This window comes from Gouania willdenowi, chromosome 5 (assembly GCF_900634775.1).
Source record: "Gouania willdenowi chromosome 5, fGouWil2.1, whole genome shotgun sequence".
Taxonomy (NCBI): Eukaryota; Metazoa; Chordata; class Actinopteri; order Blenniiformes; family Gobiesocidae; genus Gouania; species Gouania willdenowi.
In genome coordinates, this window is record NC_041048.1 from 33,956,826 (window position 1) to 34,101,004 (window position 144,179).

At 37.2% G+C, this 144,179-nt stretch overlaps 3 protein-coding genes across 10 annotated transcripts; 2 read left to right on the forward strand and 1 right to left on the reverse strand.

Moving 5' to 3' along the window:
- The first annotated feature begins 19,596 nt into the window (after window positions 1–19,596).
- frmd4ba (FERM domain containing 4Ba) lies at window positions 19,597–106,779 on the forward strand. 8 transcript variants are annotated; one of them, XM_028446601.1, is made up of 24 exons: window positions 19,597–19,807; window positions 57,989–58,054; window positions 59,365–59,459; window positions 59,578–59,670; window positions 60,657–60,741; window positions 62,707–62,763; window positions 63,036–63,058; window positions 73,257–73,340; window positions 76,885–76,950; window positions 78,363–78,420; window positions 80,174–80,260; window positions 90,284–90,360; window positions 91,291–91,429; window positions 95,047–95,188; window positions 95,293–95,426; window positions 95,499–95,615; window positions 96,908–97,136; window positions 97,222–97,278; window positions 97,360–97,492; window positions 99,407–99,571; window positions 100,515–101,263; window positions 101,353–101,491; window positions 102,204–102,368; window positions 104,349–104,479. In XM_028446601.1, coding segments are annotated over exons 2-24 (2,961 nt in total). In that variant the 5' UTR covers window positions 19,597–19,807; the 3' UTR covers window positions 104,350–104,479. The 8 variants fall into 8 exon arrangements, with proteins under 8 accessions (XP_028302402.1, XP_028302403.1, XP_028302399.1 ...); XM_028446598.1 differs by lacking the exon at window positions 19,597–19,807 and adding an exon at window positions 51,136–51,556 and having other exon boundaries at window positions 91,294–91,429; XM_028446597.1 differs by lacking the exon at window positions 19,597–19,807 and adding an exon at window positions 51,138–51,556.
- Window positions 106,780–120,858: 14,079 nt separating this feature from the next.
- arl6ip5a (ADP-ribosylation factor-like 6 interacting protein 5a) lies at window positions 120,859–130,796 on the reverse strand. The gene is made up of 3 exons (XM_028447026.1): window positions 130,534–130,796; window positions 122,781–122,998; window positions 120,859–121,442 (listed from the first exon to the last, which is right to left on the reverse strand). The coding sequence occupies exons 1-3, from the start codon at window positions 130,713–130,715 to the stop codon at window positions 121,267–121,269; spliced, it is 576 nt and encodes a 191-aa protein (XP_028302827.1). The 5' UTR covers window positions 130,716–130,796; the 3' UTR covers window positions 120,859–121,266.
- Window positions 130,670–140,816, forward strand: trnt1 (tRNA nucleotidyl transferase, CCA-adding, 1). Its single transcript, XM_028447025.1, has 8 exons — window positions 130,670–130,989; window positions 131,145–131,274; window positions 134,033–134,226; window positions 136,357–136,495; window positions 136,613–136,739; window positions 136,850–137,043; window positions 138,051–138,304; window positions 140,263–140,816. The coding sequence occupies exons 2-8, from the start codon at window positions 131,145–131,147 to the stop codon at window positions 140,506–140,508; spliced, it is 1,284 nt and encodes a 427-aa protein (XP_028302826.1). The 5' UTR covers window positions 130,670–130,989; the 3' UTR covers window positions 140,509–140,816.
- Window positions 140,817–144,179: the final 3,363 nt, after the last annotated feature.

Below are 144,179 nucleotides of genomic sequence, written 5' to 3' on the forward strand. Positions count from 1 at the left end.
GTTATGAATATTCTTGATGTAGTCCTGCCACCTTTCCTCTGTAATTTCAATACCTAATTCCTCTTGCCATTGGTCCCTGAAAAGGTAAGATGAAGGACTACTCACACCTAGCAGAACCTTGTAGTATGTAGATATAGCCCCTTTGGTATAAGATTTTACAGCTAATACACTATCTGAAGCTGAATGTTGAGGAGCAACCTCACACAGGGGGTTGCTAGTTCTAAGGAAGTGACGCAGCTGTAGAAAGCGAAAAAGGTGAGAATTTGGTATGTCGTGTTTTGTTCTGAGTTGTTCAAAGGATGCTAAATAACCATCAATATAGAGGTCTTTAATAGCCAAAATGCCCCTCTCTCGCCACCTAACAAAGGAAGCATCATCCAAACCAGGGCAAAAAGCATGATTATCACATATTGGAGTGTCTAGGTACATTTTGGGTGCCCTTGTCAACAGCAGGAATTGATTCCAAACTTTCAAAGAGTTTTGAATGATTGGGTTCTTCTTATACACGGTATTCTTAATTTTTGTTGGGCTATTCAGCAAAGCAGGAAGGCAAGACCGCTGACAAGACAAATGTTCTCTCAGTAACCATGAAGGCTGCTCCGTCAAGTCTATTCCTGGGGTACAGCCACACCAGAATGAAAAAATATTTAGATGGGCAGCTAAATAATATAATTTAAAATTTGGTAGACTGAGACCACCATTCATTTTGTCTTTGAAGAGATGCTTTTTAGAAATCCTAGGAACTTTACCTGCCCAAATAAAAGACGATAAAATGGAATCTAACTTCTTAAAGTATAATTGAGGTATACATATTGGGATTGACTGAAATATATATAAGAATCTTGGTAGCACAACCATTTTGATGGCATTTATCCGACCTACCATCGAAATAGGCAATGTCGTCCAAAATTCTATATTTTTCTCAAGCTAATTAACTTTTTTGTCCCGATTTATTTTAAGTAATTGTGAAATTTTACGTGTAATTATAATCCCAAGGCATTCAAATTTTTCGGAGGCTAACCTAAACGGGGTTTTATTCAGAAAGTCCAGGTCCACATCTTGTGATAATGGCATAAGCTCGCTTTTTGTCCAGTTTATCTTATATCCTGAAAACAATCCAAACTCGTCAATTAGTTTTAGCAAGGGACCGATAGATTTTTTTGGCTTTGAAATAAATAGGACGACATCGGCGGCATATGCAGAAAATTTGTGGTGAATACCCTCGTGTATTATTGGCAGTATTTCGTGACTCAATCTTATACGGGCTGCCAGAGGTTCTAAAGCTAAAGCAAAAATAAAGGGTGAAATGGGATCACCCTGGCGTGTGCCCCTGTGGAGTCGAAAAGTTTCGGATATATTATTATTAGTTATGACAGATGAGGTTGGTTCCCTATATAAAATTCTAATCCACTTATTAAAGGTGTCACCAAATCCAAATCTAGAGAGGACAGAAAACATATATGGCCACTCCACTTGATCGAATGCCTTCTCAGCGTCCAAAGCCATTATCACAGAATCATCAGAGTTCCTATTTGAACTATAAATCAAATTACACAGTCGACGCGTGTTGAAGTAGATGTGTCTTTTAGGAATAAACCCTGTTTGGTCAGGGTGTACAAGTTTTGTGATATGTTCTTTGAGGCGGTTTGACAATATTTTAGTTAAAATTTTTGTTTCTACAGCAAGAAGCGAGATGGGTCGATAAGATGAGACAGACAGCGGATCTCTGTCCTTTTTAAGAATTAAGGAGATAACTCCATGATATAATGAAAGTGGTAGCAAGGCCGCAGATTTGCAATGATTAAACATACGGAGGAGGAGAGGAGCCAGAAGAAAAGTGTAGACTTTATAAAACTCCGCTCCAAAGCCATCCGGCCCAGGCGCTTTGTTATTTGGAAGTTGGCTAATAACTGACTTTATCTCCTCTAATGTGAAGTCAGCTTCCAAATCAGCTACTGCCTCATCATCAAGACGTGGAAGATTGCATCCTTCAAGAAAGTTGTCAATTACAGATTGATCAGATGAACTCTTTGAACTGTATAGATCCTGGTAAAAGTCTTTAAAGCATGTATTTATCTCCTGTGGGTTTACCACAGTCTGCCCATTTTTATTATTTATTGATAAGATAGATTGAGATGCCTGTATCTTCCTAAGTGTACGGGCGAGCAACCTATGGGGCTTATCGCCAACTCGAAGATCTTTTGTTTACACTGAGCAATTTGACGACAGACTTCTTTATTAAGTAATAAATTGTAATCCAATTTTAATTTAGTAATTTTACCCAATATTTCTGTTGTAGGAGAAGACTGATATTCTTACTCTAGACGGTTTACTTTCAATGCTATATTGCACAGCTGCTTTTCTTGGGTTTTACGTTTAGAAGCGGTAAGAGATTACTTGACCTCGAATTACAGCCTTCATACCTTCCCATAAGGTTGAGTCATTCACTTCCCCATTATCGTTCTCTTTAATGTACTTTAGTATGTAGTCTTCAAATTTCTTAACAAATGATTCACCCTTCAGTAATGCTGGATCAAGACGCCAGTTCCTTTTCCTGGCTCTAAAGAGAGAAGTAAGGTCTAATTCTATCGAGACTGGACCATGATCAGAAACTAAGATTGGATGATAAGTGACGTCCCTCATTATTGGAATCAATTTAGAATCTAAAAAAATATAATCAATTCGAGAGTAGGAACCCTGAACTGGAGAAAAGAAGGAATAGGCTCTGCCTGTAGGAGATAACAGTCTCCATGAATCCACAATATTCATATTTTTCAGTGCATTTTTAACTACATAACTAGATTTCGAATTCTGAGATTGGCTTGTTGAGCTGCGGTCCAACTTACTGTCAAGAGCCACGTTCATGTCCCCTGCAATGATAACATTAGAGCTGTCCAGATTTGGTATCAATTTAAAAACCTTCTGAAAGAACTCTGGGCAATCAAAGTTTGGGCCATACATGTTTACAAAAATAACGGGTAAAGAGTGCAATGTGCCAGTGAGTATCAGGAACTGACCCTCAGGGTCCTCAATAGAGGAGCTCTGATAAAAAGGAATATTTTTCCTAAACAGAATGGCAACCCCTCTTGCCTTAGCGCCAAAGTTACCATTATATGCCTGCCCCAACCAGTTGGCGCGGAGTATTGATTGTGTTGATCTTTTGGCATGTGTCTCCTGCAAGAATATGATATCAGGCTGTAAGTGTTTTAAATGAGTAAGCACTTTGGCTCTTTTAACAGGGTTTCCAAGACCCTCCACGTTCCAGCTAACTAGCTTCAAATTAGATTTACCTGCTGTCTGAGGCATAGTGCACAGTATTCAATATATCCGTTAATCTGCTTGAATAGTGCATGTCAGTATTACTCATACATTTATTACCACCAGGAACATGAAAAAACAAAAATAACATAAACCTAAAATTAAACAAAACCCACCAACCAGAGGAGCTTCCCCAATTGGAGCTTAACTTTAACCCACCTATAACTAAGAGCATCGTATTAGCTTCCTTCTATACAGCACCTCCTACCGCTCCGCATCAGCATAATCAGAGTTAGGCTAACTATTTGTGCAATATTCATACAGTATATACACAGACAAATGCATATATACATACATACACACAAATGGATAAATAACTGATTAACTAACAGAGTAATTTAGCTATTCCTATAATTAAAAATAATATACATTTCAAAACAACTATAAGCTATATGTAGAATTCAATACCATAGTGAGCAGGACGAAGACTTCAGCTCAGTTGCCAGCACGCAGCTTTTGATCCAGGAACCTCATCACCATGTTGGCTTGTCAAAAGTGTGCATGTCCCCATTCAATGTCACTCGGAACCTCGTCGGGTGCACAAAGCCGTAACGCAGGTTGGCCTCCCTGCAGCGTTTATGCACCGCGTCGTACTCCCTGTGGCGAGCGAGCTCACCTGCAGACAAATCTGGGAAGATCAGGACTTTTGAGCCGTTGTATTGCAGGGGCCCCTTCTGAGCCGCAAGTCTCACAATGAGGTCGCGGGTTTGAATGTAGTGCAGCCGCACAACAAATGGGCGTGGCCTGTTCTCGTCTACTGGTTTGGGACCCCAGGCTCGATGCGCCCTGTCCAGAAGTATATTTCCCTCGAAGTTGTCGTTTCCCAGAAGGTTGGGGATAAGTTTTGAGATGAAGTCCAGTGGTTTCCCCATCTCAGTCCCTTCTGCGATTCCAAGCACTCTGATGTTCTGCCGACGTCAGCGAGACTCGATATCATCAATTTTTTTGTGTTGAAAATCTTGCCTCTCTCGAAGCGACCGGCAGAGCGTCTCCAGTGCCTCGATCCTATCACCGTGATCATTCAGTGACGCCTCCATCTCACCTAACTTCCCGGTGACCGTTGCCATAGTCGTTTTCATCGTTGTGATTTGGGAAGAAAGGTCAGTGAACTTTGTATCCGCAGATAAACGAACGTTAGGCTTCGCCGACATCAGGTCAGCCAGTGTGAGATTAGCTTCTGGCTGCGGGTTAGATTCAGAGTCGCTTCCTGTTAGCTCCTCGGCTAGCATGTTATCAGTAGCCTTCGTAGGCAACAGGCTAAAGCATTCTAAACCATTCTATGCACAGGCAAAGACATTAACACTCTAATAGAGTCAACAAATGAGGAACTATTAAAAATTCAAACTTGGTTAGATGTAAACAAATTAGCCCTAAACGTCAGTAAAACAAAATTCATTAATTTCGAAAAGAGAAATAAAATGGTAGATATAAGACTGAAACTAAACATGGAAATAATAGAACAAGTAAAAGAATATAGGGTACTAGGAGTGTGGATGGACGACAAGCTGACCTGGAAAAAACATATACAAATAGTTAAAAACAAAGTTGACAAAAGCAGTTACATCCTATGGAAGCTTCAACAAATCCTACATACCAAATCACTTAAAACAATCTATTCTTCACTCATAGCATCGCACTTAAACTACTGCTCCGAAATATGGGGTAATAACTACAAAACGTATCTTGAACCACTATTTAAACAACAAAAAAAAGCTATAAGAATTTTACATAAAGTACCATACAACACACACACAAACGATTTATTTGAGAAGTCAAAATACCTAAAACTGCAAGAAATAATACACTACAACACACAAATACACGCATTTAGGGCTGCATCTAAAAAACTACCACATCGATTACAAAAACGTTTCACATACAATCAAAATCCCTATGAATTCAGACATAATAATGTGTTTAGACCAAATAGGGTCATATCAAACATTGGCAAACATAGTACTGTGCATAGAGCCATGAACCTCTGGAACAGCCTTGACGAAGAGACACAACAGTCAGATAATCTGAAACAATTTAAGGACAAAACGAGGAGTACATTTTTACACACATACAGATCTCAAGTCAACTCTTCATTGAACGCTACAGCAGAAGAACTTCACGTTTGGAGAGTTGGAGGAACGTAAACAACGACTGGAAAAGAAAGCCCGAGGAAATACGGAAGAAAAAGACTGTGAGGAAGAGTAACAACAGGAACAATGACTGCAGACGAGAACACATCACAAAAAAAAAAAAAAAGGGACAAAAAAAAAAAAAAAAGGGAAGAAACGAGGTTGGATGTAAAATTATCTGTGTTCAAATTAGGGGACGGATCTGGATAAGCATAATGCTTTTTTCCGTCGCCCTTTCCGGCATGAAAAAGGACAAAAAAGGACAAAAAAAAAAAAAAAAACAATGATGTGATTTTGCTCTGAATGTCAAATGAATTTCTGTGAATGCAACCATGTCGGAAATGAACTGAATAAATAAATAAATAAATAAATAAAGCGCTCTTCGCCCGGCTTCTCCGTTCTGTCTTGTAGTTTTTGTGCCTTGAGTCTCCTGCCGGCCATACTTAAGTCGGAAGGCAGCTATTGCCAGCAAAAGGGAAGTTTACAGGTCGATCCTGCAGGAGTTATAAGGCAAAAAGGCAAAGGCTGATGCGGAGCCCCTTCAGAACGAGCTTACTCCATGCGCATGTGCGCCGAGCGGATCCAGGACACACTTGGCGTGGTGCATGTAAACCACTCACACCAAATCGAAGTGTTCTGAGTGGATAGTGAATCTCTGCTCCTTCTCCTGGCTCTGTAAATGAGCTTTAGAAATACAAGAGCGTGACGCTGGACTTCAGCCAATCAGAGATCTTTCTACCAACAGAGCGATTCATGAGCTGTTTTGGCCACTTGAGCTGCTCGTCACGATTTGAGAGTAGGGAAGTCCAATGACAGATGTTCCAACAGAAGTCTCTAACGTGGCTTTTGGCACAGCAGTTACACAGCAAATCAAGAGGAAATAGGTGGAGAAGCAACAGAAAAAAAGGCACAATCGTGGCGGAGGTCCCTCTCTCAGTATGTGCGGTGGACTGTGCTCGATCCGCTTTCAGTCCGTGCGCAGTCCGCCTTACATACCGAGTCAGAGAAAGAGTGAGAACAGCCGAGATAAATCACTTGTAAACCAAAGAGAAACATTATTTAAGGTGAAGAGAACAGACGCAATTAATTTGCAGCCTGGTTGTGGAGTGTGTCTGCTCTGATCAGCTAGGATCCTTGTCTGGAGAGGTTATGAGCCTCTAGTTACTGTCCACACAGCAGCAAGTTATATGTGCTTTCATGTCTCTAAAACATCAGAAAACTCTCCAATAACACAAAATAAAGTCCTTGCATTTGTCACTATTTTCTATGAAAAACAATTTCAAACAATTCTACAGTGTGGACGTTCGCACAGGCTTTCCTCAAGAAGACCGGTAAGTTTCGTACAGGAGGGGAGTGAGGGAGCACGAAGTCTCACGATTCTACATACTGCAGCTTTAATGTCTTCAACTATTTGGACTGGTAATGATGATGTGTTTGCTGTTGTAACTTCCTCTTAGAGAGTGGATAATGCTCTCACTGGGAATTAAGTGTCCTGATCCATGTAATCACACAGTGCACTGTAATGGGTTACTACTTGTTCTTGTTGTTACGGTAGTTCTGCCCTGTTAACTGCTAAACACGCTAGTTAAACTCTGTAACCAGTCACAAATCTCATTAATCATTTTTTCCCCTTTAAACTGAAGGCGATTGTTTTTGTCTGTATGTTAACGACACCATTGAAATCTCTTTGCTTTTGTTCCCTGTTTCCATTTACGTTAATGTAGAGTGAGATGTGATGGTGATGTGATGGTGGTGATGATGATGGTGATGGTGATTGGTATGGTGATGGTGATGATGATGGTGATGATGATGGTGATGGTGATGGTGATGATGATGGTGATGATGGTGATGGTGATGGTGGTGATGGTAATGGTGATGATGATGGTGATGATGATGGTGATGGTGGTGATGATGGTGATGGTGATTGGTATGGTGATGGTGATGATGATGGTGATGATGATGGTGATGGTGATGGTGATGATGATGGTGATGATGGTGGTGATGATGATGGTGATGGTGATGGTGATGGTGATGGTGATGGTGATTGGTATGGTGATGGTGATGATGATGGTGATGATGATGGTGATGGTGATGGTGATGATGATGATGATGATGGTGATGATGGTGATGGTGATGGTGGTGATGATGATGGTGATGGTGATGGTGATGATGGTGATGGTGATGATGATGGTGATGGTGATGGTGATTGGTATGGTGATGGTGATGATGATGGTGATGGTGATGGTGATGGTGATGGTGATGATGATGGTGATGATGGTGATGGTGATGGTGGTGATGATGATGGTGATGGTGATGGTGATGGTGATGGTGATGGTGATGGTGATGATGGTGATGGTGGTGATGGTGATGGTGATGGTGGTGATGATGATGGTGATGATGGAGATGGTGGTGATGGTGATGGTGGTGATGATGATGGTGATGATGGAGATGGTGGTGATGATGATGGTGATGATGGAGATGGTGGTGATGGTGATGGTGATGGTGATGGTGATGGTGATGGTGGTGATGATGATGGTGATGATGGAGATGGTGGTGATGGTGATGATGATGGTGATGGTGATGGTGATGATGGTGATGGTGATGGTGGTGATGGTGATGGTGATGATGATGGTGATGGTGATGGTGATGGTGATGGTGATGGTGATGATGATGGTGATGGTGATGGTGATGGTGGGGTCTTACCAGAGAACCTTCTATTACCAAATCTGATTGACAGCAAAGTAGATGTGCACACTGTCAGCAGGGACACAAATCTCGGGAGGGAAGCAGGGGTTGTCCCCTCCGAAAAAAAAAAAAAAAAAAAATCTCATTGTAAACAAATAATTTTATGTAATAATATAATGTTTTGTTTTTGTTTGTTTTGGTTTTTTTTTTACTTTAAAATACATTCTGCAGGCTATTATTACTTTGAGTTTGATGTTCTATTCTAGTATTTTACCTATAGAGGTTTACCTGAACTTCTACTCCCTTTTGTCCTCCAATTAAAATCAACTGTTGTTGAATTAATTTTTTTATTTACTAAATTGTTCTATATTTCAACGTTTTGTGGCATATACATTTGAACTTTATAATTTGTGTAAAGGTTTGTGTATTCTTTAGCACAAAGTGCACTGTTTAATGTCCCTCCCAAAAATGAAAAGGGATTTTCACCCCTGACTGTCAGTGATTCAACAAATAAACTATGTGAGGTTCAAATCTTGCCTCAGTCCTCAATGGTAAATGTCCACAAGAGGGAGCTAACAACAAAACAATATACATATTAATTCATTTTAAGGTATAAAAAAAAAGAAAATGAAAAGAAGTAGTAAGGCAGTAACAAAGCTTTACTTCACTAATTTTGGCCCTCAAAGAGCGCTCGCACACCACGCCCCCATGCTGTAAAACATTCCTGGTGAGAACCCTGATACTTATGGACCATTTCCAATAGTGCTAGGGTGAAATGCTTTTGTCCCAATTCGATTTGATCACAATAGGGTTGCTGATTTCATATGAATATTATGATTCTGGTTGAGTTTTGATAGAATGTTCATATCAAAAGCATCAGCAATGGATATATCAGCATGATATGCAAATTTCTGGATTTAAAGTGACTTGTTTAAATGCCCTGATTCAACCTGTGGATTTCTTGCTGGGATGCTGAAGTTCAAACCACTAACTCAGAGCTTGCGGCCTTGGCATTGACATTGGCCTTGGTTTTTCTTTGTTTGTTTGTTTCATCTTGTCAGCACATGCTGTCGATGGTCAACGACACAAGTACAATCTTTTTAAGACAGCAATGCATGTTTTGTTATTGCAATTAAATAATTGAATTTATTTTATTGCATAATTGTGACCATCACCAGCCCTCCCTAAGGAAGGGTAAGAATTACTTTATTATAGGGAGGATATAAAGGGCAGTAGTACACCTTGGTGGGGGGAAGGAAACAGGGAAGAGGGAGTCAGGGTTGGAAATGGAAAGGGTGGGGAAGAGTTGACTGTTTTAAGGTGAGAGTGAAATGTGATGTTATAGTTGTGCTTATTGTGCATGTGTAATCAGTTCAGCCAGTTACAAGTGTGACAAGTGTGGAGAAAGAAACTCAGCTTAAGTATAATGGTGGTGGCCGTGAACAGAGGGAAGGAGTGAGTGGTTATACCTAAAACTGGTATTTGGGATCAACGTAACGTTTCTCCCACAGCCCAAGGCATGCCAGTGCATCTATAACCAATGTTTGTGCAACCCAGGCGCCGCCCGGGCCGAAAGATCATAAATGACGTAAATCCCATTTTTCAACCACAAATAACTTATTTAAAACAAACTTCACAAAAATAATTTGCACTTGAACAAAATGTAGAGTGATAATAACTAATGATCACAGCAGAGTTTAGGTTAGAACAAAAATTATGTGATGAGTATTTTAACTTTACAGTTTGACCCACATCCCATCTCTTAACATTGAGGAGGCGGGGTTTGTGACCTATACTGCAGCCAGTCAGCAGGGGGAGCTATAAAAATAAAGGCTTCATTTCACCGGGGAGCTTGTCCTGTCCATTCTTTTACAGGCTATGGGTGCAACTAAAAGAAAGGGGATGGCACCTTCGTCTATATATGTGTATGTGGTGCATTAGCTCTGGAGGGTGGGGGCGGCGGTCGTACCCTCCGGGGTTGTGTTTTGAAGTGTGTTTAAAAGTGGAGGGATTGGTAGGGCAAATTGAGGTGGGAGTGCCACCCCCGTGCCACTACAATACCTCACTTTTTCCACTGAAAATTATTCAGTTTGTGTCATTGCACTCTGAAATGAAATCATTGAACAAATAAGCAATTTGAGTTGAAAAAGAAATCATGGAATCAATGTATAGATCAAAATGTATTTCAAACTTTTGACTCATCAAAGTACAGTGTTCCAACATTGCTTTTATGCAGACAGAGGGGGTGGGATAGTAATCAAGAAAAGTTGGAACACCTGTAGGAATGAGTAGCACCAGCTTTCAAGGTTAATTCAACCTTCATTGCTGTAAAACAGCTTTAAATTGTTAACCCACTTCGTGTTCCCTGAATGAGGCCTATTTGTATAATTCTGAAATGTACATTATTTTTCAGTCTTTAGTAATCAAACCTTTTTTTTAACCTCTGGCTGTTCAATACATACCTTTGTATCATTTCAATCTATTTATTGGACTTCCACGACTTGAAGTCCAATAAATACCCCCAAAAATTAGGGTGTTCTAAAACTTTTGATTGGTTGTGTACATGATAGCACAAGCGGCGCAACACCCCTCAGCCCCACCATCCAGCTACCCAAGGGTTGGATAGGAGTGTGGGGCACAAAGTGAGTGAGCCAGACCAGCTGGGAGTGAAGTGAAGTGTCCATGTGGGAAGCCTGTCTCGTGTGAGCCCGGCCCGTCCACACCCCTTGCAGCACAGCCGGATACTGTCAGGGCAAAATTGTTAGTTATGTTTATTAACATATTTACTCATAGACCTTATTCTTTTTAAGGCTTTAAGTTGAGACTTTTCATTTCTGCTGTCTCATGTTTTCTGCTCTCTTCTCGAGGTCTGCTTCCCAAAACACATCTTATCCCTCAGACACAGAGGCATGACACACTCACATGCCTACACACACTCACATAGTCACACATACACACCCAATACACATCCATTCATACACACAAACACCATACACACACACACCTCCAACACTCACGACAATCAGGAGATACCAGAGAACTGGTTGTTTTGACCTAAAGAAGAAACTGTCTCTTTTCACCCTCTTCTTTCACCTCCACCCTGTCCTCTTTATCTCCTGGGGGGAGGAGGGAGGGGGACTGAGGGGGAATATACGTGATGAGTTAGAACTGTGCCACTCTGTCATCGGACGTCCGCCCGGGGCGGTGACTAATTTTGTCCATCTTTGTACTCCTTTTTATTTAGTTTTATAATAAACCTTTTTTATAAAATCATCAATGCCTCGCCTGGACTCCATCATTCAACCAGAGCAATGAATCATGTCTCCAAATGAGGTCAACCGCAAATTTGCCGTGACAATACCCACCCCACGGCACCCCAAAAACTATATCCCATCCACATGGAGCATGGCGACACCTCTCACCTCCCAGGCACACCGGGGCACCCGCCACCCCCCCCAAAGGCCCAGGGGCGACCCCCGCACGGCCCCACAATACAACACCGTCCACAGGGAGACAGCCCCAACCCCCCCGATGAGACAGGACGCCATCAACCGCCCAAGTAGGGCTACCCCGTCAGCCACAGACTGACCATCAGGCGTACCCAAGCACCCCCAACCGGGCGCTGCCACCCCACATCAATGCCCCCCACCCCCACAACAACAGCAAAAAATACTCCCAAAACACACAAAAATAACAGAATAATATACCAAATGATAACTGAAATACAGAAATGTTACTCCAAAAGCAATATACAGATGTAATAAAAAAAAATAAAAAAAAATACACAAGGGGATTAAAGAAAATTACAAGAATCGAATGCTAATTATATCAGAGAAATATTCAAAACGACAACAAATATACACAAAATTTCTTCAAAAAACATACAAATGTGCAGAAAAGTACACAACACTACCAAAGTCAAATTTAAAAAAGAAAAGAAAAATTTACAAAATGATAACATAAAAAGAAAAGAAAAAACAAGATAAAAACAAACAAAAACGGTTTGTTCATTCCTGTATTAATTCTCAGATTGGTCATTATTCTAAATGCTGACATGGATGTTTATAATGTGGCCCTCTGATCAGATACAATCACATTTTTGTGGCCCTCGCTGTGATAAACGTTGCCCATCTCTATTACTAGTGCTGAAAAACTATCACGTGTATGAGAGTGCACAACACATTTGCTCCACATGGTGGTACTGTAACAACACAATCACATCCAGCTGCTGTCCGCATGTTTGACCCCAGCAACATGTACAGATAAAGCAGAAATAGAGAATGAATGGATGATCAGGCATTTTCATTCTGTTTAGATCACTTGTGTCAAACTCAAGGTCCGGGGGCCAAATCCGGCCCTTTTAAACATCCAATCCAACCCGCAGGATAAAGTAAAAATGACTGAGAAAACATGAATCATTGTATAAATTACTAAATAATTTAGTTGTGTGTATTTCTGTAGATTTAGTAGATAGAAGAAGTTTACTCTTGACTGGGAGAAAAAATCAGTTTTTCCCAAATCCTGCCTAATCCTCAAATTATTTGACAAAATATTAAAATAATGTTGTCACTACCTTTCACCTATTGTTTGGATATTGTCTGTGCCTTATATATTCTACATATATGCTTTTATAACATTTAAACATGGAAATGCAGAGTATCACTTGTGTTGAAATTGTTCAATTCCCCACCTCTGTGGCCCATTTGGCCCCTGAAATCGAACTAGTTTGACACCCTTGGTTTAGATCTTTAATATCTGTTTTGTGGAAGGTCGGAGTGTCCCTGTGTGACGCTCTATTGATGGATCACTCAGGATTACTTCAGTACAATAACTTTGAATTTAGCCTGTTATCTGCTCTCACTGTGCATGACATCATTTCACAATCATTTTTTTAGGAAACAGAACAAGTGGAGACAGATTAAATGTTCTGCTAATATGCACTGAGGGCAAACAACACATTGGGTGAAACAAGTGCTTTGCTTTACGGCACAAATCACTGCAAGCTCTTTTCAATTCAATTTAATGCATTTCTATTCAAAAGAGCTATAATGGCATGACTAACGAGTTGACATTTCTAAAGCAAGAGTGACAAAGAACAATTTACACACAAAAATAATAAATGTAAAAAAAATAGCAACATTTGTGTTGTGCCAATGAATAAAAATAAAAATAGGGTTTCACTGTATATATGTAGAACACAATTTTCAATTAACAATTAACTTACGTGTTATAAAAGGAGAAAAGGTTATGTATAGAGTTTTACATATGTCCATATACACATACAGTATATGCATCTGATTAGGCAACTACGTACATATATACATACATGTACACAAACACTTGTGTATGGGTCAATAACGTGACACCTAAATGACAAGTTAAGATGTATCAATTTCTTCTTTGATTAATTAACACATAGTTAAATGAAACATTTATATATATTAACCTTTAAAAATGAATAGAAAATCACAGCTTTCAACTTACTCTCGTATCCGAAGCAGCACATATTGATGACGTCACGTAAAGACTGCACTTCTAATAGTGTTGACATCATATGCAGACATGGTGAACATGAAGAAAAGGAAGGAAAAATAAATACATTTATTATGATATGACATTAAATCTGTGATGATAAAACATTTGTTTTTCAATGTAATGCATTACAAATGATTCAGTATTTCTAATTTATGACTGTCCTACAGTTTTGACATTTTTTGCACTATTGTCTATGTTGGTATTTAATGTTTTTTCTTACTGTCTGCTCTTTTTATTGTGTTGCTGTAACAATTGAATTTACCCTCTGGGTATCAATAAAAGTATATTCTATTCTATTCTATTTTACAAGCTCTGAACTAGTTCAATGATTTTTCCAAAAATTTAAGGAATATTACAGTAGCTGTGAAGTGTGACAAATTAAATTTGTGTCATAGTTTCTTTTTAAGCTTGAGTCCATTCTAAAGACTATTTTTAAATCGTAACATTGTCAACATTATTGATCATTGTTGATCATTTCTGGAAGTAAAAAGATATCAAAATGCCTTTTTTTACAAGAAGTAAATACATGTGGTTTCTCAGAACCTGGCAATGTGTACAGTATCTCCCATCACAGAGCTGATCACACACACTAAAGAAATCTTGAATGTATTCACTCTGACCTGGAAAACACTCAAGACTCACTGAAATGACCAAGAACAAGGACTGGTGGCAGAACAGCTGACCTGTTTGATGGTCTGCTGAGCACAGAGGGGCGGGGGGGGGGGCGAGGTCTCTTTTGTTGTTGACGTCTTTTATTGATGTTCATCTCTGGGTAGTCACGAGAGAATGAACTTTGCTTTAAGGGCCTATTAAAACTTGGCCATAGATAATGTCTTTCAAAGTACAGAACACAAGATAACATTAGAAGTGTATCAAGGTCAAGGGTGGAGGCGGTTGGGTGGTGGTGGTGGTGGTGGGGGGGGGGGGGGGGGGGGGGGGGGGGGGGGTACTGAGTTAATCTGTGATAGAGGGGGTGGGATCACACTGACAACAGGCCAATGACTAGAGACAGTGTGTCAGTCAGAGGCGACTCCCAGGAGACGTCAGCGTGTTAACATCTGTTCCTCGAGCGCCACATAATCCACTTGTACTTAAAATTCATCGTTTCCTTCCTCAGCAAACAACAACGGCTTATTTTCAACACTTTTGTTGCCTTATCTTAATGTAGGATGGTAATTTTAACTGAATTTAAAAAATAAAATAATCATATATTTTTATCTAGTGGTCAAAAACCTTCATTACAGTTTTCCCAAATTAATTTAAAAAATGCAATTCTTAATATAATGAACATGTATTGCTTTGATTCTAGCAGATAACAGTTAGTTTCATGTCACAAGTGTTAGTTCTACCTCAGGTGTGTAGTTGAAGTTTTCAGTGAAATGGTCCCAAACTTTTAAGACTTTAGGTTGGTTCTTCTGTTGCACAATTCTTCGTCACAATGTAAATGGTGAAGCAACACTGCGCCCAGCAGTTCATGTATGGTACTGCAGCAAAAATGAAACAAAGTGGCTGCTGACCTGATTTTATCATGAATTTAGAACATTGAACAATAACTGGGTTTCCATTACAGATTGTTGCAAAATAAAAGCAATATTTCTAAATGTTGACAAAGTATAATTGTGCTTTGAACATGTTTCCATTGAAGGCTGTTTTGGGCAGAAGCCTCGCAACTCCTGTGAAATCTCATCCCGCGAGACTTCGTTACAGGAAGACGAACGCTCAGAACCTCCTTAGAACACTCTTTTTTCCTTTGTTGTTTCACGCCTATTGTTGCAGTAATAATTTTTACATATAATGCTAAGACATGTCCCGGTCTCCTCTTCTCTTTACTCAGTAAAAGTGGTCATGTGACCAGGTACGTCACGTCCTGTGACATGTATTTGCGGAATAAGTGTTTCCATGGCGCTTTTGCGACACATTTCATTATTGAAACGTCAGAAATTCCTCCTCATGAAAGCGTAGAAACTTTTTAGCGATATTTGAGTGTTTCCATTACCAGTTTTTATTGCCCTATTTAGATCTTACGTAATGGAAATTCAGCTAATGAGTTGATGCAAATTTTTGTCTCATCAACATTATCAATTATGATACATTTTTGCAATATCCTATATGTTACACACATTGTGGTTGGCACAATTCTCGAGACAGTCTATATATATACAGTATATATATAATTTGTTTTTTTTCTTCTTAAGAATCTCAAACTACACCTATGCCTAAAACAGCTTCATAGCATTTGAAAATAAATAAATAAAGAAAAACACATTTACAATTTTTAACAAAAATCTGTTCTTTCTTTGTCAACTGCAGCATTATGTGGACCTTGCCTCTAAAACAAAATAAAAATTGTGGAGAAAAAAAAAAAAAAATCGAAAAAATAATTAAAATTTTAAAACAAAAAGTGCATTATAAAACTGTAGGCCTATATTTTGTGCATAAAATGAAAAATGTCTGTAACTAGCATTTAGTTATTTATTTTTTTATACTTGATCAGTTACTTTGTTGGTTTATGTGTTCCCCACTGTAATCAGGTGACTTTAATTTCCTATTTGTGACAACTACCTTTAATGTTACAATGTACTAACACAACACATGGTTTCACATTAACGTTACAAAACACACACATACACACAATGAGCTAGATAGACAGACCCACACTCTTTATATGTCGTAAATAACCCTTTCCCTAATTGAAGATGAACAACTAGCGTGTTGCCACAGATTCTACTTTTGTAAATCATCAAAAAATGCAAAGTGGTCTTATTATTATAATACGAGTCTATTTAATGTGAAGTGTCATCAGAACAATGGCTGGTGGGCTAATCTCCCACTGGGGCCGAGCACAGATTGTGTGTGTGTGTGTGTGTGTGTGTGTGTGTGTGTGTGTGTGTGTGTGTGTGTGTGTGTGTGTGTGTGTGTGTGTGCGTGCGTGCGTGCGTGCGTGCGTGTGTGTGTGTGTGCGTGTGTTGGGGGGGTTGTGGCTGGGGTACTTGATGCGAACATGGCACTGTGGGGTGAGCCTAATCATGGGCTTGCAGAAATCCTCCCCAAGTGTGGAGGGGGGATGGGGGTCGTCCCTGGGGTGACTCATTTAGATTTAGAACCAAGCGTTTAGCTCCAGAAACGTGCTCATGTTCAGCCTTCTGTGACCAAGACTCATCCTTTGTTGTGTTCTCTGTGTCCGAGGCCTCGTGTTTGTGCACATCTGAGATAACCCAGTGTACAACACGCTCAGCTGTAACGATGACCCCCTCCATTCAACTAGTTCATCATAAACCGGACAGTTTCATTCCTCCCATTTCCTTTCTGTGGATTACTGCCTCTTTCCATTGTTCAGCCATACAACAGTGTGACACTCCTTTCCTTCCCTTTGGTGTCATTTCTGAAAAGTCTACAATGTTTAAAATGTTGCACGACATCCTAACTCACCCTGATTTAAAAGCAGAAGTGAAAGTATTAGATTACAAGTACTCACATTACTGTTAATGAGTTACTTTTATGGGTACTTTTTTGAGTATATCTATAAATCGATAATTTGATACTTAAGTACGTTTTAAAAGAATTAAAGTAATTTGTTTTGCTGAGGTAATTATTTCTGGTCAGGTTGGGGTTTCTACCTATTATGTTGTTACCCACATGGCACATTTGGTTTGACACTGTTTTCCTAGTTCATAAGTTTAGTTATACAGATATATATATATATATATATATATATATATATATATATATATATATATATATATATATATATATATATATATTTGTTCTTTTATTTAAAAAAACAATTGTACATTTTGATAAACCTTTTATTTTATACAGATGCCTTTATTGTAGAAAATAAATAGATTAAGTTACAATTGTGCAAGATTCCATCTCTTCCTTTTTAAGTTTATACACGAGATGTTTACTGTATGCAAGGGAACATGGCAAGATTTATTACCAAAAATAAATGTGGGGAGTGAAAGCAACTAATAACTTTTACTTTGAGTACAAATTCATTGAGCTACTTTTTACTTGTACTTGAGTACAATTTTAATTAAGTAAAAGTACTTCAACTAGAGTATATATTAGTACTCTTTACTCCTCTGTTTAAAGATCGTTTTGCACAAAAATTGGGATAAAATACAGATGCACCGATACCAGTATCAGACACTGGACGCCCTATACCGGTGCTGATACTTGTAAACACATTCTCTGTGATACCACTGATGTAACTATAGCCATAACCAGTTAGACTTGATCCATTACAGTTCATGAAAGAACAATGTCGACTGTCTGGAAATCCTTTAAGGTGAGACAATGTGACAATGAAAGTGAAACAGAAGAACAATATGAGCAAAACAGTGTTTTATTTACTCAACCATATAGCATCTGCATCGATAGGTACTTATATTAGTACTTGGTATCAGTGAGTACATAAATCTAAGTACTCATACTCATTCAGGAAAAAAGTGGTATCAGACATCTCCAAAAGCAGATCCTGATCATGTACTGTTGATCTTTTCCCACATGTTTAACACAAAATTGCACCAATTAAATTAAATACTAATTTCAAAGACTAAAAAAAATCATTGATATTGCTTATGAGCAGTGAGGCTAACCATCAATGTAAAATAATGGTACTGAGCCCAAATTGATGCCTGATATTGTAGTTTTAATAAATCCCTAATTTCAATTAGCTTTTTGGGCCACAAATATGTAATTGTCTGATCTGCGGGCCACATTTTTTATCTAAATGTCAGCATTTAGAATCATGACCAAGCTGAGTATTAATGCAGGGAATAACAAAGGGTTTGTGTATTCGTGTTGCTGTTTTATGTGTTTTGTCATCAATATGTATTTATGGGTTCATTTTGTGCACTGTGTGTAATTTCAGTAATCATGTATATTGTATGGAGTCATTTTGTCTGTTCGCTGTTTTGTGTATTTTCATTGTCCTTTTTGTGATTTCGCGTCATTTTCTATGTTTTTTGAGTCATTTTGTTCATTTACTTTGGGGCTTCCACAATATTAAACCTAAGGCCGCATGTGACCCCCGGACCGCCAGTTGCTAATAACTGATGTACAGTAAATAAAGGCACAGATAGCGTCTGTAATTGAACAGGTCTCTATGTTTATTTCACATGGCTTAAACTTACACCAAACACGCAGCGCTTTTTGTTTTCAAGCATTACTGCAGGAGATAACAGAATTTTTGTTTGTTTTTGGATTCGTCTTGTGTGTTTGGGCAGTATTTTTTGCTCCTTTTGGTATTTTTCGTGTGTGTTTTGGGTGCCATTTTGTGTGTGTGTTTGTGTGTGTGTGTGTGTGTTTTTTGTTTTGTTTTTTTTCTTGTTTTGTGTGTTCTTGGGTTCATTTTGTCTGTTTTTGTTGCCTCTTTGAACAATTTCAGTTATTGTGCATATTTTATGGAGTCATTTTGTCGTTTTACTATTAATTTGTACACTGTTTGTTTTTTGAGGCGTCTGTATTTAACTGGGTCTCTCTTTGTTTATTTCAATTGGCTTTCGTTTTCAACAGAGATTACAAAATAAAAGTCACGGAAATATATAACATGATGTACATGAGAATGACACGCCTGTTTCAGGCTTCACAAAACAAGGCCACTTCCCCTTGCTTTTAGAAACCAATATTAGGGTACTCGTAATTTACTAAAAGAATCGATGTAGGCTATGTTTAAACCAGCCATATATAGACAAAACACATTTAAGTACCTCTCTAATAAGCCAAACCCCACGGGAAACGGAGTTTCGTGGCAATTAATTTAGATGCGGGTAACTGTGACCACATATCTCACTGTTTTGGGTTTAATTGGCACTTTTACGCAGCGCGCTTTTACGCAGCAGAGTGAGCCGCACGCTCAGAACACCGGTCGATCTGTGCACGAGCAGGGGGCGGGTGTGCGTGCGTAAATCAGACAGACAGACTGTGTGTGTGTGTGTGAGAAGGGTGACAGGCGGTTGTTGTATTTTGCCTGCACATACAGCAGCGTGGCTTCTCTCATGGATCATTGTGAGCCAGATCCCTGATGGAGACCTTCTTCAGACCGCGGTCGCTTTAAACTGGAACCGGTGCTTTTCTGCACCTCCTGGGGACAGACAATAAAAGTGAGAACCATCAAACCTCCGGGAAAAGACAAAAAGGTGAGAATCTTTTCCTGATCACTTCCTGAGCCTATATCTGATCTCATTCTGCGCAGTGTGGCAACAGATCCTGATCTGTGGGATTATTCAAGTCTTTCTGGCAACCACGCGGATTGTTTTATTGTCTTTTTTCCCCCCTTCTTCCTGCTCATTATTGCCACCTTTAAACTACATCCATTCCCTAAACGCTTGACTTCTTAAAAAGCCTCCAGCTGTATTTATAGCCGACACGTGTATCTAATTAAATAACAGGAGATTCTGCTGATGTAAGCAGTCTGTTCAACTGTTGACATGTCAACATGGGGATCTTCTTGTAGCTTAGTAAGGTGGGATCAAGTTGTTTCCCTGCGCTCTTTAGTTTTTCATGCTCTATAGACAGAAAAGACAGAAAGAAGCTGAGTGTTGTTTTCTAAACTTATATTGTTAGTCATTTATCAGCTGAACGCGCTCTTCTGTGTGTGTGAATATCCTGTTTCCTGATCAAAACAAACAATAGGGAGAAAAAACATGGCTGATGTGTAATATCCTGTCACTTTATATCAGGAAAAGGGTCAAACTGGGGTCCATTACACACAATTAGTTGTAAAAACCTATAAAGAAGAAGAAGAAAGGATACATAAATGTCAGATGTGATATTTATGTTTATTTGTTCATTGGATCCCCATTAGCTTCCACCATGGTGGTTGCTAATCATCCTGGGGTCCAAAAAATAAAATAAAAATCTAATACATGTAAGAACAGAAAACAATAAAAGATGGTTCAAAATATACAGAAACAATACATAAAAAGGTACATCAAGACGCATATTCATTACACCAACACATACATTTAAAAAAACAAACAAAAAAAAAACATGATATATGCATTAAGAATGGTAAAGCAAAATATGATTTGAAAGCATTTTTAAAAAGACTTGCTATAGTTCCCAACCCGGACCCCAGACAAACTGGACTATAGTTCTGACACTTCCTGTGCGCATGCACAGTAAGCTGAATGCTGGTAGTTCAGTCACTGCCGGACCGTCCTCTTCTAGCTATAGTTCTGTCAGTTTTATTTTAACCCAAGAAATACCCTAAAATGTTTCTTTTTTTGTATATGTATTTTTAAAAGTGGAATTTGTTGTGTTAAATATGTTAAACTGAAAAAAAGATATATATCAAAAGTGGGATTTGACCCCACACCAGTGGAAGGAAGAATCGTTGAGTCTGGCGCCTTAGACCACTCGGCCATCCTAGCATGGTGGAAATATACGCACATAGTGCAGGAACTATAGTCCAGGTTGTTTGGGGTCCGAATCCGGAACTCTAGACACTATGTTTTCAATATGCTTAAAGTTGGCATGTCTTTCAGGTCCCGAGGTCAGTGGTCCTCAAACTTTTTTGACTCAAGTACCCCCTTTCTCTTATTTCTGAATCCAAGTACCCCATTTGTCCATACAACATTTTCCTCAGAATACTGTTATAAACAACAGCAATACTTATAGAGCACAATTATGGAATGAATGATGGTGAACACACATTTTAAATAGTCTAATTTTGTAAATAACTGCAAAGAAATAGTATTTAGTGCCTCATGAATAGATTTTTTATAATTTCCTGTCATTTCTCACCTGGTGTGGGACCGAGACCGACAATTGTATTTTCAGTTCATGTTCTAATCAATATAATTTTCAACATTGTTATTATGATTACCAAAAATAGACATTTTAAAATCCCCATGTTTTCCATGCTTTTATTTGTTAATTTTCCTCTGTCCTTCTCCCAAGTACCTCCTGTAGGGCCATTGGCTACCACTAGGGGTACACATACCACAATTTGAGAAGCACCGCCCTAGGCAATTTGTTCCATAAGGGCAAAGCTCTCATAAAGACAGACATTTATAAATAGTTGGTATTAGGTGACGAGTGGATATAATGCGAGTGTTTGACTCTTCCAGCACTTCCAATTCAATAAAGCTGTAAAAACCCTAACAGAATATTCCTACCTGGCCAATCTGCCTCACACATAAGAGCCATTTGCTAAATTAAGATCCATTAACGGCTTTAAGTGTACACAAGGTAGTCTGAGGCTGTGTTGGAAATGGCCTTCCCCCGTACTACACACTACAAATTCAGTGAGTATATACTGTCTACTACTATATACTATAACAGAGGATGGCAACTTTTGTCACAACGGGGGCCACAAAATTGTGATTCTCTAATCTGAGGGCCACATTATCAACATTCATGTCAGCATTTAGAGTAATGACCAATGAGCAATAATACAGTAATACTTTGTCTATTTTTGTTGTTTTATGAGTTTTTAGCATTTTCGTGTGTTTTTGGAATACTGTTGTGTATTTTCCTGTCATTTTGCGGTCTTTTGTCGTTATTTTGTGCGTTTTTTTTTTTTTTTGAGTCATTACGTGCATTTTTGTTATTTTGTTGCGGATTTAGGCATTTTTTGTGTCATTTTCTCTATTTTTGTGTATTTTTCTATTTTCTTTATCTTTGGAGTCATTTTGTATATACTGTATGTTGTTGTGTTGGTGTCTTTGTTGTAATTTTGTCTGTTTACATTATTGTTTTGTAATTTTGTGTGTTCGTCTTTCAATTTTGTTGTAGATTTGGGCATTTCTGTAGTGGTTTTTTGTATTTTTCTGTTGCTTCTATTTCATAATATTTCTTGAGATGTCTCACTATGGGATGCAACCTTTGTCTGCATTCCTCAGAAGCATTTATTTCTGCCAATCCTGATTGGCCGGTGAAGCGCGTCCATTCGCTAGGGGGTGACCCACCTCCTTTAAAAGGAGGACACAGACGCGCACCAATCAAAATAAGCACCTTTTCTCTTCATTCCAGCAAGAAGGGTAGTCTGGTGAGACATCTCACTCATATTACTCATAGAGCTGGGGTTATATACATAACCTAAAGTTTTGTGTATTGTTCTGTAATTATCTGTCTTTGAAGTCCTTTTGTATAAGTGCTGTTTTTGGTGTCTTTGTTGTCATTTTGTGTGTTTTATGAGTCATTTGTGTATTTTTGGAATCTTTGTATATTTTTGTTGTTACTTTGTTTAGTTTTGCTGACTAACCTTTGGAGAATTTGTTTTGGGGGCCGTACAAATTCTGCCCAAGGGCCGCCAGTTGCCCATGTCTATACTACAAGTATGATTAGGATAATGACCATTCCCACTAAAGTATACTTCCAAGTTTCCCAAGATGCATTTCAAACCCACGACAAAACCCTGAAGCGCACTGAAGCTAAATATTGCTGTTGATTCTCCACCATTAAAAGTTCTGAAAACATTTTTAGTGAGAAATTGACTAAGTAGAAGATCAACATGTGGTCATTTGATCCATAAAACTTGCGTAAACCCATTTAATTCCGACATATTGGAAATTCTCGGAGACTCGCCATTGTGTTACTGACAGAGTTTCTGGTTGACTTCAAAACAAGAGCCCTATTATTTAATTTTTAAAAACTAATGGAAGACATGAAGAGATGCTTTTGTTTTGAATAGGGGATGTTTGATTTTTAGCTTGAAGCTGGTCCCAGGACAATTTTACATTTCGCTTGCAATGCATCACGGGACGGTGAAGTATGACTAGTGTGCCCACTGTGCATACTTAAATAATGTCCCGATATAGTATACATCTGGGTATTTCTCACGTAATTAATCTTTCCATACTATCTAATGTGAACACACTACATACTCATTTTGACGTGAGACTTGGTATGAGTAGAACGTTAGTAGGACATTTTGAACACAGCCTTAGAGAAGATAATATTGCAGGTAATATTGTCCATAAAAGACAATATTACCAACAGTACTTGTATTTATCCATTAATAGTATTATTATTAATTGTTGTTGTTTTTTGTTCTTTGCACCATCCATCAAGTTAAAATCGTTGTATTGTTTTTAAACTGTACATGGTGTATATTGGCATACTTTTCTGATTCTGAGAAGGTAAACTGAATTTAAAACCAAGGAAATGCGACCTGAGCAGGTGAAGCAGAATTCCCACCCACTGCCCAAAGTGACTGTTTAGTGATAATTGTTGTCCATCAGCATTTTCCCCCTGTTTCCCACACTCACTGATTGAATAGATCTGACTGAGAGCGTTTGTCTGCTGAGACATGTGATACACTCGTTGTACAGCTTTGTAAAGTTTACTACAGCTGATGGAAAAGATCTAGTCAGACTGGCTGTGACGACAAAAATGTTGTCACACAAACACAGTATTCTGATCAAAGTGTGGTTTGATACAGGTGAGGTTAGTGGGTTTCTATTTTATTCAACACTTTAACTTATTTACTCAGAGTTCAAATATTCACCTTTTTTTTTTTTCAAGAATTCAAGAATAGCAACTTATTCAAATAATGCATGACTTTAACCCAGGTTTTTTTAACTTCAGGGTCGGGACCCCATATGGGGTCACCTGAAATGTCTAGTAATTGAAAAATAAATACTGATTCAATTATATATTTTATAATTATTATTTGTGTTTAGGTATTTTTCTTTACCACACACAATCTCAAACCAAAGTTTTCTATATTTTTACTTTCTGAAATATAATTCTAGTTCAAATAAAATGCATTAAAAATATCTGAGGTGGTGCATCTTGTCCCTTTGTGCACTAATAACAAAGATGTATAATAAAAAAAAACTAATACTAGAGAAAAAATGTCTCTGGAGTCGAGAGAGATTTGTGATATAAAAATGGGGTCACGACCTGAAAAAAGGTTGGGAACCACAGCCTTAACCTATTAAGTATGACTGCGTACAATTACATTGATAAATATCATACTGTTGTATAGGAATGTGACGATATCTCAATATATATATATATATATCACAATATTTTTTCGCACGATCGATTATCAATATGCTCGCGCTAAGTATTGATTTTTTTTAATTTTAATTTAATTTTATTAAATATTTTGGATTTAGGATTTATTTCATTATTTTCCAAAACCTTTTCTGCTTTTTCACTAACATGTGCAGGTAGGTCTTCACAGAAATGTTGTCACTGTTTGTTGAAGGAACCAATATATTGTTTACTGGAATATTGCACTATAATGGTGTCAATGGTAAGAAATACCCTATTTTTGTTTACAGAAAGCACTATTGGAGACACTTATTCATTTACACTGGTATGTTGACACTTATTTACAGAAATGTTGCACTAAAATAGTGTCACTGTTCATAGGACACCTTTTCAATTTATTGTTTTTCAGAGATATAAAATAAAAATGGTATTTTTCACTTAATCTTTTTTTTCTTTTCCTATTATGTGATAGATTATCGTAGATTGATTTTTGACCAATATATTGATAATTGCAGTATCGTCAGATAATCGTTATCGTGAGCTTTGTATCGTGTATCGTATTGAATCTTGAGGTACCCAGAGGTTCCCACCCCTACTGTTGTATGACCTGTTGGTGGGTAAACGTGTAACTACACAAAATGGGGCAAATGGAGTAAAGCAGTGGTGTCCAACCACCAGGCTGTGGACCAGTACCGGTCTGTGGACCGCTTGTTGCTGGGCTGAAAAAAGTGTTTTAAATTATGTGTATTTTATTTCTGGGTGTTATGTTTTGTAAAATTCCCACTTCCGCTTTTAACACTTATCAGTCCTGTGCATAATACAGTGCATCTTAAACATACGTTCAGTATGTACTATCTATTTATGTCTCAAACGGGCTTGATGTAAGCCTACACACACAAAGAACTCCATCGCACTGACATAACACCATGCATCTACCGACACACGTGTACATCTACTAAACAGACAGACACAGAACTACGTGCATTCAGAGCGAATGGGACGCTCACACAGTAACACAACCTGAGTGCATCATGGTAGTGTGAGTGCTGAGATGGATCCCTACACAAGCAGATATTTGTGGGGAGTGTCTAATCAAATATGGTCAACTGAAGGAGATGTGAATGCAAAAGCAGAATGGCAATTTTTCAAAATAAAATTAACAGAACATACATAATGAAAAATGAAAAAATAATAATCAAATCCATATTTTAAAAAAATGTTTATTTTTCTTTGAGGACTGATACGGGTACACTGCTCAGTAGGTGGGGACCCATCCATCCATCAATTTTTGGACCCGCTTGCTTCTTCATTCAGGATGGTTGGGTCTGCTGGTGCCTACCTCCAGCTCTCATTGGGCGTTAGGTGGGGGTACACTCTGGACAGGGCGCCAGTCCATCGCAGAGCAGGTTGGGGACCCCGCTGTGAAATATTTGGATCCATTGGTGTATTTTTTTAAAAGTCTCAATTATTTTTAAGTACTGGAGGAAGTTGATTTTACTGTACCTAAATTAAATGTTTGGATTAAATTGTCTACGCTTGTAGGAAAAGATGCTGGTGATGAGTTATTGTCTTCCCGTGTGCTTTTTTTTCGCTCTTTTTTTTTTTTTTTTTTTTTTTCATATTCTGTTTATGATTGTTTGAAAATCTGCTAGAATACAGACCCCCAGACTGAGTTTAGACAACCCCAGATTACACTTTCAAACTAGCACACTATGCTATAGCCTGTACTAGGGCAGGGCGATATATCGAGATTTCTATTTTGGAAATGTAGAAAATTACAATATTGCCGATATCAATATATATATATATATATATAATTTTTTTTTTATAGCCTATTTTGTCTCAAAATATTTGTTTTAGGAGTCACTGCTTTTGCTACTTCTCAGAAATGGATTGTTGAGTGCTTCCAAACCCAAGACGTATCCATTCCTGATAGCCTACCAGTAATTCCTAGTTCTAATGTTAAGGTTTGTAAGGTGTGTGGGTTATTGCAGCTTACTCTGGGAGCAAAGTAGGTTACACCCCAAAATGGTTCACCAGTCCATCGCAGTGAGCTTACTGAATAGAGGTCATGGTTTTAATTTTGTTTTTCCCAGGAATAACGGAAATCACGAGTGTTGTGGATTGGCACTTTCAGGATTTCTGCTTAAGGCCTCTTTCGGGGTCAGGCATCCCAGTGTTCTCTGGTTAATGTGTTTGTGGGTCACCAGTAATCTATAGGCTTAACTGGGGGAATCAATTCAGACCTTCGAGCAGTGGGGTCATTTATTTAAATCTGGATCCTTTTGAGGAATAATAATATGCTTTCAGTCTTACTGTGTTTATAGTAAATACCATCATTTAATTCTTGGTTTTGTCACTGAAGTCACAGCTTCCACTCAGTGGATTCACCTACAGCTTGAGAAAAATGAATAAATAGTCTGATAGTAACTAGACTTTTCAGCCCGGGACCCCCAAAATAAAGGTGCCAGAGACCAGGAACCCCTACTGTACCTCGAGGTGGTTGAACACAGACATGAACATTGAAGAACAGTCATGTTGAGGCAAGTCAGCAAAATGATGGTCCATTGTTCTATGAATCTGTGATAACCACATTTATTTATTTATCTGAATAATATTGTCCAGGAAGTTTATTAGTTGCTCCATAGTATGTAGTAACCAGGAATAAATTGGGTTAAAAGTGACCTAAAATGGTGGAAAAGGTGGTAAAATGTGATTTTAAAAACCACAGAAATTGGTTAAAAGTGGCAAATTCATCACTCCAAACAAAAGTGGCAGGAAAAAAGTAGGAACAATTAGTTTAAACTGGCAAATAATGGGCATGACAAATCAGAAATGAAAATTAAGCATGAAATATAGTGAAAAGAGGTTAAGTGATGATAATTGGTCAACATATGTGACATTAGGTGGGAAAAGGTCGCGAAAATATCTTCAAAGTGGAAAAAATGTGCTGAAAAGGCTTTGACATTTGATGGAGAAGTGGCAGAAATTGGAGTAATGTAGCAAAAATGCATTAAAAAGAAGCAAAAATATGGCAAGAAAAAGTGATGACAATAGGTTAAATAATGACAAGTTTGGTGAAGTTGCGAACAAGGGTAAAAATAAGCAACAATGGTTCCTAACCCCAAGGATGAGAACCCCTGGCTGGGATGGAGTTTACCCATTTCCTCATAGTTTACCCTTTTCCGCTTTGTTTCCGGTCCATCTGCGTTCCCTAATCAGATGTCTACTGGCTTTTAAACTTCCCCAAAACATTCCAAACATACTTAATGCGGTTAACTGAGGTAATGTAACTCTTATTATTAATTTCATATTTCTTCCCTGTCTTTGCACTAAATATAAAATTTATATATATATAATTCTTAATAAGCAAAACAAACAAAATCCACATGAACAAGCATTAGCGACAGTGGGAAGAAACAACTCCCTTTTAACAGGAAGTGAATTCCGATTTTCATGATCACGGAAAATTCAGAATTCCTACCATGGCTTGATTAACACACACAGATAGTGTGCTATTAGTGGATGTACATCAGGGGCGTCAAACTCATTTTACAGTAGTTCAGGGGCCAGAATGGAGCAGTTTGATCTCAAGTGGGCCACATATTTTATGTGGGAATATGAGTAATTTAAACATTATTGTGCCCTACTTTGCACTTACACATATACATAAAATACAAAATATGTAAGAAACTGACAATATCCAAACAATAAGTGACAGATTTCAGTCCCAACAGGAGTCTTTTCTTTCAATTTCCTTGATTTTGTGACAAATTTTTATTTAATTAAGGAAAATGTTATGTAATAACTTGAGAAAAATGTAAAGACTTTTTAAGAATTCAATTTTTTTTTGTTTTTTTTTAAACAGTTTAACATTGAAAATGACCATCATCATGCAATATAAGCACCGGGAAAACTGAAACTGTGAGCCCCTGCAAATATTGTTGAGTTTCATTCACACAATGGTTCATGTTTTACTTTCTCCTGCGGGTCTGGATGTTCCAAAGGGCCGGATTTGGCCCCCGGGCCTTGAGTTTGAGACATGTGATGTAGATGCATTAGCTCGATTAGGATCAGACATAGCATTCAACACATGCAACATGTTTTCTCCCATATTTGTTCCCCGGAAGAAGGAGATAGTGGGTGAGAAGATGATTTTTTTTGAACAAACGCGAAAACCGATTTAATGCTGCTCCAGCTAAAATAGCAGAACATCTTAAAAAATGCATGAACAGGAGACAAAACCAAAAATATTTTCATTCTAATCATCCTCTTCAGGTCATGTGTGTCCAATAGAGACACAGTTAGATGGAGTTTGGTTTTGTCGCCTGCATGTTTACTCAGACAAGACCAGGGATGGTTAATAGACTTCTGAGGATAGCTCGTAGCTCTTCTTATAAACTGAAAGTTGTATCAACAGGATTCAGTTCCTCAATGTGTGAACACCACATTTCTTCCTTGTTTCATGTCTTTGTCCACTCAGACAGGACATCCTGAGTAAAACAAAGAGTCTGGTCCTCAGTTTCACATAAAAAAAAAAAAAAAAAAACATGGCATTGTGAAATCACCACACTCATTGTTTGCTGCAAAATGTACAACTTTTCTCCCTTAATAGCTTGTGGTAAATGATTAAGCGTTTAGTCCTATATTGCATCTATTGTAAATGGCTCATTTAAGTATCTGTTTTTTATGTATTCATTTTAAAGGAAGCATTAAAATATGCCCACATCTCTTTCGGGGCAGTCATGTGCTTTTTTTGTGAATACATTCAGCAAAAAATGCACGATTCAAGTACAAGCTCCAAATTTATTTATTTCTTTTTTTTAGAGAATGTCGACAGAAATAGATTAATTGGTTACCCATGTGTATCACTGACTATTGACCCACACATTTGGGAACAGAAGCCTCTTTCCCCGGAGGAATTTTAACAGCGCATGGTTTATTACCAAAAGAACTGTTACAAATTAATTACCCTTTATAATCATGATGCAAAATTCACTCAGCAATAATGAAAGAACATCTTTTTAATGAGTAGGCAAATGGCAAGTAGAATTAAAAAAAAAGCAACATAAACAGAGCATTACATACTGGTTAGAAAGCTTTGTTTTACACTGAACTAATTGTCACATGTAGACAAACAATTATTCACACATACAAACTCCAATTAACATATCATACATGTATTTAGAGAGGAAACCCGATTCAAAACCCCCCTGGTAGGGCTGGGCAAAAAATCAAATTAATTGAATTTGTAGATAAAAACAATTTTTATTTTACAAATTCAAGTTTTTTATTTTTTTTTTAATTTTTTCTCAAAACACGGTTTTTTCTGACTTTTTCGTGTTCCGTCCTTGTGGGTTACCGTAGCGCGATGTGAGCCAGCCACATGTGTGCCACATGCATGTTTAATTTTTTTATTCGCACTATGCTGAGATGCTATGGGAAGAGTTTATTATTTATTTTAACTGTAATGTATTATGTTTTAAAATATGTAGTTTTTCTGATTTGTTAATCCGAAAATTTAAGCTACTGTGAAGTTGCCGTTGAACATTTGCTTAAACCTGGGTTAAAGCTTGAAATTGTTGAATGACAGATCCTCTTTTATTTTGGGATTGTTCCTCTGCATTTTAACTCTTGAGAACAATGGCCACGGTTACATGATGTTTTTTAATTCGGAATTATTTATTCTGGATTAAATCATTCAGAATGAAAGTGTTCTGCTTCGTGTTTACATGGAAATGGTAATTCCCGAACGAGGTTTACATGGAAAACATGTTTATTCGGCTTTAGATAATTCCGCTTTAGGTTTGGGCGTTGGGAAAGCTCTGATTGGACAGGGGTTGAACATGCGTCCTAGTACTGCATTCACCGGTTGTAATATGACCAAGTTTATCATTTTACCAGTTGTTAGAGCTACTATCTTTACCAGGGAGCAACTATTTATTCCTGGTGGTTGTTTTCTGGAGTTTTACTGGGCTTTTTTACTAGTGATTAGTTCCTATCTCCCTTACGCTCCGCGGTCCAAACTGAAACCGTATGTTATCGTTGAGCTGCTGATTCAAAACTACAATCAAAATAACAGTGAAAACAGTTCTCATCATGTGTGGTCTTCTGTGCTATAGCCGACAACATAGAAGTTTGTGTGTTTATCCCGATAGACGTGATACGTCATGTTCTCCCACTGTCCAATCAGAGCCCTTCCCAACCCCCAGACCTAAAGTGGAATTAAATGAAGCTGAATAAACTGCTTTTCCATGTAAACCCCAATTTGGGAATTACTATTTCCATGTAAACACGAAGCAGAACAGTTTAATTCTGAATGATTTAATTCAGAATAACTACCACACCAGGTAAAACAGATAAATTCTCCTGAATAATATGCTTTCAGTTACTCCATTACTTAAAAATACCCAACGAGATTATATCACTGCATTAAAAAGGTTTGTTTATACAATGTGAACCTTGTTTGAACCTGTTAATAGCTTTGTTTCATTAAACTATGAACTCGAAATAAGGCTTATGTTTGTATGCACAAAACAGTAAGTGTGTGTTATTCACACCTCTCAAAGCATTGTGTTTATATTGTTACATGATAGATGCAGTTATAGAAATAAACAGTTTTTGAAAAAGATTCCACGTCAATTTTTGTCAAATTGTACAAAACACAACATAAGAAACAAGGCGACTAAACTCCTAGTTTCTCTTCTTCCTATAACAGGAAAACCAAATCATGAATTTGGTTTAAAAACTAAACAATGCAGTGCATGTGTCTGAAGGCACAAAAGGTGACCTCAGGTTTGTTGCTCAGTTTTCTTTTAAGATCCAAACAAAAACCATAAAAATGCTTCTGAGGGGTATGGAGGTAAAATGTGGATTGTTTCATATTCTAGCAGCAGAGCAGCTTCCTCCTGGAGAGTTCTATCACTTCCTCAGGCTGTGGAGGGATGTAACGGTTCTTAACAATACCATAAACAACATACCCCATTCTGGTGTGTGTGTGTGTGTGTCTGGATCCAGAGAAAATAAAAATAACAACAAAGCACAACCTTTCCTTTCTGTGTGAATGGCTGGTGGGTAGACTAGACTGGCAGGTTGAAGAGAAACAGAAACAGTCTGTGCCAATGGTGGACTGGCGTGGGCCGCCAGTGGGCCACTGGGTCGGGCCATGAGAAAGAGAAAAAGAAAGGGGGAATAAACATACAAACTGAACGCTGTCACGAGCCTCGCGACTTCTCACGAGAGTAGTGTCGACATCAGGAACAAACCCGTAAACCACTCAGAAGAGAGATGGATGAATGTAAGAAGATGTTGTGGCAAAAAAAACAAAGAACTCGTGTAAATCAGAAACAGAATTCCTTTATTAATCCCAGGGGGAAATTGCTTATGTTACAGCCACAGAAAAAAAATCACAAATTAAAGAATAAAAACGTTAACAAATATGAAAGACAGAATAAACATTAAATAAGTGTATAATTAAGGAAAAGACTGTTAAAAATAGGTCATGTTCCGTTTACCGAGGTCCGTGTGTGTTTAATAAGTTTGTGTGTGTCCGTGTGTGTCAGCATGTTTATACCTCTGTCCATCCACTCTCTTCATAATATCCATGTCTTTTAAGGCTTTTATTACATAGTATCTTCTATAGTCCGGGCCGTCGCCGCCGCCGCCATCTTGTCTAGGTCGTCACCAGCGCGTCATCACCACAAGTTGCACAAGCCAGAATGACTCAAATTACTGTAAAGAGGTTTTATATTAGTCTATTATCTTTTTAAAGTGGTGTTTTTTTGTGGCTTTAGGCTCCAGATACATTTATGTATATAATATGTTCCCCATAATATAAACAGGTTCACAATATAATTATTTTTATAGTTTCTGTTTCCACTGTATCCAGAATAATAATAATAATTCTCAACAATTATTTAGTTTCACATCTACCTGTAGCTCTATGTTTTTTTAGACTGATGACAACTTGTCCATCCATCCATCCATTTTCTTACCCGCTTATTTCCCGTTTAACAGGGTCGCGGGGGTCTGCCGGTGCCAATCTCCGGCTCTCATAGGGCGCTTGGCGGGGGTACACCCTGGACAGGGCGCCAGTCCATCACAGGGCAACAGAGACACAGACAACCATTCACTCTCTCATTCACTCCTATGGGCATTTTAGAGACTCCAATCAACCTTACAGTCATGTTTTTGGATTGTGGGAGGAAGCCGGAGTACCCGGAGGAAACCCACGCAGCACGGGGAGAACATGCAAACTCCACACAGAAAGGACCCAAGTGTCCACCCCAGGGCTTGAACCCAGGACCTTCTTGCTGTGAGGCGGACGTGCTAACCACTAAGCCACCGTGCGCCCTATGACAACTTGTTTGTAGTTTTATTTCAGAAAGTTTCACTTTTACAGTTACAGTTGGAAACCTTTGTTAATTGAATATCATAGTTACATTACAGCAACCAAATGAAACTATAACAACTAAGTGAATTAATAAAAATGGCCTGTGTAAAGGCTTTTTCAAACTAAAAAATTATCTTGTGAAATCTGTGACCTGTTGACCTGCACAACTGAAAGAATCAGAATCGAGAATCATTATTTCTTGGTAGAAATACTTTTAAACACTTGCTGTACATTCAGCTGACATAAAAATCTTGTTTTCAAATATGTAGAATAATTGTGAATTTATCAGTAGCAGTAGAAGTTTTAATATTTTAGTTTTAGGCACCTTTTTTGTTCATGAAATGTATTTAAAAGAAACTAAAATTAAAGAGAGAATGTTATTTAACTGTCAAACCTTGTCATAATTTTATTTATATATATATATATATATATATTTTTAAATTGAAAAAAGAAATGTTTACGCTCTCGGTCTTGGTCTTGACTCGGTCTAGGCTCCCGGAGGTCTTGGTCTTGACTCGATCTCGGTGCATTCTGGTCTCGGGCAAGTCTTGGTCTCGGGTAGTGTGGTCTTGAACACAACACTAACAAATATACACCCATTTCAAAAAGTGTTAAAAGTCTGCTACAAATGTGACTAAGCCATTAGTGAATATCAGAGAACCACATGAGTGAGCATGAGAAATTAAAAGACTTCTCACCACAGCATGTAAAGCTCAGTTAGATGGATTAATGCATTGTAACCCAGACCTTCCCCACTTAACAGTTTAATAATATCATAATAATAATTACAATGCATTAGCTAACGTTAACTGACATACCACTTAACGTATTAATGAGCAGTTAATTATACTTAGTAATTCCAACATTACTAAGCATTTATACATGTTATATTAATGTTTAATAATGCCTTAACGAATGTTAATTAAGGGACTTTTATTGTAAAGTGTTACCTTTAAGGCTTTATGATGAGGATCACAATGAAGCTTCAAATATGAGGTAGTTGATTACAATTATGACATCCTTATAATTGTAATTTAAGAATCTGTCTCTGTTTTAATCATAATTGAATTGTAATTGAGTTCATATAATTTACTTTGTAATTTTAATTGGCATGAAGATTTAATAACGCAAAACTGGGTAACCGTGTTACAGTTCTATGGCTTACGCATACGTAATTATTAAAATATGTTTCATATCAAGTTTTCTTACTACCCTTGAGAATCATTTTACCTTCTTTTTTTTTAATATACCGAGGGATATACTGACACAAAAAAGGCTCAGATGCCCATATCAAAAATGTTAATTCCGAAACTTTCATGGATAATTAAGCCTGACACGGTAACCAAGAGATGTAAAATAAATTGGATGATAGATAATATTTTTTTAGTGTATTTTACAGCAGATTTAGTCAAAACGGATCTGTTATCATAAGAGATGCTAACACAATACGAGGATTACGTTTTATGGGATTATTTATTAAAGGCATAGTAATTGATCAATTGAATTTGAACTTGAATAATTAAGAACGTAATTGTAATTGACTTACCAGGGGGAAAAAAAACAATTGTAATTGGAAAAATTGCCTGTCATCATAAACATAATGACTCCAATCCTGGTGGAAGGTTATAGAGCAGTGAATAAAAAAAGGTTTTGGCAGTGATGTTGTTTCCTCTCAGGCACAAACATGGAGAAAATACAACGTGTTGAGAGTTTGGAAACAACAACAACATCATCACCACCCGTGCTTGAGTAGAAAACATACCCCACAGCGTCGTATCCTTGGTGATCAATACTGCTGGGCTTTAAAAAGCCCATGAGAGTGTTTTACACATTTGACGCCAGAAGGGATGGACACATAGTAAAGAGATGCTCTGGAGACTTCTCTTTCCCAACCCCCCCACAATGTAATTTCCTGTTCAGTTAGTGCACTATATTCATTTAAACGCTACTTCAATACATTCGTTTTATTTGGGTTGTATTGCCAGTGGGTTTATTAAGTGCTTGGAGCCTGCAGGGCCGTAGACAATAGAGACAGAGGAAGCTTAGCTTTACTCATTAATGGTGTGTCACCTGAGCTTTGCTAACCAACACCCACACACAGGCAGAGGCTGTAAGGTCGAAGAATCGCAATTTTTATTTCAGAAACCAATGGCCTTGTCAGAATTCAAACACAAACAGAGTCTGTTATCAACAGCAGGATTGATTTTTGGATTTGACCTTGAAAGCTGGGTTGTGTCCACAGCCCAAATACAGAGCTTTTATTGTGTCGGTTTGCAACGGCACCAAAAGTAAAAAAGTAACGGATTCCAAGTACTCACGTTACTGATATTGAGTTGCTTTTATGGGTATTTGTACTTTATTTAGTACATTGCTAAATCAGTAATTTCACTTGTACTTAAGTACTTTTTAAAAGAAGTAAAGCAGTTTTTACATTTCTACACCTAACTGTTGCTGAGTAAATTATTATTTTTTGTTTTAAAATGATCAACGGACTTTGTGAAACTACAAAAAAATGAACAATCAAACGCATCACATCATAGCCGACCAACCAGATTAAATTTAATGCACTGCACCAAAACTGCATTGAATGCCTGTCATTTTCTCAGTTTTAGAGTTCATAAATATAGCTATACTTGGATTACAACAATATATTTTTGAATTTAATTGATTGGTGTTGTTTTATGTAAAAATGAAATGTACAATTTGCCAAACCTATTATTTTATACCGATGCCTTTGTGGAAAATAAATTATGTTCCAATTGTGCAAGATTTGGTCTCTTTCTTTTTAAGTTTATACATGAGATGTTTACTGTATGCAAGGGAAACGTGGCAAGATTTATTACCAAAAATAAGCGTAGGGGGTGGAAGTAACCAGTAACTTTTATGATGAGTACTATTTAATTGAGGTACTTTTTACTTGTACTTGAGTATTTTATGTATGACTTACTTGTACTTAAGTACAATTCCAATCAACTAACAGTACTTCTACTTAACTAGGACATACAGTCACGGCACTTTTGCATTTTATTCCACAGGGTACTGGAAGTTTTTTTCAGCATATGGTGCATATCGGTACTTATTCCAGCATAGCCACCTTCCCCAAACTTCTTCATTATTAAGGGCTGTGGCTCAGTAAGATAAACCTGCTAGACTAAAGCTCTTCCGCACAGGCTGCTGCAGCCTAAAGCTGATAGATGATAGACCTATACCTGCACATTTCTATATTGTAAAATACAAATCTTTTTTCTGTAAGTGTTAAACTTAACAAAATCCTTTAAGAAATGTCATTTTGAATCCGTAAACATCAGCTGATGGGGCAGTTTTGCTTGGACACTTGATGCAGCTGAAACACAGGCGCATATTGCATCTCTCACTGTTTAAAAACCTGTTTATGGAGGTGAAAACTAGCATTGTGTCTGCAATCCGCACCGGACCCTGCCTGCGATGTAAAACACCTTCTTCCGTGGAGAAAAGTCAGTTTTCTAATCCCTTATTGTGATGCATGGTGCGCTGCGCTGTCCTGCAACTGGACTGTGCTGCAAAATCTCTACGCCACGCCTTATTTTTAGGGACACGCCTACAACAGTGCAGGAAGCAAAGGGCTATTCTGTGGAATCAGGCGCAGTGATCAAAACGCAGAGCAAATCTGTCCTTTCGGTCACCAAAAGTTGGGGCCTCTGTGTATGCCTGATCAATATATTGAATACTAGAGACATAGACATATTGTCAGATATTAGATAAGATAATATTGCTAAGGTGGCATGGGTTTGTGAGTTTGGGAAAAACAAAGGTCAGGCATAAAACTGAGAAAAAAATATACTTTACAGGAAGAATTGAGAGCAAGATTATTATCGTTTTAAATCTTGAGTCCAAATGTGACTCATTGTAAATGTATATAACATAACAACAAAGGACTCTAACTTGTTTATGCAAAGCGTTCCATTCACTTGACATTTTCTCAATTCTCAGTTGAATGACAGTGCCTCAGTTAATTTCATATCCTAGAGCAAATTACATTATTGGTCAGTTCAGGTCAACGTTTGCATTTATGTGCATTTAACTCACAGCTCTTACTGGGTCAGACCCTCAGAAAGCCACCATTTAGATCGATAGGATGTTTTTTTTTATTTCCACACAGCTGCTAACAGCGTCTATCCCCTGCAGTTTGGAAAGAGAGAAATCATCCAGCTGCAGTCACCTTTCCAAATGCAGTCTGGATGGAGGGAAGCAGGGGGGTGGAGGTGGGTCAGGGATGGAAGGGAAGTCATTATCAGCTGCCTTATGGACCAAAAACCCCCACTGCTCCTCAGAGCCAAGATAGGTCAGCATAGCTCACAAAGGTTTATAAATATAACAGGTGAAATCTGCAGTACACCACTGTAATGATGCAATTACAAGGAAGACATATCAGAGGAAACACTGCAGAACGAGCTTCTAGTGCAACGGTACATTGTGTTTACGGCAATGGAAAAACAAAGACACGTGTAGAGCATTTAAACATAGTCATAGCATATGTTAAGGTTTGTTTCCCAGGAATTGACCAACGAAAAAATAGTTAGTCAACAGTATTGTGATTAACATGACTGGTGATTGATAACATAAGATAGACATCTATTCATCTTAGTGGGGAGATTGCTTTTGTACAGCAGCAGAAGAATAAACGATAGTAACATTTCACACAAATAAAAGAAACATGAATAACAAAGATGTACAGTATCTCACAAAAGTGAGTACACCCCTCCCATTTCTGCAAATATTAAATTACATCTTTTCATGGGACAACACTGAATAAATTACACTTGGATACAATGTAAAGTAGTGAGTGTACAGCTTGTATTACAGTGTAAATTTACTGTCCCCTCACAATAACTCAACACAAAGCCTTTAATGTCTAAATCACTGGCAACAAAAGTGAGTACACCCCTAAGTGAAAATGTCCACATTACTTTCCAACATTGCCTTAATGCTCATAGGCAAAGGGTTCACCAGAGCTTCACAGGTTGCCACAGGAATCTGTTTCCACTCCTCTATGACGACATCACAGAGCTGGTGGATGTTAGAGACCTTGCGCTTTGAGGATGCTCCACAGATGCTCAATAGGGTTCAGGTCTGGAGACATGGTTGACCAGTTTATCACCTTTACCCTCAGCTTCTTTAGCAAGGCAGTGGTAGCCTTGGAGGTGTGTTTGGGGTCGTTTTCATGTTGGAATACTGCCCTGCGATCCAGTTTTCTGAAAGGAGCGGTGGGATCCTCTGCGTACCTCACGATACGATACGCTATACGAAGCTCACGATAACAATTATCCCACGATATGACGATACTGCGATTATTGATATACTGGTCAGAAATCAATCTACGATAATCTGTAACATAACAAGAAGAAGAAAAAAAATTAGGTGAAAAAATACAATTTTTATTTTATATCTCTGAAAGACAATAAATTGAAAAAGTGTCCTATGAACAGTGACACTATTTTAGTGCAACATTTCTGTAAATAAGTGTCAACATACCAATGTAAATGAATAAGTATCTCCAATAGCGCTTTCTGTAAACAAAAATAGGGTCTTTCTTACCAGTGACACCATTATAGTGCAGTATTCCAGTAAACAATATATTGACAACATTTCTGTGATGACCTACCTGCACATTTTGGTGAAAAAGCAGAATAAATGTAATTAAAGTTTAAAAAAATAAAATAAAATTGATACTTAGCGCAAACATATCAATAAATATCGCAATTAATCGCCATATCGATATATCGTCACACTCTTAGAGGGGATCATGCTCTGCTTCAGTATGTCACAGTACATGTTGGCATTCATGGTTCCCTCAATGAACTATAGCTACCCAGTGCCAGCAGCACTCATACAGCCCTAGACCATGACACTCCCACCACCATAGCTGATAAAATAAGTTTAATTTAAATCACTTTTCTTTGGCTCATATACAGACGTCTCTTTGTGCCTGAATCCAACACTCTAAGTTTATGGTCTTTAAAAAAATCATAGATCAGTGTACAAAACCAAACAATATACTGTATTTTTTTCTAATCCCAGGTGTGTTATTCCAAAAGCTTCTAAATATCGATTCTCAGTTTGCTGGATAACTAATATTTGGTAAATATAAAATGTAAATGTTATATTTGAATTGTCAACAGTGATACATGTGGTATGGATAGAGGTGTGTGTGTGTGTGTGCTCAGTCTGACAGCAGCAGGAAGGAATTATTTGTGGTGTCGCTCAATACACAAAACATGCTTCAATAAAAGCCACATTTCTAAATGTTGACAAGGTATTATTGCGCTTAAACGTGTTTCCATTGAAGGCTATTTTGGGCAAGAGCCTCGCAACTCCCGTCAAATCTCATCCCGCAAGACTTCGCTGCAGGAAGACGAACACTCAGAACCTTTTTATAACACTCCATATTCCTTTGTTTTTTCACGCCTAATGTGGCAGTAATAATGCTTTAAGTATAATGCTAAGAAATGTCCAGGTCTCCTCTTCTGTCTACACGTACCGCGTCATGTTTACTCAGAGAAAAGTGGTCATGTGACCACGTACGTCACGTCCTGTGACCATGTACGTCACGTCCTGTGACGTATATTTGAGGAAAAGGTGTTTCCATAGCGTTTTTGCAACGCATTCCAATATCCAAACGTCTGAAATAACTCCTCAATAAAGCGTAAAAACCTTTTTTGCGATATTTGAGTGTTTTTTTGAAATTCAGGTGTTTTTATTGTGCTATTTAGATTTTGCGCATTTAGATTTTGCACATTTCCAAAGGTAATGGAAACCCAGCTAGTGATGTGTATGTTATCTGTGCTTGTGTTTGGTATCTCTCAAAATCAGGGTTGGAGTCGATAAAAATTGTAATCACGTAATTGGTAATTAATTACAATTATGACGTGATTATAAGTGGAATCGTAATTGAAGAAAAATGTTGCTATTATGTTTTATGGAGTTTATTTTAAAAAAAAAGGCTCAGTAATTGTGAATAATTGTGATTGAACTTCAGTCATTGAGAACATAATTGTAATTGATTTCAGGGGGAAATAGCTGTATTAAAAAAAAATGCTGGTCAACATAATCTTAATTGAGTTGTAGCTGAATATGGATAAATGAAGATGTAATTGTAATTTTAAAATGGATTTTATCCCAACCCTGCTCTAAATTATCTCATCCCTCCTTCTGTCCTTTGCTTCTTTCTAATGCTTTTAGACAAGTGTCTTTTCCTGACTTGTAAATGATATTGAAAACTCTCACCCAGGCTCTTTTAATCATAGATCTGTCCGGGCATGTGTTTTGCCACGTAAGACAGAAAGTATGAGGCGATATTCCCCCCGAAGCAAATGTGCCCTTCCCCCGTTCTGACCTCCTCTTCATCTGGGTTACACACACACATGGTTGGTCACGACCCGTGACTCCAAACCTGCCCCTGAGCGTCGTTTTATACTGGCCTCAAATCCCTTGATGCACCCGATGAGTTGGTAGGTGGATGGTGGCTGCCTGAAGCTGTTGGCCATCACTTATTTTCCAGTCTTTGTTACCATTTCTACCCCCACATCAGCACAAAGAAAAGACCTTGAGTGTATTTGCCAAGTCTAGCTGTATAGCGTAAAGTGTTAATTGGCTGTCGGTTTCTTAAACAGAAGCAGTTGCAGTGAGATGTGTGATTGCAACCACTGAAACCCTAAATCTAAAGGCTTTAAAGTACACGTTTTCTGGAATTACTCAACATGTGCAACCTACTGGCAGGTTCTAGCTGTTTAGTGGCCTTAATCTTGCAAGTACCACCTTGCAGGGGGTACTTGGAAATATTTATAAATTCATTTATAAATGTGTGGTAAGATGTGAAGAATCATTACAAGTCAAACTCATACACGTCAATCGCAGACAGTGTTCACCTGTACTCCAACGATAGAAATATCTTTGTTTTCTGTACAAAATCTTTAGTAACATGTTGAAGAATACCAACCTTAATGTCAAATATTTACGCAAATATAGTCACCAAAATACATTATGAAATACATCCTAGAAATGAGTTCATTCCCTAGTTTTAGAAGTATCTACTAGTTCAGTGACGTGTCGTGAGCACTAGGGTTGAGTATGGCAGGTCGTTGCCAATCGAGACCACCAATGTCAAGACCAATGGAAATTTCATATGTTTCAGCTGGTAAGTGTTAATCTAACAAAATCAAGATTGTAAAACACCATTAAAGAAACATAAACAATTATTTAATATTGCCTCCATACTCTCCCAACAAGATGTATCTCTAACACGGCAGTGCATCTGTTGTTTGTATTGGAAACACAGAAACATGGAGAAAATTTGAACAACATCAACTCAGAACTTCCTCAGTGAGATGCATTCACAAAGCCACTCCTTCCTTTTGTACCATTCACTGTGAAAAGTATGAAACATGTTCTGACCTTACCTTTGCTGATGGTCTGGTAGTTCAGGTGTTGGTCTCCCGTCTTTTAAAAGCTGTAGTTTTTCTTGAAAAGGTCCCATGTCATGCTATTTTTCACCCATCACCCATTTTTCTAAGTACCCAAAAATATAGTATTTGAGGTTTGCCTCTGAAAAGTCACTTTCTCAGCAACTCTACACAAACAGGCTGATTTGCGGTCTACTTATGCATATTCATGAGTGGGTGTGTCTATAGACAGAACTCTGACTTCCTCCTCCCCGCACGGTGATGTAGGGCCAAAAGACGGCCCGCCCTCCTCCCACTCACTTCGTAGCCGAATTCAAGCTGCTTTATAAACACAAGACAGAGCGTGGGGGCGGGGCGTTTGCCGGTACATACCTAGACTGTTGAAAATACATGCATACCACTGCTTAAAGGACCCTGAAATGCTCACCTTTGTGGGCGTGTCTGTTTACATGTCAATCATGGTAGAGAGCTTCCGGGAGGCGCGGCTTCTCCAGCTCAGTGCCGCATCAAATTCATCATCAAAGTGGGAACACGTCATCAAATTGGAGGGAGGTGTTTGGGCTCACCCTGCAGTAAGAAAGGAGCAAATCACCCTCTAACTAAAGATTGAGGAAATCAATGAAAAAAACACTTTGGGTATGTGTATGAAGCCCTAATAGCACTTTATAATGTTTAAATCACAGAAAAGTCTATTTAGCTTACCATGAACCTCTTTATTGTCTCTAGCGCTGTCATCCTTCCTGTAGTGTCATCCCGCCATCTAGCTAGAGAACGTAGCAGGCCACACTGTATCAATTCACTAATGCACTCTGAATGTACGTGTAGCATTTAGCATAGCATGGTTACGTCCAAAGGCAGCGTAGCGATCTCCCTTTTCGTGCATAGGAACTGACTGTGCATATGTAAACACATGTAAACACATGCTATGGGGCCAAAGCCAGAGCAGCAATGTGCTTTTTGGAGAGGGTGTGGCCTCTTCCTGCCTTACAGCGGAGTGAGACTTGTGTAGCGTCCCTGCCGTATCAGGAAATAGCACTGTTTAGTCATTTGGTCTATGTAAAGCACAAAATGATGACATCGAAAATTGAAAAAAAAAAGAATTCTAATTATATTATAATTAAAACAAATAATCAAAATATCAATTCACCCTTGGGTAGGCACTGCCTACCCTGACTGCACGTCACTGTACTAGTTGTATCTACCAAAATATGATTAATATTTAGCCTTTAATGTCACTAAATTATAACGCTGTTCAGCTTTGTTCACCACGTTTAATCGGCGGTTTCAACAAAAATTCTCACCAATGAAAAAGTCCCATTTCCACCTCATTATCTACACCAATTCAAGACCGACAGTGTTGATACGGAAAAGTAATCAATGCTTATAATCCTTATAATGAGAGAAATAAATTCAAAACTACTCAATGAAAGCAATGGATGCCGAATGTCTCTGCCAAAAATGTTTTATAATGCAATCTTTAAATGAAAATAGTGGCATGGCATAAAAACCTTTTCATTTTGAATAAAAAAGGTCTTTGACAGCAATTTTTTAATTAAGTTTTAGTCATAGTCTTTTGACTAAAATGCAACTTTTTCAGTTATGGCCTAGTTTTAGTCAACTAAATAAAATTAAGATTTTAGCCGATTAACAGTGTAACAGATGTATTTGACTAAAATATACAGGATAAGAGTGTATCCATTCAAATTTGTATTTAAAGATTCAATTACCATTTATCAGCCTGATATGGGATGGTATTAATGTTTTTAAATACCATATACCGACAGATTTAATGTGAACAATGTGTAAGTCAGATGTTCATATGAATTCTGATTGGGTTTCGTCCGATATGAAGAAATTGTAGTTTCGTTTTCGTTACCGTTGTTAAGTAAATATCAATACATTTTGATATAGTTTTCATTCACAACACTGTTTCCACTGTTAAAAAAACTGTTTTTGTGATGGGTTAGGGCCGTTTTGTGATTTTTATATGTAACAAAGTAATGTTTTTTTGGCTTTCTACACAAGATTGACAGGAATGAACAATGGCTTTTAATTGAATCAAATAAAATAAATCAACATGTAGTGAAATGTTTTTCACAATAAAGAAAAAACATTCTGTGGTGTTGTATTCCTGTTCATAGTCTAATATAAGTAAAATCCTGATTAAAAGTAGGCCATACATCTTGCGTGACCAGAGATGGCTTTGTTTAATGTTTAATGATCTAATCTATCATTTATAATTACAAATCGCTCTCCTCTCAGGTACAGTAACCTCTGACAGCTGCTGCTTTATAGTTGACATCAAGCTGAGTAAGCATGCTCGTTGGCTGGGTCTACTTGTAGTCTGTGAGGAACGTGGTCTATAAATTGGTGCAGGCCATTGGGCATATGTGCCGCGTGCGTGTGTCAGACCTTCTGTCTAGAATGTCTTCCATTCAGCATGTCAGCTGCAGTCCCAGTATGTGGTGCAGCGTGTCAGCTGCAGAGCCGTGAGTGTGACAGCTGCCTCCCTGCCTCGCTCATCCTCTCACATTCATCCTCGTTTAGCATATTAATCTACTTCTTTTTCTACTTGGTAATTGAAATGAGACGAGAAGCTATGACGACCTCGACAGGATGGCTTCCCCTGTATAATATTCTCTCACGGCCTATTTACACTGCGCTTCTGGGGCTGAATACAGCAAAGTTGTAATGTCTGCCAGAGTTGAGGTCATTCCAGTTGTAATCACGTAATTTAACATTATTTACAACAATGGCGTAATTGTAATAAAAAAAAAAGTGTTGCTTCCATTGTAAATTGTAATTGAGTTTAAATAATTTACTTTGTAATTTTAATTGCCATGGAAATTCTATAAAAACTGTCAATTATAAAAACTGGGGAACCATGTTACTGTTCTATGTACAGTTCTACTAGGGCGCTTGATTATAGAAAAAATAATAATCATGATTATTTTAGTCATAATTGAAATCACGATTATTCGTCAACCAAAAAGTTATTCATTTTTTGTACAAAAAAACATAAAATATATTCTTTAAACCTAAATAAAATCATTCAAACACTAAAATCAAGTATGTTCACTTTTGCACAAAACAAAACACTTCTTGCACATGATGTGTCTTTGCTCTTGGTCTTCATCATCAAACTTGACTTGTCTTGATTGTTTAAGTGTTTTTGCTGTGTTTCTCCTGCCATGTTTGAAGAATTTCCTTATGTTGGCCTTCAGGCTAGAGCTTTGGCTTTGAGAGGGGTGGGGCGGAGGGGAGGAGCTTGCATGTGCGTGGATTAAACAACTCAAAGTTAGTATTAATAACATGTGTGTGCCAAGCTTTATTATTTGCAGTTGTACAAAATACTAGGTTTGTTTTATTTATCAAATAAATGGAAAAAAAAAAAAAAAAAAGACAGAAAAAAGGGTTGGGAGCTCTAGACCAGTGGGTTATTTATTTAACCATACTTTGTTCATCAACAACATGCCGATTTAGCTTTACAAAAAAGATTGTATTGAATCGTTAAATAAATGGATTCCGAACCAAAATACTTACTAAAGTCTCATGCTTTCATTAAACCCAAGGGCCACTCATACCACCAATTCAGAATCACTGCTGTCATCAAAAGTAGCAGAAGGTTTGCCTTTATTTTATTGTTTTATGACACTCAATCTCTCCATCTGCTGGATCTGAAGAGTGCTGCATTCAAACACTAGAGAATAAATCAACAAACCCTCAGAATCTACAACGAGGGATTGTTCTCTCTGAGGAGCAAAGGATAACAACAGCTTGAGAAGAATGAGCCTTTTAAACAACACGTGACTGGTATAGAGAGATGACATAGTGACATCATCAGGGTTGGCAAACAATGACGTGAAGGCTTCATACTGGGAGAAGTGGATCATCAAGGCAATCATTATGAAAAATCCTGTTTGTTCAGCTTGAAAGTGTAAATTTCATCATGATCAAAACACTTATTGGTTATTCTTTTCAACCATCAGTGTTTAAACAGTTGTGGCAGATCAGATTGGTTTCTTGGAATAGGAGCAGACAACATATTTATTCATTCAATTTATAAGCCATAAGTCACCCCAAGTTCATAACCAGATCTAATTAGGAGAAGCCAACGCTCCTTTGTGAACTCTGGCTTTTGGCTTGAGGCTCTGTTAGCTTTCAACGACAAAAGATTGGATTGTTAAAAACAGGCGACCTTGTTCAAACCACAGGAACTTAGCGTGAGTCGAGACAACGAGTGATGCATTGCTAGAAATATAATGAAACAAATCTCAATGTAAGTTACTGATTAAAGATCAGTGGCTAAGGCTTCTTTCTAGATTTACATGAGTTCAGTTTAACCATCAAACCATGACAAGTACTCAACGACACATTATAGTCAAACTGTTATTTAGGCTACTTTATGTTATTGGGTCGTTTCATGTCAATTCACAAATGACTAACTAATACACAATAAAAGATACAATAAAGGATTTTCGATATCCGTGAGAACTCTCATAATTAAAAAAAAGTTTCATATCCCAAGAAAGAGTAACCTTTATACTATAAATGAAAACAGAGATCAGATTTTTTCTTACATTCGAACATGCAGTTATAGGCCAATAAAAATAGTTTAAAAAAATTAAAAAAAAATAAATTCAAGAGACTGTTACATAAGAACCAATGCATATATCTGACTAATCAATAGTGGTTTGAACATTCTATGTACCTAACTGATCAAATTACAGGGAGCTGTGGCATATGCTAAGTTGTTTACTGAAGGCCCAAACATGTTAGAGCCCCAATCTTGAGGGGCTGGCATGTCCACCAGATAGAATGTATAGCATGTTTATATATATATATATATTATGAGAGAGTAGGTGGAGCTGTATTACTATGCCAGTTCCCTATGTGGTGTAGTTAATGACATATAGGAACCTGAAAATGAAAGAAAAATAAGGACCCACGAAAATTGACACATACCTTCCTCACTAAATTGTCTATATCTCAAAAAGTATTAGTCCATTCAAACTAAAATTTCACTGGGTGCCTTATGAATTATTACGGAACAATTGGTAAAAATGTCATTTTTCGAGACCTAAGTGCATGGGATGTAGGGCTGGGCGGTATGACCAAAAATGTATATCACGGTATTTTTCAAAATTTTAACAGTATATGATGGTATTTTTTTTTTCTCATGCATAATCAGGTGTTCACAGCATTTTCTACTGGTTGCTTTAGAATTAGCTTGATTTCTAGCTTTAAATGCTGCATACTCAGTGGTGTGGTGGTTTCTTATGGTGAATAAGGTAGCGTTTTGTTTGCAGCTCCGCCAGGTATTACTGCCTACATGCTAAGCTAACCGTGCCTCCGTGTCCGTGAGTGTTGTACTCCTGTAGCAGAGGCATGTGCACGCAGGCACATGCTCACATGCAGCTTCAGAGCTTTCAATGGTGTCTTTCTGATCCATTTACACTTCTGATTTACATCAGAACGCTACTGTTTACCTTCCTATTTAGAAGTGAAACAATGAAAAGGGTCAGGTCTAAAACGCAGCGTAGCGTAGCGTTCTGAAAGTTGTGTAATCAAATACACCGGTACAGCTGTATATTAAAAATTCATATCATAACAAAAATATATACAGGTTTGAAATGTTTTAGGCGGATCATCAGTATGTTGGTTTAGCACATGCTGCATATTCACATTGTGCGATACAGAACACTTTGTGTGGAGCGGTGAACTGCTTCACACATGTGGCGAGCATGTGTGAGAAATCAGCACCATATGTTCAGCTGTTTCCAGTTGCCCTCTGCTGCTATAAGCAGCTGTGGCCTGTCCACGTTTACTATGGTTAGCTGGTTAGGCTCCTAGGCTGAGAGGAATGATATACATTAGGTTAGTGCATTATTGGATTACATCATGAAGGGTGCTTTATTATGTTGCTTTATTCAGCCCATTGACATAACAAGTGCAATGCTCTGCAACACACACTCTTTTATCAGAGCCAGCGCTAGCACGTTCAGTTATTTAAACTGTTATTGTTAGCTCGCACCATGCATGACACTTCACTGTAGATGCTGACCGTTCCAGACCAGGAAGTTGTTTCAAAGTTGTCTTCTTTGGAATGATCTGTCTAAACTGTTTTTTAATTGATTTACCACTCAATTAGTTTAACTTAAGAAGGCATTTTTGGGTAAAAACAATAAGAAATGAGAAATACATAAACCAATGTAAAACACAATGCGGGGCTTTTGTTGGTAAAATTTATCCTGCAGTGAAAAAAAAAATCAAATGCCTCAAAGTGATGCATCTCATAGATGTAAACCATTCAGAATAGTCTTTCTTTAGATAGTAAAGCAACAAGTTTGAGATTTATAAGCCTCCTAAAATAAACATTATTTTCATCAACTTACAAAAGACTAATTACCAACGACTTTTGCATGAATATTGTTTTACTTTGGTTAATTTATAAAATTATTTCAGAATAATTTGTTTCACAGTCACTATCTGGTGATTGTCAAACTGACCTTCCTTTTTTACATTTTGATCATATCAACTTTCAGTGCAAAAATTACAAAGCAAAGATACAATACTAAAATCTAAATTAAACTTTAAAGAAAGAAAGTAGTCATTACAAGGTATTTAAACTCTAATTTATTGGCAAATTAAATAGTTTCCAGTTATTGTTGATATTTGCTGGTCATGCTAATAATGCATTCATGATCAACAAACGTACAGCAAACCACATGCTGAAGTCACTAGGGGTGTCCGATCCGATATCGGTCCGATATCAGCCTGAAAATTAATATTGGATATCGAATTAAAATGTCCAAATTTTTGATTTATTTTTTTTCCCCCCACTTCATTTTTTATTTATTTTATACAATTGAATATAACTGTAGATGTCATGTTGAAGGTTAAAATTAATGTAACCAAGTGGTTAATAATAAATGGGTCAGTTTTTGTCATACATACTGTTGCTGACTATTGTTCTTTGTTTGAGTAACATCACTTGATCAAGCCTTTTCTAACATTCTACACTACAAAATAAGTAATTTATTTATTTTTATTTATATATTAAAAAAAAAATAAAAGTAAGTATGAATCATGCGGATATCTGATCAATATCGGTATCGGCCGATACGCAAGGTTGCAATGTCGGTATCACATCGGAAATTAAAAAGTTGTATCGCGACATCCCTAGAATCTACACCACTTTCGGAAACGAAACAGAAATAACAAAACTTGATTTGTACTGCTCTTTGAGTAAAAAAGATACATAAATTAAGTGAGTAAAGCTGTGCTGTTTGTTCACATATTACTAATTATCCTGATTTTCCTGAGTTTCTCAAATAAGGAAATTAGTTTCATGATGGATGATAACGTGGCATTGGTGGACTGAGCAGTGCTCGCTGTTGTGTTTCTGATAACAATTGCTCATACACGTGGCTCCTTAAAGCTGTCGACATAAAAGGAAAGCAAAATATGGACTTGTTTTGCTTGCTTTTCTTCAACCTCCTGTTTTATTGCTGCGATGGTCTGAGACAAATTGTTTGTTTCTCTGAGAGAACAATTCAACCATAGACGCTTCAGCCCTCCTAGAAACACAGGTCACATGAGTAAATAACCGGATATTGTATCCAGATGCAACATGTTGTCAATCAAAGCAGCTCCATCACTTTTTTCTACTTTCTATTGCTTTTCTCTAAAATATTTATCTGAATCAGGTGCACAGCTTGTTTTTGTCATAACAGCTCTTACACAGAACAAAACGTTCTCAGTTTGATTTGTTTGGACTTCAAAGTGCTTTTAAGCTTTCCATTTGTCTGTTTTACTTTTGGCTTTTGCTTCGTCAGTTCAACCAACTCTGCTGATCCAAACATGACCATTTTTTAGTTTTGTGTTTCTGTAGAATTTGGAAGGGTGGGAACCTGAGTCTCTGCAGGAAATTGCTTTCTACAAACCAGACAAAGTGACAGAATGTTCCCACACCCACTTTGGAATAAGAAAAGTTGAAAAAAATAATATATTATATAATATATATATATATATATATATATATATATATATATATATCACTTGAGATGTAAGAAGTCATATGATTTAATCCTATTATAATCATTGGGGTCAATTTGACCCCATTTAATCTTTATCAATAAAAAATATAAAAGTTGACTTTATGTTATTTATTTTTTTTGCTTCGTATTTCATGGCCTTTCCTAATTAGATGAGTACATTTGGTTCATTCTGTGAGAGTCATGAATGTGCACCCCAAATTACAAAAGATTTGAATAAAAGGTTTTCAAGATACACTAAGGCTGCATCCGAATAGTGCCTCCTATTTCCTTTCCTATCCACTTTTCCTTAACCACGTGGATGATGTCACAGGATTGAGGAAATGAGTTAAGAGACTTCTTAAAGGAGTTAGGAAATGTTTTCACAATTAGACGCACTTCCACTTGGTAATAATCTGACGATGGCGAAGGTTAGTGATGTCTGCCGTGGTGAAAAAAACTACACATTTCCAAAAATGGACTACAAAAAGCACATTTATAACACTTTCTCCAGTGCCTCTAACTGCTGATATAATCTATATTATCAGAATGTTTGAATATTAAATCAAAGGAAAAGATGCAACCAGGCTACGACGAACAAAAGTGAAACTAAAAGAACAGTTGCTCACACTCACCTTCCGCTCAGAAATCAACATTAATGCAAAATAAGTATAATTCTTTGAAATTGTTACATTTATGCAAAATATAGGCCTACATAACTTTTTAGACATACAATATGTACAACCGCACAAAGAGCGAGTTTCTGCGAACGTTCGGATTAGCAGATCCCTTAGTTTAAATGTTGTTGCTGCAAGGAATTGTGGGGCAGCATTATCTCGTCTTCTTTGGTAAAGAATGCATCAGTGTTTCCTAGGCTGAAGGAGGTTATAAAGGAAGCATTGAACTTCCTTTTCGTAGCTTAAAGAGAATCGGAACGCTCCTTTTCATGGCCGCCACTTGAACACTTCCTGGGGTTAAAGAAAAGTGGATAAGAAAGGAGATAGGAGGGACTATTTGGATGCACCAAAACTCTATAACTGAAAGTTTGACCTGATGGTGGCGCTGCAGGAAAGGTCATGTCATCACCACAATCACAGCGGGGCCACAAAGAAGTGATTTTATGATCTGAGGGCCACATTATCTGAGCATTAACACAGGGAAGAATATGAATCTTGTGTTGTCATTTGATGTGTTTTTGATGGAATATATTGTTTTGGTTTGTTTTTGTTGTTTTGTGTGTTATGAGCCAATTTGTTTTGATTTTGGAGACATTTTTTGTGTATTTGTTTTCTGTGTTTTTGTTGTCATTTTGTAATTTTATAATTTTTCTACCATATGGTGGTGTTGTTGTTGCCGTTGTGTGTTATTGGAGTTATTTTGTGTGCTTATGCTGTCTAGTGTTTATACTTTTTATATGTTTTCAGCTAATTTTGTGTATTTACTTCAAGGGCCGCTCAAAATTAGAGCAAGGGCCGCTTGTGGCCCCCGGGCCGCCAGTTGCCTATGTTGGTTTAAAGGGAAAAAAAATCATCTTTAACAACGAGCCAGAGGGAAAAACAATGAGTAACTGGGTGTGTGTTATGTCTGTGTATTTGTGAGTTTATTCTGAGGTGTGACCGTGGTTGTGGTTCTGTTCTGACTCTTCCCTGCACGGGATGAGGCAGTGTTTTTGGACCTGAGCCCAGAACTGAGCCTGGGGCACAATTCTCCAGCCTCTCCAGAGCGCCGACTCTCACTGACATTACATCAGCTGACGACACATAGTGGACCAGTGTGTACATGGGTGTGCAAGTGTGAGTTTGAGCTATAGATGCTCTGTTCAACTTTGTTCTCTGAAAACAAAGTGGCCTGCAGATCATCTCGTTGGTTAGTTCTAAAAGCTCCGCGTGTCGCCCGTTCTACGCTGAGACGATGGCTTTGAGCATCTTTAGAGGAATGGAGGAACTGGTGGCATCGAGCAGCCAGATCATCTGGACTCTAGCTCATCAGACGTTAAGGAGGTGGTACAACCAGGGGATCATGCCCTGCAGACGCTTCCTAGAAGCCTGGTTCAGGATTGGAAAGTGCTACCAGGTATGGACAGCAAAGAAGACTTTATAGCTATTTGTGTACTTGTCCTTTTGGAATACAATTGCTGACTTAACTATTTCAGGCATTCCACGAATACAGCAAGTCAGTAGTTTTTTCACATCTGGCTCATTAGTGTATGCATGTGTTTATTTGTGGGAGCGTGTGGAGACACAGGCTGCCTCTTACTAAGCCACAGTCTGTTTTTTTTTTTTTTTTCTTCTAAAAACAAGGGTGTCTCTCCTCTCACATGTGGAAGTGGTTTGGAAAGCAGCGTGACTGTTTGTTTGATCGGGCTTGTCCGACTCCACGTCATCTTTAGCATGTGCATTAATAACGTGAAAGTGGTCAGACTTTTCTGGTTTTACTGCCATCAGACTGACTGAAGAAGTTTCTCTTTGGTTTGTTTTTCTTGAAGCATTCAAACACCTGACGCAGCTTAACTTTACAGAGGAATGACTTATTAAGAGGTAGTGTTATGTAATAATTATTTGGTTGTGTCCGTTTGCAAATGTGCATGAAGAACCAAAGGTGTAAAGAGTGCTGAAATATCCTGCTTTAATAGAAGTACTGTTATGTGATTGAAATTATACACAAGTACAAGTGAGTCATACAGAAAATACTCAAGTACAAATAAAAAGTAGCTCAATTGAATATTAACACTCAAAGTAAAAGTTACAAGTACTCACGTTACTTTAAATCAGTTGCTTTTATGGGTACTTTTTTGAGTATATTTCTAAATGTGTAATTTTACTTGTACTTAAGAAACTTGTACTTAAGTTACTTGATTGAAATTGTACACTACTCAAGTACAAGTAAATAACACATACAATACTCAGTTACAAGTACAAGTAAGTCATAAATAGAGAACTCGAGTAAAAGTAAAAAGTAGCTCTATTAAATAGTACTCTAAGTAAAAGTTACCTGTTACCAGAATTGAAAGTAATGGATTACAAGTACTCGCGTTACTGTAATGGAGTTGCTTTTATGGTTACTTGTGCTTTTTAAGTATATTTCTAAAACAGTAATTTTACTTGTACTTAAGTACGTTTTAAAAGATGTAAAGTAGTTTGTTACATTTCTACACCCAACCGTTACTGTAAATTATTATTTTTTGTGATTATTTGATGAAAGCAACTAGTAACTTTTACTTTGAGTACTATTTAATTGAGAAACGTTTTACTTGTACTAGAGCATTTTACGTGTGACTTACTTATTCTTGTACTTGAGCACAATTTCAATCAAATAACAGTACTTATACTTAAGTAGGATAATTCAGTACTCTTTACACCTCTGCTAGATACTTTTCACCCCCCGAGTTTATTTTTGGTAATAAATCTTACCACTGTTCCCTTGCATACAGTAAACATCTTGTGTATTAACTTAAAAAGAAAGAGACCAAATCTTGCACAATTGGAACTTGTTTGTCGAAATGTACAATTATTATTTCCATAGAAGACTAAGTATAGATACATTTATGAACTCTAAAACAGTGCCATGCTAAATGTGCCCTGTGGGTAACAACATCATAAGTAGAAACTCCAACCTGAACTGAAGAAAGTGGCTGGGTGTTGATCAGAAATGGCACGAATAAGAACATATGGATTTCTGAAGAAACCATGAAATGGAAATAAAAAATGAAAAAATTACAAAAAATTATGATTTAATCAGTAATGTTTGGGTGTAAAAATGTAACAAATTTCTTCTTTTAAAACATATGTACATACAAGTAAAATTACTGATTTAGAAATATACTAAAAAATTACAAGTACTCATAAAAGCAACTTAATTACAGTAATGTGAGTACATGTAATCCATTACTTTCACCTCTGTGAAGGATCGATAACCTACATGCTGACATGTGACAAGTAATAATGATGTCATTGATCAGTTGTTTTTGATTGGATGAATCAGAGCAGCATGGTGGGCTAGCTTGAGGCTATTCAGGTAACGACCAGAGGCTGATGTGAAATGATGGCCATTGTTGCTCCTCGCCCACAGTGAAAGGCCTGGAGAGGTGAATGACCTCTTGGACTTAAGGTCGAGACCTTTCTTTTGTCTCTTCACCCTGAGGTTCGTGTCCTCATCACAGCTGGACTGAAGTCACTGATCACTGTCAGCAGTTAAATGTTTGACTTCTCAATTTTTAGTGAGTAACAGGGGCGGGACGATACACTGAGTTAAACAATTACAATATGATACAATAGTCGATACTGGTTTACGATAACAACGCCATACAAGGATGTAAATAAATTGCAATTTGAAAAGATAAGCATGACTTTATTTGATTTAAACTCTGGACATATACTTATATACTTACTCAAGTATGACCTTTTTAACTCAGAAGCAATATAAAAATAAAAACAAACCATAACAATCTGGTGTGTAGTAGATTGGGGTTTTTTTTTTTTTTTTTTATCGGATCCGTCTCCAATTCTCTTGTGATATCTATTATTGCGATGTTTTGTTGCATGATATATTTTTAACTTAAAGGTCTAATACAGTGTTTTTGAACCTTGGGATCGCCTGAAATGTCTAGTAATTGGTAAAAAAAAAACTCATATTTAAAACAAATAAATAAATCAAATACACAATAAATAACAAATAACTCTATCCTATACTTAAACTTTCTCAAATATGAATGTATTTCAATTGAAATGCACTATAAAAATGTCTGAAGTGGTGCACGTGTCACTTTGTGCACAAATCCCATAAACAAACATGATCAAAAACTAATTCTAGAAGAAAAAAAAAGGTCTATCAAAATTGCCTCATGACCCTAAAAAGGTTGGGAACCTCTGGTTTAATAACTTGATGGATAACAATGTTTTTATTGCATTAGAGATCGGAAAAATAAAGACTTGAGGTTGGACTCTTTAAATTAACACGCAGGTGTTATAGTTATCCTAAACTCTAATGTCTTGTTTCTTTCTCCGAGTTTTGATATCTCAAACTGACAACTGAGGCATCAACCAAGTATTATACTGTAGCTGTAAGTTGTTTAAACGTTTTATTGAGTTGACCTTCACGCGCAGGCACTGGCTTATCCCTGTTTTTCGTCACTGATAAGATTTCGTTCTGGTCGTGGACGGTTAAGACATCCTGTCAGGATGACGAGTTGAAGGACAGGAAGTTATTGTCAAACAGGAGCTTTCAGTACAAACGTTAGAACAACTTCACTGTTTGTATGACATCACAGATACAGGCTGTGATGGTTACAATTGGGCTGCATTATATTTTAATCACAGCCGTATAGAGAGAGAGAGTTGAGACAACAGAAGTCCAAAATGTTTGACCGTCACATGATTCATGTAAAACTGAATTATGTCCCAGAAGTTTGTGCCGGGCAATTCGAATCCATTGATTCCTAGTGACATAACTGGGATTTTTGGTAATTTATCATCAATAACTGCATTGATTGACAATATTTATACAGTACACCGTCATATGTATGTGTATATACAGTGGTATCCATAAATAGTTCTTTTTCCTCATGTAAAATTTGTATTAATGATGAGTGTAAACAGCCTACTTACCTGCTTTTTTGACGTAGTAAAAGCCAACATTAATTTGGTTAAAAAATGTTTTATTATGTATTATATACAGTATGACATTTTCTGTGTATTTGATATTTCCTTATGTTTGTGTAGTTTTGGAGTCATTTTTTGTGTTTTTGTTGTTTTTTCCTGTGTTTTTGGAGTCATTTTCTGTGTGTTTGTTGTTATTTTGTGTGTTTTTGTTGTTATTTTGTGAATTTTTTTGAGTCAAGTTGTCTGTATATTTAAGGGAGCTTAATAATTGATGTCATCATTTTGATTGTTTCATATTCCAACACCCTGAACTGAAATGCACCTTTCTATTGTAACTGTTCTCAATTTTGTGTTATTTTATAATATCTGTATCCCTGTATTGCCTGTTTTTTAATGTAATTAAGGGAAACATCAATTTGGTTAAAAAAAAAGTGTTAATATGTATTGTATACAGTATGTATTGCTTTGAATTTTCTTTAATTTTCTTAAAAAAAGGGGTCATTAAAAAACACCACACGTTAATGGGTTTAGATAAGCTGATAATATTAATATTAATATCCAATATGATTATTTAAACAGCTTTAAGTTCAAAAGTGCATCACAAACTATCTCATCTGCTGTAGCTTCAATGCGCTACAATAGTAAACTGATCACTTCCGGGACAAAATGTGAGGCTCCATGAACAGCCATTGCTGTAAAAAAAAAAAAAAAAAAAAACCATTGGAATGAACGGAGTTGTCACAACTCTCTCTCTCTCTCTCTATACGGCTCTGATTTTGATGAAATGACAGTGCTATTGTGGTGCAGAGCACAAAGTGTCCCAGTGGACTGCAGTCTCCGTCTGTCCCCGTCCTCACAGACGCCTGTGGTCACACTGACTGGATGATATGATTGTCACTTTCCACCACAGGAGCCAACTCGCTGGGTGCCACATGTTTTCTTTTGTGTCTGAAGTCATAGAAATAAAGTCATTTTGGGGGTTTATGGGATTTTTAACAGAAAGCATCGAATCAACTCAAGAAAACACTCTGACAACTAAGTTCCTAACCCGCGTTAACAAAAAAAAAGGCATTTGTTATGAAAGCAGGACTGTTATTCACATTGGATTACAGCATCTTTTTAAAAAAGGCTATAGCTAGGCTATAAAAACTGTGAGTAATGTGCTTAAATGTACATTTTTTAAATAAAGAGACATCATTCAAATATCATCCACAAACTCATTTACAAACAAACTACACAAAAAATGAAAATCAAAAAGAAAATGTACTTTTAAAGTTATATAAAATCAATGCATTGGTTATCATCAAGAGGTAAAATATTACAAAGCATCACTGCTATCTACTGTTAAAGGAGTGATGCAATATTACTTGCTTGCAGCGTAAATGTAAGTAATTTATAATTAAATATTTTAAATGTTTATCTTTTTTACCTTCTTTTATCATTTTAACTATGTTGTGAAGTGACTTCAAATGTTATAATAAACTAATTGTTTTATTTATTTATATTTTATTTTTCTGTTATTAGATATAGGTGCAAAAGGCATAAAATGTGTTTTCGTTGTTGATTCACTGTATTAATTCCTGAATTGGGAAGTACCTCTGTAATATTTAAATGTTAGAAACATTTAATTAAGTGATATTACTCAAACAGTTAACAATAGTCAGCAAAAGTAGCTATGAGAAAAACTGGGTTACATACTGTACATGTTAAGCTTAAATACAAGAATATCCCACAGTTGAATAAAATAAATAAAAATACAGTAAATCAGAAGTAGTGTTAGTTTTGATGACTATATTTTTTTAAGTGACAATAACAAGACTGTGACTAATTTCAAAAAATAAATGCGGAAAAAAAACTAAATCAAAATATATCGATATATTCGTCAACTAATAAAATTCACACTATTTTTGTCACATGTGACAAAATCCAATCATAACATCAAATCTGTCTTTGTGTGTTTACAAACATTTACACCATCCCATATAAGGTTGATCAATGGTGAATAAGTCTTTTTTTTTTAAATGCATAGACTTATGTTTTATATATACAGATTTAGTCAACTAAAATATTAATATCATTTAGTTGACTATAACTATAACCGAAATAGTCCTGATGACTAAATTTGGACTAAAACTGTATGCAAAAAGGTACATTTTAGTCAAACGGCTATTACTAAACCTAGATTTGAAAAAAGTGCTGTTAAATTAACACTGATTAGAAGAATCTGAAATTAATTAATATAAAGAAAATTACATTTGAATTAAGTGCAAATTAACCACTAGTTTATCTCAAACATAAGCATATTCTACAATTTAAAGAAATAGATTAAAAAAGATAAATGAGAAGACCCTGTGAATATTTTATTTAAATGTGTATTATATGTCATTCGTCATTCTTAGAGAGCACCTTTATTTTGTTGTATATGTTGTATGTTGACAATTAAAGCTTCTATTCTATTCTATTCTATTTTATTTCATTCTATTCTAAAAACAACTTACATTTCTCAGTATTCCCAATAAAAACAAATGATGTGTCAGTGCTTTTATTAGAGATGTCAGATAAAAGTCGATATAATCTGACACTTGTTTTTGTTCTGATATCTTACTGATATCCGACATCAATGTTGTCAGGTCACCATTTAGTATACATACAGTACTATCTATACTCACAACCGAGCAGAACCATGCTATTTGATCTTTTTTAGCATCATCTTACCCATTCATTCATCACAAAGGCCAGAATGACTAGAATGTGAGTCACCCCTCAGTGAGGGAGGGGTTTTTCCTGCTGAAACAGTGGAAACATCAGACAGGTGGTGGTGAAGGTGGAGGTGGTGTCTTATTGCTCCACTTTTCTTTTCTTTTTTTTTCAAGCCTTCTCATGTCTAACATGTTTTTCTCATCTATAGATGACAGAGGGTCGTCTGTGCCAGATTCTTCTCCTTGATGGCAGAAAGCTGGAGCTGCTGGTTCAGGTAGTTCATCTTCATGGAATAACATTCCTTTTTTTATATTCTTGTAAGAAAAGGTTTGTGTCAAAGTTTTATACTTTTGGATCTGTCTTGTTAAAGAATGCTGTTTTCAGTAGTTCTCGCTCAGTGGTTCTAAAACTTGTCTTGGTATTCCTAAACTAATCAAAAAAGTCAAAAATAACAAGGAAATAACAAAACATTGTTTGCTATCAGTGCCAAAAATCTTAAGAAAACCAAAAAAAAAAAGGAAATTCAGTGCAGGAAATAAACTAACAGAGAACAAGTAACATCATGTTTCATAATGAAACATTTTTCATAAATAAATCAAAAGTCAAACTAAATTAAACTAATCACCTGCATTAAAAGGCAAATGTAAAAGTGCAACAGTCAAAAATACAGGAAATAAACAATTTTTGTTTGCATTCTGTGACAAAACGATAAAGAAAAGAAAATAGAAATTATTCTTTTAAGTCAGATATTGATTTGTTGTTCCGTAAATGTTGATGTAAATCATTATTAACGCGCTTTAGTTCCATGTTACATTTTGTTCCCGGTTGCATATCTAATGCAGTCTAATAATTTCATGCTTTTATAAAATTCAGCTACATTTTTAGGCATCTCATTATTACTTTATTGGTGTGTAGGCGTTTTTTTTTTGTGTTAACGATCTTTTTGTCAATAAAGAAAGTCATTTAAGAAGATGAGCATTAAATTAAAACTAGGGCTGGGCGATTTTGCCTAAAATAAAAAAAAAAAAATCAGATTTTGTAAAGAAAAATTTGAGTTTCAATTTGATTTTTGATTTATTTTTTTTCAATGCACTTAGAAATGACTGCAGACATCAGATATATTGTCAAAAGTGCAGGTTTAAGCAAAAGTGCAACAGCAACTTCACAGTAGCTTAAATTTTCTGATTAAGAAATCAGATAACTACATATTTTATAACATATGACATTACAATTAAAAATAATAAACTCTTCTCTAAGCATCTCAGCACCTACTCAAAGGGTAAACACATGTAAACAAAGAGCGGGCTGGCTCTCATCGCGTGACGGTAACCCAAAAAAGTCCAAAAAAACTGATGAAAAAAAAATAATAATTTTTTTTTAAAACTCAATTTTGCAAAATAAAAATCGTTTTTATCTACAAATTCAATAAATAATTTTTTTTTTGCCCAGCCCTAATTGAAAATGTCCTCCTGTTTGTCACGCCCCACCTGTCACTGTCAGCTATTTTTTTAAATATTGTTTCACTTGATTCTCAGAATGAGTTTGTTCGATGACTTTTATTAATGTTTATCTTCACTTTTGCAGCCTAAGCTGTTGTCCCGGGAGCTGTTGGATTTGGTGGCCTCACATTTTATCCTAAAAGAGAAAGAATACTTTGGATTGTGCTTCATAGATGACACGTGAGTGAATTTCAAAATGTAACATGTTGGTCACATATGCCAATACAAAAAAAAATAAAAAATTCAAAGTGGGGAAAAACATGTAAGTAATAAGACTTTTTTTCATTTGCTTGTTCAGAGGCCAGAATAACTGGCTCCAGTTAGACCGTAGAGTCGTTGATCATGACTTCTCTAAGACTCCTGGCCCTTTGGAGATCAAATTCCTTGTGAGGTGAGTAATCCACTTGTTAAAATAACCACATGGAAAATATAAACATTTTAAAAAATGTATTTAATCATTTAAATCAGACATGAGCAAATGGCAACCCAGGGTCCACATGCGGCCCTCTGTCTAATTTTATGCGGCCCCCAAAGTAAATGTACAATATGACAGAAAAATACACGAAACAAAATCAAGAATATATTTAAAAAATACAAAGAATTACAACATTGCAGGAAAATACAGTAAAAGACAATCAAATAACAGAAAATACTCCAAAACACACAAATCTACAGTAAATATTAACAAAATGACAACAGTAATATAGAAAATTACACCAATAACACAAACAACAACCAACATTCACTAAATGACGAAAATTACAACAAAAATGGACAAAAAGACAAGAAAAACACAAAAAATGACTACTCAAACCCACAGTACTAACAAACAAGCAAAACGACAACAGAAATACACAAAAACCACTCCAAAAAATGCAAAATAACAACACAAATACACAATATGACTCCAAATAATACACAAAATGTCAACAGAAGGGGACAAAATGCCTTATAACTAACAACACAACAACAAACATACAAAATTACTATCAAAACTATTGGTTATTTCTCGCTCTGATTGGTCATTATTCTAAATGCTGACGTGAATGTTGATAATGTGGCCCTTTATTCAAACAAAGAAGTTGCCCATACCTGATTTAAATCATTTTATTACAACACATTCTACTGAGTGTCACTGTCCAAGGCTTTGGGTGATGTTTTTATCATGAACCAGCAGGTGGCAGTGTTATAATACACTTTTTCAGAATGCACAGTAAATAGCTGTTGGTTCTAGAATCAGAAATCATAAAGGGTTTTTATTGCCATGTATGTTTGCACATACAGAGAATATCAAAATCTGATATTATACATATAATAATAGACCTGGATAATGATGAAATTATCTGATCATGTGACCCCTTAATCATCTCTCCATAGGTTTTACATTGAAAAAATCACTTTCCTGAAGGACAACCAAACAGTGGAGCTGTTTTTCCTGAACGCTAAATCGTTAGTGTTTAATGTAAGTGTTCCTATGCCAACAGCTGATTATTGCACAGAATAAAAACATAGACTGTCTGAGGTAGATGTCTGGTTTTGTGCTTTTATACACTTTATAAGTATGGGTGCTGAAGATTATCAGGTGAAAGTGAGAGACATTAGGAAGTTACAGTGGTTTTTTGGTAATATTCTTAAAATATTCTTCTTTTACTCCAAATATCGTCACTGTGCTTTCCTTTTTGGGGCATATTTTCAATATGCAATGTTTTTTTCCTCCCGTCTAAACCATCTTAATTTGACCTTCCTAACCTCATCTCCCAACAACCAAGAATATTTTTTGCCCTTTTATGCTTCTTTGCATTTTGAAGCATAAACTTTTCTTCCATCATGCTGCCTTTTGGTCCATGTTATGTCACTATTATTGCATTTCTTTATTTTATTTATTTATTTATTTATTTTTTGTGTAAAAATCAATTTACAGTAATCCTATTCAGTATAGAATAGAATGGAATACATTAGGGCTGGGCAAAAACATTGATTTAATCCATTTATGGAATTTGTAGATAAAAAACGATTTTTATTTTGCAAATTTGAGTTCATTTTTGATTTTATTTTTTTTTTTTTTTTTCCCAACCCACTTTTTTCCGACTTTTTTGCGTTCCGTCCTTATGGGTTACTGTAGCGCGATGTGAGCCATTTGTTTACCCTTTGAGTAGGCTATATGTGTACCACAGGCATGTTTATTTTTTTATTCGCACTATGCTGAGATGCTATGGGAAGAGTTTATTATTTTTTTAATTGTAATGTTATATGTAGTTATATGACTTTTAATCAGAAAATTTAAGCTACTGTGAAGTTGCTGTTGCACTTTTGCTTAAACCTGAGTTATAGCTTGAAATTGTTGAATGACAGATCCTCATTTACTTTTAATTTTGGAATTGTTCTATGCATTTTACCTCTTGATGACAATCACAGCAATAAAGTTGCACTTTTGACAATATATCTGATGTCTGCAGTCAATTTAAAGTGCTTTGAAAAAAAACATTTGAAAATTGAATCGAAACTTAAATTTTTCTTTTATATATATATATATATATATATATATATATATATATATATATATATAGTTTGTTATTAGGCAAAATCGCCCAGCCTTAGAATACACCTGTATTGATCCCCAGAGGGGAAGTTCACATTTTCAACAACACAATATAAATATAAGAGCGTGAGAGTAAGAACAAAAATAAATACTAACATAATAATATAGTGCAAAATGTAGGACATTCATAAATGAAAACAATAACAATAGCAGCAGAAAGAAACCAATGAATGTGCAAATGACAATTGAGGAATTGGGTTGGGGGGTGTCTGTAATTACAGTTATTGAGTTAAACAGGATCAAATCTACACTTGTATGTAGATTTTATTATTTATACAACACTTTGTGTATATAAATGTTATATTGCTTCACAGCTAAATTTAATTTATAAAAAAAAAAAAAAAAAAAAAAAACATTTCAAAATTAGTCAGAATGTAAAAAAAAAAAAAAGTTGCCACTGACTCGTGGGCAAGCATGTGTACGAGCAGTCCCTGAAGGCATCCTGAGCTCCGTTTTGTCCGCGCGTGGGGCAGACACGTCGCCATGGGAGACGGACACTGTTGAACCTGCTGTGGACTGTACCACTTTAACCAGGGGTTGGAACTTACACCGGCTCTTTTGCTTGGATTTTCCGACGCGTTTGGACGCCCTGTGTTCAAACAATGGATTAAAAGGCGGCAGTGTAGCTAAAATATGTGAATTTATGTTTTCGGACACTACTAACACAGTATGTTTGGTTTTGCGGCAGTGGTTTAGCCGGTAACGGTGGGACCGAGGTACGGGGGGGGAACGGTTGCTCGCTCAAGTGAAGTGTTTGTGACGAGCTGCGCGTGTTTCTCTGGACGCGTTTTCAAAAACCCTGTCCATTAACAGTGTGTTTTCCAACAGGAGACCATTGAGGTGGAAAGTGAGAATGTTTTCAAGTTAGCTGCGTTCGCATTGCAGGTAAGAAATAGTTTTTGTTTTGTCGCAGTCTCTTGGTTGTGCCGCTGAGCTTCTTTAGGGAACTCTGGCTCACGGGAAACCAAGTATTTGAATACAATGTAATGCTAGGTGCTAATGGTGTGCAGCTATTTACTCAAATATAAGTCAATGATTCAGTGTTTAATATCACAGCTATCATTTGTAGGGTGACATTAAAACCATGCATTATGTTAGTGTGCCCGCTAATGAACATGTATTAATTAACACGTGTGTGTTTCTCAATTCCGTCTCAGGAAGCCAAAGGAGATTATTCCAGGTACGTTGTTTTAAATTTATTTTTTATTTATTTACCATTTAACACCATAAATTAAAGTATCATCCTTACTACTTTGTTTGTCTGAAAGTTTGATCTCTTATCATATTTATAGTAATTATCCATATCAAATCATCTGTTTGTGATCTATTTTATTATGAAATGGTGGATTATCTAAATTAAGGGAGGTGTAATGTTATTTTATTTCAATGATATATTATCTCTTTACCATGAGAAACGAAAGGGAATCTTAAAAACTACAGCTTTATACACAGAAAAAAAATGAAATTGTGATTAAATGTGAAGTCATTGTTTGGTTATTTTTATTGAGTGGTTTCTATTTCTGGCTCTTGTGGGGAGTTTAACACAAACTAGGGATAGCAGTAGAAAACTATATACTGTATGTTATAAAGTCATTGCAGGTGTAATAATAATAAATGTAATAAACCGTGTAACATCTATAAGACTAAGTTATGGTTGCTTTAAGCTAAATGTTTTGTGCTTTTGCAGATAAACTATAATATTGAAATTGTAAAATACATGTCCAACTGAATGGGGGCACATTACTTTGCATTTATTTATTTTAGTAGTTGTTATTTACATTACATTTTTTTGATTAAATTCATGCTTTTAACTATTTGGTGGTTTTTATAGTTTTGTCTTTCACAAGCTCTTACTCTGAAAGTACTTTTTACTGTTTTCCATGTACATTTTAGTATTATTTTGACACTGAACTTGTTTGTAAAATAGATTATTCATTTCATTGTGGTTCTCCTGACTAAGTGAAGGCTAATAAATTATTTATTTTTTAGAAATTTGCATTAAATAATGTTATAATGATCTATTTGTAGTTATCTCATGTTTAACAGAATTACACCTGTATCTGAACATAGTTTGACACACAGCAGGCGTGTTTGCTCTGTTAATGTACAACCTGATTTTCTGTGATTTTGACTCTATCTTGAACTCCCCATGTGTTAATGATTCCTCTGAGTTTAACGCTTGTGACATTGAATTGAACTTGTTTGCCACCAACGCGCTCCACGCATTGGAAGTCGAACTTTTTCTGACTACGTGATAGCTGTTGTCATGTTTTTTTAGTTTTTTTTTAACACATGGGAAACATATTGACATGCATTGACTCTCAATAAGGGGTAACTTACATGATGCAAACACTGGAATACAGTGTTTACATGATTTGGTTGATGACATTTGTTGGACATTTCCTGCTAAATCGTCCTTATGTTTAAAACACAAAGGGTGATACTGTTATTGTGGCTGGACTCCATAATGGTGAGCAGTAGAGTTGGGCGACATATCGAGATTCAAGTTATATCGAGTTTTCTATTTTGGGCGTACAAAAAATTACAATATCGTCTATATCTAATATACAGTATATTATCTCCCGCCCCAAAGTGGAAGGGGATATTGGTTTGAGCTCCGTTTCATCTGAGTTAAAGTGCACTACTTTTCTCAGAAACTGTTTAAGATAAGATAACCAAAATTGGTGTGTGGCTTCAGGGTATCAATACCTTGATGGCGTTCGAAAATGAGAAGCGCACAATTATTTTTTCCCCCCAAGGGGCCCCAAAAGAAAAGAAAAAAACGAAACTTGATTTCTCATTTATATGCGACTCAAATATTATGACAGTTGGTGGTATCGAGTCATTGACACATACCATTATATAAACAGGGCCCATTACCCCATAGGTATCATGCCAGGGGGCCCCCGGGTGCCCCATTTTTCAAATGACTACTCCTCTGTTCATTCTCCTTAGATCGGAATGCAGTTTGGTATGAATAATCTATGAATGAATATGACAAGACGGAGCCCTTTTTTTAAAAAAATGGGGCCCAGGGTCCACCCCCCCATTTACGGTCATTGTAAGATTTATGGGAACATAGTCGTGTGATATATTGTTTTAAAGGTAATTCAACATAGATCACGATTATGCCTCACACTTTTTTCGGTAATTTCTGTTAAAGTCGTTTTCTCATGTAGTTGTGAGTCAAATATTGCAAATATTGGTACCGAATCATTGACACATACCAATATATGAATGGGACCCATTACTCCGTATGTGCTATGGGGGTTTTGTATTAAAATACTTGTTTCACTACTTCTCAGAACAACATTAAAAACACCGTTTAATGAATTACTGAGTGCGTCCTAATCCAGACTCTCAATATTTCTTCCCAAAATGGCTATATTTGATATAAATCTTGATATTTTTAACTCAAAGTCTTACCAGAAGTACAACTCTGGGCTCAATTTGCTGATACAAAATGCCACACAGATACATTTATTAACAAACAGGTGCAAAATATGTGCGACTTTTGGCTTTTTCCCCGGTTAGGGACAGCACGTGTGAGTGAGTTCTGTAGTGTGACTTGTTTAGTGGAAGGTCTGGTTAGGATGCATTCAGAAATCCATCTAACTGTGCTTTTCATGCTGTTCTGAGAAGTAGTAAAAGGAGTATTTTAATACAAAATAAGCTATAAAATAAAAATAATTGATATAAGCGATACTGTACTTGTCTATATCGTAGAGCTGGACAATATGTCAAGATTTAAGATGTATCGAGTTTTGTAATTTGGTGATTTAGAAAATTACAATATCACCTATATTGATATATACAGTATATGTTTGCGTAGCTTATTTTGTATTAAAATACTTGTTTTAGGAGTCACTGCTTTCACTACTTCTCAGAACAGCATGAGAAGCACAGTTAGATGGATTCCTGAGTTCTTCTTAACCCAGACATTCACCTAAACAAGCCACGCTTTGGAACTCACTCATACGTGCTGTCCCTTAGAGGAGAAAAGGCCAATATTGTGCAGCTTTTTGTTAATAAATGAGCCTGTGTGGCATTTTTCATTAGGAAATTTGACCTAGAATTGTCTGTCTTATATTGTATGTCGTTATTTTGAGAAAAAATATAGAGAGATGAGTCTTGGTCATTATCACAAAGCACTAGCGTGCAGTGTGGTTTGGTCCAGGCCTGTGATTTTAAAGTATTCCCTACTCTTATCCGATGGAGTGACCGAGCAGGTTAAAGCAGTAGAACCTGTGTGTGTGTGTGTGTGTGTGTGTGTGTGTGTGTGTGTGTGTGTGTGTGTGTGTGTGTGTGTGTGTGTGTGTGTGTGTGTGCGCGAGACCTCTAAAGGCCCCTCCGTTCATTGTACAAACACAAAGATTTGTGCTCTGTAAGGAATATACTGTGTGTGCACTAGTGTGAATGGTGGTGTATGTATTGTCGAAAATGCAGTTTTCATCTGTTGTCAACCCTCCTGTGTGTGCTTGTGCTCATTAACTACTCAGTAATTATTATTTATCAGGTCAGTCAAGCCTGTAATTAACTGTGTACTTCAGCACTGGTGCAGATTAATGCACTAGTATTTTAATTAAAAAACTTAGCAGCTCTGAAGTATCCTGTGCCCTGAACACAAAGAGCTTACGGGTGGGAACATGCTGGACTTAGTCCACATCAGCCTTATTTTTTATTGCACAAATATCAACTACTCAGGCTCTTTCTGATCTTTTTTCTAAGAGGAAACACGCAGCATGGTTGTCCTCTATCACGCAACAGCCATTTTTGGAATACATTCTGTTGATTTTTTTTTGGGACCAGTGATTGAAAATGGAATCGTAATAGGGCTGGGCGATATGGAGCAAAATTCATATTTCGATTTTTTTTTTTTTAAAAAATGGCGATATATGTAATAAATAATTAATTATAAATAATAATAATTTTAATTCAAATAAAGTCTTACCAGGAAGACAATTCAGGGTTATATGTGCTGATGCAAAATACCACAAAGGCTAAAATAACATTTCTTTATTTATTTATTTCAGTAGGGACACGATATGTCAATGAACATACAACAAATGTAGATAGGTCAGATTTTAGCCATAGGGTAATTTCTATCTGTTGTCCCTAGACAGACGGATGGAAAAAAAATTCACACTTAATAAAACAAGGCGAGTCACAAAACAATATACAACAGGATTACATACAAGACAATGAACAGAGGGATCATAAAATACAGTAACTTTACATTTAAATGGAACACCGGGATCAGAACATCTACACTATCTAGGGAATAGACAGGATAGAGGGCAGGGTGAAGGAAAGGATAGGAAAAGACAGGGGAGAGGGCAAAGAAAAGGACAGGACAGAGGACCCAGGACAGAGGAGAGAAAAGCAGTAGGTCAGTTAAAGGAGTGCATAAAGATCCAGAAAAAAAACTACAATTTAGGGCTGGGCAGTATGACCAAAACTGTATATCACGGTTTCACGGTATATGACAGTATTTTTCTTTTGGCCGTAGCTACGGGTACGTTAAACGTATCCGTAGACTGCCACTATGGATACGCAGCACCGCCATTGGCCAGTTTAGGTCATGTGATAGGTGCATCGTGTGACTTAAAGTTCCGTGGAGCTCATATTTACTTTTAGCTACCCCGCTAACCCTTTTATTTTTGCCTGATCCCTAACTGTAACTCTATCCCTGTTACTGTAACTCTATCCCTAACCCTAACTCAATCCCTAATCCTAAAATGTTTATTTTTGTCGGATATGTATTTTTAAAGGTGTAATTTTCCGTGTTAAATATGTTAAAATGAAAGAAAAAAAAAAGTATTTGTCAAACGTGGGAATCGAACCCACGTTAGCGAAACCCACGATAACGGTGAGTGTAGTGGAACGGCTACGTTTAACGTACCTCCAGACACTGTCTTCTTTTGTTTTTCATGCATAATCAGGTGTTCACAGCATTTTCTACTGGTTAAGAGATGAATTACTGCAGTAGATTGACTTAGGATGGTCTATTTTACTTTCATAATGAGTGAATATTGAAGAATAATTCCACACTAGTAGTAATACAAGTTTGCAACAGCAGCCCATTGGCTATTTGCCGCGCTAGCTTAGCTTTAGCATTAGCTTGATTTCTAGCTTTAAGTGCTGTATACTCAGTGGTGTGGTGGTTTCTTATGATGAATAAGATAGCGTTTTGTTTGCAGCTCCACCAGGACTTATTTCTGCATTTTAGGAATTACAAATTGCGATCCTTTGCTCTTTTTTTTTCGTGTATTACTGCCGAATTGCTGACATGTTAAGCTAACCATGCCTCCGTGTCTGTGAGTGTTGTACTCATGTAGCAGAGGCATGCGCACTCAGGCACATGCTCACATGCAGCTTCAGAGCTTTCAATGGTGTCTTTCTGATCCATTTACACCTATGATTTATACCACGACTAGCACAAGAGCGCTACTGTTTACCTTCCTATTTAGAAGTTCAACGTTAAAAAGGGTTCGGTCTGAAACGCGTAGCATTCCGAAAGTTGTGTAATCAAATACAGCGGTATAATAAAAATTGTAACAAAAATATATACCGGTATTCGGCATGAACCGGTATACCGCCCAGCTCTACTACAATTTGAGATCAATTATAATTACGTGAATGGAATTCATTGTATACATTTATAAATATGGATTTAAGTTATTATAAATTTACATTTTATTGAGTTTCATTATCTTCTAAAAATAAAATAATAATAATAATAATAAGCCCTAAGGTGCTTTTTTAAGAAAAAAAAAGAACTATAGTACATTGCACATGGCCCTATGGCGCATTATAATAAAAATAATAATAGTTTAATCAATTATGTTCACAAGTCTGAACATGATGGAAAATAGCCTTAAGGGGCTTTAAAAATATTTTAAAGTGTTGTCGTGCATTGCACATGGCCCTAGGATAAAAATAATAGTTTAAATCAATTATGGTCACAAGTCTGGGTTGATCTGAGCCACTCCTTTAAATGACTTTTCAAAGTGCTAAAACGGGGGGCTTAACACTCAACATCACGGTGGAAGTAAAAAAAATATAGCTTGTGCGTGTAGCGGCTGCAAAAATAAATCTACAAAATGTCAGCAAAAATTACACAAAATTACAAATGAACAGAGAAATACACAAAAGAACAACAAAAAGACACAGAAAGAGAAAAACTGCCCAATAGGACAAAAAAAAACCTGGACCAACATGCATACCAAAAAATACACAAAGAATGACATCCAGAATTAACGACACAGGACAATGTAATACACAAAAATGAGGAAAAAAATACACAATGGGACTGGGACATTTATTAACAACCAGCTACACAATATGTGCCACTTTTACCTTTTTCTACTATAAGTTACAGCATGTGTTAGTAAGTTGTGTAGTGCGGATGTTTAAGGGAAGGTCTGGTTAGGTCGCACTCAGAAATGTATGTAACTGAGCTTCTCATGCTTTTCTGAGAAGTAGCGAAAGCAGCAACTCCTAAAACTAGTATTTCAATACAAAATAAGCTATAAATAAAAAATATATCGATACAGGCGATATTGAAATTTTCTGTATCGCCAAAATAGAAAACTCAATATATATATATCTTGAATCTCAATATATTGCCCAGACCTACATCATAAATGAGGTTTTTATTATGTGAATTTTTTTCACTCTCGTTCTCCTGCTCCACATCTTTGTGACGTGAGCTTGTGCTTCCCCAGCTGTCCTGTTGCAATATCTCATCCATATCAGCAATCTTTCTGCTGCTCTAAGAGAAGAGGCCAAGTGAATCCCCTCTTGAAACATAATATAAATGTGTCTACTCCACATTATTATATCTCCAAAGGAGTCCCAAAGCAGAGAGTTTATCCATGTGGGAGTATTGGGGCAAACCCACCTCCTCTTCCTACTCCTTCAAGCTGCCTTAAGAGGGATGATCCAGACTCTCTGTCCAATCGTAGACAACGTGGCGTCAGGAGGCCTCACTGTAGCCCTGCTATTGTGATGGTACGAGTCTACCCCCTGTGGTTCATTGAATTAATGCATCATCAGGATTCTGCTTTTCTTGTTCTTGTAGGATTTCCCTTTAGTATCGCTTTGTGCTTTGCATTGCAAGTGCATTTCCCTTTTATTGCTGTTGTTCTCACCACCTACAGATATTAAAAACACACACACACACACAGTTGAATGTTACAAGTTGTTGTGAGAATCAATGATTCTACTGATGTGTTTACACCCCCAAAGTTTAAGAACACTTGTGGGGGGGTTTTGTGAGGGAAAGTATTGTAAAGTTATTTATTTAGAGATTTCTGTTTCTTTTAATCCTGTTTCAGGGTCATTATACCAATTTATGTATCAGTTGAACCATTCATTTCATTTTCCTTCCCTATTTAGAGGAGTTCACTTGCTTTTAAACTTGCTGAAATCGTACATAACATGTTTAAATATGGTAATCAAGTGAACTAATGTTAACGATTTTATATGATGTTTCATAAAATGGGCATCACCGGGCAAGGTTTGCATGAATTTTGTGATGGAAATAACAATAGAAACACTTTGAAATCTTATATTGGACTATAATATAACTGAAATAGGGCAGGAAATACATTTGAATAGATGTAAAGTAATTTACATCTAGAGCCTGTAAAGCAGTCATAGCCAGACAGTCACACCACATGATACTTTGACACTTTGAATAACAGAATAAATTAGAGAAGTAATGTATTAACATTTATATTTAATAAAAAATCCAAGTGAGCTTATATATACTAAGTTACTGTATACATATCTAATATATTTTTATGCATTTAAACTTATTTTTGATTCAAAGAAATGCAGTTGATCAGAAAATGTAGTCACGTCATTGATCCATTTATATGTTTCAGTTGACTTAAGGAAGCCGGGAGGGTTACGCTGAAAACATGCAAGATTATATCACCAGACATTTGCTTTGTCCATATGCTACACTGAGCCACCCATTTTACTGGAAAAACACCAGAAAAGTAAATGATATGGTTCCACAAAAATTATCTGCGTTTGGTTCATTTCATATCGCTATTTCCATTTCATTTTCAAGGAAAGCTTTGCACGAAATCCTGTGTCAAACTCATTTTAGTTCAAGGGACAAATACGTACCAGTTTGAGTTTAACTGGGGCACAAATTTTGGGTGGGAAAAATAGCAAATTCAATATTAATGTGCCCTCATTTGAACTTCCACATGTAAATGATATACAAATGATAAAGTATGCGAGTATACCAGTCCCTGCAGTATCGTCACATAAATTTCTCTAATTTGGGGACATTTTGTGGAAAAATTTGAAGAAATTTTGCCAGATTTCCAGTTCTTTCAACAATTTGAGATTAAAAATGACTGCCGTCATGTGATATAAGAACTGGAAAACTAAGCTCTGCAAATATTGTGGATTTTAATTGATTTTGGAGATTTTTAGGGGCTCTGAGATATCTACAACGGAATTAGTTGGTAATTTACAAAATGTTTCATGTTTTTTTCTATAATTTTTTTTTTTTCTGGAGCAGGCCAAATTTGATGCTTTAAAGGGCCGAATTTGGCCCCTGGGCCTTGAGTTTGACACATGTGACGTAGAGTAAGGTTTTGATTGAAATTCTGAGCAAATTTTGAAATATTTGTCCATTTGCTGTACTTGCTACACATTCAGTCACCTGTTTTCTGGTTGTAAATGCATGATAGTGTCAAAGCACATGCGTGGGAAGTATTTACATGTCATATTGGAACCTGATTTGAAATAAAAAAGGTTAAGATTTTTCAATTTTAGAACATGAATTCTGTGATTTACGTCTATTTTCTGTGATCACAGGAAATTGGAGGTCCTAGTTATTGCACAATATCTGATTTTGGTTTGAATTATATTATTAATCTGTCCTAAAGCCTATCTTTAGGTTTAGTATGTTGTTGGGTAGTGGCAGCAGTGAATGAACTTGCTTCTCATTGTGCTTTACTTTGAGTCATCATGTCTGGGCGCTGTGAAATATTGCTGACACAGGATTATTTATCTTCGTCCTGGCTGGGCCGTGCAGGGCTAGGCTCAGCAGGTGTAGGAATTGCGGGAAGATAAATTGGAATGAATTCTCCATTGGTGACATGGCAGAGGGTCTGCAAAGTAGATTACCCCGAGAACATCAGAGACTGGCTCCACATATAACTTGTGCAATCAAGCATATCGCTAAGTGCCGTGGCAGCAAAACCCATTCAACCTGGAGGAGGTATAGTCACAGGAACAGTGATTAGAGAGACTCTGTCCTTGCAGCTGCTTTCCTTTGTTTTTGTTTGCTCTGCTGGTTCACATAACTGGATTATTGGAGTTCTGTCCAAGGAGTGAATTAAATAATACTTTTGGAGATGATAGGTTCTGTTCTGTTCTTGCTGTAAAGTCATCCTGTTAGGTTTTTATAATTTAATACAGCTGTAATATCTTTAAAATCCCTATTGCCTGACCTACACATTGACCTTCTGTTTGAGTGGTCACAGACTGTTTGGCCTCAGCAGCAGTCCATCCAATCCCCTTTTAACACAAGCTCTGAAGCTGCCAAGTGCTTGTGAATAGCTTTTGTTTGGGTCTGCTGTTGATCGACCCACCATTCCAGAGCTGTTTTTGTTCAACAGATACTGTAGACCCAATGCTCCCTCCTACATGTAGTTGGAGTGACTCGTTTTTATTATCACAGGCCTTGACAGTGACAAACTCCACAGTTTGCCTGTGTAGATAGTGTTGTCAGTTCAGTGTTTATCGTAATACTTGGTGAAATTTTGATAAGGATCTCCTTGCCTGGACCCACCTGGGAAGGTTAGTCAGGATTCTGTTTTTGTGTTTCTCTCCCACTTGAAAGGCTTCTTGTAACTCACAGGCTCTTGGTGTGCTTATGTGAATTAGGTCTGGCAGGACATGAGTGAAGTTCAGGCTTAGTTCTGGCCGTCTACTTTTCTTTGTACTCCAGATAGAAAAAAAAAAAAAAAGATGAAAACTATCCCGACTGTGTACTTTTTCCTGAAGCTTTGTGAGTTATGCTGCCACGGCTTCAGGCAAAAATTCAAACCACACTGTGAAAGCAAAGAGAGATGTTGCTTACTCTCGCTTATCTGCACATAATATGGACATATTGACTCTGTTTCCTGTGTTGGAATGAGACCACTCTCTTCAAGGGCACCAAAACATTCTGTGGACTCTCAATTAGAGCACGAGGGCTTAAAGACCATCTTTAATTACATGTGCATAAATGGTGCCGAACCATGTTTTTAGGAGCCCCACAGGAAAGATAACTATCTACTTCATGCAGCCTAAAAATAAAGCTGCTATTTTTGAAACGTGTGTGTTTTTCTTTCTATTCTTCACAGTTCTGAATCTGCCTCTCTGGATCTAAAGCAGCTTCCAGTTTTGCCCACCCGAGTATTAAGAGAGCACCCGTCTCTCAATTACTGGTAAGGTATCTGGGGTGTTGTGGTTTATGAATCCGCTACGTGTGGAGGTTGGTTCACAGGGGATGGGTTGGCAGGAATAGTGTCAGGGAGCTTTCACAGAGCTTTTTACCTGCTCTAGGCTTCGTTTGGCCCTAAGAGAGCATCGGGGAATCACATTTTACTTCAGTTAATTACAGCGGTCTTGGACCTGTGCCAATCGAATTTAAAGTTCTAACAGCGCGAGTAAAGTAAGGCAAACAAACCATAAAACATTCAAAATGGCTTGTATGCAGACGTGAGGAGGGGTAGGAGTGTGTGGATGTTTGTAGAAAGTCATGGGAATGACAAGGTTTTAACATGTTTAGTTGGATGTAGATGTCATGTCAAACACACATGGCTCTGGGAGTCACTGATGTGCTCCACCTTTGCTGGTTTTACTGCTTTTTACTAGAGCCTGACTGTTTAATCACACCGATTATAGCGTATCACCTATTAACTTTGTAAAACAATATGACACTACACCATGACAATAACGTCCTCACATTAACACTGTTGGGGCATATCAAGGAGAGCATTCCAGTTTTTTATGAAAGCTTTAGAGAGTGTATAACAACATTTTTAAATCTTGTAAGTTGCAATTTTGTGAAATAAACAAAACTATATGCAACTCTTAAAGCTGCGGTATGCAAGTTTCTTTTTTTTTTTGGCATCATTTGGTCAAAATCCATAATCATCTTTGAGGATATTGTAATCTAAAGTGTGAATCTCTGCTCTTTCTTCTGGCCCTGTAAATGACATTTATGAATCCAGGAACGTGACACTGGATGTCAGCCAATCAGAAATCAAACACGTGTGCTCCATAGGCTGTTTTTATCATTACTATTGGCTGCTCGACTGAAGTCAGGTGCGTTCATTTACCCTCGGTAGTAAAGTTGCATTGGCGGACGTTCCAGCAGAAGTCTCCATCACAGCATTAGGAACAACAGTTACACGGTAAATCAAGCGGAAAAAGGCAGACTGAGGTGGAGAAGCAACAGTTTAAACACACAAACATACTGAAGAGGAACGATCTTCTTTGTCCTCGTGGATTTCCATGACTGAACAGGGTCTGCTCTACACACACACTGGTGTCAGAGAGAGATTGAGAACAGATGGGATAAATCGTGTGTAAACCTAAGAGAAGCTTATTCAAAGTGAATTCATTTTACAGTCTGAATGCAGAGTGATGATTGCCAGTCTGCTCTGAAAGGCTGGGATCACAGCAGCCGCTGCTCAGGACAGCAAATACAGAGTGATTTGTGCATTGATGTTAGAGTCTCTTAAACACCATAAAAATCTCCAATAACTCAAAATAAAGTCCCTACATTTGTCACTAGTTTCTAATGAAAAGAAAGTTCCTATGAGCGTTAACAAAACATACCGGTAAGGGAGGTTGAGTTTTGGTTTCAGAACGGAGCGGAGAGAGGATTCTACAAACTGCATCTTTAAGTCTCATGTACAGCAGTGGTTCCCAAACTTTTTCTGCTGTGCCCCCTTTGAAGAATTAAAAACAACAAAAATAAGTTTTAAAAAAAGTGACCGTTTATGAACGAAAAAAAAACAAATCAAATTTGTAATTACATATTTTAAAACAGTAATAAAGCTATTTTTAATCATGTGCAAAGAAACAAACTTTATATTTTTCATGCTCAAGATTCTAGCGACCCCCCCTGTTACACCTCCCCTAGGGGCCACGTCCCCAGTTTACAAACCACTGACTTACATTATATATCCTGTATATATCTATGTTATTATTTCATATATCGACCTATATGTTACTTATCAGCTTTTAAGCCTCCAACTATCTGTCAGGCTCTACTTCTAGTTCTTACTGCTGAAAATCATAACATTGTACGGTTAATTTAAAGTGCATCAAAAACAAGTAAATATTGTTTTCCTGTCAGTTTGGAGCGATTCAAAAAGTGCATTGTGAAAGTAAAACCGATCTACTGTAAATCAAAGTGTTGAAATTAAAGACCAGAGTCCAGGACTATCCCTATGTGATAGTAGCCCTTTATATAACTCAATGCCGATTTCCTCATTGTCACTATCACCTGGGCGTACACATTAAACTAGCAGAGCAGCTTTAGGTGTGGCACGGTGCAGCCATGGCTCATCTGTAGATAGCTTCGTCCCTTGTGGGGTGACTCATTAGTGTTGGGTTGTTAGTGTGTTTCTATTCATCGTAGGGCTGCATGATTATGGCCAAATTTATAATCACGATTATTTTGATCAATACTTTAATCATGATTATTAATCTTGATTATTTGTCCTGTTAGGTAAAACATACTTTTTAACAAACAATATGTGAACAGTTTAGAGTGCAAAAAAAGCTTTAAACAAGTAAAGCAAAGGATTTGAAAATGTTGTTTTACGTTTCTTTTTGGAATCTTACTCTGTTGTTTTGTACTTATGTTGCAAAGTAAAATAAGAAATATTTTTTAAAAAGATATGCAGCAGAGCCCACATTTTAAATGTAAAAATCACTGACAAAGTCAAAATCGTAATCACGATTAAATTTTGATTAATTGTGCAGCCTTAATTTACTGTAGTCTTGGCTGGATGGCTCTTCATCATCTATCACTATTGTTGCTGCTCAATTTTCTTCTTTCTTTACTAAGATGAGGTTATAACAAACTCAGTGCTTTGATTGGTTGATTGGTATGTAAAAAGTGTACATGTTAGGGCTGGACGATTTGGCAAAAAAAAAAAAAGAGTTTTGATTTGATTTAAAAAAAATAAAAAAAAATGTTTTCAGTGCACTTAAAAATGACTGCAGACATCAGATATATTGTCAAAAGTGCAACTTTGTTGCTGTGATTGTCCTCAATAGGTAAAATACATAGAACAGTCCCAAAATAAAAAGTAAATGAGGATCTGTCATTCAACAGTTTCAAGCTTTAACCTAGGTTTAAGCAACAGCAACTTCACAGTAGCTTAAATTTTCTGATTAAGAAATCAGATAACTACATATTTTATAACATTACAGTTAAAAAAATAAAAAAAACTCTTCCCTTAGTATCTCAACATAGTGTGAATAAAAAGTTAAACATGCCTATGGTACACATATAGCCTACTCAAAATGTAAACAAAGAGAGGGACTGGCTCACATTGCGCTACGGTAACCCACAAGGACAGAACGCAAATATATATATATTTTTTTTCCACCACAGTTTTTTCTGACTTTTTTGCATTCTGTCCTATATATATTTAAAAAAAAATTGTATATGGTTTCTTTGTGTACAATCTGTGCCTCTTCTCTGTTAGTTTACTCTGTGTGTGTGTGTGCGTGTGTGTGTGTGCATGTACTGTTAAAGAGATGATTACAGTGGGAATAATCTACATTTAGAGAAGTAGTTCAGAGGCATTAGCAGCTCCGTAGGCCAGACAACATTTCCTGCATGAGCAGACCAAATGTGCCAAAAAATAGCCCTCTAACAACAATCCCTCTATGACAGGAACAACTTTTTTATGGTTGATGGATTTATTCATTAAAAGTTTTTCTTCTAATGTCATTTTCCAACAGTGAGGACAAAGTGATTGGACATTACAGGAAACTGAAAGGACTAACAAGAGGAGAAGCAATCGTTCAGTAAGTCATTCAAATGTTTTACCTTCTTTTGTTTCAATTACAATATATCCCAGGGTTCTCACCAGGAATTTTTCATAGCATAGTCAGCGCGAGTGTCGCGCTGACTCTCTGACGGCCAAATTTTGTAATGTATAGCTAAAGGTTTGTTTTTTAAATTTGTTTTAGTCTTTGTTTCAGCCTTACTTTAAAGCCAAAAGTTATTTTTTTAATTGGTGAAGGTGATGATGAATGTAGTTAAAGAGTTACTCATGCTTGGTATTGGTCCTCCACTAATAAATACTCAGAGACAATAGACAAGGATTAACATTTTATTCAAAAGACTGATTCGAAGACGCGCTTTTCAAATTTAAATTAGGTATTATGTGGGACCCGCAGTAGTATTAGGACTGTTATGGACACGCCCACTTAAAAAACTCATTACCGTACTTTTGAGATTATGAAGCACACGTTTATATTTTAAGTTGATTATGGGTTACAAAGCAGAGGATGCACACGGTAGAACTTAAATTGCGCCTAAAAAGAATACCTGAGCCAGACAGAACATGGCCTGAATCCGTTTGATTGTTTTCACATTTGTGCTGGCCTATAGAATAATCAGTTGCAAGTTAAACATGACGAGCAGCTTCATGTGCCGCAACACACTATGTCTAGTCATATTGCACGTGATTACGGTTACCAAGCAGAGGATGCACACAGGCAGCATCTAAGTGGCTGCAGGGGTCCTCAGGTGAAGGCGGAAGCATCCGAGCAAATCGCCTGTATTAAATAGACGGTGCGGCTGATGTATTTGTTTCTCGGTTATGCAGACTAAAAAGGGAGTTAAACTAAAACGGGCACGCCTGGAAGTCCAAGTGCGCAACAATTATTTTGACGGTACTGATTAAAAAAGGAAAAAACAACAGAAAAGCCCCCTACACTGGTCAAAAAGCACCGTAAAGAGTGACATCACACCGTAGCGGATCAAAATACACTGTGGGGGGCCCTTACACTCAACAGCGCTGGGGAGAACCCTGTATACATGTCTTACAAACCAAGGCTTGAAATGAAAACGTAGGTCTTCTTCTTCAACCTCATGTATCTGGACTGTAGTGTTTGTCACCATGCCATGCAACGCCACCAACATCTGTTAATTACAAGAGTTCCTGTTATTATAGGCAGCCCTGTCTCTGTGTGAGTCATTTACTGTTTTACTCTCTGGGAATATAGCTGTGCTATTTACGCTTTGATGATTTGTGCCCTTGAACTGATCAATGGGACTCTGCTGCTCGTTGGCACGGCCCTGAACCAAATCGATCTGATTGTGGCCTCTCACTGGCTGTGGCTTAAAGCACACAGTCTACAGCCGCCTCTGGCTGACAGTGATGAAGTGAAAGAAGCTACAGTCCTTTCAACCTCTTTTTCTGTTGCTGAAGGTATCTGGCCCTGGTGGAGTCCTTGCCGACATATGGAGTCCATTATTACCCAGTGAAGGTAAGGGCAGCACTGAAGTAGTACAGGCACTTAACCTTTAAGTAAACTCATCTCAACATCCCCAATTCATCTTCTACCTCTCACCCAACATGGCATACTGTTGGATTTTTTCTTAGACCATTAAATGACAGCCTTTGCCTGTTTGACACTTGCTTTAGCTAAAATTGTTGTGCAAGTGTACATTCCTCTTTAGTTGAGTCAGATTAATACTTTACAAGCTGACTTAACCCTGGAACACTATCACTGAAATTAGTCAAACCATCACTATCGTCGGTGATTTTTACCCGATGTAATCTACACAATAAAAAGTAAATATAATCAAAATATATCAAAATATGACAACAAATGACAAATTAGAGTTGTGTTCTTTCATTTTCAACTTTGCCAAAATGAAAAAAAAAACTACCATGGGTGGTACATACAGTACAGTAATAATGGGACACTCACTTTTGCTGATTGAAAATCCCCCAAATATGTGCTTTCAGAAAAAAGTGGGCTTTGGAGTAGAGGAACATCCACACCTTCTAAACAGGGACGTCAAACTCATTAGTTCAGGGGCCAAATATGGACAAGTTTGATCTCTAGTGGGCCACAGAGGTGGAGAATCAAAACATTTCCACAATCATGCTACTTTGCATTTCCATGTTTAAAATAAAGAAAAGCATGTATGTAAAGTATAAAGCACCGACGATATTCAAGCAATAGGTGACGGGTAGTGACAATATTTATTTAATTTGGGGAAATTTTGTCAAATCATTTGAGGATTGATCAGAATTTTGGAAAAATTAGGTTTCTTTGAACAATTTGAGAGTAGAAATGACTTCTATCTTGTTATACAAGCATGGGAAAACTGTGAACCCCTGCAATAATTATAAAGTTCTACTTCAAAATAAATCTGTTGATATGTTACATTTTTTTTAAAGTGTATTATTTTGCATGGATGCAAATATTTATGTTTGGATGTGATATAGTGATTTAAAATTGCTCCCAATTTCTGGTTAATTTCAATAAATATTTCCCATGAAAAGTTTCCTTTTTTTATATATACTGTATATACTGCCAAAATTCCTAAGTTTAAGTTCCCGTAGAAATTTGCCAGATATTTTACACCCCTTTGCATCCCTACTGAGATATCCACGAACTAAAGTATTTGGTAATTTACACAATGGTTCATGTTTTCTCAGTCATTTTTACTTTTCTGTGCTGGTTTGAATGTTTTAAAGGGCCAGATTTGGCCCCCTGGCCTTGGGTTTGACACATATGATTTAAAACATCAGAGAAGATGTTGAAGCTACCCTTGGAACCAAAACACTCTGATAAAAACAAATTCATGAAAATAATGTAAATAAATGGGTCGGGAGAAAATCACCTGCTAGGGTTAATGAGCATTGATATTAATCCATAAATATTTCAAACCACTTTAAAGAAAGCTAAAGTCAAGATTTCATTTTTAAAGGGATTGTTAGGGAAGCTTCTCTTCAATCACTTTTCATCTCTTGTTCTTTTGTACACGTAAACTTATTAAATGAAGGTGTCTGCAGAGATCAAACAGATGTGTTAAAACTAATCAGCTGTGCTGGCTAAAACGTTGAGGTCTTAAATGCATTTGATCTGATCTCGTGCTGCTGTTGCTGTGAAGTTAATGGGGGTAATTGCTTTGCTAACAGGCCTCTTTTCTTTTTCATACACCCACCAATAAAGCTACCTCTAATTAGTGGTTGTGTGTTGTGTGTCTGTCTGTGCTTTGGAACAGGACAAGCAAGGAATCCCGTGGTGGTTGGGAGTCAGCTATAAAGGCATCGGCCAGTACGATCTGCAGGATAAGCTCAAACCCAGAAAGGTTAGCTGAATAGTTCATTTTACACAAATGCTTGAGTTGCCGAAACAGTGTTTGCTTTAATACGGACTTGTAAAATCACATCTTCTTCTTCATTGTGTGTAGATTTATTTATTTTTTATTTTTTAATCAAAGTTGAAGTTATTGACTTTTTGTTTGAAAGTGTGAAAAGTTTTTATTCACATTAGAATTGTTTACTTGACAAACCAGGGGGGATTTTTGAGGCCCTGTGTTTCTTGTTAGCTGGTTAATGATCCATCCAGGCTGTAAATATGTATAATTAAGACTCTGGTTCCCATGGCAGTCGCTAGAAACAGGAACTCAAATGCGGGAAATAATTCAGAGCTCAGTGCAGTCAAGGTTTTAAGAGACTCATACTGGTAATACTGGTATGAGTGAAAGCAATGGTTGTCAAACTTTGGCTAAAGAATTTCTCTTATTTCTGAATCAAAGCACCCCCTTTGTCCAACTACTACATTTTGCTCAGAATACTATGAAAAATTAAATATTGAGCATATTGTTGGAATGAATAAGTGATAAACTTATTTTAAAGAATTCATTTTTGTAAATAAGTGGAAAGAAACAATATTTAAGGCCTTCTGGACCTATTTATTGCTATAGTTTTTATCATTTCCGGTCATCTCGTGCCTGATGTGGTGTATTTTCAGTTTATGTTCTAATCAAGATCATTTCCATCATCTTTATTATGATTATCATAAAATGCAAATAACCTAAAAATAAACAATAGAAAAGCCCATATTATAAATGCTTTTAATTTGTTAATTTTCCACTCTCTTCCTCTTTCAAGCACCCTATAGTACCGTCACGTACTCCCATTTGAGAAACATTGAGTTAAAGGGAGGCAGAAAACTGTCAGGTTTACACAGTGTAAAGATGAAATACTCGCCTACTTGTCAGAGGTGGGCAAAAAAAATCAATGCATCATCATTCAGGGTCGGGATAGTAATTTATAATCAATGCATACATTTCCATTAATTGTTTATTTAAATGTTAAGTTACACAAAATACTGTACAAAGATATTTTAATTATAGTGCTTGAGCTGCTGGTTTAGTGTATTCTATGTAATAAACTGTATATAACATATAAAATAACTAATGATAATAATGCATTGGATTTTATATTGCGCTTTATCATAGACCCTCAAAGTGCTTCACATTGTTGTGCATTATTCTTTCACTCTGGGATCGAACCCCCAACCCTTTGGTTATTGAATGACCCACTCTACCACTGAGCCATGGCCGACCCAATGTTACAGTGAGGATGTTGCTGCGTTGGCACTTTACCATGCAGTTCTAACTGAATGAACAGTTTACAGATGTCCTCTGATGGGTTAATAAAAGGTAAAAATGTAAATACACATCTTTTGTCTGAATGCCAATTGCTATGTTTTTAAAAACAGCAAATTATCAGTGGTTACGGTAAGAAACAAAGACATGCTCTGAAATAGTGCATCTAGATCACGGGTGTCAAACTCATTTTTGATCTGAAGAGGGTCGCACATTTTAGTCTGAGAAATAATTGCGTATAACTGATATGAAGAGTTTGTAAGGCAATAAATTACTGATATCGCTCCTTGCAGGTTCTCCACTTCAACATTTCTTGATTTTTTTTGACACATTTTTCTGTAATTTTCTGGGATTGTTTGCAAAAAATTGCAGGATTTTTGGAAAATATTAGAGTTCTTTTGACAATTTATGATATAAACACAGGAAAATAGCGAGCTCCTGTAAATATTCTGGAAGTTCAATAAATTGTTGAGTTTGGCGAGACTCAATTATTTGGTCATTTACAAAGTGAAAAAAGGCTTTCACTCTCGTTTTGATTTTCTTCTGTGGACCGATTTGAATGCTGTAAAGGGGCAGAGATGGCCTATAGGCCTTGATTTTGACACGTGATCTAGATGCATTGATTATAATCAAATCACAGTCCCTGTAATTGTAATCGAATCATGATGTGCCTAAAGCAGGGGTCACCAACCTTTCTGAAACTGTGAGCTACTTCATTGGTATGGCCTTGTCTAAAGGGCTACCAGTTAGAAAAGCACTTCTTAAATACTACATTTTCACTGTTTCACCATGAGATAATAAGGAAAGCTAGCAGTAACTTCAAAATATAAGAAATATTGAGGTTTCAACATGAAACACTTCATTTCTCCTAATTTATGCAATTGTTTCACTTTCAAACCTAAATGTCATAGAAAATCCATTTTTTTTAAATATTTCTTTTATATATCATATTTTATATAACGTACCACTGATCATACACCAGATCTGCAAATTTGTCACAACCTTTCAGTGAAAATAAACATTTAAAGTAGGTTCATTTAGTACTAAATCACGTGCAGCAGTATTTAACACTACTAAGTGCTAACTACATTTGTCGTCTGTATTTATATTTGTGAGTTTGAATCCTGGAAAGTTAATCAGGTTCCAGATAGAGCTTCAGAGGGAACCTCACATGGTCCATGCGGGCTACCTGGTGCCCTCTGGCACAGTGTTGGTGACCCCTGGCCCCAATACTTGTCATGTCTACATCTTTGAAAAGAAAAAATAATAATTTAATGTCCATGTAAATCTGAAATAAATTTGTGTTACGAGTTTGTCACACCACCGAAACATGTCATTGACCACTGAGCCAAATTTGAAAGATGAAAAGAAAATTGCTAAGTATATAAAATTAGGTTTCAAAATCATGGAAAAACAAGAACTTCTTTCTGCTCTGAAACGCTGGGGTCGTGTCAGTTAGAGGCGCTGGAACCACACGCGGGAAGGGCACCGCCTCCGTGTACTGTCTATGGGAGAGAGCAGTGTGAAAGCGGCTTCAGTGTCGATGGCGCTTCTCCCATTGGTTTTCCAAAAGTGCTCGGATTGGGCTGAACGCTGTCAGTGGAAAGGTCTGCTCCTCCCGAGTGCAAATATGTGCATCTCTCCCAGGTAGAGTCAGAACTGCGCCCGCTAGAACCGAAACACACAATCGCAGTGCAAAAAAAGTGCTCATTTCATGGAAAATGTGGCACCAGTCTGAGTCCAAATATGTGGTTTGTTTTCGGCAAGGGGTCAAATTGTGCCCACTGGAGGCCGCGGAACCATTAAATCCTGAACACAGAAATTTTAAACAGTTTTTGAAGCCTAGCTCCACAATTACATTATAAATGGTTGAATGGCTTCTTACATGTTTGAAGGAAAATACATTTATGACCTATTTAATGTGTTTAGAAGAAAATGGCTGAACTTGCTTTAAACGGACTTTAAACACGCAGCTCTGAGTGTTTCTCTGGTGTTTATTAGCCTTTGTTCTAAGGGAGGAACCTGTTGTTCTATGAGTGATTATTGTTTTGCCACAGGCACAGTGTCTCTTTCCTGGCTTCTGGCTCTAAAATGGAAGCTGCTGGCTTCTAGTTTCTGCCAGTTGAGTGTTGTTGTTGTTGTTTGGAGCTAGGGTACATTATTGATAGTGTCGGCATGTTGGAGGAGCTCTCTAAACTTAACTTTGCCCGTGCAAAATGTTTCACTTAAAGAGGCCACAGTCACATGACAACCTCACAGTGGAATCCTGTCGTGGGGAAAAATGTTGCCTTCTTTAAATGACCTGTTTTGTTGCACTGATGATGGTTTGAAGTGTGTGCCACGACCTACTACTACCCTGTAGATCAGAGGAATAATGATGGTACTTCCTGCCTTAGTTCACAGCCCCTCTATTCAGTCTAATCCCCCCCTCCTTGCCCCATGTCCAGCCCCTCTCAGCAGGCTCCATTTATTATGGGATCTTTTAGAAGGAACACAATTGATCAAACAATACACAACAGCAATTTGTGAAGAAAGAGAAGTATCTTATTCCAAGTAAGAAAACTGTTGACCACCAGAGCAGTTTTTTTTTTTTCCTTTCTCCTGCATTATTAGCTTTATTCACTCAGGAGTAAAGCTACCCCAAAAACAGAACCTTGAATTGATTAGAATCCAATAGAACTTTGTTTGAATAGGGATCATACAATTTTACTTAGTACAATGAATGCACCCATTGTGTAAATACAAAGAAATAGTTTATATATAGCTATTGCTAATTTCCAACTATTGTCCCTAGTTGGGTTTTTACATAGGCGATGTTTACATGAGGGCTTTAATTCTCCTTTAATTCAGAATAAAAGTTAAATCCTCTTTAAAAAGATTAAATATCACCATGTAAACACCTAATTCTGAATAAGGGTTAAACCCTCCTGGGGTTACCCTAATTAAAAATAAATCTGAAGTAAATGGCTGGTTTATTCTGGAATGGAATAATTCCTCGATCTTGTATACGTTTTTATTCCGCTTTTAATTAATTCCGGTCATTCTGAGAGTGCTCGTCCTGTCGCGATGACTCGCTGGTGACAACATAATCCAAGATGGCCGGCCGAAGCAATTGTTGGAATCGAGTCGAGACTATTTATTTAATAAGAGCCATAGAAGACATGGATATAATGAAAAGAGTGGATAGACGGAAGCATTAAAATGCGGACATTCACGGACATATTACACACACACGTACACCAGGACACAGAGCTTCACTAATGTTGTGCAGGTTGTTCGAAAGTTCTCTTTCCTCTCAACATCCTGTATAGTGGAGGTAGAGCAGCTTTTACATCAACCACTATCTTTGATTGACCAAAGTACAGTCGTCTGCCTCCTTTCTGCTGCTCAGCCGACGAAAGTCCAACAGTATGTTATTGTCGAGCTGCTGCTTCAAAACTACAATCAAAATGAAAGTGAAAATAGTTAATATGTGGTCTTCTATGTTGGAGCCAAAAATAAAGGGTTTGTTTTGTGTATTTTTCCAGTAGACGTGATATGTCACATTTGCCCCCTGTCCAATCAGAATCTTTCTCAAACCCCAGACTTAAAGCGGAATTGAATAAAGGCAAATAAACCTGTTTTCCATGTAAACCTTAATTTGGAATTACTATTTGCATGTAAACTCAAAGCAGAACACTTTAATTCCAAATAGTTTTAATTTTAATAATTAATTCTGAATTAAGAAACATCATGTAACCGTTGCCATAGTAATAAATGATAGCACATATGACACAACACGTGCAAAAACAAATATATAATCAATCAATCAAATTTAATTTATAGAGCACTTTTCATACATACAATATAATTGTAAGTTTGGTGTTGGGACTATTTTTTGAAGAATTAAAGAAGGCAAATTAAATGATTAAGTATTGTTTACATTTCAAGCTCGCTGCTGTGTTTGACGTGAGCACTTTTCAGTCATCTCTGCCATTATACTGCATAGATTGGGCATGTTGTCAATGATAATGATGGGAAATCCCAAGAATCTAATTGATTTCCAACAGTGTGGAAATATACTGTACAGTGTTGCCACTGTGTGCCAATATGTGACATGTTGCGTAAGAGGTGAGGTTGATCTTTTTCTGTATGGGTATGTGTGTCAGTGCCCTCGACTTCATTGTTTTTAACCATGTGTTTGTATGGAGCAGTACCCCCCCCTCCCCCCAGGGGCCCCCTGGGTTTGTGGGTGTGACCTGGTTACAGACAAACAGATACAACCTGCCACATCGGCCTGTAATCACGCATTCAGCAAAAACACAACCAATGTGAATACTAAAGACATTTGCTTTAGATATTCCACAGATTTGTTTCATGATTTTAGGATAAATGTGTCTCATGTTTCTGAGTCTTGAGTCACTGAGGGTTTTTTGTTACAATGCTTCCTGACATGAGGTGTGTCACATCACTGTCATAGTTTGGCAGCTCTACCAGCAGCAGCAACTGGTCCTTTATGAGTTTCACCAAAGTGTTGGCACACAAGTGTGGAGTTTCTTTATTCAAACAATGGCCACAGGCTGGAGTGTATAATAAGTATATATCAAGTCAGCCCCTGTCTAATGACAGCCTGTAAATTATGCTTAGTGAGTGATAATAATGTGTGTAAATTGCTGGTAAGTGCCCCCACCCCCACTGGCTCCCATTGTTCCCACTGTAAAATGCTGTTAAGAGTCAACAGCAGAGGGACTGTGGAGTTGGTCAGATAATTTTTTAGATGACTGGAAGTATTCAGTTGAAGGGTTTTATATTAGACAGATCACAACAGAACATATGGTTGAGTCACACGTGAATTGACACTCATTTGAATGTTTAGTAGGTAAACATTTTTACCCAAGGACAGCATTAGTTTAACCACTGCCTTCCATATGTCTTTACTTTTTTTAATAATGTTGCCATCTAAAGATTTTCAAGCATCTATAGGAATATCATCAAATGCCAGTGTGTGTACAGCCACTTTTTCTTTAAATGGAAACAATAGCACAAATGTCTGACAGTTGATTTATGGAAAGTTTGTCTTGAGGAAGTGATTCTCCCACTTAATATACTGACCAATCATATTCTCTAAAGCAAACTTAAACTTTTTGCATCCAGTGATCTATTACAGGGATGACCATTTTTTCAGGGCTTCTCCATAATCCTCACATCTTTTAAATATAATTTACCAGTACTGCCATTTGTAGCCCTTTAAACTTTAATATTTAAGATATTTGGAGTAGAAATGAACTAGTACCTGTACTAGTCTTGTATTTAACAAGGAATGTGTTTAATGGATTATCCAAAAAGAAAAAACACACACACATAATATGTGCACTAGGGTGGTCCACGAAAGCGTGGCAAAAAATACTGCATTAGGTTTTTGCAACCAGAAGATGATTTAAGAAAAACAAGATGTTTTAGAGGTTGCACCTGCTGCTCAAATTTTCCTGTAAATTGACTAATTACATATACATTATACATATAAAACATTATGGAATAAGAAACGTTCAGAGATTCCACCAAAGCATTGTGATGCCCTTAATCAAGCAGATTATGACGGGAAGCTGATGAGCGATTGTGTCACCACCGGCACGATGCGTTTTTTTTTAAACTCTTACTCGTCATAAAACACGGGAACATTTTTGTGATGTCAACAAATCCACAGTAGTTGCTGCACTTTCTCAGTAACATTTTTATAAGAGTTTCAGTGTGTTTTTGCATAACGAAACCACAAATTTTCTAATCTGCCTTTTTTTTAAATTTGGCTCACTATGTTAAAATATAGAGCAATTTTCAACCTCTAAATATGAATTTATTTGCAAAAATTTGTACCCAAATAATTTGGCTAGATATGGAAACAAATGCAGGGTTCTAATCTAGAGAATCTAAAAAAATAAAATAATTTGGACCATTTTTTTTTTTTTAAATAATGTGCACATTGATTTGAAAAACTATGAATTTTTTTTTTATAAGATTTTAAATCCAAAGAGAGAGCCATCATACTTCACAGTGAGAAAGCAGAGTGACTGGTCCAGTATCATATACTGTACATGGAAAGGATGTTTGTTTTATAGTATATTGGTTACCATCACAGCCGTATAGAGAGTGAGTTATGACAACGGAAGTCCAAAATGCTTGACCGTCACATGATTCATGTAAGACTGAATTTGTTCCCAGAAGTTAGCGAGTGGCAGGCCATTCGAATCCATTGATTCCTTGTGAGATGACTGGGATTTGCGGTAATTTGTCATCAATAACTGCATTGATTTACAATATAAATTCAGTACACCGTCATATCTGTGTATATACAATATATGTTTATGTAGTTTCATAAATATTTTTTTCCTAACGTAAATTTGTATTAATAATTAGTGTAAACAGCTTACCTGCTTTTTTTGACATAGTTAAGGCCAACATTAATTTTGTTCAAAAATGTGTTAATATGTGTTGTATATAGGATGTATTGCTTTGAATTATTATTATTATTATTATTATTATTATTATTATTATTATTATTATTTTTAAAGGGGGGGTCATGAAAACACACCACATTCAGACAGGACACATTGAAAACGTATTTATTATGTTCATACATATATAAAAATAGACATTAGATTTTTTTACTATGCACTTATGTACCAAGATAAATTCATTAAATAAATGTCTATCAAAGTCAGAAACATTAATAACTTGTCATGCAGTTTGCTGTGCTGTATGGGGATGCTCCACTCATTCTGAAAAAGGAGTGAAAATGTTTGGCTTCCCAACGGAACCAGAGAGGAGAAAGGAATGGTTAGCCAAAGTCAGCAAGAGCAATCTAAAAAAAAAAATCAGGATTATAACAAAAAAAAAATAATCTGTAAGGCGATCATATTCAAACACTTCATTTGCACTTTTTCCACAAATAATACAATTTTTTTAAAAAAAAAGAAGATATGTTGCCTATGTGGGTAGATAAAACTGCGTGAAGTAAACGCTGTGTATTTGCTAATGGTCCCTTAATTTTCTAGAGTTTAGAATTTTTTTCTATTTCTTTTGAACATGAAAACAACAGCAGTATCTCAATGAAAAAAAGATAATAATAATAATGGTTAAAAAAAATGAAAATAAAAATTACTATTTTAGCGTGGGATAATCCACTAACATGCCTTAATGCACACATTAATGGGTTTGTATACGCTGATAATAATAATAATAATAACGTCTTACCGTTCAAAAGTCCATCGCAAACTGTCTAATCTGCTTTAGCTCCATTGGCTACAATAGTAAACTCATCACTTTCGGAAACAATTGTGAGGCTCCATGAGCCGCCATTGCTGTAAAAAAAAACTGATCCATTGAAGTGAACGGAGTTGACGCAACTCTCTCTCTATACGGCTCTGGTTACCATATGAAGTTATACACTTTTGTATTGATAACATTAAATATATGCTGCTTTAAAGTAATTAACTAAATAATGAAGTCTCCTCTAAATAGAGGGTTGAGCTATTTTATTTATTTTTTTGCCTGGGTTTATCTAACCTCCCATTCATGATTACACTGTAGTAGCATATTTCCCACACATTTCCACTGAACCAGACTTTTGGAGACACACCCACACCTACACTCCCCTTTAAAGAGTGTTTGTAATATCAAAGGCTGACACCGTCTCAGATTCAGAGCCTGAGTGATGTGTAGCAGAGCAAAGGTGGATTTTTTTCAAACAAGGGAGGAAAAGAAACTGGCTGAGCAAATAGTTTGTGTACAACCTGCTTATCTGGTCTGACTAAATCTGGTCTGACTAAGGCGGAAGAAGCACAGAGCCCCAAAGGTAGTGGGATGCGTCTGTGATGTCAGAAACCAGGGGAGGGCTTTAGGGTAAGAGGGGGTGTTGCCCTTCTTAGCTGAAACTCTTGCAACACCTATCTCACTCACTGAGAACAGACAAGAGAGAGTATTGTTCAAGGAAGCTCTAGCCCTGTGGGAAACTCCTAGGTCAAAGAATTCAATAGAGACTCACAATCTACAGGGATTTAATAAGCGCTGAAAAGTTCTACACGGTAAGTCTTTGTTGTTGTGTCCACCAACTACCTGTCAAGCCTTTTAAATGCTTTTCGTGTTTTTGTTTCATTGGACCCTTTCTTATTTTACCCAGTTGTTATCTTAAGTTTTTCGGTGTCCCTGGTAACAGCTACCCATTAACAATGTTGTGTTTTATTGGGAGTAAATTCACCTTTTAAGTAAATGTAAATGTACTTTCAGACGCATAACTGTGCACTTGCATGCTATTGGTTGGATATGTTTTCTTTAAATGTTTAGTCAGTGTTATTGAGTGTTGATGTTAAGTAGAACTGTTTTATTAAGTATCTTGTGCTTTGTTTTTTCAAATGAAAGAAGTTGCTCACAGGCAGCAGGTGGCTCCAGATCTTTTTCAGTTAGTGGTGCATATGTTTCATTCTGACTCATAGAGCAGACCTGACACTTTGTTCCTTCATATCCAAGAAGGAAAAAGTAGCCACTGCTTAGAGCAGAGGACGCTTTCGCTCCCTGCAGAAAACTGTCAGAAAACAATCAACCACTTCACTGATAAATGGTCTCTGTTAGAGAAGAAAGTGCCTCCAGTTTGAGAAATGTTACACTTTGTTATAATGCAAATCCACACTTTAGTTGTTCATCCTTTGTAGGCATGTGGTGTGTAACATTATGTCTGTCTCTCTGCAGTTGTTTCAGTGGAAGCAGTTGGAAAACTTGTATTTTCGGGAGAAGAAATTTGCGGTGGAAGTAAACGACCCTCATAGGTCAGGAAACGAACAGTTTTATTTATCATTACTTTCTGATCCTTTAAGGCACAGGTGTCAAACTCAAGGCGCGGGGGCCAAATCCTGCCCTTTAGAGCATACAATTTGGCCTGCAGGAGAAAGTAAAAATGAGATAGGAAACATGAATCATTGTGTAAATGAAACTCACCAATATTTGCAGGGGCTCACAGTTTTCCCAGTGCTTATTTTGCATCATGTCAGTCATTTTTAATGTTAAATTGTTGAAAAAGAAAACCCTCCAAATTCTTACTAAATCTTTTAATGTTTCTAAAATTATTACACAACATTTCCCTTAAAGTGAAGACCCTGTTGGGACTAATATTTATCACTTGTTGCTTGGATATGGTCAATTTCTTACATATTTTTAATTTAATGTATACGTACAAGTGCAAACTAGATCAAACTGCTCCGTTTTTGGCCCCTAAACTAAAATGAGTTTGACACCCCTGCTTTAAGGTGTTGTCAAGTCAAATGTGTCACTTGTAGAAGCTGTTTTCTCTCCCCCTCCCCCCTCCCACTCTGTATTGGCCATCTGCAGGCAGTGGCCTATTTCAGGACACCTTGTTAATAGTTTGGAACCTGTCTGTTAAACAACCACTTTCCTGTTCTTCAAAGGTTTATTTATTATTCTCAGGTTTTTGTAAGACCTCAGCTCATCACATAGGCTTTAATTTGGCCCTGCATCATTTAAAGCTGTTAAATATTTCGACTGGTTTGAAGTTGCTGCTTAACATATCATTAGTGTGTTTTTTCACAAACAACCTAATTTGATGAAAACTCATCACTCTTTCTCTTTTAATCATTTCTACTCGCTTATTTTTGGCTTATGGAGTCCTTGTTTACCTACCATGTGAGTTGAGAGTTTTTCTCATCAGGTCATGCAGAGTGTTTATTTGTTGTTTTCATCAGAAGAACGGTGTCGAAGCGAACTTTTGGACAGACTGGCCTAGTTATCCACTCATGGTATGCCAGCCATTCTCTGATTAAAACTATCTGGGTGATGGCCATCAGTCAACACCAATTCTACCTGGACAGGAGGCAAAGCAAAGTGAGTGTCTCTCTTTTCCTCCCTAACTGGTTTTGCTTCAATGTGCCAGTATAAGTTGGTTTATTTAAAAGCAAACATCCTACTGTGCTAAGTTGTTTTAGCTTACATGTGTTTAAAGCTGCTATCTGGAGTTTCTGCCTCTGCCAATCTACTAGAAGCCACGCCTCTACCTTTGTGCACGCGCATTGCAAAACATAACAAAGTCGCATAACTACAAAAAGTACACATTTATTGTTAGAGTGCCATAACTTTTGATTAAAACATGTCGATGAGAAATGTCCCCAATCGTGGTCTGTTTGGAATCCTTTTAAAAGCAGCAAGCCCCCCCCCCCCCCCCCCCCCCCCCCTTGAAAAGCAGCTCTGAGATAAATTCTGTTGCGGCCACGAAGACGTTTATCCACAAGCTTTGTACTTGTGTACATGGACTTTTCTTTTCTTGTTTAGTAGAAGCTTTATAAGTTGGCAATCATGGAATGGGTATCTGGACTTTCGGAGCGCTCCTCCATGACGCTATGCAGCTCAGAGTGATACTTGTTTGCTGTTGTGACGGTGCACGCGCATTCACTTTCATTTACAGTGGCCCACTGCAGGAAGTCGAAGCCTATTGGCTGGCGAAGTGGGCGCTTTCTTACATTTATATAGGGGTTTATGGACGAAAGCGGGACTTCATATACATTAATGTATATGAATGACCATAGTAAAAGACTAGATACATGAATGATACATGAACATAGATTTCCCAGAAACTCCTTGAAGGCAGTGGTTCTCAACCTTTTTCGAGTTGTGACCTTATTTTTAAATCTTAAGTTTCTAGCAACCCAAGAGACATTTTTCTCTTGAAATAGTTTTTGATAAAGTTTTTTTATGCTGTGTTACAAATCCAGGGTAACCAGCAATAGTGCTCAAAGTGACAAGCTCCACCAGCTCAGATATTTTTATATTGCTTTTTGTTTGTGAATGTCAAAGTATAGAATACAGCTGTTTGAGAATGTGTGTGTGGTATTTTAATTAGAAAAATAATAATAAACAAAAAAATATATATATAATTTTAATCAGTATTTTTTTAATCAATTACTAGATATTTCAGGTGACCCCATTTTTATTCCAGGCTACCCCACAAGGCAAACATCGGTAACTGGTGGCCCGGGGGCCCCATGTGGCCATCGCTTTAAGTTTGAGTGCCCCCTAATCTAAATGCACAAATTAAGTTAAAAACATACAAAATTACAGAAATATAAACTAGAAAACATACAGTAAATACACAAAATGACTCCAAAAAACACACAACAACAAAAAGCAACACCAAATTTAGAGAAAAATTAAAAAAAAATTACAAAACAACAAAAACATAGAAAATGGATAAACAAAAAATGTCTCCAAATTCACAAAATGACAACAAAAATATACAAATTGGCTCATAACGCAGAAAAAAACAAATGAAATGAGATTGAAAAAAAGTTAAAAGTTCAAAAGCACACATAAAAGCAACAGTAAAAACAAGCAAGACAACAACAGAAAGCGCAAAATCCACAAAACGACCACAAAAAATGAAACAAAACAATAAATTACACCAAAAACACATGACAATACAACACAAACGTATTGTTTTCCCTGTGTTAACACAGATTAATCATTATTCTAAATACTGACATGAATGTTGTTGATGCGGCCCTCTGATCAGAAAATCACTGTGATAAAAAGTTGCCCACCTCTACAAGGGGTCACGACCCCTAGGTTGAAAAACAATGGATTGGTTTTACCTAAAATAATAATATGGAAACATTAATACATTCAGCATCTGCTACTTTGCATCAAAATAGGAAAACAACCTTTATTTCCCTGAAATATCATTAAACGAATCAACTATTGTAAGTTTTCTTTTTACTAGTTCGCTTTATTTTCCTGAATTTACTGTCGACATTTTTCTGATTTCCTTATGACATGATGTTGAACTTGGGAATTGTTGACAGTGTTAGGTGTGGTGTGCTGGAACTGTTTGCTGCCTTTTTTTCTTTTTCTTTTTGTGTCGATTTTGTTAAGTTACGTGTTAGCGTCTCCTGTCAGTTTAGTGCAGAAACTGTGGATTGCTCCCAAACGTTGTTTATCCATGATCATGAATAACATTTAAACATCCAAGCAGCTGCTGCAGCTGTAGGATCTTATTTACAAGAATAAAAGCACACTCGGTGAGTGGTTAAAGCACATTTGACTGTATCATATGATGAAAGCTCATCTTTAGTCAAATCATTCAGCACAGAAATAAGCCCCCCAACGCTTAGTTAAGGCTTCAACACATTAAGGAGCTTAATTTTGCGTGATAATATTTATTCCCGTCTGAATGACCTTTGCTGAAGCTGCGTCAGTGACTTCTGTAAAGCAGACAGATGTGTTTTTCCTGTTTGAATTTGAGAAGGAAAATAAGTTTTCTTTAGAAAAGCTTTGTGATGACATAGCTTAACATGTGACGCCCGGTGCACAACTCGTGCTCATGACGTGAGTAAATATCCTGTAAAAATAAATGCAGTGTAAATAGATTATGTGCTGCTCAGCTCAATGTGTGTGTAAGTGTTAAAGCGCTAATTATAAAAGATGGAGAGCTGGAGTGTGTTGAACTGCAATCATTTGCATAAATTAATGGGTAATCCCTCTAAATATGAAATATATTTTGAAATGAGTATAGAGATTAAACCCCTGTTAAAATAGTCCAACAATGACTTTTAAGTTTGTATGATATTAGGTTTTCACAATATTTGATACATTCAGGTAAAAACTTGAATTTATAATGTATAAATTTAAAAAGCCTAAAAAAGGAATGACGCGGAGCATTTTCATATGATCTTATTTAATGGTGTGCATAGCTATGAATCTGATAATATGAGACGATTCATGATTTGCATATCACTATACGATATATCACGATATCAATAATTCACAACTACCAAATGGTTTGAAATACTATTTATTTCCTTTTTTTTTAACTTGTGAAAACAAGTAATTGGTACCTAACTGTAATTCAAGAACCAATATCAAAAACAAGTTGTATGTTTATCAAACTGTCAAATTACATTTTTCAAAAAAGTTTAACTTTTGCTTCAACAACAGATTCTGATTCTGTTCTTAAATAATTTTTTAAAAAGTAACCACATCTATAAAAGTGCCCAGTATGTTTTATGAAAATAACGTGCTATCAACTTCCAGCTTAGATGCATTAAGTAGTGGATTAGTTTAACAAGGTCTGATGTGTGACTGGGCGTTAACGTGCTATGCATTTGTTAGCGTAATTAAAAACATGGTTTAAAAAAAACAAAACAATTTGGAACATTTTTGCCAATTACCAAATTGATTTTTTACACCCTTATTTGTTTGCTTGTATTTATGGATTTACATTATCACTAAATGGGTTGTGGTGAAAAATAAATATTGGCCATCCCTTGAGCTTGTATTTAAATTAAATATTATTGACTCATGAAACAATGTGAGTGGAATGTGATATGCACAGAAGTGGATACATTGGTGTAGTCCAGCCTGTGTGTCAGATTCAGATTAGTATAGCTAATAATGAGAGGAGGCACACATCTTGCTGCTCCTGCTAATTGTCCCTCGCTCCACTATTACAGTCAAAGATGACCACAACCAGAAGTACCGGAGACATTGCCATGGACCTCACTGAGATCTCTGCCCCACGGATCAGCAAACTGTCCGCTATTGAGAGCAAAGATCATCTCATCAGGGCCAGCAACGGAAGTCTGATCTCTGCCGGTAAGCAGAGCGTTAACCAGTGACTATAGCTACACGTAGGATTGATGGCTGTGTGATGATCAATGGCTCTAGTTTGAACCTAATCAGACTCGTGTTTTTTCCAGACTCGGCTGAATCTGAAGTCAACGAGGAGCAAAAGAAAGAGAAAATAGCAGAATTAAAAAAGAAAGAAAAGGACCTTCAAGATTCGCTGACAAAGAAACTTGAAGAGCTGAAAAAGATCTGCATGAGAGAAGCTGTGAGAACCGCTCTCATCCCAGGTGTTATTATGCCTTTTAAACCGACTGACTGGTTTTTCTCTCCTCTGCAGGAACTTACAGGCAGATTACCCAAAGAGTATCCACTAGCCACAGGCGAAAAAGCCCCTCCAGTCCGACGGCGTGTTGGGACAGCTTTTAAACTGGAAGATCTTTTCCCTTATGATGAGGTTTGTAGTGGTGTTTTTGTCTCTGATGATTGTGGTCCATTGTGCAAACAGTGTTGCCTCACTTTGTTATTCATACAAAGGTCAATTACACAGGTATTAATTATGTAAGTTCTTTTACCCTGCATGACGTTGTTGTGAAACCTTTATGGATGTTTTGTGTTTTTAATACATGGAGAAAAACAAATATTTGTAAGATCATAGACATTGCTATGGCAGCAACAAATATAGGTTGTTATTTTTTAATTTAGTTTCATCCTCTTATTTTAACCTGAACTAGAGTGGCCCAAACTACAAAGCTGGATTTCCTCTTATCGCGCTAACTTCCAGGCTTTATTCGGTGTGTGGTGTACTACCATGCTGGCTAACATTTTACCGGGCTAAATCACCATGGTCACTTAGGCTGAACACCTAACCTGGCCGTGACTAGGTGGATAAGATCTGAGTGAGTACTCAGGTCCCGCCTCTTGACCAATCAGTTCTCATGGAAAATGTCTACCTGAGTAGAAACTGTGCCTTAATAAAGTGAAACTGATCAGAGCGCTGTCCGTTTATTATCCCATGGATTAATAGTATATAATGTCACATTTTTACGCATTAACAGTGTCAGTAGCTTCCTGCCTGCATTCTTTCCTTCCTGAATTTTACTGCAGCAACAGTGTTGTTTTTGGTCCGAATTATGGATTTTAATTCTTCATATTTTTAAGGAATAATTCCTCAATTGTGATGTAAATTGCTCTACATAGTTTCTCTGTGATTGGTCTGACACTGCAATCTCCACCTCTGTCACAGGAGCGTGCACTTAGCCTGTCTGAAATCACCTCGCTTTATTGAAAAATGGTAAATGGACTTGATTTATATAGCGCCTTATAACCACACTGAAGCAGTCCCAAAGCGCTTTACACATCAGCTCATTCACCCAATCACTCTCACATTCACACACCAATGGGACAGGACTGCCATGCAAGGCGCGAGTCGACAACTGGGAGCAACTTAGGGTTTAGTGTCTTGCCCAAGGACACTTCGACACATAGTCAGGTACTAGGATCGAACCCCCAATCTCTCGATCAGAAGATGACCCTCTACCACCTGAGCCACGGTCGCCCGAACATATTCATATTCTGCTTCGTAGTACAGGAGCTCTCGAACAGAGAATGTTTGGTTAGGTGAAACCCGCTAACGGAGAGATATTCCGGATATACTTATCCAGCTTCATTGTACAGACCCAAGATGTTTGATGTGTTGTCTTTTTTACAACTGTCTGTGTTGTTTACTTTGCATTCTCCGGTTCCCAGGACCCACATCTGAGAAATCTTGAGAGCAGGTTCGCTTTACAACAGAAAATCGTCGAGGCGGCGATGAAGCTCGCCAACGAGGGCGACCTCTGCAAGACGGTGAAGCGAAAGAGAAGAAACAACTACCTGGATGCTATGAGGAAGCTGCAGGAAATCGAAAGTGATATTAACTCCTACAGGATCAAGAAAGGGAAGAAACCCACACAGAGAGCCTCACTCATCTTAGCAGGTAGATCATATTCACCAGTGAGTGAAATGATGGACGCCAACAGACAAAGAATGACTTAGAACTGATGTTTGTCTTCTTTTATTAGATGACGCTCACCCCTCAGACCTGAGCTCGCTGTCTGACAGCCTCACAATGGACGATGGTAAATGTTTCTTTTTGCATGTGACATTTACTAGTTTATACTTTATCAGTTTTACTCAATGGCTTGTCTTTGATGTGTCAGATGAAGAGCTGGCCTCTCAGAGAGAACGGTCCAGATCAGTCCAGTACTCCCCCAGGCTGCACCACGCAGACACCCTGGACATCCATAACAAAGACAGGCGGTCGTCAGCCAATGACCAGCTCTCAGACAGCAGGTACGCAAATACAACTGACAACCTTACAATATTTAATTTCATTCTGCCAAGGTTAAAGATCTTTTTTTTTTCACAAGGAATATTGAACTTTGTTACATTCCATGTCCAGAAAGGAGCAGGTAGAAGAAATAAATCTTATAATGCCTGCCCCTTACTCAATCACAAATATTAAACAGTTGGTCTGCCAAGTTTACGCTATCTAAGATTATGGTTTTATGCATTATTCAAAAAAAAAAAAAAAGATTAAATGATACATGAACAAATTCAAGGACTTAGACACCTACCCTCAGCACTAAAATAGGAAAACAAATAACGCTCTGAACACTTCGTTCATATTGTCTTAGGTGTCTCTTTTTGTACATTCTCTTAAACTGAAGTATATTCAAAGATGTTCCCATCTTTTGAACTAAAAACTAACAACTTTTGTAAATGTTCATGTAATGCTCTATTTTTAACTGTGGACATAACTGTGTGTCTGCAGCTCAATCAAATCTTTAACTTAATAAACTTAGTAAATAAATATATTTGTTACCCAATGTTTCCAGCACGTCAGCAAAGAAGGCTTATGCTTAGTTTGCTAACTGTTGAGAAGTGAGATAAATTATTTGTACTTTTTCTGCAGTGAAAACAAAATTCATCTCTGAGTTTTAACTGAGCAATCATTATTTATCTCTGCACTTGTCCTTACATCAAAAGAGAAAAGAAACCCAGAGCGGACAAGACCAAATGTAATTATTTTAAAGTACCCAGAGCGCCATTAAAAGGCCCTCCCCCTAAAAGATTACATGGAAAACAATGAAATTTGACTTAAAAAAAAAAAAAACACACAATAAGAAAAAAAAGAAGTTTAGGAATTCATTAAGTTGAAGGTTGAATAGAATGAAGTGACAAATATATATAATATAATATTCATTGATTTATTGCAAAGTATTTCTATAACTAGTTTGGGTAAAACAGAATAGTAGTATAGAGGGAGATTTGTGTCTCTATTATTCAATCCAAAAAAACAACTCTTAAATCAAAAGAAAAATCACTTAATTCATAAATAGATATTTTCAGTCAAAGAAAAAAAGTGTTCAAATGCAAGAAAATATTTAAGACCTTATTTGATTAAAAGTGATGATTGAAATGTGTTTTTTGGATTAAAGTCTTTTTTTTATTGAAGTAACAACGTCTCTTGGTTTACAAATTAGTTTTTGTTCAAGTCAAAACTGAAAACCCACTTTTTCAAAAATGCATACTGTAATCTAATCTTCTTTTAATCATTGTAATTTTGTTATTTGTTGCTTTATATTTGCACAGTGCCCTGGGTGTTTGACAGGCACTTGTAAATAAATTGCATTATTATGAAAATGATCCTCTGTAGATGTGCATTAACAACTTGTTTCTCTGGAGGTCTGAAGCATGGAGCCAGTACAGACCTGTAGAATAGATCCAGAGCTGCATTCCTGCCAGCCGCCCTCCCTCCCTCCTTTCTCCCTCCTCTCCAACAATCTCCCCCTTATCAGCCCAAACACACCAGCTTTAAAAATAGATGAGGAAAAAAAAAAAAAACAAGTCACTGCCTGTGAAGGAGGCACAGGCAACGATCCCAAACATAGAGGATAGAGGAGTGACCAGGAGGACAACAAGCACATGTCGCTTTCACAGCAACTCCTTCACTGGAGTTTATAAAGCAAAGCATGCTTTGTGTCAGCAGCCACTTAACACACCTAGAATCATTTTAATGAGTGTTTGCAGTTCTATTGAAAAAGGGATGGTCTGTATCAGCAAGTCAGGGATTGCTGATGACTAAAGTGCTTTTTTAAGTAATTGTTGGTCATTTATTTCATAGGCTGCTATCATTTATGATTAAAAAAACAACTGGCCTTGTGTGTGAATGTCTAAAAGACATGAGTTGTATCCATGTTCTAGGATGAATTACGGTTACGTTCAGGACACGCTTTACCACAGCCACCGGGAAGCCTTATCAAACTACAGCAGTCCAATGAAAACAGCCTCCAGACAGCCCCGTGATGCCCGCAGCATGCCCCCCACCCCCCTCCTCCCCCGCAACGCCTACAGCAGCACACAGCTCGGGTGAGACCTCGAACCCCTCTACTTCCTCTCATCAATGTGTGTCTGTATAATTATAATCATCCATCCATTCATTCATCCATCTATCCATTCATCCATTCATTTTCTGACCCGCTTGTTCCTTTTTCCAAGGTGGTGGGGGTCAGTAGGTTAATGTTGGCGTTAATGTTAATGCTAGGCTAATGCTATAGTTCGGCGAATGCTAGGCTAATACTTTATTAATGCTATTGTTAGGCTATTGTTAGGTTAATGCTATTGCTAGGTTATTGTTATTACTAGACTAATGCTAGGCTAATACTATATTAATGCTATTGCTAGGTTATTGTTAATGCTAGGCTAATGCTAGGTTAATGCTATTGTTAGGTTATTGTTAATGCTAGGTTAATACTATTGCTTGGTTATTGTTAATGCTAATACTAGACTAATGCTATATTAATGCTAACACTATTGTTAGGTTATTGCTATTGCTAGGTTAATGGGAAAGCAATGCTAATGCTAGTTTACTGCTAATGTTAGGCAATGCTATAGCAGTGTTAATGCTAGGTTACGGCTAATGTTAGGCTAATGTTAATGCTAAACTATTGTGAGGTTAATGCTTAGTTAATGGTATTGCTAGGCTAATGTTTCATTAATGCTTAGTTAATTGTAATGCTATGTTAATGCTACTGTTATTGTTAGGCTAATGCTATTGCTAGGCTATTGTTATTGTTAGGCTAATGCTATGTTAATGCTAATGCTTGGCTATGCTAAAGCAATGTTAATGCTAGGTTACGGCTAATGTTAGGCTGATGATAATGCTAAGCTATTGCGAGGTTATTGCTTAGTTAATGGTATTGCTAGGCTAATGCATTTTCTTCAGGGAATGCAAATATTCTAGTTATTAGTGAGGATGCATGTAAATGCGTCCTTAATATTTATAATCAGTGAATATTTATTCAATCCGTAGATCCGAGGATGTTCCCCAATATTTCCGTCAGCGCAGCGGCAGCCTGGAGTCTCAGTCTCAGTTCGTGAGCGATGCCCAGCCCTCTGTGGGCGTGTTCCCCGTTTCCCCCGCCCGGCGCAGCAACAGCACCGAGGTCCTGGACGATGGTTCTTCTTACACCAGCCAATCCAGCGTAGAATACAGCGGCCCCGGCAACCACACACACAGACGCAGAGCCCGTGGCCGCCACAGGAAGGACTTGTACGCCAACACAGGTAGCATGCCCAACTTGGCTCAGCCAGACACCCGTTGCTATGCCAACCAGCCACGAAGTCGTCCCACCACGACGGCCTACTACATCACTGGCTACCCCACCTATGCGCAGCCGGAGCTTTACGTGTACGATAACGAGTCGGAGGGACGCTACAACGTCAATCCCTGCTTCTACCCTGCCCCACCTGCCTACAACAGCCAGAACATGTACAGCCACTACGGCAACGACGAGATGGACGGGAGGATGCAGAATCCGTACGCCACAATGCGGCCACCAAGGACTCGCCCACTGCCACGCAGCAATGAGCAGGTTGGCAAAGACATGCAGAAGGCTCTGGTTGCTGAACATCTGAAAGGATGGTACCACCGCAATGCTCCACAGAGACAGACGGCCTACAGCTATGAGTACGAGCGCGGCTCCCAGCAGAACCTGGGCTATCAGACGCTGCCTGTACCCTACAGCAACAACAACAGAAACATGTCTTCCTACTCATCAGGTAGGAGGACACTGGGGGTCCCGTTAGACCCTGTGATTGGAGGACGTGTGATTTGTTTAATGAGCAGTTTCATCTCGTTTCTCTCCCAGGTTCCTCGATGTCTTCTGCTGCAAACTGGCACAGTCACATAAGCAGCAGCAGCGCCATGTCGGAGTATGACATGCCCATGCACGCACCACAGTCTTACTGCTATAGCAGCGCTCCATACAGCCAATCATCACACAGCAGGTGAGACAAAGGACTTGGCCTCAGTTCTTCCCTTTCTTTAATAAGCCACTCCCTGATCCTCCTGATCTCCACAGCTATACAGACATTTTTCATTACTTAGAACAGACGGCTGTATTTTTAAGTTGCTTTTTAATTTTATTACAAAATTCACGCTGCCACTAATACCGTTTCTCCAACTTTTCCCAAACTTACAACCACTGTCATTGCCAATTTTAAAGCTGTTTCAGTCGACAGTGCAGTTTAGCAGTTTTAATGGAGGATCTGTATTTCTTCCTATGAGCATCTGATTGGTTATGCTCTTGTTTCATGGGGAACTGCTCTTTTGTAGATGTGGCATCACGAGGGCTGGGCGATTTGAACCAAAACTCATACCTTGATATTTTTTCTCAAAATGGCGATATACTATATAAATATCAATATTTTAAACTCAATAAAGTCTTGCCAAAAAGAAAATTCTGAGTTAAATTTGCTGTTCTGAGAAGTAGCTAAAGCAGCAACTCCTAAAACGAGTGTTTTGATACAAAATAAGCTATGAAATGAAAAATATATAATTATGGTGATATTTAAATTTTCTATATCGCCAAAATAGAAATCTTGATATATCTTGAATCTCGATATATTGCCCAGCCCTAGGCATCGCCCAGGTTTCTAAGGGCTCCTGGTACAGTCCTGATACTGATACTCAGAGAGGCTGCACCTTTTCCCCTTCTAGCTCTTCCCCCACCACCACACTTCCATCCTCCTCCTCCTCCTCCTCCTCTTCCTTCTTCTCGTCCCCGCGCTGTCGGGTCAGGCAGGTGCCCACCAGCCCCTCCCAGCCTCACTCCTGCAGAGGGCACAGGCTCAGTAGAGGGTCTTTTGCTGACTGTAGCTCATAGTAAGTAAACAGTGTGGCCTGAGCCTCTGATGTGTTTGCTAGTCTGCTTGTTGTTGATTTTTGTTTTTTTTTTAAATGATTGATTGCACTTTGAAATGTCCGAGTGATTGATCATTGTCATGGTTACTGCATGGCCTTTGATAAGAAAGATCAAAGCACTCTCATCCTGCCTCCTTCCTGCAGTTATCCATTGGCTGTGTCTTCCTGCAGCGCACTTTGACCTCTCACGTGTCTTTTCTGTGTTTGTCGGCTTGCTCCTGCTCTCATGGACCACGCAGAGGTTCCATGCCCAAGTTCTACCTTTCACCTATGACCTTTGACCCCCCCGTCCTCTCATGCGCAGATGCCCCACAGAGTTTGATGAGATGGCGTGCCCTGCAGGGCCTTTAGAGAGGTGTGGCGCTGTTGCCTATGCTACTGACCAGCGAAATTAGGCCCCTCCCCTTCCAATTATCACAGAAGAAGAAAGGGTGAGAAAAGAGTGGTAAAAGCTTCCCTAACATAGTCATCATGGTGACGGTGACGCGACTGACACAAAAGCACCCAATCATTTCAGAGCACTTCTGATGATTTATGTTGAAGTTCTTACTCTGGTGTTATGTGCTGGTGGGGGGAACTAACGTGGCGATGTGACTTCTACATCAGGCTGTTGTTTAAAGCGGATGCCCCCCGATAAGTTTTTATCAGATCAAATCATGTTCAGATTAATAAATTGACCACATTTACTCCAAAAAAAGGAAAAATGGTCAAAATTGCAGTTTCAAAGTTTCTCCCTTGTAAACAGTTCGTTGAGCATTGCATTGTGGGATGTAGAGTAATTTTGTAGACAAAATAGTTTTATCATGGTGACTGTGACTAATTCAAAAATACACATGAATGAAAACTACCGTATATTAAAATATATGGATATTTATGTTGACAAATATATGGAGGTGGATTTGTGTCTTTATTATTTAATCAAAAAAAAAACGTTTCAATAAAAAACTATTTTCAATTTTGAAAAAACATTTTCACTCAGAGAAAAAAAATGTTCAAATGCAACTATTTGAATCTTAAATATTTTTTTTGCATGTGTACACTTTTTCTTTGATTGAAAATATAAATGTTTGATTAAATAATAAAGACACAAATCTACCTCCATACTAACATAAACAAAACTGTAATTTCATTTCATGGAATGAAATGCCGTGATCATTTGTTCATACACAGATCACATCAGATCTGTCTGTGTGTATTTACAAATATTAATACCATCCCATATCAGGTCAATCAATGTAATCTTTTAAAAAAAAATGCATAAATATTTATGCTTCATATTTGTAATGGATTTAGTCAACTAAAATTTGAATGTCATTTATTTGACTAAAACTATAGACTATAACTGAAATAGTCCTGATGACTATATTTTGACTAAAACTAAGCAGCATTTTAGTCAAAAGACTGACTAAAACTAAGAGAAACAAACTCGAAGAAAAATGGTGACAGAAGTAAATCTTTAAGCGAAAAAATAAGAAATATCAATGAGAATGATGTAAAAACACTTTCATGCATCTGTTTACTGGACTCCACATCCCAGAATGCAATGCGCAAAAACTTCAACAAATGCAGTGTTTAGGCAGGAGATGAAAACAAACTTTAAGTGGCAATTTTGACCTTTTTGTTTCTTTTTGGAGTAAATGATGTTCGATTCATTGATCTGAGGCTTGCACTATGATTTTATCTGATAAATAATTATCGTGGGTAGCCGCATTAATGGCTGTGTGTGTGTGTGTGTGTGTGCGTGTTTTATTGAGGGGAATCCTTGACCCTGGGTTTGAAGTGAACAGCATCATCAAACACTTGTGTTCTTGACGTTACTTTATGGTTTGGTCGACCCCTCATCAGTGAGCTACAGCCCAGGGCCAACGCATTCACGAGCAGTCGTTTTCAAAGTGTGATCTTAACCTAACGCGTTTATAAAATCTTGTGTTTTCATTCTAGATCCTACATTGATGTCAGCCAAATAGACTCTCACATCAGCCAAATGGACCCGCACATCAGCAATGAAATCCACCACATGGACCCAAAAGACAAGATATACTGGCACGAAGACTCCAAACCAGGAACGATAGTATAGCTGCGTGACCTTCGACCCCCCACAGGTCCTCACTGTGCCTTAGACTGTAAACACCTGCTCTGGTTTAAAGGGAACCTAAGGAGGAAGAAGCAAAAAGGAACTACGTACTCTTCTGATGAGTTCTCTGCTGCCAAAGTGACACTTAGATCACCACACCGCACCACAGGAGCATCTGCACGCCAGTAGTGCACGTATCTGAGGTGGGTGTAACTGAGACTCAACCTGAGCCTGAACACAGACTGTGATGTTGAGCCAAAGTGAAAAAGGCGTGAGGACAACGTCAGGACTGTCTCTTTAAGAGGATACTGAGCAGGGACGAACAAGAAAACAAGATGTGTATATTATTTTTTACACGTTTCAACACTGTACCTATGAAGGATTAAGGGGTACCTGTAGTGAAAATGTATATAACAAAAAATGTGTTTAATGTCATACCAATATACCAAATACAGTATGTACAGCACCTTTTTAGCAAAAAAAAAAAAACACATTAAAAGGACTTTTTAGAAAGATTTTATACCTTGGGGCATAAACTATGGAGAGTCTCAATTTTGGACAGGATATAATGCCATTTTGTTGATTCCTGTTGGCTGTTGCTAAGCAACAGTGTTGAAAACAATGAATCTTGCTGGAACTATTACATACAAGTGAAACTTCAAAGGAACCATCAAAGGCGAGCAGCAGAACTCCTGATGAAGACTGGCAGTTGACAGTAGAAACATGTTTGAATAAACCTCAACTTAACATACCTTTAAAAAAAAAAAAAAAAGTCTAAATGGATCTTGCTGAAACTAAACAGTGTTCCATTGGTCTCCAGTTTTTTAAACAATGGCAGTATAAAGAGTATAAAGACAATGGTTGCTATAACATCAAGAGAAGAACTCCAAAGAAACATTTCTTTTGTGTCTCTAAGCCAAATAACGACGCTAAGTCAAAGTTATCAAGACGTTGGCCTCATAATATAATATGGATACGGTATACACACGAATAACGGTGATATGCAAGGAACGCTTCAAGCCAAGCTGCTCTGAGTGGGATCTACGGGTTAAGCTAACGGGCTAAGCTAATGGGCACGAAGCCAAAGTTACGTCTGAAACCAGATGCGGTTGCGACAGAATTCCTTCACAGAAAGTCGCTCAATGCAGCTTGTAAACGTACTTGTTCACTTTCTGCTTTCTGGGGATACTACGGGTGGCTGTTTTAGCACTAACCGCACCCCCACCAGATTGTTCCCTCTTATTTCCTTGTTGCTAGATTATGAGCTGTTACCTGTTTGTTAGCGCGCCATCAGCTGCTGATCCCCGGCGCATCCTCCCGTCCATGAACAGATTTCCTTTCATGCAGCTTTCAACATAGTTGCTTGCCATGTTTGTGCACTTCCAACACCTAACTATTCAGCCATGGCTCGTTTCTGCTGGTAACAACAGCTCTGTCTGTTAGACTAATTCTATATGCTGAGTCGGCACAGGTAGTTGGTGAGAAAGGTGATATTTAATCCTCTGCTAACATCCAACCTATGCACTTTATCACTGTAGGAGAGGTTACACACTGCTGCTTAGCGTGGAGAGCTAACAGAAAAACTACACTTCCCACAATGTAAATAGACCTGTTATGCCTCTACCTCCCACAATGCACCATTTACTTAAAGCAACAGGCCAGGCCGATCAAGGAAAGTACATCATATCCTGTCTAAAATGTCGGCTCTCCATAGTTAAAGCCAAAAGATATAAAATCCTTGTAAAAGGCCTTTTTAATGTGTGTTTTTTTTTTTTTTTTGTTTGTTTATTTTTGTTTATTGGTAATACATTAAATAAATGTTTTGCTATACACATTTTCACTGCAGGTACCCTTTAAATACACACTGTATCAATATGAAGACATGAACTCATTTAAAATGAGTTTCTAAAAAAGAAGATGCTGGAAAATTCTGCAACTGCTACATCACACTTTCTAACAGTTGTGCTTCCAGATGTTCTTTCTGAGTCCTGATACCAAGTATTAAGTCTCACACACTATCAGTACTTACTTACAATCTAACCAAGCCAATTTGAGTATTACTCATCGTTGTCTCATTTTAAGATGATTGCCACTGCAGGATTGACCAAGCATCCAGGTTTGGTATTTTATTTTGAAACATTTAGTTCCTTCCATGCTGGAAATCATGGACCGGTGCTCCCATCTTTGTCTGTACATGTGGGTTTTGTAAATATATTGATTCTGTCCCTGTTTTTGGGCATTTTTCTATGTATTTGAAAAGCATGTAATATATAGTAAACAATTCTTCTTGTTTAGCTGGATCTTTGTGATTTGTGTCATTTGCAATTGTTGGGATTAGAAAAGTCATCCTTTGAGTTCAGAGTTTTAAATCAATCCATCACAATAGGACAGAGGTTCACAAATATTGGGGGGTGTGCACAAGAACGGTTGTGCTGAATAATAAACATACACTCAGAGGACTTCATTTTTACTGTTCTAAAATATGGGATTGCACATTTTAATTTTGAAGAATAATCTGAATTTTTACCTTTTTAAGTAAAGGTAATTTTTTATATCTTACCCTTCCTTAGGGAGGGCTGGTAATGGTCACAATTATGCAATAAAATAAATTAATTTATTTAATTACAGAACATGCATTGCTGTCTTAAAAAAGATTGCACTTCTTGTAGTGATGACCTTCGACAGCATGTGCAAACAAAGTAAAAATAAATACGATAAAATACAATACATTTTGGGGTTTTTTACCCATTTTGATAACATTTTGTAGCAATGGGGGGATGGGGAGGGATGTTATTTTCACTGTTCTAAAATATGAGATTGCAACTTGTGTTAAGATCGCACTTTTTTAACGCAATGGGGAATGAGGAAGGACTTTATTTTTACTGTTCTAAAATATGAGATTGCACATCAAAAAAAAAAAAAAAAATTCAAAAAAGGTCACTTTGTTTTTTGCCTTTTCTTTTTTTTTTGTATTTTGTTTGCGATGGAGGGAAGACTAAATATTTTTAATTCTTCAAACGTGGGCGCAACAGAAAACGTTTGAAAACCAGCATTAATGTGCAGGAACAATCACTAAAGCCTCAATGACATTGTACAGTGAGTAATGTGCATTTTTCGGATCATTTTCATTGAATTTGACCTTTAATTGACCTTTACACCTAAAATCTAAAATATGGGATTGCACATTTTTAAGGAATAATCAGAATTTTGACCTTTTTAAGTAAACGTTAGGTTCTTTTTGTTTTTTAACCCATTTTGATCAAATTTTGTTGAGAAAAGGGGATGGGGAAGGACTTTATTTTTACACTTCTAAAATATGTTATTGCAAATGTTTTGATACCTTTATGAGTTCTGAAGAGGAATAGTCCAAATGTTTGTTTTTTTTCATAAAAAGTTGCACCTTTTTTTACCCCTTTTTTTGTCACAATGGGGGATGGGGAAGAAATTTATTTTTACAGTTCTAAAATATGGGATTGCACATTTTATTTTTTAGAGTTTTGAAAAATAATTCTATTCAACTTTATTTATATAGTGAAAATTACAACAAAAGTCATCTTGAAGTGCTATAAAAATATAAAATAATCTGAATTTCTACCTTTTGAAGTAAAGGTTACATTTTTTTTCAATCCATTTTGGGGGGATGGGGAAGGACCTTATTTCTACAGTTCAAAAATATGTGATTGCAAATTTTATGTTATTCTGAATTTTTACCTTTCGAAGTTATGTTTTTATTTTTATTTTTTAACACATTTTTAACAAAATGTTGTTGCGATGGGAAAGGACTCTACTTTTACAGTTCTAAAACGTGTGATTGCCAATTGTGTTATTTTTTATGTGATTTATGAGAAGAATAATCCAAATTTGTATTTTTTTCAAAAATGGTCGCACTTTTTTATTTTTTGCCATTTTTTCTTTCTTTTCTTTTTTTTTTTTTTTTTTTTTTTTTTTTTTTTGTATTTTGTCGTGATGGAGGGGGAAGGCTGAATATTTTTACCTCTTTTTTTGTTGCAATGGGGCTGAATATTTTTCATTCTTCAAAGTGGGGAGCGCCCAGAGACAGTTTGAAAACCAGGATTAATGTACGGTAACAATCACTAAAACCTTAATTACAGTTTAGAGTGAGTAATGTGCATTTTTAGGATTACTTTCATTGAATTTGACGTTTAATTGACCTCTACACTTTGTGTCATTAACAGAAAAACATAACGTTGGAAATTGTCTTCACGTGGTGTTTATTGATAAAGACGAGGCTGTAAATGGTAGGTTTATACTTTAGGTTTGTGTGTAGTTGAGTTGTTGCTCTCTGCCTTTCTGTCCCAAGCTGCTCTTTAAACTGTTCACCCACCAAACCTGTTTTTAAAGTCGTGGGTCACACCCTCTCTAGAGTCTAAACTAACCGGCTCTGTCTACACGCTGAACCAAAAACCTACTTTTTACTGCACCAATCCCTCCCTCCAGGCACTCCTCAGTCCTTATTTAGTGTGTGATGTCCAAGCTCCGCCCCCACGTCCCATTCACTACCTTCATAACCTTTCACCTCCATTCCCTCACACATTTACCACATCTACACACACACACACACACACACACCAGGAGCAGCTCTACTGACAGGTTTCAGATGCTTTAAGCAAAGCGAGGGGTGTGTAGAGGCAGTGGGGCCTGTTAGTGCTCCAGATCCAGCTGTTTCACTCTGTCTCAGCTGCACCAGGGAGTTTTCTCCAGCTGACACATCCCAGCATCAACTAAAGACTCCCACATCCAACACAATACAGACAAAACTCTGTTTAAGTGGAGGCGGGATTAGCCTTGGGGGGTTTACTGCACCAAATGTCTTCACGTTTGCAGGGATGAAGGTTGTAATCCAACCCTGAGCATGTTTACCTCTGATGTCCATTTGCACTAATTACTAATGGAGAGCATTGCAATGAATCTGACTATATAATACAATACAATACCATACACACGTCACAATACAATATATCCCCGTACTAAACCACACCATATACATTGTGATATCAATAATTACAAATTTAATGTTTACAAGTACAAAATGGTATGAAATGCTATTAATTAATTCATTTATTTTTTGTACTTGTGAGATTAAGTAAATGGTAACCAACTCAATTCAAGCACCAATATCAAAAACAAGTGGTTAGGATTAGGGTTAAATTGCATTTTTCAAAAAAGTTTAACTTTTGCTTCTACAACAGATTCTGATTCTCTTAAGTTCTTAATAAATAAAAAAGAAGTCTATTAAAGTGTCCAGTATGTGTTATGAAAATAAAGTGCTATCAACTTCCAGCTAAAATGCAAGAGTGACGTAGTTTAAGAAGGTTTAGAACGTGGTTCACTGACACCTAGTGACCGGGCATTTACGTGCTACACATATGTTAGCACAATTAAAGACCGTGTAAAGCAAATTCTGACATTTAAATGGGTCATAAATGTATTCCTTAACATGGACAAAGCCATTCAACCATTTATAATTTAATTGTGGAGCGAGGCTTCAAAAACTGTATTCTCAATTTCTGTGTTCTGGATTTAATGGGCGGGTCAGAAATCAGGGGCGCATTACGTATTTCCATCATTAGCATAAACCCGACCCTGCTGCTGATGCACACCAAACTTCTGCGGCCTCCAGCGAGCGCAATTCGGCCCCGAGCCGAAAACAAACCACATATTTGGACTCGGGAATAAAACGCTTTTGCTGGTGCCACATTTTTCATGAAATTAGCATGTTTATAGACCGCAATTTAGTTTTTTGCCTTTAGCGGGCAAAGTTTTGACTCTACCCGGGAGGGATGCAAATATTCGGACTCGGGTATCAGACCTTTCTGCTGATACAGTCTCTCGTTAGGTACTTTTGGAAACATTATTGACGCTGGAGCCGCTTTCACATAATTCTCTCCCATAGACACAGTAAAGGGGCGGTGCCCGTCCCACACGTGGGTGTGGTTCCAATGCCTCTAACTGACACGCCCCCAGTGTTTCAAAGCAGAGAGAAGTGTTTGTTTTTCCATAATTTTAAGATCTAATTTTATACACTTTTTTTCATCTTTCAAATTTGGCTCATCGGTCAATGACACATATGTTTCTGTGGTGTGACAAACTCATAACATGCATTTATTTCTGCTTTACATGGACTTTAAATGTTTTTTTTTTTTTTTTTGTTAAAAAACACAATGAAAAAAATCGATTTTGAATTTTTTTCAATGGATATTATAATCAAGCTGTGAAATATTATGATATCTTTCTTACACCCTTACTACTTACTAATGAATAAGTAATAGAAGATATCTATAATGGTGCAGCCGCTCACTTCCTGTTTCATGAAACGTTTGAAAGGTTTTCAGCTCACTTTTCTCCTCATCCCTAAAACAGATCTAAAAGATTGCACAGCTGCATATTTCATAGATTATTGAGTTTAAAGCACGTGTTTGAGACTGTTGTGATTGTCCAGTGAAACCCATGTTTTACTGCCTGACATCAGCTTATTACAAATCTCTGGGTGTGGCGTTATGATGCATGACCACAGCTGAAAAAGTCAACTCCTTGGGGGGTTCCCAGTCCCGGGGGGGGGGGCACCCTTGGGATCTGGCGGGCTTGGCCTGCTGGCTTGGCCTGCTGGCTATGTTGCTCTCGGCGTGGGTTTTCCGGGATGGACCTGTGCCTGCGGGTGCGGCGTGGGGTGGCCCCTGCTTGGGCGGTGCCCTGTAGGGCCGTTGTCTGTGATTCTACCGCCTCGGGGCTGTGCGCGCCACTCAGCGGTATGATGGTCTGGCAGGGGCCCTTGGGGGGGTCCTGACTTTGACAATGGCTAAGGCTCATCACGCTGGCTTGGAGGTTGTGGGGCTTCCTCGGGGGTGTGTGTGTGTGTGGGGCGGTGGCTGCCTCTCGGCTTGTTGTCTCTGGGGTGTCTGGGGGTGCTCTGTCATGGTGGGGTGGCTGGACTGGCTGCATCTTCAGGCCCGTGGTGATGCCTGGGTTTGCAGAAGCGGTTCTTGCACAAACCTTGGTCATGGACACACTGGCACGTCTTGGGTTGTGGGATAAACTCGTACTGGGCTTAACCTTTGACAAATACCAGTTTTAGGTACTACCACTCACTCCTTCCCTCTGTCCACTGCCACTTGCCACCAGACTGGCTGAATAGATTTCACAACACAATAAGCACAATATACACAACTATAACATCACATCTCACTCTCACTTTAAAGCAGTCACCTCTTCCCCACCCTTTCCATTTCCTACCCTGACTCCCTCTTCCCTGTTTCCTTCTCCATCATCACGGTGTAACACTGCCTTCTCTTTTTATATCCTCCCTATAATAAAGTGTTTCTTACCCTTCCTTGGGGAGGGCTAGTGATGGTCACAATTATGCAATAAAACAATATTTTTTATTTAATTGCAATAACAAAACATGCATTGCTGTCTATGAAAGATTGCAGTTCTTGCAGAGTTGACCTTCGACAACATGTGCAGACAAAGTAAGAAAAAGAAAATTAGAAAAATATTAAAATCAGACAAACATGACGCCACCTGAACGCTAATGTTTTCTTTGTTCTTCTAAAGAGTTGAGGTGTGTTTAGGTAAATGTTTGCTGTAATTTATTTAACGCAGTGTCAATGTTGTTTTAAAACTCTCGCATGACTTTTCTGTATGTATATTCAAGCCCAGAGCACAGCTCCCAACGTGTAAATGCACTAAACTTGGCCACAGACTTCCATGAACTAAGAATACACAGAGGTGGGCAACTTTTATCACAGTGGGTTCAGATCGGAGGGCCACATTATCAACATTCATGTCAGCATTTAGAATAAAGACCAATCTGAGCATTAACACAGGGAAGAACAATAATCTTGTGTTGTCATTTCATGTGTTTCTGGTGTAATATAATTTTATGTGTGCTTTTGAAGTAATTTATTTTGTTTGTTTTTTGTTGTTTTGTATGTTATGACCTAATTTGTGTATTTTGGTTGTCATTTTGTGATTTTTGAAGACGTTTTTTGTGTATTTGTTTTCTGTGTTTTGTAATTTTATAGTGTTGGTGTGTTTTTGCTGTTGTTGCCGTTGTGGGTTTTTTTTTTTTTTTTTTGTTATTTTGTGTATTTATGCTGTCTAGTGTATATTTCTGTAACTTTGTATGTGTTTTTAACTCATTTTGTGTATTTACTGCGGGATCCGCTCAAGATTAGAGCAAGGTTCCCCAGTTGCCCATGTCTGGGCTACAGGTTAGCCTGGATGAACACGTACACATTGATCTGAAGCGTTCATAGTTATAGTTATGAAGAATGAATAGTGGGATTAGCATAGCATAGCATAGCAGTCACTTGTGCTCCAGTGTTGTTCAAGGCCAAGTAAGGGTGACCTTCCTTTTGTTCAAGGAGCTTGAAAAAGTGCAGCTGTGTGTGAAACGTCTCACAGACTCATTACTGTGTCACATGACCACTGTGGTGTAGGTCTAAGTAGCCCAATGCGCTGAATGACAGGCTCTTTGAATTATCAGGCTAACCAGCTTAGCCACTCAAAAGCCAAAGCCTCTTAGGCTAGTTGAGGAGGGAGGGAGGGAGATTGGGAGGGAGGGAGGGAGGGAGGGCAAGGGGTGGATGGAGGTCAGGCTCTATCAGCATGGTCAGTGACAGCATGTTTAACACTGCTGTTTAGTTCATGGGTATCAAATATATGTGTAAAGAGTACTGATATATCCTACTCAAGTAGAAGTACTGTTACTTGGTTGAAATTGTACTCAAGTACAAGTAAGTCATACATAAAATACTCAAATACAATTACAATTACAATTACTTTCTAAAACTGGGAAAATAACCTCCATTCAATGCTGTTTTTTGGGCAGTGCATTACGTTTAATCTGATTGGTCGGCTATGATGTGATGCATTTGAGTGTTGTCCGGTCATTTCATTTTTTGTACTTTCACAATGTCCATTGATAATTTTGAAACAAAAATAATAATTTACTCAGTAACGGTTGGGCGTAGAAATGTAACAAATTACTTTACTTCATTTAAAACGTACTTAAGTACAATTGAAATTACTGATTTAGAAATATACTCAAAAAAGTACAAGTACCCATGAAAGTAACTCAATTACAGTAACATGAGTACTTGTAATTCATTACTTTTACCTCTGATGACACGTGGGTCAAAACAGGAGGAGAAGACCTGCTTTGGAAAATATAGAAATAAAATGTAAAAGCATGTTTTTCAGTAAATGACATCACATTATGTCAGGAAACAAAGCTTATAAGTGTTTGATACTTTTAAACATCCATCATCTGTGAGTTATAATGTGCATGTGTTAATCCCATATTCTTTTTTTTTTTTTTTTTTAAACTTGGGGCACTTTAACTATAACCCTTGAGTCATTTTAAGATAAACAGTTTAAAGTTTGCCTATAGTTGTGTATGAAGACACTTGAACTCTGGTGAACACATACTAATAAAGTCATCATTCTCTTGTCTTTGTGTAACTGAATACTGCCTAGATCAAACACAGGAATCAGCCCAGAGAGGTGAATCAATACGTTTACATGCACACAGTGACCGGATTACGCTCACGAGCCGATTAAGAACCTCTCGTCTGAGGATATACGGTATATACAGTACATGCACGAGAGAGAAACCTCTGGTTGTGGTAAAGAGGAGGTAACAATAGGGGCGGGACGATATATCGTGCAACAAGATATCACGATATTAAAACATCACAATATGTATCATCAAGTGGTATCGTAGCCATGCTATGTTGAAAAAGAACGTGTTGTAAATAGTAGTAGTAGATTGTTCTAGTTTGATGTTTTAAAAAAAAGTTCATGCACAGATGGGAATATTTTTTTTAAAGAATGTCATGATGACTTGATTTGGTTTTATTTTTTGGCTGGCAAAATTGTCAGTTTATGTTTCTACATTCTATTTGCAGAGTGGCACTTTTCACACTTTAAAGTAAGGATGCCTGAAATGTTTTGATCCTTGCAAACACAAACAGATGACTTGCACTTTCCCATCTTGGCTTTTTCAGTAAAATCCTTAAACAGTCATTGTAGACTACATTGAGTTTCCTTATGCTGGCTCGTTTATAATTTCACCATAGGTTTTCTGTTTATAATCCAGTACAGTTTGCTTTAAAGGTGCAGTCCACGACACTCAGATCCCTCTCTCTCCCCTCCCTCCCCGCTGCTCTCTTGCCCTGCCTCCAAACTTTGCAAAGTACTCCCTCAGATGATCTAACAAGCTAACGTTAGCCAGACAGCGACATCACAGTAATATAACATGCTCTGTTAAAAGCATATTACTGCAGCGCTTCTCTCTCTCAATGTGCACACACCTCAGCAGCAACAACACAGTGTCACTTACAGCAGCCCACACGGAGGCTGCTGCGCGCACATGAACAACACATGCACTACAGAGTTCTAGTGAAACAATTACAAATCAAACATAATGTAAATCAAGCAGCAGTAATTACATTTAAAGCAGAAAAGTCACCAATTCCATCTTCTACTCCTCCAGACCATACACTGTAAAAAAGATGGAGCTACAGCCCAGAGAAAGGGGCGGGGCCTGTGAGCAACAGCTGTCAGACAGCACATCAAACACAATCCTGGCTCTGATTGGTTCTTTTTGCTCGGTCGCGGTCGATTCTGGCAATCTGCCAAAGGCTGCAGGAGCAGCAGGGGGGACTCATTGAGCCTGTTTTTTTGTAAAGCTGTCCTTACATAGTGACAGCTTTACAAATATGACAAAAAATCAATTTTAGAAGAGTTGCAGACTGCACCTTTAAACAATGTATTTTTTACAGGCACTAAACTTACATACGCGTTTATTTGCCTGTGCATACGTCGCGCAACATCGTCTGCAGATATCTACATCATCTAACAGATCATCAGTGATAAAATGTTCCAGATGTTTGTATCTGTTACACACATTCAAGTTGTTGCCACATAATGCAAACGGTTCATTAGTCCTACATTTCATTTTAACACTAATAGTTGCATTATATTTTATATCAAAATCCACACCATGTTTTGAACAGACATTAAGAAGTTCCTGGAGAACCTGCACTGCTTTTGTATTGTTTATTTTTCACCCAGTCTTGTGTTTCAAGATGTTTAGTCTCATCGTTCTGATTTACTCGTCCCTCCAAAAATACGTCTTCTGCTTCTCACCCGCCATAAAACGTCTTCTTGTTCCAGGGGACGGTCGTTCATCTAATGTAGAGCAACTAAGATCGACCTTCAAATGTACTTTTAAAAGTAAAGAGTGAAAGCTGATCAAACCAAATGATTTTTTCCAAATTCTCTGGATTGAGCTTTTACATCAGTTTTTGTTTAAACACACTTTGAGTCAGATTTATTAAGATCCCAAATAAATAGCGCTAGAGTTGGTGTTTGTTTTTCACCTGTTGCATGGGATTTACAAAGATGGCCAACACTATCATTAATACGAATAACAGGTGCAGAAGTGTTGAAGACCACCATGTTTCAATTAGGGATTTCCCTGGGAATGCAGACATCTTATATATGTGAGGTATCAACATATTTTTAAATTACAGCAAATGTTGTAACCTGGAGATATTTCATATTATTTTAGTAATTCAGAGTTTAGATTTACTTGGCTGAAATAGATACAGGTGGTCCAGGTAAAATTGATCTCATTTGAATTATAAAGTGATTGCTTTTATGCTGATTGAGACAGATGTTGGGAACGATGGCTTCATTTTCTCTTTGACATATTTTATTCTTCCCAGTTCTGAGTTGGAGGTATTTCACGAAGCTTTTGGTTCCTTAAAAGTGAGGTTTGCTCTAAGATAAAGGGAACGTTTGGCAGCAATGGCTGAAGGAAGGCTTTTTTCATATTACAGTCGAGCCTTTTTCAGAGCAAATTACAGTTTATGGTTCGTGAAATAGTTTAAGAAGCAACAGAAGTAGAATGCAGGTGGATATGGACAAAATCCCAGTCTCATTTATAAATAACATGATGCAGGTTATATTTAGCTGTTGGCTTTTGATGAATAGAAAAAATGAAAACTTAACAAGTTGGTATTAAGTTTGTGTTTGTTATGATTTTGTCATAGATTTGAAAATCCCATGTGGATTAAGTATTTCCGAATGACATATTTTCCAGAGATGGATAAACACCGTGTGTGTGTGCGCGTGTGTGTGTGTGTGACACATCATGTTATTACACATCTGTTGTGGAAAACAGCTGTGACACACACCTGTTTGTGTTTAAAGCAGCACAGGTGTTGATGCCATTCACAGCAGCTGCAGAAAGAACATGGTCCAAATATGCCAAACACAGAATGGGCAACTGGTGGCTTGGGGGCCACATGTGACCCTTGGTCTAGTTTTATGTAGCCCCCAAAACAATTGCCCAAAAAATTGTACTTCAAGAAGTTGCAAAGAATATAAAGCCTGTGTATTAATATTTAGTTTGACTAGGATTTGAGCACAAGAAGGCCACTAAGGATTTTGTATGATAATACAAAAATAGCCAACTAAGTACACTAAGTACTAAGGAAAACACAAATAATTCCAAGAAATACTCTCAATTAATAGAAAAACACACAAAACATTAACAAGAATACAAAACGACTCCAATGAAACATCAAATGGCAGCAAAGATGCATAGAAAAATACACAAAATAACAACAAAAACACACAGAATGACAACAATAATCAGAGGTGAAAGTAAAGAATTACCCACGTTACTGTAAATGAGTTTCTTTTATGGGTATTTTATTTCTAAATCAGAAATTTTACTTGTACTTAAGTACGTTTTAAATGAAGTACGTAAATTAATTTGTTGCATCTCCACACCTAACCATTACTGGGTAAATAATTAGTATTTGTTTTACAATGATCAACGGACATTGTGAAAGTACTAAAATGTAATGCACCGTGCCAAAACAAACACACTCTAAAACATCTGTTTTAGAATTGATAAATGTAGTTATATTTAAAGCCTGAAAATTTTTATTTCATTTTGAATTGAATTAATTGGTATTTTGTTTTTGTCTTTGTTTTTTTTAAAAGTTGTCCATTTTGACAAACTTTTTATAAGTTCCAATTGTGCAAGATTTGGTCTCTTTCTTTTTAAGTTTATACATGAGATGTTTACTGTATAGAGAATGTGGCAAAATGTATTAACAAACATAAATGTGTGGGGTGAAAGTAATTTTTACTTTGAGTACTATTTAATTTAGAGATGTTTTTTACTTGTGCTTGAGTATTTTATGTATGACTTACTTACTTCAGTACTTTTACTTTAGTAAGATATATCAGTGCTCTTTATTTACACCTGTGACAATAAAATAATCCCCAAAATGACAGAAAAATGCACAAAATGACTCTAAAAACTCACATTAACTCACAGAACAACAACAAAACCACAGAAGAAGACAAAAGCTCTTAGTTTGTGCTTGTATTAATGCTCATATTGCTCAGTATTGTAAATGCTGACATGAATGTTGATAATGTGGCCCCACTGCTCTACACTAACCCTAAAACATGACTTAACAGGAGTTTAAAGCCGGCGGTGCTGCTGTTCACTCCTTTGATGGTTCATCATATGAATGGGAGGGGAGGGGGGTGGGGTGGGGTGGGGGGGGCATAAATCACATCTGTGGCACAGAGTGGGTGACGCCTCTGGAACAGTTTCACCTGTGTGCAGCTCAGCAGAAGGGTTAGTGTCTAATTTCCACTAAGGAGACAGTGAAAGCAAAGGAGTGGGTTCTCAATGTGGATTTAAGAAAAAAAAAGATCAATATTGAAAGACACCTAATGATGAGCGAGATTACATTTTTGTAGAGGAATAAAGTGAGAAAAGCACTCAGACACAGCTCAGACCTCTGCTACGCCATAGCAGCCCCCTCTGTATGGTTACCTAATGTTAGATTTGCTTGTTCATGTGGATCTTGTTGGGTTCATTTTCGTACTATGGACTCTATATTTTGTTAAGTGCACTGAGATTACTTTGTGTAATTTGCGCTATAGAAATAAAGTTGAATTGAATAAATTTGGTACATTGATCTGGATCATGCACCAAAATGTAATCACTTGTTCTTTATCCAATTTTGGATATTTTCTGTAAATTTAACCAAAAATGACTCATTAGTTTGTGAGTTAGACAAATAAATAAACAGGCAAAAACATTTGTCGTAACAGAAAAAGTAAAACAGTGAAGAAAAAGTACAATTTGGTTTCTTGAACTAGGTTGACGGCAGAACACTTAAAAAGAACTTCCATTTTCACTTCATTTTCTCCCAAATGTGCCAAATAAGAGGATTTATAATCTTTTCTAATCCTCCATTTGGTAAATGTTTGAAGAGCTCATAGAAAGAGCATCAATACATCAATTATTTATTAGTAATTATTTCCCCAAATATAGTACAAAGAAAGGGAGAAAATAAATAAATAAAAGATCTTCAGGAGAAAGGTCAAAGCCAAAGTGACTGAGAATTTGAAAGAGACCAAACTTGAATGTGTTAGTGTGTAAACAGTGTGAATGTAAAGTCCTGGAACCAACTGAGGATTTTATTTTCTTCTTCCAACAAAACAGGAAGCAGATTGAAGAGAAAAATGAAATTAGGACATAAAGTGAGTCAATGCTGTGAGTATAGACCAACTGTGATTAAATAAAAAGGCTGAGAACAATAACAGAATGAGGGAAATGTCTTTACTTTGCATTACTGAGTCAGGAAGGATTATTTGGATTCACTCTTCTTTATTTCACTGGAAATCCTTTGGGATTATCAAACTTGCATCATTCGTCAGGCTCAGTTGCTACAACACAATCCAAGTTGGATCGATTCAAAAAAAGATTAAACTTAAACTGGGGTTATATTGTGTGTATTTGCTTAACATTGTTTCACTTTAAGGTTTTCATTAAAATGTAAAGTGCGCTTCAATTAATATGTTTTATTATTATTTTACTGCACAGTAGTGACCTCCAGTCACCTGATCCTAATCCAACCTTTGGGATAGAACAGAATATTCAAATCATGGATATGCCAACGTTTGGGAAAATTTAGCACTAAAAACTATAACATATAACCAAACACCCTTGGTTACCATGATTGATTCTCATCTAACTCTAGTCAAACTATTTCAACTTATATTTTGTTGTAAATATGTAAGAGTGACCATCTATGGGTAAAAACCCAGCTATTACAATCACATTTTGCTATTGGCTGAGAATGGTGGTTTGTGATGTTTTGGTGGCTTTTTACATCACTAACCACCACTGTTGGCTCCGCCCCTCCTATAAGAGCACCTGTCGACTCTGGAATCTGTGGCGAGTAGGTTGGACGGAGAGAATTGTGAATAGAGATGAATAGTTAAGTATTGAGTTGCTAGTAAGCATGGTTGGGGTCAATTATATCTGTAATTGCATAATTGGTAATTCATTGCAATTATAATTGTAATCTTGATTGGGATGTTGTTGTTGTAATCATAATTGATTTCTTTGTAATTGTTATTAGCATGAAAATTCTATAAAACATTTAATTCAATGCAAACCAGGGGAAGCATGTTACGGTTCTATGGCTTACACATATCTAGGAAACAATTATTAAAATATGTTTCATATCCAGTTTTCCTGTCACTTCTCTCGAGTACCATTTTACCATTTTTAAAATAATTTGAAATCGAGGGGTATACTGACAAAAAAGGCTCAGACGCCCACATAAAAAAAACATTAATACCTATATTTTCATGGATAAGGAAGCTTACAAGGTTACCAAAAATATATATATTTTGTGTATTTTACAGGTGATTTAAGAAATGGGTCAAAACTGACCGTAAGAGATGCTAACAGAAAGCTAACACCAGAGGAAAATAATGAATAAATGTAACTGAACTTTAGTAGTTGAGAATGTAATTGTAATTGACTTTCAGGTGGAAAATTATTGTAATGGGGAAAAATGCTGGTCAACGTAATCATACTTGATTTGTAATTGAACATGAATAATTAAAGATGTAATTGTAATTTAAAAATTGAATTGACCCTGCTAGTTAGCGTAGCATAGATTGTTTTTTGGAGACTTTATAGTACAGACTGGGCGTGTCTTAACTGCGCCAGGAGCCCCGCCCATAATTTCCAGCCTAGACGCGTGTCAGCCAAAACCTGAGGGTTTAGTTACTGGTTAAAAGACCAAAGCAGCTGACACAGCAAAACACTGATACAGTGATGCATGTCTGCTCTAATCTGTGTTTGGAGTGAATGGAGAGAAGAGCTAAAGTTAGACCGTCCATCACCCAGAGGGCATTGTCAAGATAAAACACAGGGAGATTCAGAGGGACACACTGATAGACCTTTGAAGTCATTCTAAAGCCTAAATATTGACTAAGTGACTCAAACAATGCAGCATCTAGTCTTTGCTCTACTTCTCTTTATTCTCCAAAGGTTGTTCACTGCTTATCATCTCACAGTCATTGGTAAACTCTAACATTTCATGTCACGTGACTTTATTTCAAAAACTTGAAACTGTTCAGTCTTTGGAGTTGTTTGGCGTTCACTAGTTTTCATACAGTTAAAATAAATCAACACTCTTGTTGTTTGGGTGGAAACGGGCACCTGCGTTTCTGACACTGATCAAACCCAAACACGTGTGAAGCAGAAAAGTGCTCCGACAGGTTCAGGGTGGAGCAGCAGACTCCCCGAGGAGAACACGGGACTCCACACATTCTTCTCACGTGACTTCCAAACGTAGCCTTAAACAGGGAGATGCAGTCAGGTGTGACATCTAATGAGTCAGCGTTTTTTCTCACTCGTTTCCATCAATCTTTCAGCTTTCCCTCTAGGAAGCTCTGGATGTTCTGAAAGTTCTCCTCTTGCTGATCCAGAGTTTCCAGCAGAATGCCCATGGGGGACCTCTTTAGTCCGGCTCGTTCGATCTTGTTCTCCAGTTTATTTTTCATGTTGCGGAGGCGAAAGGAAGCGTGTGCGAAGATCACTGGGAACAGATGGGGAGAGCGGCTGTGAGTGCTTAACATGTTTGGCAAAAACAACTCGGAAAGTCTGGAGATAAACTGACGATCAAAAGAACATCAATTCACTGTAGGCCACAGGCCAGATTTGCTCCGCGTACTCACGTTACTGTAATTAAGTTGCTTTTAAGGGCACTACTTATACTTTTTGAGTGTATTTCTAAATCAGTAATTTTACTTGTACTTAAGTATGTTTTTTTTAAAAAAAGTAATTGTTACATTTCTAAACCCAACAGTTATTGAGTAAATTATTATTTTTTGTTTTAAAATGATCAACGGACATTGTGAAACTACAAAAAATGAAATAACCAGACAACAATCAAATGCATCACATCATAGGCGACCAATCAGATTAAACGTAATGCATGGTGCCAAAAACAGTATTGAATGCCTGACTTTTTCTCAGTTTTCGAGTTCATAAATTTTGCATTAAAAAAAAAAAATAAAAATTGAATTGAATTCATTGGTGTCATTTTATTTAAAAAATAATAAAAAAACATTTTGATAAACCTTTTATTTTTGTGGAAAATAAGTTGAATTCCATGTATGTATGTAAGTGAACCGTGGAAAGTTTTAGTACCAAAAATAAACGTGGGGGGTGAAAGTAACTAGTAACTTTTACTTTGAGTACTAATTAATTAAGCTACTTTTTACTTGTACTTGATTATTTTATGTATGACTTACTTGTACTTTAGTACAATTTGAATCAAGTAATAATACTTCTACTTGAGTAGGGTATATCAGTACTTTTTACACCTCTGCTGGAAAGTCCATAAAATTCACCTAGAAGATATAAAGTCATAGAATACACAATGTTTGACATAATTTGACATATGATACACCAAAATAAACGTTATTCAATAGCAAATACTGGTTTAAGTGATGATACCCCTTAAACCAAAAATTGTCATTGCGCAAACATTGCTCAAAAATTGCAAAAACTTTTTTTTGGTGGCTCCTGATTTTCTATGTAGATTCATAAGTAATATAGTGGAAAGAATAGAATCTAAGCTTTCATTTGGTGCCAGTTTGGTGTCGATATTCCATTGGTGTCAAACATTGTGTGTTCTATGACTTCTACATGAATTTTACAAAATAAATGTAATCTTTCTAGGGTAGATCAAAAAAAATGTTTTTTTCATATAGTGCATCCAAAGATTTTTACTATTACTATTGTTAATTTCGTATTCTAGAGATCCTAGGCTTTCCAGTATTTTATATAGAGTTGTAGGGGGTGTGCATGGGGGGCAAATCTTCCTTGTGGTCTACTGCAACAACACAACCCACTGTCTCAGTCTGCTTACAGGCCAGGGGTAAAGTGATGGCAGACATAAAAACCATCACGCTTCCCAACATGGAGATCAGCAGATAGCTGACCACCATGACGGCGATCACAAAGGCAGTGGGATTGTGTCTCTTGAAGCTGTTGATGGCAGCTCTGTTGTCTGCGGCCCAAACGGAGCCCAGGAACACCCCGGTCACCACGGCCATGGCTGTGAACATCCCCACAGGGTTTAGGAACCTGCAGGCAGAGGCAAGGATTGACTGAGCCTTTCAAACAGACAGGGGCGCCACCTAGATGGTAAAGACTGTCAGTGCACAGACAAAAGCCCCAGGAGAACCACGGTTTAGTCGATTCCTGCAAGTGGTTCCCAAACAAATAGAAAATGATTTTTTTTCTTTGCACTTTATTAATAGAGCTTTATTACTGTTCTAAAATATGTGATTAGAAATGTAGTGTTTTTTTAAATGTGACATTTGAAGAAAAGTAGTCCAATTGTTTCTTTGTTTTTTTTTTTAGGGTTATTTTTTCTGAGCCATTTTTTGAGGGGGCCCTGAGAGTGTTTAATTCTCAAAGGTGCAGCAGAAAATGCTTAGGAACCACTGATTTATGCTAACATCATTAGATTTAATTATATATTCTGTGTGTATGTTGTGCAACAAGTTTTGAAACAAACAAACAACCAAAGACTGCTTAGTATTTTTCACAAAATATAAACCTACTATATGCAACATATTATTCTTCATACACCAGGTAAACAAACAGCTGTCTGGAGCTTCAATAGTTTGATGCAGTACTGCTAACATAGAAGAGGTTTTAGATCTCAATATTTATAATAAAATGTATAATCAAGTATAACAAACTCAAAAAAGATTTTGTTTTCTGGGACTAAATAAATGAACCTGGTCAGAAGGAAAACTAAATGCCTCAAAGGCTCAAAGACTATAGTTTTTTCAGCTTTAGCTACATTTAGGTATTTATTTTTATTTGGGCATACCATCATCTGCGATACCGAGCCTAAATAACTTAACGCCCTTGCCAGGATTGCATCAGTTTTTAGAATTATGTAATCCCTACTAGTTCTTTACTAACCTTAGAGTTGGTCAAGTGGTTTTTAAATGTTAAAAAGGAGATCAGGAGCAGCCCTGGACCATCACACTCTAACATCTTTGTTTGACAGCTTGTGGGATGTTCATTTTAACGGCTGTTTAGTCAGCTTGTTCAATATTTGATTCTAGTAAAATAGTCCCGTTAAATAACCATGCTGTCGCACCATCTGCCTGCCAGCCTGCAGATCTTGAATCATCTCTCACTTTGTGGGGACAAACTAAACTATGCATTTACAAATCGAGCTTTTTCTCCATTTCCAACCTCAGCAATCACGTGAAATCCTGAATAAAGTTCTAGAGATCATTGGCTGAAGACTGATCCCTATTTATTAATATCTACGTATTAATTTGATGCTGTGGAAAAATGGTGGACTTGACACAGACAGACACCCACACTTGACTGCACTATGCAAACACTTTGTTGGTTTACACAGCAACACAGACTCCTCTGTTATGGTCTGCCATCCAAGACAGAAAAGCCTTGTGCCAAATCCAGCCTTGGCAGAAGCCCACAGTGACTCTGGGCCAAGTCTATGACCTCAGCACATGTGACACGGAGCAGTTCAGTCTCACAAAGTCCACGTAGATAACAGCAGCTCTCTAGAAGGAAACCTCGCTGATGTCACCAACACAGGGAGTCAAAACGTGCAATAACCAGAAAATATCATGACAGTCACACGAGGACCATTAAAACATGGGGAACCTTAAAGCTAATATTCAGAGTTTCTGAGAAATCTATGTTTATGTATCATTCTTTTGAAATGCGAAAAAATACCTAACTAGTCTTTTACTATGGTCTACTACTGGTGGTCATTCATATACATTAATATGTAAAAGTCCCACCTTCGTCCTATAGACCCCTACACAAATGGAAACGAGCGCTGTGATCGCCCAGCCAATAGGCTTTGATTTCCTGTAGCGGAGTGTGTCAATCAAAGGAATTGTGCACGGAAACAATTAAGGCCGCGTGTCACAACAGCAAACATGTAAATATGATTTTGGCTCTTACCTGACCCATAGACCTATATTAATGCAACCCAATGTGACCTGGTCACGTTCCGTGATGCGCATGCAGAAAAGTAGAGGCGTGGCTTCTGGTAGATTGGCAGAGGCAGTGAGAGGAACCGATAGAAATTATTATACATAATATCATTAGTACCACTGTATTTAATGGCTCTGAAAGTGTACCAGCCTCACTAAAATCAAAGCATTGCAATTGTATAAATTAATATTAATATTTCAAAGAATAAATAAATTAAAAATATGAAAATATTTTTTTTGCACTGACATTCCAACAAAGCACAATATAAAATAAAATAAATTAAAAAGTTTAACTAGACTCCACTCGTACATTAAATAATATTGTACAGGCCTATAACTGACTTGTTTCAGTGCAAAAAGTGTTTCGGTGTTCGTAATTTCAGTGCATCACTAATGTTTTCCCTCCTCTGGATACTTGGGGATATGGGGTGTTGAAAAAAAAATCGATTCAGAGATATTACGTCGCACAATTCTCGGATAGACTCAAAATGCATCCATATCGATTTTTTTTTTTTTTTTTTACCTTTATTTAACCAGGAAAGTCTTTTCCACTGCAGGAGACATTGTAACAGCACAAAGAAGTGCGCTGATTTTATATAAAATCAAAAAAGCAAGTACTAACTTTCTGCATTTATCTGTTGTTCTAGGCATATACCTCAGTTAAGTTGCACTAAAGTCAAAGTTGGTTTAAAAGCCACAGGCAGATTGAATGTTATTTTTTTATTTTAAGTTTTTGGCACATGGCATGATAAAGCAAATGTAGGGATTAGTTGTTTCTTAAGTCTTATCTAAAAAAGAAAATCGCAATAATCGTCTTATATTTTAATATCAGGATATATCGTATCACATTGCGACCTATGTATCGGGATACGAATCGTATCGCCAATACACACCCCTACTTGGAGATGTTAGCTAAACATATAAATTGTAGGTTAGAAATTAGATCTACAGTGTGTGATGGCTAAGGAACTAGCAGTGGAAAAACTAACTCACTGCTCCCTCTAATGTGAAAACTTTCTTTCATATACCTGTATATATATATATATATATATACTGTATATATAGAATATCTGCTTGTGCAGATCTGCATCAAGGGCACTTGGTATAAAAAATACAGGTTACAGTCTTTTATTGAACAAGGTGTATACACTCCTACGGACACTCCAATCCAAACATACATTTTACTTTAAGTTATGTTTCATATTTCATATTACTTGCTCCATGCAACTGTAAACAGAACAGATGGTCTTTTTTTTTTTTTTTTTATAAACTTGCATTAGGCAAATCTTTATTTCTAGAGCACTCACAAACAGACCTGAACACAATTAATCTGATAAAAAATAAACGTGTCTAAAAATAAATATAGATGCAAAATACCAGAGGGAAAAAGGTAGATCTTAATGCTTCAACATCCTCTGTAGAATGAATCCAGATGTTCTCATGGTCTGTGAGGGTTCATGAGTTAAAAATAACTAACAGAAGTAGGAAAGTGCACAACTATTGAGAAATTTTCAAAATTATTATTATTTTATTTTTTATTTTAAAAAAAAAGGAAGAAAAATCTATGCTGACACTCACAAGGAGCCAATGCAGGGATTTTAAAGCTAGAATAATGTACTAACGTGAGCTCTCTCTGGGGCTCTGGCTATGATCAGAAAACCATATGATATTATTAATAAAAAGCATGATTTAAATTGGAAAAAAAAACAGATATCAGCACTTTCAGCTTCAAACACAAACTTCTCAAAGTGAAATTGACCTTAAATGCGAGTTTACGCAAATTCATACCATTTCTATACCTTTATTTATACTATTTTTCAGTATGTGAGTGAATCACTTTGTACAATTGTTTTTGTTTCTTTCAAAACAGTGCTTTGTCAACCAAGCAACTCACAAAGGTCAAAGTGTAACTTTTGAGTGTCACTTGATTGTTTTCCAATATATAGTTTTATCTTAGATGAGACGAAGAGGAGCAGCTGACTGAGACAACACTGCTCTGTTATCTACAGAGGAACAACTGCTCACACAAATGGCTCACAAAGCTGCAGAGATGATCATAACAGCTCGCACAGCTGACCACTAACTGACCATGATGGGAGGACTAAACCATTTATAGCAAGCTGGACTATTTTCTCTTTAAATTCTACCTCATATGGAGGTCTTGAGACAGACTGCTGCACGATGACTGGTTAGATCCCTTAGCTCAGGCGTGTCAAACTCTTTTTAGTTCAGGGGCCAAATATAGACAAGTTTGATCTCAAGTGGGACGCAGATTTTAGCAGAAAAAAGAGCAATTTCAACTGTAATGTGCCCTACTTTGCACTTCCAGGTATACATTACATAAGTATATAAAAGGCTGACAATATCCAAGCATTAGGTGACCTTAAACTTAAATTAATTTACATTTCCTTGATATTACAAACAATTGTTATTTAATTTAGTAGAATAATTTGAGGATATTTGCAGGATTTTCAAAAAATTTTGTTTTTTTCATCAATTTGAGAATAAAAATGACTGCCATCATGTGATATAAGCATGAGGAATGTGTATCCATGTGTATTTAGAGGAACTGAGATATTAACAACTGATTTATTTTGTAATTTACACAATTATACATGTTTTTTTTTTGTCATTTTTACTTTCTCCTGGTTAACAGACCAGGCTGACCTCAGAGCATTCGGGAAGTCGGGCTTACGGTTGAGGTAGTAAATAAACGGGTGCCATCTTAAAATGGGGGAAAACAATACATCCGCCTCCTTTTTGTCCAATGACAAAAATGTCTTTATTTCAATACAGGAGGGATTTATATCACTTGGATGAACAATCCAAAACATTGGCCCAATCTCACATACCCAGAATCTTTACAATTACCTAATAAATGAACAACAGCAACAGCAACTCATAGTTTACCTTCCTCAGAAAACTCAGTTCTGAGTACACACAGGAAAAGTTATGATATAATGGTTGTAAGATGCGAAAACTCTAATATGTCACTAGTTACAATGGACAAGAGTTAAACTACATTGAGTTAACTCTTTTCTCCTTTGTTATTTGGGCTATTTTTAATAAGACAGTAGCTATCCATACGGTTGTCGTATCAGTATACCGACATTCAGTCCGTATGCAGCGCCCCTCATTGACCAGTTTAGGTCACGTGACTAAGAATAAACCTAACCGTAAACCTAACCCTAAAAATTGTTGTGATATAGGGTTATAACCTAACACTAACCCTCACCCTAAACCTAAGACGCTACGTACGTGTACTTCGGTAAACGTACGGCAACCGTACGATCAAACACTTTCAGAAGTGTCTATTTATTCGGAAAAGTATCAAAAGCCCCCGGGACTATGAGTACGTCTAAGAGTGGTCTAAGGCGCCTGACTCAAGAATTCTTCCTTTTGCTGCTGTGGGTTCGAATCCCACTTTTGTCATATATATTTTTTCATTTTGACATATTTAACACAGCAAATTTCCTCTTTCAAAATACAAATATGAAAATAATAAGTATTTTAGGGTATTTCCTGGGTTAGGGATGAAATAAAAGGGTTAATTAATCAATATGAGCTAAAATAAAACTGACAGAACTTTAAGTGACGTGGTGCACCTATCACGTCATCTAAACTGGCCAATGGGGGGCGCTGCATATGCATAGACTGGCAGTCCATAAGCCTATTCACACTCTCGCACTGGCTCAGTTTTTCCACATTAGCTCAAAGGTCAAGAAGGATAAACTAACCATGGCTGACGGTGTAGGAAGCCAGTCTGACAGAGATTTAGATTATTTTACCTTTCTTTCCTCAACGCTTTCTTTCAAGAAAGCGTTGATTTCTTGAAAGATTTTTTGCGTATCGGTCTCCGAGGCAGAAAGTCAGAGTTAGCTGCTGAAGCTAATGCTGCACTCGAGCTAAAAATTCTGTTTTTTCCTGCCTTTTCAAACTGTTACAGCTGATGGCGTAACTCCAGTTCACTTATCGACCTGTAAATCTTGTGCACGTCCTTCAAATTTGTAAATTGAATTAAAATAATAGCTTGATAAAAATAACCACGGACCTGGTTAGTGAATGGTGGACCTAGGGATGTACCGAATGTTCGGCCACCGGAGAGGGAGGAGCTCACATTCTAGGAGGCGTGTTAGGTGACGTCACCTGCCAAAGTGGGCAAAATCCAACTCGCCCGTTTAAAGCTGACTTTATACAAATGTGGAACAACAAGGGAGGGAGGAAACAGAACTTTTTCAACTTTGGCCCTCTAAATGAGGCTAAAGGGATGTATATCACTGTAGCAAAGATTTTTTTTTTCATCATACCTCCCCTTTAATGCACTTTAGTTTTTTTTTTTGGAATGCATGTTTTGTTTTATTTGAAGGGCTGATAAAAACGAAAAACTTTGTTGTGCTTTTAATGAAAAGCAAAGGCTACTGGAATATTTAAAGAATGTCAGAATATTCAGTAAACATTGACTTTCTTTAAAAAAACATGCCTAAAAATGTATTCTAGGCCATTTATGCACTATTAAAAAAATAGCAAAAAACTTAACAACCGCATTTGATATTATTCAGCCAAGCATTTATATTTTATTCAGTTTCGGGCACAAATTTTCATTTCGGTGCATCCTTAGGTGTACCTCGTAATTTACCTTTTCAAAGTGAGAACTCATATTGTCCTTTTCACACTCTGAAATCTCGCTTGTCCCATCAATAATAATAATATATTTTATTTATAAGCGCTTTTCAAAAAACTCGAAGACACTTTACAGTTGTTAAAACAATTACACAAGTAAAAAAAAAAAAAAAAAAGTCATTCTGCTGAAAAACGACATTATGAAATACAAAGGCCATTGTGAAAAAGATATTTAAAAAACATATTTCATAATAATATTACCTCATTTAACAATTTAATGGCCATATTATATATCTGTCTGTTATTTATCAAAATGCTATTTGTTGGGCTTCCATACTCGAGTCCCATTATGTGTAATATTAATAATATAAACACTATTTAAACTCTAACCATCTCTGGAATAACATTACAAACGCTGTTAGGTTGGAAATCTCGACAGAGTGGACAAGCTTGTTTATGTTAATATCTCTCTCGACCTATGACCCCCGCAGGTCGCGCATGCGCAGTTCCAGAGTGTGAAAAGACATTGATACGTTTCCGTATCAATAACTACTGATCATAGAATACCATTTCTTTGGTTCAACTAATACATTTTTTAAATAGTGATACTGGATGATAAACATATATATGCTGTTAACAGGTAGCATAACCTATATTTTTTGACCGTCTGCTTTAGCATACTTACATATTAATGAAGAAATAAGACTCAACGATTTTATATGATTGATTCATTGTAATACAATACGCTTGCATTTCAGACGCACTTTAAGCTGTAGTTTTTAGTTGTTGTTTATAACAGAGCCGCTACTTCATCACCGGGTAAATGTTTCAACAGATAAATCGTACACTCAGACCGTTACAAGAGTAGAATACCTGACAGTCACTGAAATGTCTCACTCACTTACGCATGTCATGCTTAAGAGATACGGCTTGAATACATAATATTATAAGCTTTACCAATATTTTGACATAATGTTAACTTAGCGTAATGAAAACTCTACTTACCCGACCAATAAGAAAGCAGCCACCGCCAGGACGAGATAATTTGTCTGGTAATATAACAAGTTGCTGACTACTCTGTTGTTCCATTTGGACAAGTCCTTCAGGTCTGGTTTAGCGAACCGTTCTGAGCCGGGAAAGAAGTCGTCCCACGGTCTGAGTGGCGTCAGCTCCACTTTAGCCATCATCACACAGTCCCTGTCGTCGTCGTCGTCCTCTTCCTCCTGCTGACAGCTGATCCACAGACAACCTGAAAACAACACAAGGCGGAAATCTCGCGAGAACTGTGCATTTCACGTGCGCGTGCGTAAATCTGACGAAACCTCACCCCATTGGCTCAGCCTGCGCACGTTCTTGAAAGTTTCCTGTATCGCTGTTGTGGATGACAGGAGGAAAATGAGGAGATAAACGAGTATTTTATCCGTTTAGGTCCTCTCTTTACGCCCATGTTGGTGCAGTTTGGTAAGTTGACTTCCCATAATCCCGTAGGTTTGTATAATTTGCTTCCAGTTTGTGTTGAATCTGTGTGACAAGTGTTTGCTAGCTGTGGTGTAGCGGTTATATGGTGAACACCTAAACAGAGGCACATGGTGACATGGTTGTTGTGATTTGTGTAGATGTGGGGCAGGATTTTGAGTCTTGGCGTTGCAGGAGGAGCGAGGTTGTGTCGCAGGAGCCTGTTTACAATGCGGCTGAAGAGCAGTGAGTTCCAGTCGCTGTTCACCGAGGGCCTGAAAGGACTGACAGGTGAGCTACAGCTGCAGCTACAGCTACTGATGACCTCTAAAAACCTCAACAAACAAGCCATTTACTGTTCTCTACTGATATTATGTTATACCTGGCCGAATATGGTACCTGCAGTCTTTCATATTCTGGCAGGCAGATCAGTCAACTGTATAGATGACCAACTCTGTCATAATTATGAATGAATGATTAAATACATAGATATATTCCATTAATTAACACACGAATTAAGAATTCACTCAAAAGCTAAATATATATATATGCCATGAATAGATAAATCACGTAATACCTAAATATATGGCAGTAAATGGTGTTTGTAATCTTTGTATTTGTAAATTGTAAAATACATGCCATTTATTTGTTTTTTCTACTCATTTGTTTTTTTGTTTATTATTAATGTACGCACTTAGGCAAAAGATTCATGCAATGTAGGCAGTGCCCTCATCTCTATAACATTTCTTTGTCTCTGCATTAATAAAAGAAGAAATTAATCAATTAATAAATAGCATTTATGGTATGTGTTTTCACATCAAATGGTTTATTTAATTTAGGCATACATTATATATTAGGGGTTTGTATTGCCTGGCATCTGGCAATACGATTCATATCCCGATACATAGGTCACGAAACGATACGATATATCCCGATATTAAAGTATAAGGTGATTATTGTTAAATTTTGTTTTTTTAAATATGACCTAAGAAACAACTAATCTGTAGATGTGTACACCTTCATGAGAACATTATGTATGAAATATATTTTATTGGCATATTTTACACTCAAAACATTGGCTTTAACATGCCATGTGCCAACAACTTATTATAAAAAAATAACATACAATCTGCCTGTGACTTTTAAACCATCTTTGACTTTAGTGCAACATGACTTTAGTGCAACTTAACTGAGGTTAATGCCTAGAACAACAAATAAATTCAGAAAGTTAGTACTTTCTTTTTAGATTTTATTGAAAAAACACAAGCTGGTTATCATGTCCAGGTTTCAGCGCACTTCTTTGTGCTGTTACAATGTCTCCTGCAGTGGAAAAGACTTTCCTGCTTAAATAAAGGTAAAAATAAATAAATAAGTCAAAAAAAAAATTCATATGGATGCATTTTGAATCGTGTGATATAATATTGCGATATATTGCTGAATCTGTTTTTTTCAACACCCCTATAATTAGGTATTGATTTATTTATTTATGGAATGTCTGTAGGTATTCATTTATTTATGATTTGTTTTTACTATTTATTTATTTTTAGTCATGGCAGAGTTGATCCTCCCTACAAGTGCAGTATTGTGATTTATTTATTTTTTTAAACGAGAATGTCAAAATCTTTCAGGGTGGTGTAGTGTATTATTTGAAAATGTTTTTTTTCTTCTTTTTTGTTATTTATCGAGTCAAAATGTTGTCCTGCCCTTGCTCTAAACATTACATCATTGCTGTCCACTATTTCTTAATCTAATTGCTATTAAAAATGTCTACAACCATAAAATTGTTTTCTTTATTTTATTATTTCTCATTTACCACATTTTGCCGACCGTGGCTTGTCCCCCATTGGTTCCCCACGTAATTCAAGGAGAGAAACCTTTAAGAAAAGTTCTTACGTATATGGTGTTCTTGAATGAATTTGCACATCCTGCTTGAATCACAAATCCTCTAAAAGATGTCACTTGTGATACATTTTTGGGACCAGCATTACAATGCTGACATGTCTAATGCAATAGTCTTGTTATAATGTGTTGAGTTTGCGTGAAGAATTCACATTTTGTTTATACCTTTTCACCTTCACTTCTGTGCCCTGTGGAGGAGAAGTCATCTTAGTAGATAAGTGCACTCTCTTTTAGGAAAAAAAAGTCGATCGCTCATAAAATCTTAGGTAATGTATGAATTGAAGTCATTTTTTTAAACAAGCATTTTATTTCCTGAAAACGCGAGCGAGTTTGATCCCTGTAAGGCTCATATATTTGGATTTGTCACTCGCACAGATGTGTACGTTCAGTTTCCATGAGAATAATGTTGCAATGTGTCAAATGGAAATTAATCGACTAACCAGTAATGTCCAGAAGTGTAAGCGGTGGTCGGAATCGCCTTCGACTCTCTTTCTGGCACCCTTCTACTCTTAAAGCTGCAGTTCGTAGAATCCTCTCTCTGTAGGGATGGTATTGGCCAGGTGATGAGCGGTTCCTGGTGTTCTCCAAACATAACGCTTGGCATTCACGCCAGAGAGTTCAATCTTTGTCTCATCAGAACATATCTATGATATTAAGTGAATATCTGTAAAAGTCAGGTTTCTCTATTAGCGCAATACTTTGTCATCATTATCATGGGTACCAGATTTTATTTTGTAAATGCACCATGCAAACAAAAACTTGGTGAGAAAATGCTAAGAAAAGTGCTGAAAAATAGACAGAAGAAAAGCCACAATTACATATAATACACCAAAGGCCACCATATAACATTGTGTCGTGCGTCATCGCTGCAAGTTTTAACCTTTTACTTTTTTTTTAAGCCTACTACTTTTTTTTTTCTGGACTAGCTTTATTAGATTGTGGTTATATTCTATTCAAGTAATCATGCTTTAAGAATGAGTAATTACATGGCACATTTTTTCACTCAAATTTTTGTTGGTTTTAAAGCATCTTATTTGTGTGTGTCAAACTCACACAATGCTTTGCTTCCTAGTGTTTTATTATCTCGTCTTTTCTTCTCTTAAACAGCACACACTTCCATCTTGCTAACGTTAACATTTTGTTTCTGAAGAGTTGTTTGAGCAGAACCAGTATGAGCTGAGAATAGCTGGAGGTGCTGTGCGGGACCTGTTGTCAGCCAAGCGGCCTGAAGATGTGGACTTTGCTACGACGGCGACTCCTGAGGAGATGAAGGCCATGTTTCAGAGCGCTGGGATCAGGATGATCAACAATAAAGGAGAGACACATGGGACCATCACAGCAAGAGTAAGACAGTGGTATTCTGATTAAATAAAGCCAAAGTGTGGTATTCTTTAGTAGTGATGCAGGAAATTTAAAGGTTCCATGTCATGCTATTTTTCAATCATCTCTATTTGTTCTAGGAACCCCAAAAACATAGTATTTGTGGTTTATTTTCTTGCCTGTTTTCCGGAGTTTTAGCCTCTGAAAAGTCACTTTCTGACCAACTTTACACAAACAGCTACTTATGCATATTCATGAGTGGGCGTGTCTATAGACGGGACACTGACTTCCTCCTCCCCGTACGGTGACATAGGGCAAGAGGACGGCCTGCCTTCCTCCCACCCACCCCATAGCCGAGCTCATGCTGCTTTATAAACACGAGACAGAGCATGGGGGCGGGGCGTTCGTTTGTACTTGAATAGACTGAAGAAAATGCATACATAGCACTGCGCGAAGGACGCTGAAATGCTCACCTTCAATCATGGCAGATAGCTTCCTGGAGGCCCGGCTTCTCCAGCTCAGTGCCGCGTCAACCTCGTCATCAAAGTGGGAACGCGTCATCACATTGGAGCGAGGTGTTTGGGCTCGCCCTGCAGTAAGAAAGGAGCAAATCACCCTCTAACTAAAGATTGAGGGAATCATTGAAAAAACACTTTGGGCATGTGTATGAAGCCCTAATAGCACTTTATGATGTTTAAAGCACAGAAAAGTCCATTTAGCTTAAATTAAGAATGGCCCACAAGCTTCAGTCTAAAAAAAATTCTGACATATTTACCAAATGTTTTGTAATTATTCAACAGGCACACTGTACATTTTTAGTTTGATCAGATGAATGCTTTTTCAGATATGGCCTATTTAGTGAGAGGGGGGCGCGTCCTTGTTTTTTCTCCATTTTCAGCTTTCTATATCTCAAGAACTACATCACCTAGGAAACTAAAATTGAGTATAGTATAACAGCTCCACCTACTCTCTCAGAATATATAATAAACAATAAATGATTATAAGACACAGAGGCAAGCTACATTGACCTCCTGTAAAGGATTTTTCATATTCGTGAGTGGTGAAATAACCCAAAGTTTGGGTCCAAAATAAAAATTAAGAAGTTACAAAGAAAAAAATGTTTTATATCTCAAGAATGAGTCATCTTCATACTTTCAAATAAAAAGAGATCTGATTTTTTTTTTTCATGCTTTCCCACATGCAGTTATAAACCTATTAAAATAGTAAAAAAAATAAACAATTTTTCAGGTTTCAAGACACCGTCACCCAAGATTCAATGCATACATGTGACTAATCATTAAAAGAAACAGATTATGTACATAGCTCAAAGCTGATCAAATTACAGGGAGCTGATGCATATACTAAGTTGTTTACTGAAGGCCTAAACATGTTAGAGCCCTGAACCCCGACAAGCTTTTTTCCAAATTTGAGGGGCTGGCATGTCCACCTCCTGATAGGATGTATAACAGATATTTACAGTATGTATATTCTGAGACAGTAGGTGGAGCTGTTTTACTATATTAAATTTCAGTTTCCTATGTGATGTAGTTCCTGAGATATTGAAAGCTGAAAATGGAAGAAAAATAAGTCCACCAAGTTCAGTTTGTCTTCTTTTTAGAAATAGATTCAAGGTTTCATTTATTCAGACAACTTTTTTCAGGAAATTTACAGTACTTTGAGATTTACTTTGATCTGACATCTTTTGACTGCCAACTGTCAGTCTTCCTCAGAGACATCTACTTAGCGCTTTCATGTGTCCTTATGTGTCCTTTTTTGGCCACACCCAGAAAGAATTGAAAGAAAAATTTCAAAGTAAATTTCCTGAATATAGTGGTCTGAATATATGAAACCTTATTAGAAGAAAAATAAGGACACGCAAAAATCGGCACATACCCCCCTCACTAAATTGGCCATATCTCTAAAAGTATTCATTCCATCAAACTATAAATTTACAGTGTTGAATAATCACTGAACAACTGGAACAGATTTTTTTTAGACCGAAGTGTGTGCAATGTCCTGAAATTTTATTGAATGGCATGGAATGACTCTAATATTATGAATGATAATTTCATGACTTGGATTTTTACAGATATTTGTGTTTTCAGAGGAACAAATCTCCTGCTCAGTTGTGTTTGTTCTGCTTCTCATTAACAGCTGCACAATGAAAACTTTGAGGTGACCACTTTACGAGTGGACGTTCAGACGGACGGACGACACGCTGAAGTGGAGTTCACCACCGACTGGCAGAAGGATGCAGAGCGGAGAGATCTCACCATAAACTCCATGTTCCTGGGTAGTTTTGTTGGCATTTTAGATCTGATTGTGAAGCCACTGAATAGTTTTTTTTAATTTATTAATTTTTGAGAATTCTGTAGTTTCATTTGTGGCCTTTCTATTCTTATCTTTACAGGGCTTGATGGCACATTATACGACTATTTTAATGGGTATGAAGACCTGCAGAAGCGTAAAGTACGGTTTGTTGGCAGCGCAGAGCAAAGAATTCAAGAGGACTACCTGAGAATACTCAGATATTTCAGGTTATCGACATATTGTCGTTCACAATTCGAAAACCTAAACAAAGGAAAGCTGATGGAGTTGTTTGGATCGTGATCAAACTATAGGCTTTTCTCTTCATTTTTCACTCCAGGTTTTATGGTAAGGTGGCCCTGCAGCCTGACGACCACGACCCGGAGACGTTGACTGCTATCAGGGATAATGGCCGTGGACTCGCAGCTATATCAGGGGAGCGGGTGTGGGTGGAGTTGAAGAAAATTATGGTTGGCAACCACACTGCTCACCTGCTAGAGCTGATTTATGATCTGGAGCTGTCTCAGTACATCGGTGAGAGGAAGGAAGGAATTTCTCATTTCAGTATAATGTCTCCCAATAGGTTTTCACGAAAAGTAACTGTAGTTTACACACCGTGCGCACTGTAGTGTGACTCATACAAGAGCAGAATGGTTCTGTATAGCAGTGGTTCTCAACCCAAAAATGGTGGAAACGGTAGTGAAATGGCATTTTAAAAACCACAGAAATTGGTTAAAAGTTGCAAATTAGAGTGGGCAAAAACAGACAGAAAAAGTGGTAAAAAAAAAAAAAGGGTTCAAAGTCTAAAAGTGTTAGAGATGGTGGGGGGGTAATGTGATTTTAAAAAGTAGGAACAATTAGTTTAAACTGGTAAATAATGGGCAAGAAAAATGGTGAATGTGGATGAATTGGCAAAAAAAATAATCATGAAATATGGTGAAAACTGACAATGTGTCAACACGTGACATTAGGTGGAAAAAGAGTTTATAATTGACAAAAATGTCTTGAAAGTAGAAAAAAATGTGCAGAAAAGGCATTGAAATTTGATGGAGAAGTGGCAGAAATGGGCGTAATGAAGAAAAAATGCATTAAAAGGAGCAAAAATATGGCAAGAAAAAAATTTATGAAAATAGGTTAAAATATGGCAAGTTTGGTGTAGTTGCAGAAAAAAGGTAATAAGCAAATATGTGCTAAAATTGTTCAGAAAATACATTAATTTTCTTGAGGACATCTGGCGACCCCCTCCCAGTGACCCTAAGGTTGAGCATTTCTGATCTATAGGATGGAAAAAGGCTTTTTTAAAAAGTATCTCCTCAAAGTTACTGACGCAGGCTAATAGTTATACAAAGTAAATGTTCTCAGGAAAGATGGAGTAAAAATTGTTGTGGGTACATGACAAATATGGTGCAAGTTTTGTTTCAAAAAACAACAAAATAAATACATACAGTTTCCACCTTGTGTCATTTGAATGCAGATATTTACGTGTTACATTTGTTCCTAATTGTGCGGTTAAAGCTTTGTATCCTATTTCACTACCTCAGGGTTGCCTCCAGGGGGCGACGTTGATGAGATGAAGCGTGTGTGGCACAACGCCAAAGACCACGCTCCCAAACCCATGACCATCCTGGCTGCCCTCCTGCAATCTAAAGAAGAAGTGGAAAAGATGGACGTTCGTCTGAAGGTGTCCAGAGAGGAGAAAACTTTGGCCCAGTTTCTGGTGCGATACAAACGAGACCTGTGCAAGAACGAGGAGGAGCCGGAGAGCCTCAAACCATTCACTGACTTCATTACTGATGTAAGTACTGATTTATGTCACTCGCTCACAAACTCTAGGATTTTTAATGGGAGTCATTTTCAACTGCAGCTTTTTTTTTTTAGCGAAAAAAAGTAATTAACCTGCTAAGAAACTGATGTTTGTTTTTAATACATTTTTTATTTTTTTTTTTAAATCATTCAAAGCCGCTGGGGACGATAACTAACTTTTTTAATAACACTAATAAAGATGTAATGTAGGCCTGATTGATCAATAAATCTAAGAAATTTCTTTAGAAAAACAAGAGAATTTACTCACAAAAATGTAATTTGCCGCTTGTATGTTTGTTATTGACTCCACAAACAATGGGTTTGTTGTCTGATGTCATCTCACCTAAACTTGAAATAATGTTTGCGCATTGCATTGTGGGATTTGGAGTCCCGTTGAAGAATCTAAAGATGTTGCGGAAGCGGGAAAGTGTTTTTACTTCTTTCTTATCATGAGTTGTTGTTTCTTTGTCAGACAGAAAGACATCGCTTTTGTTCTGCTTTGTTTGTTTCCCCCGTGATGTTGTCACTTGAATTTTGTCACTTTGGCTGTGATTTTTGGGTCACACTGGCATCAGTAGTGGATGAAAATAACTTTTGGATAAAATACAGGTACAGTTTAAAGAATGTTAGAGATCTTCCCCAGCAGCTTTAAACCCCCAGTGGGGTATTTCAGAAAGCTGGTTATGTTCAAACTCTGAGTAGGTTCGGGCTTAGGACATCTAGAAGACATGTTCTTTGGACGTCCAGATGACTCTGGCTACTACCTTACATTCAAAATCAATGTATGATGCAACGTCAAACGGCCGTCACTGTCTGTAGAGCCGAGGCTGCGGTCTCTCTCTCGCTCCAGAGAGAAGGCTATACACTTCCTCTACTTACTGGGACCAATTGAAAGTGGAATACTCCTTGAATAAGCCTTTTAATTTCTAAGTTGTACAAGCAACTCATCACAGGTGATTTAGGCAACTATAGTCGGCGGAGTGGCATTCTGTGTGAACGTATTTTTATAATGGGCTCACATTCCCCTATAAACAGCTGCTTATTTCACCTATCAGGGTGAAAAGGCTCTCTTCCACTGCCACTAGGATTCTATAATCCAAAACAATGTTTTGATTGTGGCTGTTGTTCCAAAGTAGTTAAAGATATTGTGGAGGATTTTATTTTGGCTTCAAGTCCCGGGTGGATCATGAAGACTATTGGTTCTCCTAATTGTCAATCATTCTGGTGATATGTTTACGTAAAGCCGTCATACATGCTCGTTCCTAGCTAGTTTTCACTTGCTGCGCATGCGCACTTTTCACTTACCAGTGGCGAGTCTGACATAGTGGGAAAGTAAGCTTGTTTGAGCGATGCCGACACCAACTTGTAAACAGAGCTGTGCACACATTAAATAGGTGTTCCCCTTGGAAGCAGGTAGTGTTGCGCATGTACATTTTTTCAAAAAGTGGAAAGGGCGTTTCTTTTCTAACTTCGGGAAAATCCTCCTCTATACCTTTAAGACACACCCAGTCACAGTAGCCCCGCCCCCACAGTGCTGCACAGTTCTGCATAGAGCTGTCAATCAATGTTCACTGAAGGCTCTGAGAGGAAGACTCTTGTCCCTCCTCCTATCTTTTATAGGAGGGGCGGGGCCAACAGTGACGGTTAGTGACGTCACTGATTTAATCCCAGCCAATAGCAAAATTCAAAAAAGGAAATACATTTTTTGGTCAGCTATTGAAAGTTTATTGTTTTGTTTTATGGGAAGTACATGCCATCGTAAATTATTATTTCGTTCCACCTTACATTTTGTTCCTAGTCACATCTCTAAAGACCGCCCCCCCCCACCTCCCCACCCTCACTCTCCACCTGTTTGTTGCACCCTACTTGTCATACCTAGCGCCACACATTCTGAGAAGCATTGGATTAAAGTGTCACCAACTGTGATTTACGTCCGTTCTGTCTTTCCAGAGTCGAGAGCTGGACTCTAAGAGCAAAGTGTGTGAGCTGCTGAAGTACCAAGGTGAGCACAAGCTGCTCTCAGCTCTCGGCAGGTGGTCCATCCCTAATTTTCCCGTCAGCGGCCACGATCTGCGAAGGATGGGAATCACGTCTGGGAAGGAGATCGGCTCCACCTTACAGAAGCTGAGGGACGTGTGGAAGAAAAGCCATTACCACATGGACAAAGAAGAACTCCTCAGTTACATAAAGCCTTGAATAAAGAGTCCGATCCTTTGGTGGACTGATGTTAAGTTATTTTTTTTTTTCATCTCTGTGAACACATGGAAATATCTCATATGGAGTGTTGGGCAGTAATACAAAACATGTGATGCGGTTTTCTTTATATTGTTATGAAGTTTGATTGATCCTCTAAGTCTCACTAATGTTTCGACAGCACTGGTCCAACTATTTATGAAAGGCAGTAATTTGTTCTTTGTTCTCAACAGTTTAAACTGCAGTTATGTTCTATAAATCAGCCTTTGCAAACTGTACATATTCTATAAAGCTGATATTTTTTATTGAAACACTTGTTACTTTGTGTTTCTTTGGAGAATGAAAACGAAGGTTTGACCTACACTGGCAGGTGTACAGAAGAGGATTGGACAAAATAATTTTGGGCAAATTGAGAATAAAGTCGAAATGTTGAAATTTCGAGAATAAAGCAGAAATATAAGTCCTCTTCCCTGGACTTGACTTCCCTATCAAACCTTTGACTTTTATCACATTATTGTACATAGAGTTTATTTTCGAAATTTCGACTTTAATCTCATTAGTTTGACTTTAATCTTGATTTGCCCAAAATTATTTTCTTAATTTAAAATTGACCCCAGAGACTCTTTTTTTTCTAGAATTTGTTTTTGATCATGTTTATTAAAATGTGTGATAAATATAGAGTAGCCAGGATTAGTGCGTAAAGTGACAAGAACACCACCTGCGATATTGTTATACTGCATTACATTTGAACTAGATTTATATTTGAAAAAGTTTAGGGATTTATTGTGTGATGTGTATTTGAAAAGAAAAATTGAATTTTAATAGGTTTTTACTACTTTTTTTTTTTTTTTTACCAATTACAAGACATTTTAATTCCAGACAACCCAATATGGGGCCCCGACCCCAAGGTTGAAAAACACTGCCCTAGGGGTACATGTACCAAATATTCTTCTCCTCTTTCTGATTTTCACAGTAACTGTCGGTAACCAATGCTTCCATTCACACTATAAACAATTCCTGCTTTTAAATGCATTTGAACTATTTCTCTCACTTTTTGCATTTTATTTAATAGTTGTTTTTGCAGTTCTGCTTTTTATCCAGTAGGTGTCAGTGGTGTCCATTGATAACTTTGTGTCAAATGCGGCACAAAGTGGTCGTTTTGGGGGATGATGGTGATTATCATCATTTATCTTAATGGATGGCTTTCTTTTTGTCACAGTTGTCAGGGCAACAAAGTCAGGAAACGTCACGCTGAAGGAACATCTGCAGCGCTCTGACTATACAAACATCACAAACTGGTTCAGATAACCACACCTGTTCAGTTCTGCTTCATACACATCCAATTTAAGGACCACCTGATACCACTCACTAATTATTGGAAGCAGGGTTGGGGTCAATTACATTTTTTTTAATTACAATTACATCGTTGTCCATCCATGTTCAATGACGACGCAATTACGATTACGTTAACCAGCATTTTTTCCATTTACAATTAGATTACAATTAATTATTTTTCCCCTAAAAGTCAATTACAATTCTGTTCTCAATTACTAAAGTCCAGTTACAATTAATCGCAATTACTGAGCCTGAAATAAATGACATAATAAAACTTAACCTTCTTCTTGTATGTTAGCATCTCTTATGATAATGGGTTAGTTTTGACCCATGTCTTAAATTAGCTGTAAAATACACTAACATTATTAATTATCATCCAATTTGTTTCTCATCTCTTGGTTACACTGTTAGGCTTCCTAATCAATGAAATTATTGATATTAATATGGGTGTCTGAGCGTTTTTTCTGTCCGTATACCCCTCGATTTATATATAAGATGGCTGACTTTCTGTTTGGGTTTGGGCAAGGTCATCCATAACTCTTTGCTCATCTTGGTGTCAAGAATACATGTGGCAAATTTCGTATGAATAGGACAAACCTGCTGGTCGTGCGGGTCCATCGCAGTTTGTGCGCATTTTTGCGTTGCGTTTGTAATGCACGCGCCACCAAACCTTTAGAGATATGCAAATTATTTTGATGATTTTTAATCTTCAGTGGGTCCCAAGTGTTCTGGCCGAGTTTGAAGCAAATCGCATGAGCCCCTCAGACTAGTTCGCGAAAATGTGTTTCCAGGCCGAAACAGTTTTTTGTTTTTTTTTACCAAAGATGGCTGACTTTTTGTTTGATTTTGGGCGTGGTCATAATGTAACTTTTTGCTCATCCTTGGGTCAATAATACATGTGGTGAATTTCATATGAATCGGGCAAACCTGCCGGTCGTGCGGATCCATCTATAATGCTTCAGCAGGCCTGAGGTGCATGCACATTTTGGTGAGACTTTGGGAATCCTAAACTGTGTGGAATAATATGTACATGAACAATAGGTTCCTACGGCCATTCATGGCCTTCAGACCCTAATTATGTCATAATTGTAATTAATAATCAATCATGCAATTACAATTATAATTGACCCCAACCCTCATTAGCACCATATCAGACAAACATTGTGTTTTCCTTTAAATTTCAGATTATAAACAATAATATTCTGGCTGTAAAGTGTCTGTAAGTGTATTTTGTTACAGTTTGTGTTTAGAATCATTGAGTTGTAACTTAGTTCAGCTTAACTATCCTTTCTGTGTTCTGCGTCTATCCATCATCAATGTAAAAACAGTAAACATTTCCCAAGGTCAGTGCCTTTGCTGTCAATACCTGACATGACTCAGCACTTTCTCCACTATGATGCATATTCAGAGGGCTGTGCTGTGTGGTTTAAAGCAAAAACGCAAAGATTCAGACTCTAGATGTGGATGTGGACTCAGAAACTGCTGTTAATCAGGTTATTGCATGGATGCAAACATAGGCCCTGCTTATGCTGTAATACTATACTGTAACTTCGCCTTATACTATTCATTACTTACCCAGATTATTCACTGGATTGCTTCCATCCAGGCACTGATGCCAGTGATGAAGAAAAGGATGCTGGTCCTTTTTGCCAAAGAGCCAAATTTCCGTTTCTGTGCATGCAAACTGTGCAGCATAACAACTAAGCCTTCCCATCAGTGATAAAGCAGATCAATTGGTTTGCAGCAGGAGAATGAGGCAACGTTTCTACAGACATGAGGGAGTGAGAAGTGAAATCATAACAGAGTGTGCTGATTCTTTGGTCTTTAGAAGTTTCAGAGGAAGTTCTTCAAACTGCTGCTGACATTCTTCCAGCGTCCCTGTAGCAAAGTGACGACGAACATCATGAAGTGATGAAACCCGCAGCGTCCTGGTTTCTAGTTTTTCTGTCTCTGCTTGTTTGTCACATCCTGCAGTAGCTGCATCAGTCAGATGAGCAGAGTAGACCTTCTTCTCTAAAACTCCTGCCCTCAGCTCCAAACTCTGTCTTTAAATGACACGGATTCTAAACCTTTCCTATGTTATCATCATGAGAACACAAATGGTCCTTTTCTGTGTCCAATGTTAATTAAAAGCTGAGATTCTGTAATTTCCCAATAATATACAAACACTGTGGCTATGTGTAAGTAAAGTAAGTAAAGTTGAAATGACTTTGGAATAATACAGCAGGCATCATTAAAAGTAGAATTAACCTGTTATTTCCATGAAAACATATTTAATATGATCTAGAATTATTATCACTATCAGTTAATATCAGAAGTCGGAAATTTAGTATTGGACA

What these genes read in the sequence shown, in the direction of transcription:
- frmd4ba (XM_028446597.1), top strand. Translation starts at nt 51,395, where the DNA reads ATGGCTTTGAGCATCTTTAGAGGAATGGAGGAACTGGTGGCATCGAGC. An exon ending in TCCATTATTACCCAGTGAAG is followed by an intron (nt 78,421 to 80,173) that starts GTAAGGGCAGCA and finishes GCTTTGGAACAG; the next exon opens with GACAAGCAAGGAATCCCGTG. An exon ending in AGCCAATCATCACACAGCAG is followed by an intron (nt 101,492 to 102,203) that starts GTGAGACAAAGG and finishes TTCCCCTTCTAG; the next exon opens with CTCTTCCCCCACCACCACAC.
- arl6ip5a (XM_028447026.1), bottom strand. Translation starts at nt 130,715, where the DNA reads ATGATGGCTAAAGTGGAGCTGACGCCACTCAGACCGTGGGACGACTTC. An exon ending in GCTGCTTTCTTATTGGTCGG is followed by an intron (nt 122,999 to 130,533) that starts GTAAGTAGAGTT and finishes CTCTGCCTGCAG; the next exon opens with GTTCCTAAACCCTGTGGGGA. An exon ending in CATCACTTTACCCCTGGCCT is followed by an intron (nt 121,443 to 122,780) that starts GTAAGCAGACTG and finishes ATCTGTTCCCAG; the next exon opens with TGATCTTCGCACACGCTTCC.
- trnt1 (XM_028447025.1), top strand. Translation starts at nt 131,145, where the DNA reads ATGTGGGGCAGGATTTTGAGTCTTGGCGTTGCAGGAGGAGCGAGGTTG. An exon ending in GGGCCTGAAAGGACTGACAG is followed by an intron (nt 131,275 to 134,032) that starts GTGAGCTACAGC and finishes TTGTTTCTGAAG; the next exon opens with AGTTGTTTGAGCAGAACCAG. An exon ending in CATAAACTCCATGTTCCTGG is followed by an intron (nt 136,496 to 136,612) that starts GTAGTTTTGTTG and finishes TTATCTTTACAG; the next exon opens with GGCTTGATGGCACATTATAC.